Source organism: Gopherus evgoodei, chromosome 3 (assembly GCF_007399415.2).
Source record: "Gopherus evgoodei ecotype Sinaloan lineage chromosome 3, rGopEvg1_v1.p, whole genome shotgun sequence".
NCBI lineage: Eukaryota > Metazoa > Chordata > Testudines > Testudinidae > Gopherus > Gopherus evgoodei.
In genome coordinates this window covers 116,749,002-116,893,180 of record NC_044324.1, presented here as the reverse complement: position 1 = coordinate 116,893,180, position 144,179 = coordinate 116,749,002, and the positions used below count along the sequence as shown (strand labels likewise).

At 42.8% G+C, this 144,179-nt stretch overlaps 2 protein-coding genes across 3 annotated transcripts; both read left to right on the top strand.

Annotated features, from left to right (window-relative positions):
- Positions 1–32,704: 32,704 nt before the first annotated feature.
- On the top strand, positions 32,705–41,574 carry CITED2 (Cbp/p300 interacting transactivator with Glu/Asp rich carboxy-terminal domain 2). Of its 2 annotated transcripts, none has more exons than XM_030556452.1 (2): positions 32,705–32,843; positions 39,875–41,574. In XM_030556452.1, exon 2 carries the CDS (start codon positions 39,882–39,884, stop codon positions 40,590–40,592), a length of 711 nt encoding a protein of 236 aa, XP_030412312.1. In that variant the 5' UTR covers positions 32,705–32,843; positions 39,875–39,881; the 3' UTR covers positions 40,593–41,574. The 2 variants fall into 2 exon arrangements, with proteins under 2 accessions (XP_030412312.1, XP_030412311.1); XM_030556451.1 differs by lacking the exon at positions 32,705–32,843 and adding an exon at positions 39,056–39,324.
- Positions 41,575–68,030: 26,456 nt separating this feature from the next.
- TXLNB (taxilin beta) lies at positions 68,031–124,774 on the top strand. Its single transcript, XM_030556450.1, has 10 exons — positions 68,031–68,158; positions 75,483–75,941; positions 79,114–79,205; positions 84,687–84,857; positions 100,416–100,610; positions 102,803–102,922; positions 106,792–106,866; positions 117,094–117,186; positions 121,321–121,416; positions 122,910–124,774. Exons 2-10 carry the CDS (start codon positions 75,497–75,499, stop codon positions 123,450–123,452), a joined length of 1,830 nt encoding a protein of 609 aa, XP_030412310.1. The 5' UTR covers positions 68,031–68,158; positions 75,483–75,496; the 3' UTR covers positions 123,453–124,774.
- Positions 124,775–144,179: the final 19,405 nt, after the last annotated feature.

Sequence of the window (144,179 nt, the reverse complement as noted above, 5' to 3'; positions counted from 1 at the left end):
GACAAAACAACAGACAAAGGAGGAAAATCTTGTACTCCCTATTCAGGAAAAACTGCCATTACATGTTTTTTCCTGAGTAACAAGTACAGGATCAGGCCCAAAGAACATAACAATCATAATAATAAATACAACTGATGATAAAACAGACATGGTAATGCAAGTTAATAATGAAAGACCACATTAAAATTGAGTATATACTGCTTCCCTGTATACTCCCACTTCCTCAATGCTGTTAGCAGTTGCAAATGAGTTCTGCTCTATAAAATCCATAAAGATATCTCATATATACAGCTTGACATTCAGTAAATCATCCTGAAGTTTATGGAGCAGACAAGCTATTTTACCACCATTTTTAATCCATCCTTGTGCTCTTGCACTGTTATTGTAGGGTTGTTGGGCTTGTAATTATATTTGTTGTATATAGTTCACAGTTAGTAGCCCTGATAGTCCAAAGGTTGAAGTACTCACCAGGCACCATCTAATTCTAATAGACATATCATCTTAGTAGTATATAAATATAAATGGGAGCTAATATGCAATCTTCTTGTCTTACTCGTGAATCGCACCAGTAGATAAGAAAGTTGACATTTGGTTCCTGCTTCCCCATTTTTCCAGGTAAGCTGCACTAACCCTATACCGCTCTCTGCTTCCCTCCTCCTCCGCACTGGTTCAACTCTGCTAGCCAGTACATCGGGGGAGGTGGAGTCACAGCTCCTCCTATTCCCTGCCTCTGTTCATTCACTCCCCACCCCCTAGTCCTGGAAAGGAACAAATGGCCATGGCAGCGATGCTGTTCTCCTGCATAGGCTGGGATGAGGGGAGCCCACACAGGGGCATACTCCCCTGCATGGGTGCATAAAGCAGCTCACAATGGAGCCCAAAGGAATTAGGATGGAGGATATGAATAAATTATATGGTCTTATTTACATGGTAGATATATTTAAAGGTTGGACACATATTTTCCTTAGGTTAATTAATCTGAGCCCAATCCTGCTGTTATTGAAGTCAAGGGAATTTTGCCATTGATTTCACTGAGAGAAGGAGCTGACCCATGACTTAGCAACTTATAGGTTTAGACTGGCTCCTTCTCCCAGTGAAATCAATGGGCCTATGCAAGGGGAGTATATAAAATGTAGTTGTCAGATATATTTCTTCATATTAATGTGCATACATTTAAACAAAAAAGTAAAGCATGGAAAATGCTTAAGAATATGCACATAGTGTAATAGAAATGAATGTGGTGTAGTACTAATGCAAAACTTAGTGACTGTGCTGGTGAAAGAAAAGGAAAGGTCATGACCTTATTTCAGTACTATGAGTTCTCAGAAAGGAGATCTCAGAGTAGAAAAGGGAACTCTGAAAAACAAAACCACCAGTGCTAAGAATACACTCAAAATGGATCCTGCATGTAGGAATCTAAAGACATTGAAGAGTGGGAAAAGGATATACTACACATATATGATAATCATACAAAACATTTATTCGTGATTACATTAAAATGTGTATTAAATAACCTCCCATCTGGACCTAACCCATAGATACTGGATGAGAAAACAGATATAGTCAGTCAAATATTTAACTCTGGGAGAAGGAACCATTTTTTTACTTCCAAACATTTGCACAGACACTTTTCATATTTACATCAGAATTATGTGGATAGCTGCTAAAAACCCACTTTTATTTAGATTGTATGTTCCTTGGGACAAGGACTGTCCTTAATTCCATGTTTGTACAGGGCCTCTGTCACATCCTATGTTGTTATTACTTGTATTACAGTTGTATCTAGAGGGCCCATCTGAAATCACTGCACTAGGCACTATATACTCTAAGAAATGGTTCCTGGCCAAAGTGCATTCAGTCTAAATAGACAAAGTGTGGGAGAAATGAAGTGATATTATTCCCATTTTACAGAGAGGGAGGCATAGAGACTAATTCAGTGACATGTCCAAGCTCACACAAATTGAAGCTGCCTCTCCTGAGCCCCAGTCCAGAGCTATAAAAGCTATTGAGTTTTTATAGGTAGATTTTTATATTTTGGAATCCAATACAAATTCGGGCTGAAGAACAAAAGAAGCAATGCTTTAGGGGAGCTGTATTAGATTTCTCTTTTAGTGGGGAAGAAGTGTGACTGAGTGTTTAGAGCAGGGAATTGGGTGTCAGTACTCTTGGATTTTAGTCCCAACTATGACATTGACTCTGAGCGAAGTTAGGACAAGTGCCTTGTCTGTGCCTCAGTTCTCTTATCTGTCAAATGGGGATAAAAACACCTCCCTACCTCAAAAAAGTGTTGTGTGATGTTCCATTAAGGATTGTACAGCATGTCGAGATCCTCATATGAAAGGCCCAGTTAAAAGTGTTATATTTTACATCTCCTTTTAGTATTTGTAGTAAGCAGTCCAACTGGATGCTCTGGCAGGGTTGCAATTTTGATTCTGAAGAATCAGGCCAATCTGAGCTATTATTAGTTACCCTCATTCTGCTGCAGCCCCTCCTATCCCAAAGCCAGAATCCCACAAAACCTCTATGCAGTCACACTGCTGCTTTCCAGCCTCTCCTCTTCACCCAGCAATTTTATTCTTTTTGTTTGTTTGTTTTTCATATGAGTAAACCAATCCCACAGAGTCTGTGGAACAATGTGAGACCAAACAGATTTTATTTTTAAAAACTTCTTACAGCCTGATCTCAGGCGAGAGTCTAACTCTAAATGAGCTTCACTGAGTGCAAATACAAAGCTTGGAGCAAAGCCCATTGGGCAAAGAACCTCAGGGGCTATTAATCCACAGCCTACAATTTGTAAACGTGCAGGATACTGAGTCAGTAGAAAAAAATAATTTTAAACATCTGTGGTATTCTTTCAATTCCAGATTAATTACACTGCTCAGATTTTAATGTTAGCCAGAAATTTCAAGTCTCTCCACTGCTATGTTGGGAATGTTGCATTTTCCTTTGTGTTTATCACTCCTCTACTACAGTAGGAGGCTTCCTGTCCAACACAATCTTATGCTCTTCTGTGTCCTACTTTTTTCCACTGCTCACCTTGTCTGCCTTTTCTTTCTCCCTTTGTACTGTGATTTTCTGTAACTCTTTGTTAAACAGCATTAATTATTATTATTACTTTTAAGACAAAGGCTGTATATATACCCCCACATCACTCCATAAAAATGGCGATATAAATGAAAATCTAAACAGGCTGTTTAATCCTTTTGAGAAGCTAATAATTATTTTCAATCAGCAAGGACTGCTCTGCCATTTCAAAGAATGATTAATGAGAGCAAATGTGTTAGTAATTTATTAGCAGCAGCTTTTGGGCGGGGGGATTCAGAAGTGGCAGCAGTAGCATCAACATCTGACTATGCAGACGCAGTTCTTTGGCGCCGTATTATAGTCAAACATGAGCCCCATACTCTGCAGTGATCTATACTCTACATAGTGACATAAAGCAACTGGGTCTTATTAATAAATGGCTGCATGATTACTTTTTGTGGACGTTTTATAGAAAAAATACCATTATGTACCTCTTCCGCAACACTTACTCAGACATCAGTACTCATCAAGGTATGTTTCTCTAAGAACAGAAACATATTACACCAAAACATAGTGGAAAGGGTGCGTAACAGGGCGTGCATGTCCCGCACTGGGACTGCAGGGAATAATTCCTCTCTTTGGGCCAAGGAGGCGACACACCCTCAACCCTTCTGGGCATGCTCCGGTTGGAGACAAGGTATAAAAGGGAACAGCCGAGTTCATTTGAGGTTGACTGCCAGAGAGGAAGGAGGTGTACTGCAGATTCCTGCTGAAGAACTGCTGACACTTGACAACACAAAGACCAGCCAGGCAGCAGTGACCCATGACCCCTAGGCACTGGATGCCACAGAGGGAGGCGAGACCGGGGGGACTCCAAGACCACAAACCATGGAGAAACAGGTATGAAATAACCCAGGGAGACTTTGCAGGGAGGTGATTGGAGAACTAGAGACTAGCTCGGCATGTTTCAGCCAGATCCCCACTGAGCTGGTGGTGGGCAACCCCGCCACTGTCAGGGCTCTGGATTGGGACCAGGAGAGGAATGGTCCGGATCCCCCTATCCTGGCCACCACACACTCTGGGGTGGCAGCCTGCCTTACCAGCCCTATGGACTATGGCCGCTAGGCCGCACAATCCAGATTGTGAGGGCTGCTCTACAGACTCTGGCCGCTAGGCCGCACAGCCATGATAGAGAGGGCAGGTGGATTGACTTTTGCTGTTAGGCCATATTACTCTGAGACCCAGAGGGCATTACGCAGACTTGACTATGAGCTATAATGACCTGTGCCCCATTCCCAAAAGGGGACAGGGCGTGCATGACCTGCAACAGGGTGTATAAACTGAAAAAGAAAAAACAGAAGATAGGGAGGTAATAGGGAGGAATATCTATTGTAAGTAGACTAGGCTAACTACATGAGCTCCATTACCATAGTATTTGAGCACCTCACAATCTTTAATGAGTGTATTCATCCTGTGAGGTAGGAAAGTACTATTGTCCCTATTTCACAGTACAGAGAGGCTCAGAGAGACTAAGGGTCAAATTTTTAAAGGTACAGAATGAAGGCCTTCCTCTGTTCAGCATTTAAATCTCTTTAAAAATCAGGCACTCAGGAGCCACAGGACAAGTCTACACTTAAAATGCTGCAGCGTTTTTTCACATCCCTAAGCGACATAATTATACCGATGTACGGTTTTTGTGGAGACCTGGCCTCAGGCCTGGTCTACACTACGATTTTAGGTCGAATTTAGCAGCATTACCTCAATTTAAGCCTGGATCTGTCCACACGATGAAGCCCTTTTTTTTTTTTACTTAAAGGGCTCTTTAAATCGATTTCTTTACTCCACCTCTGACGAGAGGATTAGCACTGAAATTGGCCTTGCTGGGTCGAATTTGGGGTAGTGTGGACAGTATTGGCCTCTGGGAGCTATCCCAGAGTGCTTCATTGTGACCACTTTGGACAGTGTTCTCAACTCAGATGCACTGGCCAGGTAGATAGGAAAAGGCCCACGAACTTTTGAATTTCATTTCCTGTTTGGCCAGTGGGGCGAGCTGATCAGCACAGGTGACCATGCAGAGGTCATGCAGAGCTCATCAGCATAATGTGCACATTGCCAGGGCACACTGCCTGGCCTGTACATTGTGAGAAGTCGATGTCCTCATCACTCTTGTCACCGTGCTTCCGTCGCCTCCTCCCTGGTTTTGCTTTTGCAGCTTCTGGTTCTGCACTGAAAAAAGGCACGAAACAATTGTCTGCCGTTGCTCTGACAGAGGGAGAGGCGACTGACGACATGGCTTACAGGGAATTAAAATCAACAAAAGGGGTGGCTTTGCATCAAGGAGATACGCAAACAACTGTCACACAGAATGGCCCCCTCGAGGACTGAACTCAAAACCCTGAGTTTAGCAGGCCGTTGATTTCACAAAACAAATCGGGTCAATTTCTTGTTTTGATCCACTCCATCTATCTTTTACATCTTAGGCTGGCAGCAGATGGTGCAGTATGACTGCTAGCTATCATCATCTCCTGGGTGCTCAGCAGAAGATGCTGCATTACAGTTGCTAGCCATCATCATCTCCTGGGTGCACGGCAGAAAATGGGAATGACCTGGATGACCTGAATGACCTACCCAGGCACCCCTGACCGACCGAGGTCGGCTAAAAGAGCACCCGGGAGTACGACGATGATGGCTACCAATTGTAATGCACCATCTGCTGCCAAAAGGCAATGAGCTGCTGCTGTGTAGCAATGCAGTCCCATGTCTGCCAGCACCCAGAAAGCGTACGGTGACGATGAGCTGAGCGGGCTCAATGCTTGCCGTGGTATGGCGTCTGCTCAGGTAACCCAGGAAAAAAGGCGCGGAACCATTGTCTGCCGTTGCTTTCACGGAAGGAGGGAGAGAGGGGCCTGACTACATGTACCCAGAACCATCCATGACACAGTTTTTGCCCCATCAGGCACTGGGATCTCAACCCAGAATTCCAATGGGCAGCGGAGACTGCAGGAACTGTGGGATAACTACCCACAGTTCAACACTCTGGAAGTCGACGCTAGCCTCAGTACTGTGGATGCAGTCCGCCAACTTAATGCACTTAGAGCATTTTGTGTGGGGACACACACAATCGACTGTATAAAAATGATTTCTAAAAAATCAACTTCTATAAATTCGACCTAATTTCGTAGTGTAGACATACCCTCAGTCTCATTGAAAATCAATGGGACTTAGGCTTTTAAAAGCCAGATTTTTAAAGGTGTTCAGATGTCTAGTGAGAATTTCAAAAGCACCCAGGCACTTGACCCCCTTTGATTTCAATGAGAGTTAGGTGTCCAGGCGCTTTTGAAAATCCTGCTGGACACCTATCTGCATCTTTAGGCACTTAACAGTCTTTCAAAAACTGGTCCTAAATGCCTAAGTGACTTTTACAAATGTGACTTAGGCTCCTAAGTTAGTTAGGCATTGCAGCATCAAGCAAAGCCATGTCTGAATGCCTTCTCCTTCTCTAAATCTTAGCCTAAATAACAGGGCCCAAGGTCACTCAGGAAGTCTGTAACAGAGCAGGGAACTGGACCCCACTTTCCCACATCCAGGCAAGCACCCTAAGGACCAGGCTGTCTTCCTCTCAGGCATTATAACCTTCCTCGGGCACTAGAACATGCACAAAGGAGTAATTAATTCAGATTCATGAATGAAAGAATGTAAAAGTGTTCTGAGAACTCAACAAATTAAAATTATTCCAAACAGTTTTAACTTGCAAACCCAGCACTTACCACACAAAGCAGATATAACTCAAGCAGACACTGAACTTGGCAGCATTACAGGGATAATATTTTCCTAAGGATGAACTATTCTTGTAGAATTTTGCCAGTATATTAGACACAGATATGCTTTCCTTCATCAACAGGAATGCATGTCTTCTTGTTCCTCCGCGTTCTTATTTAGCCAATGTATTTACAATGAACAATGCAAAGAAGTCCCGTACTTTGGGCTTTCTCCGTGGTGCATTATAAAGTAGATTATTTTTTCCTTTTTTTGGCCTTCCTATAGGGCATAGAGGATTGACCGCTGCTGGAAGCAAGATACTGAACTTCATCAATCAATGAGCTGTTGTAAAAGAGACAATATTTAGTTCCATTCCCTTTGACATCCCCTTCTCCATGTATTCTTTTGTTTTTGTTCTAAGTGTTGTATTTGTCTGAACTAGACTATAAGATCCTGAATTAGAAAAGCTTGGCCAAGATTTTCAGACAGGACTAGTAATTTGGGGTCCTCAAATTTTGGGTACCCGCCTTGACACACTATTTTTAGAAGATGTTGAGCACCCAGCCTCTGGAAAGCAGGCACCTTTTAGGGTTCTTTCATCTCTCTCTAACAGTGCACCACAATATTTGTCTGTCTGGACTCAATGAGCAGAGGACTAAACTTATAATGAACAGTGCTTCCCCCTAGCCCAAAGTACTGATAGAATACAAAGCCGTGTTCTGCATTTGACTTCAGAGAATGCAGCAGTAGTTAGAAACTGTCTGCACCAATAATTCAGGGTCTGATTGTGCCCTCAAGATCTGTTCACAGTGGGGGACCTTTGTATATGGATTTTGCCTCCCATGCAGAAGTGGTCTCAAATGCCTTTTCAGAAGCATTCCCCACAACTACCCCTGCAGCTCCATGGATAAATGGATCTGCGAAAGGGGAGATAACAGGCAGTGGGAAGGCTGGGGGAGAAGGGGCAGGGCCAGACATCATTCTTTCTGTGTCCAGTACAACCCAGTAGAGTGGAAATGTAATACAGCTTGTGCGGTGGGGATTCTTCTTTAAGGTGGAGTCCCAAGGTCTGCCACCTGCTGCAGAAGCCTTAGCAGCAGAGCTCTAATGGAGCCACACTGTCTAATTATGGGGATGGGGCAGTGTCAGACAAAGGCATAGAGCCTGTGCACTGGTGAGCCTCTCCTCCTGCTGATCTTTCAGGATATATGGGCCTTTTGGGTGAGTCCTGGGGTCCGTAGGGCTTGTAGGTGGGAAAACCCTTCTTCCCCCACCCCAATGGAAAACTTCTGTCTGTATTCCCCTGTAAGCATTGCTGCAGAAGGGGATGACCAGTCCCTCAATATTTAAGCAATTATACTTGGTTTTCCTCATCCTATAATGTGAAGATCTGGAATATGTTCCTTGACTCATTAGTCAAATATGTGTATGGACGAAGAGGCAACAGCTTTTGAAGTATCTCATGCTTGCATCAGGAAAGTCAGCATGAGCAAAAACCTGATGCAGGTGTCCTGTTCTGCCTTATGATTCAAAATAAGTTTTGTGCATTATGGAGGGAAGGCTACTTTTTGCTGCTGAACAAAGCATAGCATTCGATTTGCATCCTGCTCTCATGAAGACACAATGTTGGCAAATCTCTTGTCCTGAAAATGGACCCTCAGGACTGGCGCTAGGGGGTTGAGCGCCCTAGGTGCACGGCCGTTTCGCCGCCCCATGCGCTGGTCCCCCGGCTCCACTGCGGACGGTCGGCTGCTCCCGTGGCTCCGGTGCAGCTGCCGCAGTAGTGTCTGTGGGAGGTCCACCGCAGTCGCGTGAGCAGCCGACCGTCCGCAGGCACGACTGCGGCAGCTCCACCAGAGCTGCGGACCCTCCGCAGGCACCACTGCGGCAGCTCCACCGGAGCCACCTGCCGCCCCCTCCGGCAAAATGCCGCCCCCTAATAATGCTGGTGCCCTAGGCAATTGCCTAAGCCGCCTAAATGCAAGCGCCGGCCCTGTGGACCCTCCAGAATAGTACATCTTGATAATGTTCGTATAACCATGCCAGAGCACCACAATGAGCTGGCAAGCATTATGTTCACGAAGCAGAATGAGTGTTCCCCATACATCTACCTAATGAAATCAAATATATGAATAATTCCAATCTTAATTACATTTATCAGCATATAGGTTATTAAAAGATGTGTTTATATTTCATTGAGTTATTAGGAGAACTTTCTTACACCATTTCTGTGGTTTCCAATGAGACGGAAGATGCTACTGGGCCTGCCTATAAGTGATCCTGCAGACCTTATCTGGGATATCTGAGAACCTCTTGGAGCATCAATTCTCTGATGATTTCATTCTCTGATTGCTGGGCAGGAGCAGACAGAAGATTTTGAATGGGAAATTTTAGAAAAGCAAAGTATTTTATTCTTCAGAAAATGCATTCAAATGTTTAACTGGAACTACTGTACAATTCAGTATTTTAAAGGTAAGGAAGTAAAGACCTGATGGAACATATTTAATTTGGTTCTACTTATCATTCAGAGGCAGCAGAGCAGATTTATCCCAGTTTTGAAGAAAGCAAGTAAAAGCACAAACCAGTTATCTTGGTTTGCCAGAGAGATGAAAATTATGTGATCAAAAAAGAAATGTCTTTATAAAAAGTGGAAGAGTAGTGGGGTGAGGTGAAAGGAAGAAATGAAGACTCGTTTCAATGAGTTATCTTGGGCACGTACACGAAGAATCACAGACAAAAATGTGTAAAGAGCATGGTAGCTAAAATAATAGGATGTAGGACGCCTAAACACTGGAACAGTTGAGACCTTGACAGAGGACATGAGAATGGCTAAAGATCTGAATTAAGGTTTTTTCAAAGGTATTCATTAACATTAGGAGATGAGAGATCCAAAATGTATGTTTTTAAGTCTGCAAGAAGGCAAGAGATGATTTTATAATAGCCACAAGCATTGTGTCCAAAAATTATACATAAACAGATGGACATAAACTGATGGACATAAATGGTTTATACCTCAGAATACTAAGGGAGCTCTTTCAAACCATTTAGCATTTATAAGCAATGTGTGCGAGGTCTCAGGCATATAGACAATTGACAAAAGACATGTTAGCTCCATCTTTTAAAAGGTCTGAATTATGAAATGTTAGAGCATTATCTATTCAGAGGGCGGTGAGGAGGGGTCAGATTCTCAGCTGGTGTGAATTGTCATTTGCACTGCTGTAGCTGTACAGATGTAGGTGCACCAATGCAAACCCCTAGTGTAGACAAACTGCTCTGGTGCAAAAAATGAGTTGCAACAATGCAGTTTAGCCTGGGTATTCTGATGTAGCATGTCTACATTAGGGATTAACACCATTGCAGCTACGTAAGTGCAAAAAACCCAAAGCAAAACAAAACAGTGTAGACAGGGCTTCAGCCAGTCCTAGGTAGAACTGTGGGATCTACCATAAAGGACAAAATGATAGATGTGCTTATAAATAAAGCAAAGAAAGATACATAGCATTACAAAAATATGTCAGGCCAACTTTTTTTTTTTTTATAAAGAGGAATAGAGTAAAACTATTTGTCTACATTTCTGTCTCTGTAAAGCTTTTGCCAAGCATTTCCTTCTAGAGCTTTGTCTAGACTAGAATCTAAGGGGTGGGGCTAATACATTTTAAAGGTCTAACACAGGCAAGGAACACTGCCTTTAACATATGTTAGCTGGTTGTGGTATAGAAGGTGGAGTTTAGGCTTTGACTCAGCCAGGTTAGCACAGGCCACCTGTGGGGGGGCAAGAGGGGCAATTTGCCCCAGGCCCTGGGCCCCGCAGGGGCCCCCATGAGAGTTTTTCAGGGCCCCTGGAGCGGGGTCCTTCACTCGCTCTGGGGGCCCCGGGACCCACCGCAGAAGTGCCAGGTCTTTGGCGGCAATTCAGCGGCGGGGGGTCCTTCCACTCTGAGACTCGTTGCCAAAGTGCCCTGAAGACCCGTGGCGGGGGGTCCTACTGCCCCGGGACCCGCCGCCAAAGTGCCAGGTCTTCGACCCCCACCGCCGAAGACCCCAGGCCCCCTGAATCCTCTGGGCGGCCCTGGATTAGCATGTGTTATAGTTAACGTGTGCTAACATCACACCTTTAAATCCTTGTCTAGCCTCAGAGAGGCCAATTTCTGTGTGGAATGCAGATATATAAATTAGAAAGCAAAATGGTTAAATAGGCATAAGCAAAAAGCTAGTGTGATGACAACTGCAGTGGACAGAAGTCACCAGTGGGGTACCTCAGGAATCAGTGCTGAGTTTGTTGCATTTCGGGTGGTTTATTAATTGCCTAGAACAGGGCTGTGCCTGTAGATGGGCAAAATTTTGTGACGACTCCTAAATCATTATTAATACCTAATGTGACCCACGGTACATCTTCACTTGTGCATTATCTTGACTTATCTACACTAAGGTAAGAATGGCCACACTGAAATAACACTCCAGCTGCTGTGTCCACACTGGCGCTGCACTCACTCATGTGTAGCACTAAAAAGACTTCTAGGGGAACATCCCATGATTTTTTACATTGTAGTAAACTTTACACTGAGCCACTTTATGAATTCTTCCCCAGTGAATTGTGGGAGAATTTGTCTGTCCTTCTTGGGCAGATGGGGGGAATCGTAGAAAGGTATTGGAGAACCAGCAGCACTCAAGTGGCGCTAACTTGTGTCCACATTACAGAGTAACCATGTTACAAGGGGACAAATTGTGTTCATTCAAGCTTTAGCCTATACCTCCTAACAGGACAGCCAACTTGTGTTAAAAGCATGATGGCACTGGATCTAATGGCTTTTGTGTGTGAAGGGACTTGGGTTAGGAGGAGCCCTTGAGTTATAACTTGAGTTAACTTTATTGTGGGTTTGATTGGTTGCACGCTCAAAAACTGGCATTAAAATTGGAGATTGGATCTTAAAATCTGGTGCTAAGTGATCACAATGAGGTTGTTGGTGTGCCGAGACCAGTCTATCATGCTGAGCAACACTATCTCATTGGTCTCTGTCATAGGGCAGCCCTTTTCTGGAGCGCCCTCCTGATCAGGCCAGTTCTGGGTGAATCCAGGACATGGATGGAAGGCTCTCCCTGTCCTAACTCAAGTAACTTGGCCTGGTCAGGGGCCTAACCTTGACAGCACCTTGGCTCTCTATGAAGGACTAGTGTTTATTGACTTTAACACCTAGATGGCTATTTTTCTGTTGAGTTTTAATTTGTTTCCTGTTAACTACGGGGCTAGATTGAAGCTGACCTGGCCGGAGAGCCAGTCATGGAAGCAGCAGACCATTGTAGAATCAGGACACTACAAAGGAAGAACGCCTGCAGTTCAGAGGAGGGTGTGGTAGTCATAAGTGCACAGGATAAGAGTCTGTCTATATCCATCTGTTGTCTCTTATTTTATACTTATATTGCAAGCTTCTTGGGGCAGGGCCTGTCTTTTTGTTCTGTGTTCATACAGCACGTAGAGAGCTGGCAGGTCACATGGTACTGGCTCCTGCTCCTTGTTACCAGCTGAGAGAAACAGCAGTTGAGAGAAAGAGATAAATAAGCAGCAAAAGTAGATAGTGTGATTCACTTTTTTCAAAAAGAACAAAACCATTAACACATTAAAAGACAACTAAGAATATATATTTTCCTAATATTATTTTACCTTGTAAAAAAAATTGCTATATTTGCCACAGGGAGGTTACATGTTTACAAGTGGTCTAAGCAATTGTGAATGGTAGCAGAGGTATCCACTTCACAGTCTCTCTGTTAATGTGTGGTCCACACTATGCAAAAGCTTGAAATTTAGCCTATTAACTCTAGTATCATTTATTTGAGTATATTTGCCTCCCATTCTAAAAAATAAGCTAGTCATAAGCATTACCATACTTTATATCAGACGGTTTTCCCTGTGCAAATTAGTATATAAAAATAACTTATAAATGGCTACCCAGTGGGCATTAAAGTAATCTAATGAAGTTAAAGCAGCTGTTTTAAAACATATTCAAACAAAATCTAATCGATGAAATTTGGCTCTCTGAATTTCATGTTGTACTAATAGGTATTTAAAATGTAGCTGATATTAAATGAATTCTTCAAATCAAGTGAAAAGTCTAGCTATTTGAACACCTCATTATACTACACTGAAGATCTATTTCATCCATGATATCCTATTAAGGGTTGTAGTGATAACCAAAATTGTATTCACTAGTATAATAAAAAGGACATACACAGTATTATGGTCCTGATCCTGCAGATCTTACACAGGCATAACTCCTGCTTATCTCAACAGAAGTTTTATCAAGTAAGGACTACAGAATCAGGCCTTTACTTGTTAGCCTACAATATGACTTCCAATAGAAATGTAATTTTCTGCTGCACCTTAAAAAAAACCCACAGCTTCAATCACGAATAAACACTTATGCATTGATATTACTCCCCCTTCCCATTGACAGATCTTCTTTGAAGCAGGACGAGTGCATTAGCTTCAGGATATTTAGCCTTAAATGGGACACAATCCACTTCAAAACAACATTTCTCTTATACCTACAGAATGTTATATCTACCCCAGTAAAAAATGCTACCTAAGATTACTATAACTGAAAGGAGTTAGCCTTGTTTTTGTTTTGGTTTAGGGTTTTTTTGCTATTTCTTGTCAGTACTTTTACTTTGCCCATTTGACCATCCTGTATAAGCAGTTTCACTCTACAGTCAGGCTGTTTATATGATCAGGGTCTTAGTTTCTCCCTTGCTAAAAAGACCCTTATAAACAGCAGCAGGGGAATAGAAAACCTTTAATTTTTAAAGGATTTTGTTTTAATTCAGGACTTATTATTTAAAGGGCACACTACCAGAAATCTTGATTATTTTTTTTTAATTTGTAAGTTTAAAAAAAAATCGAGCTGACAGTGTCCCTTTAAAATATTCAAAATAAAAGAACATTCATTCAGGTAGGGTGAAATATATTTTATATTAAAGTATAAATGATAGATATGGGCATGGTTATTCCAAATTCAACCATAAAAAATATCTGCAAATACTAATGTGAAATGAACAGTGTAGTAGAAGGGCCACAACCTTAGGAAGGAGAGCATAGAAAATGCATGGTTTCAATGTACAGACATGATCCAGCTCTAACTAAAGTCAATGAGTATTTGGCTTTTAATTTAGTGGAAATAGGTGAATACCTTTTGAGAAGAACTGGTTCAACACAATGTATTTTAGCTAATAATTTCTGATATCCACATAACTAGGTGAAGGGTATGAGCTATTAATATTTATATACTACAAGAAAATGTATTGCCCCAATCTTTTCTCTTAACAACTTCCTTCTGATTATTCCCAGTCATCTCATTATACCTAGCGAGCCAAATGAATTGCTGGTGTAAATCAACTAAAGTCAGTGGTGTTGCACCACATAAGAATTTACCCAAGATGACCACTATTAGATAAATATTATCAATATATATGGCTAAAATCTAACAGTTAATTTCAATCAATGGTGAAGTATAGAGACACCTATGAAGAGTAAAATAAAACTGAACAAAAGATTCAAAGAAAACAATTACTAACAAACAAATAAATGTGTTTTATGCTAAATCACTTCTGGAGTAAAAACAAAAAAAAATCTAGCTACAATAATAGCCAAATAAGCAGTATCATTTTAAAAACAGAGCTATTAGCTGAATGGGTCCCTAAATGTGACAAAAATCAATGTTCGTGTTTTGTTGAGTTTAGTTTTATATTCTCTTCATATCACATTCAGCTTTTTCCTCCCATTCTCCTCCCATTTTTTTCCTCCCTTGGTCCCCTCCTTTTCTTTTTTTTCAGTTTCAATGTGGGTGATGTTTCCTCCCCCAACTCTGTTCTGAAATGTACTAGAATCCTTAGGGGTGTATACTGAGCACAAATAGTGCCACAAAGGTGAGAATTCTGTCTCTTTGCTGTTGGCCCATCAGAACTACATGAATGTGACACAGTCCACCTCTGTTCTCCCGGTTGGTCCAGGAATAAAACAAATGTATAAAAGAGCGAATGGCACATGTGCACTTTAGCCATGAACCTGGTTGCCTTTTTAGCTGCTGCTTCTCTTTCACACTTTTTATCGTCTCTCTTTCAGACACTGAAAAGATGGGACCACGGGTACCATTTGGTTGTTCTCATGCCAAGATGAAGAAAATAAACAACCCCCCCAAAAAATAATAAAATAAACTAACTCCTGGTGTGGGGGGTTATTTAATATTCTGAGTTGCTTTATGATCTAGTGGACCAAGCACTTGACTGGGAGCCCAGGAACTCCTAAGTTCTAATAACAGCTTTACCAATGAGTTTTTCCATGGACTCGATCAATTCACTAAGCCTCTCTGCCTCAGATTATCTGTAAAAATTGATATAATAATTCTTGTTTGCCTCCCTCACCGGGTTGTCATGAGAATTAATTAGGTCCCAGTTCTGTCCATAGGTGTGTGTGGACACCATCTCCATTGCCTTCAATAGGAATTGTGCCTATTTATCTGAGAGCAGAATAAGGCCTTTGAGTGTTGGACTTTGCACTGCTCTTTGAAGATGTGACAGGCTGAGTATTATTATAAATTTATTAAGGGAGATTTGACCTATGCAAAAAAAAATGTTGAACAGGAAGCTGTATTACTCAGTCATACCCCTTAAATACTGTACAAAGAGAGGAAAAGGCAAACAGTAAATGGAGAATGGAATTATCCTTTGAATTAGTACAAATGTATGTCCCAGAATAGAAGGTGGAACAAGAAGATGGTTGCTGTGGAAGGAAAGTATGGTAAGTGCCTAAGACACTGAGTAAATTGTTCAAGAACATTTCATGCTTACTTAATGATTATTCTATAATGTTGCCAAGGTCAGCAAAACCTTGGATTATCTGTCATGTGAATGCCAGTTCCATGAGTTAAAGTGACCACAAATGCAGTAACTTAACTGATGTTTTTCAAAGATGTGTGTACCTCTATTATTTATTTATTTAGACTTAGTAGAAATGTGCCTATCTCATATGCTGTTGTATAGGTACAATCTTTACAAACTATATATTAATAAACAGGGCCAAGGTCCAAAACAGGAGATTCTCCTACTTCCCCCCTCCCATCCCCCATTAAAAAATGTCTTGGAAACACCTCTCTCATCCTTTTATCTTACTTCCCCAAGAAAAGACCCAGCAGGACAGATACTATGACTTGAAGGTGCACAATTAAGGCTCTGGGAAATAAATGAAGTATGTTCTATAGTATAAAAGATCCCCTCACTACATTTGCCTTGACTACAACCCTTCAAAACAAAATCAGGATCTGAAGAAATATTAAAATAAGACCTGAAGAAGAGCTTTGTGTAGCTTGAAAGTTTGTCTCTCTCACCAACAGAAGTTGGTCCAATAAAATATATTAGCGCACCTACCTTGTCTCTCTAATAAAATCAGGAGGCTGTTCGCTCAAGTTTCTTAAATATTTCCAGTGCTGTATTACCACCTGTGGAGAAAGGCAGTCCCTGAGTTAACTAGGACCAAATACAGTTAAGGCTTTAGGGCTTAAAACTAACACCTTATATTCCATCTGGAAACGTAGCAGAAGCCAGATCAGATCACAGAGCAGAAGAGTAATATGTTCCGTATGACAAACACTACTCAACAAAAGGGCCGCCACATCTGCTCAAGTTGAAATTTCTGAATGCTCTTATGGTGCAGCCCCATGAAGAGTACTTTGCTGTAATCCAATCATGAGTTGACAAAAGCATGAGTCACTGAGGTGAGGTCTGAAAGGTTGTAAACGATAAGTGCTTTTAGACTCTCCTGACAGACATCTAGAAACAGATGATTAGTGAATCTGTGTAACACAAGGTGGGCATACTCCCCCAGCTGAGGGAGCAACTATCCACTCTTGCTACTTCTTCCACTTTATTCCTCCAACCTACCAGCATTATCTTGACCTTGTCTGGATTACATTGCAAACCCGGATTCTTGCAAGACAGTGGGTAAAACAATCAACCCTCTCCTTGGGAAAAGAACAGACCCACTCAACAATGACTCAATTTTTCATACCAGGGCTGGATTTACATCTTGGGCGCCCCTAGGCACAGGGGCTTGTGCTGCAGGGCTGTTTCATTGCAGTGTAGACTTCTCAGTGTGGACTGGGGCCAGAGCTTTGGGACTCTTCCAACCCGCGGGGTCCTAGAGCCCATGCTCCAGCCTGAGCCCACAAGTCTACACAGCAATGAAACAGCCCCAGAGCCTGAGCCCTGTGAGCCTGAGTCAGCTGGCATGGGCCAGCCGTGGGTTTTTCTTTGCTGTGTAGAATATACCCCATGAGGGCAGATTCTTGTGCCTGCCTGGAGCTTCACTGACTTTAAGTGAAGTTTCATGTGGGCTCAAGGATCTACCCACTGGGACGTAGATGTACAATGGTGACAATGCCTAAAAGAGCACTACAGGTAAGAAATTAGTTTCCTCAATGAATGGCTCATTTTGTTGTTAAAACTTTTTAATATATACCTATACATCAACATTTGTAATTATTTGTATAACTATTAATTATTCTTGTGGGGATTTATGATATATACCGTTAACTTTGTCTAATACTGTGCTATTCGGATTTAATCCTGGGAATCATTCTCTATTATGAACAATTTTCTTGTAGTAATTTACTGAGCATTTTTAAAAATGTTTATATATCGATATAATATAAGGGTTATATAGCTACTGTAAAGTAGATTTTGGTGTTATTGTGTGACTGCCTGCTGAACTAGCGAAACTGGATTTATAGCCTTGTCCTGAAACCCCTTAATTCACACAAGTAGTTTGAATGAGGTAAACGGAAGTTGTGCATACTCAGCACCTCTCAGGATTAGACTCTTCTGATGTAATACAATACACAGGCCAGTCCTGCATTCCTGTATGCCCAAAACTCCCACTGGTGCTAATGGAAGTTTGGAGTGAACCAAGACTACAGCAGCAGGCACATGATATTTTGTTCTTACTCTCAAGTGCTCTTTACGACTCGGTCATTTTTTTGTATAAAGAGGTTTCCCCCTCCCGCTCAGTTGGTTTATTTTTCCTGGTTCAATTAGGTAGTGCATTAAAGTGAACCAAATAGTTATTACTGCAAGTGCCACAATTCAGAAGTGGTTTCTTGAATAATTATTTACTGTTTTGTTTTTGTTTGGTCTGCTAAGTCTGTACAGTCTGTTCTGTCAGTGCATAGAATTTAAAGAATAATTCTCAGTGGATGTTATTAAACCAATGCCATCTAAGTGCTTCAGTTTTCTTATTTATATACACAAAATAAAAATACTGCACCTTTTTGTTGTTGCTAAAATGGAAAGGATCTTGGTAACAATTGCTCTTTAATTTACCAGCACGGATAAACCAGACTTATTTTGATGGAGCCTTTGTCTAGTAACTGTTTGTTCTGTAGATTGTATCGAAAAATGTTTCCATTCAGAATCTGGAAATCCATTCATTTTACTATTCATAAAAAATTAAACTCGTATGTAACTATAAGCTGCTGGACTGTGCTACCTTTGTTTCCTTCATTTATTTTAATCTCATTTGGAAGGGTTTTCTTTTTTTTAACTGTTTGTTGATTTTGTACGAAAAATGATACGTCTGTGTTAGATGTGGCTTTGGAATTCTCTTTAACATTATACTTGTTTTGGACCAGGTGTTGACCAGTCAAATTACAGGAACGTGCAGTATAATTTGTACTTGTCACACAGGCAGCCCTCGTTTAAAGATGTTAAGTACTATCCTTTTCACCTGATTCAGTGTAAGGCAATCTAAATTTGTAGTGGGCTGTTATACCCTCTCAATGTGCCTCCACCCTCAGCACTCCCTCACCCTGTGGATAGTGCTTTGTTATTTGAGCACTGGAATTATGCAGGACGCAGCTGGTGAAGCAAGCTAGAGAGGGGTGGATGTGGGAGGGATGGAGCTTAGAAACCATGCCTGGGTTTGTTAATAGGGAAAAGCTATTTCAAATTGAGAGGATGCCATTTCCAAGTGATTAAGCCAGAGAGAAACATGATTTATTATTCTTCCACTGGAACTGTAGGATATATGCAGTTATACCCTAATGCTCACAATGGTCCAGATTGTTAAATGTAGGTGCCAAAAATTAGATTCCTAAAAATTTAGGCACCTGAAATAAAAGAGGCTTATTTTTCAAAGGACCTGGGCACCCGCAGCTCCCATGGACTCTTGCTTAACATTGACTGATTATATTTGGACTCATTAGAATAATATTGACATACATAACAACCACCAATTAATTGAAAGGTATAAGAAATATTAAAGTTGCATCCCACTCTTTAGAATGCATCACATAGCACAGTGTGGGCTATAGTCTGAGTAGTGGTTGGAGCAGGAGACTGGCAGTCAAAATTCCTAGTTCTTGTCCCGGTTACGCCACTAGCTTGCTGTGTATACTTGAGCAAATCACTTAACCTCTTTGTGCCTCTGTTACCCATTTTAGAAATGGGTATACTAATATTTGCCTACCTCATAGGGGTATCATAGAGTGAAAGTCACAGAAATACTTAGGCCTCTTAGTCTGGGGTTTAGATACCTAAATCCCAGTTTTTAGGCTCCTTGAGATCCACAAAACTCCACCCAAAGCGTGTAGGTGCCCAAATTCACTCAGCACCTAAGTTTTCAGGTTAAAAGTTTCTGCCTCTGAATATGTGCACCACTGCCCCATGCTAGGCAGCCAGGTGCCTATCTTCCACCTAGGCCCTAAATTGATCCATGAACTGAGGGAAGATAGGCCTTGCCTGCCTATCTCACATGAGAAGCCCAATTGAAAGGCATGTACAGAAGCCACCGACAGAGTAGGTCCCATTCAAAAGCTGCTGGCAGTAGTCCAATGGTTTCTGATGGGGAGAAAAGATTTGACACGTCTCAGCAGACTCCACTGAGTTATGATGGGGGGTGGAGGGCTTTCAGCCTTCCTGATTGAAGATTCTTCCAGTCTGTATAAATAATTGGAATCACTGTGCCAGAGAGAGAGAGTGTGTGAGAATGACTTGTACCCTGCATCAAGGTATGAGACACAGTCATAGAATCATAGAATACAGGGTTGGAAGGGACCTCAGGAGGTCATCTAGTCCAACCCCCTGCTCAAAGCAGGACCATTCCCACTAAATCATCCCAGCCAGGGCTTTGTCAAGCCTGACCTTAAAAACTTCTAAGGAAAGAGATTCCACCACCTCCTTAGCTAACCCATTCGAGTTCTTCACCACCCTCCTAGTGAAAAAGTTTTTCCTAATATCCAACCTAAACCTCCCCCACTGCAACTTGAGACCATTACTCCTTGTTCTGTCATCTGCTACCACTGAAAACAGTCTAGAGCCATCCTCTTTGGAACCCCCTTTCAGGTAGTTGAAAGCAGCTATCAAATCCCCCCTCACTCTTCTCTTCTGCAGACTAAACAATCCCAGTTCCCTCAGCTTCTCCTCATAAGTCCATATGTTCCAGCCCCCCTAATCATTTTGTTGCCCTCTGCTGGACTCTTTCCAATTTTTCCACATCCTTCTTGTAGTGTGGGACCCAAAACTGACAATAGTACTCCAGATGAGGCCTCACCAATGCCGAATAGAGGGGAATGATCACATCCGTCGGATCTGCTGCAGTGCCCTACTTATACAGCCAAAATGCCATTAGCCTTTTTGGCAACAAGGGCACACTGTTGACTCATATCCAGCTTCTCATCCACTATAACCCTTAGGTCCTCTTCCGCAGAACTGCTGCCTAGCCATTCGGTCCCTAGTCTGTAACAGTGCATGGGATTCTTCCGTCCTAAGTGTAGGACTCTGCACTTGTCCTTGTTGAACCTCATCAGGTTTCTTTTGGCCCAATCCTCTAATTTGTCTAGGTTCCTCTGTATCCTATCCCTACCCCTCAGCATATCTACCACTCCTCCCAGTTTAGTGTCATCTGCAAACTTGCTGAGAGTGCAGTCCCTCGGCCCCAATTATTGTTTATTTAGCTACAGAGGAACAGCTTTGACAGGCAAGACTGAGAAAGCCCCATATAAGACCATGCCATAGCTCTGTGGTTCAAGCACTTACCTGAGGTGTGTGAAAGATCCCATTAAAATCCTTTCTCCCCCTCAGGTGAATGCTCTAACCACTGCACTAAAAAGTATAAGGTGGGCACCACTTCCTCTTCCAGATGTTTTTGGGGGGGGGGGAGGTAGGCACCTAACTCATTCTCACAAAACGTGACTTAGGTGCCTAAGCCACCTGACTGCAGGAAAGGGGTTCCCAGTTGCAAGCAGAGACAGAGATCCTTGCAGCCTGGACTTAGACAACTATCTCTTTGGGAAGGGCAGGGCTTAGGACACACAGCTGTCCTCAGCATCTCTTGTTGGCTAGTCTGATATCTCCCTGCCTAGCATGCTGGCTTTTGTGGATCCCATTCTTAGGCACCTATCTCTCCCTGTGCATTGTATAGGGAGCCTATGAGCCTAATTCAGGCTTTGTGGATGACAGTGTTTATTCCTGTGATTTTCTAGATTCCTAAAAATTAGACATTACAACATTCAGCATCACACCACCCAAGTCCCTTAGTGGATCCAGGTCATAATGCTTAGTTAGTTCAAATTTGTAAAGCATGAGATTTTCATATAGAAGGTACTATACAAGTCCAGTTAGGGGTGTTCGAAATGCCCTAGAAGAGGGGGGCCCACAGTGCCCGAACCATGGTTTTTCCCCTTCCCCCATGGGCCCACCTCTTCCCCAAGGCCACACTCTCGCCCTGCTTCTTCCCCTAGACCATGCCCCTACTCACTGTCTCCACCCCCTTTGTCCCCATCATCCGACCTTAAGGCAGGGAAAAGGTGATGGGGCCATGGCCCCCTAGCCTCCCTGTTCCGACACCCCTGAATCCAGCATCTTTTTATTTTATATGTTGTTCTTACTAGGACTGATTCTGCAGCTAGTCCACTTGCAAAGCTCCCAATTCGGTCAACTAGAGTTTCAGTGGAATCTATAGAAGCAGGCCCACTATAATCCTCATAGACAAGATTCATTATCAAGGCTCCTTCTGAGTCATTATGAGCTACATCAGTACTCTAAAATATTTTGCTGATGAGTGGATTATTTAAATTTCTCAATGCACCATTAGCAAGACGATTTTAAAAATTAAACAACAAAAGGATGATTTTCCTTTCCTATCTTGCTCTCTAGCCCTCAAGACTGTGGAGGAAAGTTTGAAAATGTGTCATGAGTCCACCCTAACGGCAAACAGAAAGAACAACCAAATGTACCGGTTTTAAAATCTCAACCTGTTAAAACTAATCTCATGATTTTCGTGGGTCTAACTAATTATTTTTGAAGAGGAGGGGTTGGCAATACTAGGTGAGGGGCATCTCTCCTTAATCTGTCTCTTTCCCTTCAATCCTGCAACTGGAGGGAGACTGGATTAAGTTATGGGATGCATAATTTGGATGGGATGTGGGATCCCCCCTGAAGTAGCATGCCTCAGAAGAGTAGGAGTCCAGAGTCTGTCTTTATGTGCCTGAGGCCAGCCCTCAAAACCAGACATCAAATTCCCTCGTGCTCTAAGTGCAGTGTCACAATTTTACTGCAAGTCTCACAATATTTGGTGGTTTTTCTAAAGCCCAGCAGCTGGAATCAAGAGATTGCATGAAAACCTCTGCTTTCAGTGAAAAATAAAAAAATTGTAGCCCCCACACAGCGGTGCAGAACTGCTGGTAAATGTGAACCAAGCACACCCTGAAGACTTGGAAACTAGAGGGCAAATATAAACAATCTGAAAAATGATATTTTAAATATCTGGGGATTTCTGAGCCAATCTCACGATTCCTGAATGTTCAGGGCTCGCAAAGCTGTAAGTGGGTGCCACCCGGTAAAAGGCCACGCAGCCGTAGGTGGTTCTGCTGCACCCTTCTCGCCACGCCTGCTTGCCCTTGCGTTTGTCTGCTTAGCTGGCTGCAAGCAGTCGCCAGCTCCATTGCACGCTGAGAAGGGAACAACAAACAGCTTTGCACAGAGCGGATCCGGGTTACACCCCCCTCGTCATCCCACCGCTACAGCTGCCCACAGAGCTGGACACCTCCTCACCGCAGCCTCGCTGCCTCTTGCTAACACAATGACGCTGCCGCTCTCCTACCACAGCGGGAGGGCGTAGCAGCAGCCCCTCCCTCGCAGCTCCTCTCGTTCGGCCAAGGGTGGTGGGGGAGGAGGGAAATAGAAGCGCAACATAGGCGCAGGGCTGATGCAAGGAGCGCGGGCGCAGCACGGGGCAGGCTAGCTAGGGTGCCGCGCCGCCTTTGCTGCTGCGGGGCGTAGGGAGAGCCCAGGGCCAGCACTGGGTGGGAGGGGAAGGCTGGCTATTGGCTGAGGAGATGGGGGCTGGCGTTGGGAAGTGGGGCATGTGTCGAGCCAGGAGAGCGCTTAGCTGGAGGAGGGAGGAGGTGGACATGTGGCTGAAGGAAGGGACTGGGGCAATAGGGGAGGGAGGAGAAGAGGGAAAGGTGTTGAAGAAGGGTTTGGGGCATTTGTTTGGCAAGTGGGGCTTCACTGAAAGAGAACAGGGGCGTTCCCCCCTCCCAAATTATCTAGGATTGTAGGGTCAGTTAGCATGCAGGAGAGTCTGTTCCTGAAACATAGCTAACCAACCCTCTGTCCCCCCCATCCCAGGGATACACCCACACCCTGGAGAAGACATAATTAAAATATGGCTTCACCTTTGAAATCTTTGCTGTCATACAGGCGCAAAAATGAGCTGCCTGAGTGGCTCTTGGAGTGAAAATAAGCCCTTCACTGGAGTAACATCTGTCAAATATTAGTCCTAGAACAGGTCTGTGGTGTTTTCTCATTGGGAAAACTTGATTTGCCTGATTTTTTTTTTTTTTTTTTTTAAACAAGCTAGCAAATGGTTGAAAGACTTGCCCCTGGAGGGTTTCTAATCGTGCAAAATGGATCAGCCTCTTGAATGTATTTACCTTGCAAAATAGTTCCTCTCTGTTGTGGCATTTGATTAAAATAGGACTGAGAATGACTCCTGCATTTTTGGAACATGTTGAGATGACCTAAGATTTTTTTTAAAATGCTGCTAAATAATAATATTACATTGAAAATGGCTGGATCAAAACGTGTTTTTAAAGGACTGAAGTTATGTTTACATGCTCTTATTTTTAAATAGAATTTTATAATGGTAACAAAATAATGGATAATGAGGAACCAGTGGATGTACTTTATTTAATCATTCAAGAGGCTGTTAGGGAAAGTTGCTAACCACAGAGGGAGAGGTAAATCCTGTCAATCATGGATTAAAGTCCAGTTACGAGATGGGGGGGGAGAAGAATAAGAATAAATGGCAAATTCTCATCATGAAGAAAGTTAATAGTGGGGTGCCCCAGGGATCAATACTAGGCCCAGTGTTGTTTAATATATTTATTAAGAGCCTGCTGGAGATGCTGACTAATAAGGCACTGAAATCTGCTCTCTTCACAAATGTTATAGGTTAGACAAGATTGGGGAGGATTGTGAGGCAAAACAGAACAACATGACAAAACTAAATAATTGGGTAATGCAATGGCAGATGGAATTCAGTGTAGATGAGTGCAAGGTAAATGCACCTTGGAAGGAATGATTTAAACTATTTGTACACACAGATGGGTTCTGAATTAATTGTAACCTTTCAACAACAGAATGTAAGCATCCGTGTGGACAGCTTAATGAAGATGTCTGCTCAATATGCTATGGTGGTCAGAACAGCAAATAAGATGTTAGGCTGTAATAAAAAAGGAACAGAGAAAAATACAGAAAATATTGTAATGCCATTATATAAAACATTGCTAAGTAGGTTCTTCCTTTGATTATTCTGTTTTGGTCGCCTTTATCTTAATAGGTATGTTGGGATAACTGTATGAGGGAAAAACTGAATGACTATTTAGGGCTCAACCCTACAAAGTTCTGAGTGACCTGAACTAATACTGACTACATTAGTAGCTCAGTAGTTCAGCACCTTACAGGAGAAGGGCCTAAGGTTGTGGGGTTTTTTTGTTTTGTTTTGTTTTTTTCAAAAAGTACAATTAAATATACATAAATACACACACAAGGATGGAAGAGAGAAGGCCATGTGACATGGTTATTTTATCTTGTCTCTTAATAAAAGGATATTAAACTATATTATTTTGATCTCTGCAATGTATAATTAATCTGTGAAACTCATTGTCAGAATGTTATTGATGAACATAGCTTAGTTTAATTCACAAATGGATTAGCCACATGCAAAAAAGAGCATGCCAAATCTGTAGCTGGTGTAGAGTGGTGTAGGTCCTTCAAAGTCCATGAAGCTATGCTGATTTCAGCACCGGCTGGGGATCTGGCCCAGCATCTGCAGTTATACAAAGATAAAATTGACAACAGCTATCCATCTTCCTGTTTTGAGGCCAAAACTGAATGCCAGCTGGATTGAGATAGAAACCCCCCAAACATATATCTCCACCACTGTATACATAACTGGTTGGTTGCTTTATCTTGGGCAGTTTGTCTTCTGAACTTTGGGGCCAGGAAAAAATTCTTCCCAATCATCCATGGTATAATATTGTTCAATTGGCAGGTGCATTATAAGTCTTCATTAGAAGTAGTTAATGTAGTCATTACTGGAGGCCAGATCCACTGGACTAAGTGGGTCACTAGCCTGTTTTGTCACAGCAGTTCCTATGTTTAGGCAAAAGATGTGTGACTGAACTTCAGATGTCCTTTTAGCTGTTTGTTTTCCTTCCTGAAATCAAATCCCTGAGCTCTGTGCAAAACAAAAATAAACCAAGGCTAACTAACAATAATGCATGAGCAAGAACAAACCTAGTAGTAGGGTAAAAATAGATAAATTCAATTTAAGCCTGCTACAGTCACAGAGCTGTTTGTTTGTTTTTATTCTGCAAGCATCATAAGTATTCTGTGAGGAATCAACTGCCCTTGACGAGTTATACATTTAGGATAATGATTGAAGTGTTAATAAAACATTATAAGCTGACAGAAGTTTTCTTCTCAAATATGAAGACCTTTAGAAAATCTGTAAATGAAATTATTGAGCAATTAATGTTTGTAAAGCCCGTGGAAGATTAAAAGCTTTACAGAAATGCTTATTAGTGTATTAATAACAAGCCTTACCCTACCAGATCTACTACCATCATCATCCAAGGTGGGTTGGGCAGTACTCCATGGCAAATAGAGGAGTGAGTCAGTGCAAGAACATCTTTGAGAACATCTTTCACTAAAATTCCTGGAGACTATCGCCAAGACAACTTCAGATGGATGTGAGGGCTCTCACATAAGGCTTCCACCCCCACACCAACACACGTTCACATCCCGGAGCAAATTATGAGCGGGTTATTGGGTCATGGGGGGGAGATAATTTTGAGGGGACTATTTTCTGGGTGAGTGGACAAACTGGTTGATGAGGGTGTCCTGGGATTAATTTTGTGAGAGTTTGTTTGGAGGGAAGCAGAAGGTTGGGGACAGTGTTGTGGGCAGGGGGAGCTGCTGTTGAAGAACATGGATAATTTGCTGGGCTGCTACTGTTTGCAGGTAAACTGCAGGAAATGGGTAATTTGGAAAGAAAATTGCAGTGATCTTACTGAGCATGGACAGTAAGATTGAGAGTTTGCAGGGATACTTTATCCTGGAGCTGAGAGAAAGCAGGGGCTCCCAAAAGGTCATTGTTGCAGGGGTAATTTGTAAGAGCCTTAGAGCAGAGGTGGGATATTTGGGACAAATAGAAGGGTAAGGGGAGAAATTGGTGTTTAATTCTGCTGTTTGGGTGGGAGTGTGGAAAGGAACTGCTGCCAAGGGGTTGGGAGCTAGAAATGTATTGTAGTATAGGTTTAAATATATATATGTAGGACAAAATCCTAGCTCCATTGTAGTCAATAACAAAACTCCCATTATCTTCAACTGGGTCAGGATTTCACCCATGATCTTAAAAACAAGGAACCAGCATAGTCTTAATAATTGTATGACAACAACTACATATTATAATAATAATAATTAATAGTCAAACTAATGTAGTGTTTTTCATCCAAGAATCTCCAGGCACTTTACAAAGTGAGTACATGTTATTATTCCCATTTTAAAGACAAAGAAGATGAGGTGCATTTAGGATTGAGGGGATGGAGTTTTCAAAAGTGCATAAGGAAATCAGGTGTCCAACTCCTGTTGACTTACATGTCACTGGCAGAGTTGGGGAAAAAACCCATCTGACTCCCAGTCCCTTGCTATAACCAGTGGCATAAGTCATATAACTAATTTACCTTTTTGATTACACAATAGCTATTTAAATATATCAAATGCTTCTCCTTTAGAAAGTAAGTAGAAAAGAATGTATGCTAAATTCTAGAGTAATTAGTTAATGTTGATATTGTGCTTTGAAGCCATAAGGTGCTACTTTATGTAAATATTAAGTAGTAATATTATTATTTACTATTATTAGTGCATGAGTATGATATCATCAAGCTGACACATGTGGACAGTTGTGTGAAAAATCACATACAACCTGCTCAACTCGCCTAAAATTTAAAGTTAAAAAATTGCACAATTGCCTAACATATATTTAATTAGAAAAAAGGTTTTAATTTTAGGTTTCTAACCTATTGTTATTAACAAAATTTAAGTTTAAAAATAATTTTAGAAAGTATGAGTAATTTTATATATTAGACATTTCTTTTTAAAATGTATTTACTTAGTTGTTTCCCAGAGGGCTCATCTACATTACTATGCATATTCCAACAGTTAAACAGACAACAATTAAAATCTATTTGGAGCCACTGTACTGCTTCTAGACCCAATGGCCCAAGAACCAGCTACTGATAAAAATGAAAATATACACACACAAAAGTTATCCAAAAGGAAAAGAAGGTTAAAAAGAGAGGCTTCCCAAAGAACGAAATTCAAATAGAAAGGTCTTAGAACAGGGGTGGGCAAACTATGGACCGCGGGACACATCTGATCCATCAGACATTTTAATCTGGCTCCTGAGCTCCCGCCAGGGAGCAGGGTGTGCTGTTTGCCCCATTCCAGCGCTCCAGCCAGGGAGCGGGTTTGGGGGCTTGCCCTGCTCTGCACATGCCATAACTCCACATGGCTTCCTGAAGCATCTGCATGTTTCTTCTTCGGCTCCTATGTGTTGGGGCAGCCAGGGATCTCTGCACATTGCCCCAAGCACTGCCTCTGCAGCTCTCATTGGCTCAGAACTGCAGCCAGTGGGAGCTGCAGGCATGGTGCCTGCGGATGGAGCAGCATCCAGAGCCGCCTGGCTGCACCTCCGCATAGTAGCCAGTGGGGAACATGCCGCTGCTTCTGGGAGCTGCTTGAGGTAAGCACCAGGGCCACTCAGAAGGGTGGGCAAGTGAGGCAATTAGCCCTAGGCCCCGCGAGCCCTGGCCCAGAAGCGGTCCGGGTCTTCAGGCGGCATTTCGGCAGCGGGGGGGCCTTCAGTGCTGCCAAAGACGCAGAGTGACTGAAGGGCCCCCCACTGCTGAAATGCCCTGCAAGCCCTGGCCCAGCGGCAGTCCGGGTCTTTGGTGGCATTTTGGTGGTGGTGGGGGCCTTCAGTCACTCCACGTCTTCGGCAGCATTTCGGCAGCAGGGGGCCCTTCAGTGTTGCCAAAGATGCGGAACAACTGAAGGGCTCCCCTGCCGCCGAAATGCTGCCAAAGACCTGGATGGCTGCCGGATGAGTACAAGCTCTGCAGCTCCCCAGCTTTGCCCCAGGTACCCTGAATCCTCTAGGTTGCCCTGGTAAGCACCACCTGGAGCCTGCACCCCTGACCTCCTCCCGTGCCCCAACCCTCTGCCCCAGCCCTGATCCCCTTCCTGTCCTCCAAACCCCTCAGTCCCAGCCTGGGGCACCCTCCTGCACCCCAAAACCCTCATCCCCAGCCCCACCACAGAGCCTGCATCCCCAGCTGGAGCCCTCACCTCCCCCCCCACACCCCAACCCTCTGCCCCAGCCTGGAGCCACACCCTGAACTCCTCATTTCTGGCCCCACCCTAAAGCCTGCACCCCCAGCCACAGCCCTCACCCCCTCCCACACTCCAATCCCAATTTCATGAGCGTTCATGGCCTGCCATACAATTTCCATGCCCAGATATGGCCCTTGGGCCAAAAAGTTTGCCCACCCCATCTTAGAACAAGTCTAGATGGCTGTAACAGCAAGTCTCCTCTGGATATGTTCAGAAAGGGAGATCCACAGACATGTAGCTTCTGAACTGAGAATGCCCTACCCAGATAAGATTAACTCTTATGACAAAGAACCAGGACTATTCATCTTATCTCAAATGCCTTAGGGAGACAGTGGTGGAGTGTTGAGTTGAGAGCTTGCCTGAGTTACAAAGCCTGAAACCTAAGGGTTTGCAATACAAATTATTACTAACCTGTAACTAAAAATATGCACTGAAGGGCTTCTGAAAAGATTGGTCAGACTGGGATGTTTTCCCTTTCCCGGGGGGTCATAATTGTAAAAGGAAATAAAATCAGGGGATGTGTGTGCGAAAGAGTCTCGCAAAATTCTGACTGAACAAAATAAGAAGGCTCAGAGCTTATAAACTCCCCTGAACGAGAACATATTCTTGATAGTCCTTGCATGAATGTTTTTGCCATTACACACATTGTATATACATTATATATTTAATTTAGAAGAAAAACAGAATCAAATCAAAGGGGAAAATGTAACTAGTTCTGCAACTGTCAGCAGTGCATAATCCATGACCTACCCCACTACTTGTTACCCTTTATCACCAAAAGTAAATTGGAAGGATTCAAATACTTCACAATGTATATAAATAAAATATTAAAATTAAAATTATCAAGGATGTTGGTGAAGCACTAGCGGCAGCCATGGTCATAGTGACAGCAACAGAGCAGGAGTTACTTACTTACATATACAGACCTTGATCCTGCAGATACATGTACTGAATTTTGAGCCCATGCAGAGTGCCATTGAACTCAATTTTTTTGTGCGCAGATTAGATGGTACTGTTCCACATGAAAATGTGAGATCCAAGAAGTGTGTGCAAGTGTGTACTTACCTAAACCTGAAGTAAAGTACAATACCAAAGACAATTCTCTTATATATCCTAATATATTATTACAGTCCAGCTTAATATGCCTAATAATTTTACATATATGTAATAATGGAAATGTAAAGGTAAAATGCAAGTTTAGTAAATAGCAAAGTACATTCACATTTTAGATTTGACATGAAAAATCTTTGGGCCGTAGCCTCAGATAGTGTATATCAGCATATCTCCATTGACTTGAGTGGAGCTATGCTGATTTAAACCAGCGGAGGATCTGGGCACACAGAAGTCAAAAGGGAGATTGACACCATGCTTATGTCTGAGTTTCCCAGGTTTTGTCATTTTAGATCACAATCTTAATGGGCCAGATTCTGTTAACTTTGCTCATGCTGAGCAGTCAGTTCCCAGGTAGTCCCATTGATTTAAATGCAAGTTTGTGGTATGCAAGGAATAAAGTGCAAGGCTCTAACGTGCAATGATCTACAAAAATATAATAGGGCTGTTACTCATGTGCTTAAGTATTTGCAAGATTGGGGCCTATACTAGTAACCACAAATCTTTGTGAACAATAGTTCCTTTTTTTTTTTTCTTTTTGATAGAACATTGAACACAGTCTAACAGCTTATCAGTGAATAATGTTGTTGGTCTGCAACAAAGTAAAGTACAGTACTTGTCACTACCATTCAATAATTTATTCAATTAATATTTTCTCATATGTCAACCTCTAGGACATAATTAGAGGGAATCTCTATTTTCTGTACCAAAGAAATTTTCAGAAATGTCCCACCAAGACATCTGCATGCACTTATAGAATACAAGAATACATAGTATCTGTATGATCATCTTTTATAAGGTCATCTTTACCAGGGCTTGCATCCAGACAGTAGGTGGTAGTATGGTGTCCAACTACCTCTCTCCAGAGGTTATTTTGGTCTCCACAATCTCAGTTTCATTTTTAACAGTAAGGACACGTTTCACTACCGTGGCAGTGCTTTAATGTGGCTTGTGCAGTCGCAGCATAGTGCTGGGACGAGCACTCTAAAAAACCCACCTCCATTAAGGGAATAGCTCCAGCGTTGGTGCATTGTCTACACTGGGCACTTTACAGCACTGAAACCTACAGTGCTCGGTGGGTGTTTTTTCACATCCCTGAGCGAGAAAGTTGCAGCACTGCAAAGTGTCAGTATAGACAAGCCCTAAGTCATTACCTGTTGTAGTTGTAAAGAAAACCTCAAATATGTGAACAGAGAGTAACCAATGTGGAAGCGTCTACATGAGTCTGCAAAGAGCCTGCCACAATAGCTCTGAGAGGTATGAACTGCCCCATTTATTTGATGGTGTTAACTGAGATGACCAGTGATGATAATTTTATGTTAACTATTTCATTCCACTTGTAAGAAAGGACAGGAAGGATCACAGATCTGAAAATGTACTATGAGTGAGATCTGATTTTGGTGCCACAAATAGCTAGCATTTGGAGATAGCACCACTTATTTTTGCCTCCTAAATCAAAGAGCCAAGTCCTAGGAACCATAGCAGAGTCTATGGTCATAGGGCAAGGCCCACCAAGGGAGAGTTAAGTTCAAGGACCCCAATGCTTCTCAGAGATGCAGTCTTCCTTTAACTCTGTACAATCTACTACGTGTCGTGTTTCATCTTACCAATTCACAGGAGAAGGGCTTATTTTCTGTGTGGAACTTGGAAGAATACTTCCAGCTTTTTGTTCTCAATTTGACATCTATCTTTAGTGTTAGTTGTCTGTTCTTGTAAAAGGGAGGTTTTAATGGATTTCTGTGTACTTCAGGTCCACAGTAGTATATTTTATCAGATGAAGCAACAAGAGTGGTATAAAGAGTCTGAGGTTAAAGTGAGAATCAAGCCCAAGTCCCAAGTTAGGACATGCACCACCAACAGAAGTAGGGTAGTGTGGACATCAGCCATCTCAGTAATTACTGGCTATAAGTAAGAGGTAATTTTATCATGGTTACAAGTACCTTCATGGAGAAAAAAAATTCTGATAGTAGACAACTCCTTAATCAAGCAGAAAAAGACATAAGGAGATTCAGTGCTTAGAAGCTGAAGATAGACAAACTCAGACGAGGCGCGCATTTTTAACAGTGAGTGTAATTAGCCATTGGAGTAATTTACTGAGGGATGTGGTGGATTCTCTGTCACCTGAAGCTTTTAAATCAAGTCTGTAGCTCTTTCTAAAAGATATGCTATAGCTCAAACAGAAGTTGTGGTATTGATACATAAAATATTAAGTGAAGTCCTTTGGCCTGTGTTATGCAGGTCAGACTGGATCATCACAATGGTTTCATCTGGTTTTAAAAGTCTGTGCAGCTATGAAATCAAGATAGGAACTACAGTTCTCAATATGGTCACCATCCTACAGATACGCCAAGTAAAGCATGTGAGATTATGGCTGAAATTGGGAGACTCTAAAATTATTCTGGAGATCTAGGTTCAAATTGTATTTAAACTCATTTATACCTATGGTTTCTTGACCTTAGTCTATCTCCCAGTGAATGTTTGTTCACATAACAAAACTACAATAGAGTCTGGTACAATTCAGCATACCTGGCAGCCTCTGTTCAGGAGAATCCTAGCATTTACATTATGAGGTAGTAAAGGAGAGAGGTTTAATTTATTAAAACTATCATTAGATTAATTTATGGTGAACATCAGTATTGAAACTATCATTGGTATATGGCAATTATTCTCTTCACTTTATAAGTAACCATAAATAGCCATCTATGAATATAGGAATCATATTTAACAAGAGTTTAATTTGTTTTTAAAAGATACATGAGAACTCTCTCTAGAGAAACAACTTTTGCATCTGTAGCAGCCGCCACAGCAGCAGCAATACCAACACTAATTAATAATTAGTATCCTCACGTAACCACAGGGAAGAGAAAAAGAAAAGCCCTCTCTATGCTCGGCGAGCTTTACTGACTGATTTTATCAACACCTTGGAGCAACAACAACAACAAAAAGAAGTGCGTGTAATGGAGGGGGGCTTGATTGTTGTTTGCTTGTTTATACTTTGGTGTACAGCGGCAGCACGGATGTGAACGGTGCAAGAAAGAATATGGGTCATTCTCAGCTGTGCACCATAAGCGCCTTACATATGTGTTATAAAAATAAAAGAATGGGAAAAGCCTTGCGGACTTAATTCCAAAAGTTGCTGACGGGGGAGGTGGGACTAGTTTCCTTTGCTGTTCTTTGCAGGGTATTTTTGAAAAGGTTCCATGGCTTGGAATGGAAAGAATGGCTAATTCATTGAGAGATAGGTGTTTGGTGGATGCGATAGTTTTAGTTGCTAGGTGTGCAGGAGTTGCAATGGGAAGGTGGGTGAGTTCTTAGGATTCGCAGTACAGACTGGTTTGGGCTGCAGACTTCTTTCAAATAAATCAGTAGCATTGTGTGGAGGAGTGCTCTCAGAGGGTAGACATTACCTTTTCATTGTAAAATGTTTAAAGTTCATTCATAAATATTTTTAACGGTGCTCATGAAAGGTATTAAATTAACATCTCTGGAAACCAAAGTCCTCTGTTTATTCACAGAAGAGGCAGTGTGGGCAGAGACAATGTAAACTTCCAATGTCCCATCAATGTTTCAGTCTAGTTGTGGAGATACCTCACTGAAGGTGCCTAGTACAGAATTGGCAACCTCAGTTTGGTAAAGCCCAACCACTGAGGTACCCCTAGATAGTGATGTGCTGTTTGTTCCCCCAATATCTCTTTCCTCTGTCCTCAGTGACCTCAGACTGAGTCGTTCAATCTTTGTGCCTATTCAGTCTTTCACCTTTTTGGTTGAGACTTGCAACAAGGATAGATGGCATTTTATACCATTTGTCATGTTTCTTTAATGTAGACATTTGTCTACTAGAAACTGGACAAAGACCTTCAATTTATTTGATGGAGGCCACTGAGCTATCGGTTGGTGAGTACTTTTTGTCAGAACTAATTTGGGCTGAATTTGAGCCCAGTGACCTTGAGCTTACTTCAGAAGCCATTACCAATCTCCTAAATGCCTACAGAAGTTCCCATTCCTATTCTTTAGTCCCATTTAATAACAATATCCAATAGATATAGAGGTGTACCAAAGATGTCCACACTGGGATTAGGTGTGACAGACGACAAACAGAGTGAAATTTAATGGATGATTATTTTGATTATTGTATCTTCTTGAACCACCTGAGGAAATAACTTTGTACTGAATAGTCTCATTTTCAGAGTTAAATTTTAAAAGAAAATGTCTTGGAATAGAATTACACTTACAAAACAAAAATATTAACTATGTTCCCTCTGCTATGAAGTAAGTGTATGGGGAAGGGAACACAGTACAAAAAAAATGGATCCTAGCAGCCACCCATTATCTTGGCATATGTCCCGCAGCCTAGAACATCTCTTCACTGAACAAACCTATGGTTCCTGGCATGTAACTGGGTAATTTAGGTATGAGGGGACAGCTCACTAGTAGCAGTGTATTGTTAGCTCCCCACTGTCACTTTAGTCTGGCCTTAGGACCATCTGTCACCAGAGGACATTAACTGCCCTATGAAGCCCAGCAAAGAAAAAAATCTGACCTGTGCAGATAACTCTCTCTCTCTAGCTTTCCTTTCTCCCATTCTAACTGACTCTAGCTTATCCACTACAGATTCTGCCTCTTGCAGATGCTTGCCATCAGTCTATTAATCTTTTAGCATCATGCCACTACTGGAGAGGATTCCCATTGGGGGAGCTCTCCCACACCTGGACTGGCTGGTTATGTGCCAGGGTTTATAGACTCACTAAGTAGAAAGCTTCACTGTGGTGAGAGGATGCTCTAAATAGGAAGACATATGGTAGGCTCTGGGGAACTCCTGGCTTGTCTACAGAACCAGTGGAAGGAACAACAACGGTGATTATTTGAGGCTTGTGCCTGGCATTGCACGTTGTAGCTTCTCCAGCTCTATCCTACTGACTTTGATTAAATCAAAACTAGAAAATTTACCAAAGTCATTTTCTTCCAGCTGGATAATCAAGGAATCTGGTGCTGAGGCTTATAACCAACTCTGCAGTGTCTACTACATTCTCCTTCCACCAAACCAAGTAAAAGTGACAGACTCTTAAGACAACCCTGACTGTTGTCCTTCTGAACTAGTCTTTGTCCACTGCTCTGAACAATATGTGATAGAATGCTCACAAACGCACTCTAGGATGGTTTGCACTGGCAAGGTCACAAATGAGTACAATTTGTCTTTTAAAGGAGCCAAAGACAATCAGACGCCCAATTCCCACTGAAATTCACTGTCCCAGTGAGAGAGATACCCTGATGTCTTCCTGTCATTGTATGTCTAGAGCTGAACACTGTTGTTGGTCCCAGGATATTAGAGGCGCATGGTGGATGAGGTAATATCTTTTATTCAGCCAACTTCTATTGATTAAAGAGATAAGCTTGCAAGTTACACAGAGCTCTTCTGCAGGTCTGGGAAAGGCAGCTGTACATAACCTTTATGGCATCTGCTTGGATTCTTCTTTTTGGTTTTCCATTCTGCTATGCCTATTGCTGCTGCTCTAACGTAGAAGGAATGAGAGGAGTAGCACTCAGGGTCCCACCTGCTGCACGGCCTTCTGCTTCAAACTCTTAATTTTCAAGTGTGGGGTACCATCTTCATACTCCTGTGCTAGCACATTGTCAGACATTTCTCCATTCCTCTTCTGAACACAGGTACTAACTTTACCCAAGAGCCTGTTGCAGCTGGGTCAGCTTTTGAACTTCTCTGCCATACTTTTACTCCCATATGCAGTGCCCTACTTTCTCATTAGCTGATGGCAGCAGCAGCTCAGTTATGCAAAAGGCCCTAAAGAATACCAATGTATATGCTGCCTTAAAGAATTGTGCTTCACACTGAGACTGACAAACTGATGGATTCTTGCCCCATTACCCATCCCCTACCTTGTCTTCCTGTTTTTTTCTGATTTTCTATAGAATCTGAACCATAAAGTAAGTTGCTTTGCAGCCCCGATGAAGAAAACACCATCAGACTCTAACTTTTACATATAAGATGTAAATGCCTGAAAATACCTCTCAGGCCTGTAGTATATTGGGTGATTGGCCTACTCATCTTTCTTGGTGTCATGTGCTAGTCCTCCACAATCTGCTTTGGCATCTCTACTTCTGGTGCCAGCTTCCAGAATCTGTAAAACTGACAATAAGAAAGGGCATCCAAAGCAGGGTTAATCCTAACTGATATGTGTTGGGCTTTGAAAAGACATTGCAATACAAATGGTCTTACCAGTGTCACCATGGATTTGTATTTAGCAGATTGCTTGCTCATATTGTCCACAACTGCCTAATTGTCAAAACGGCAGCAGTATATCCTCAATACTCATTCTTTTGCCCACAAAACTACCATTACTATCAAGGGAAAAATCTCCAGGATGGTGGTTGTCCCTCTTATCGCTCATGGCCCAGGTTGGAGACCATGGCTAAATCATATTCCCCAAACCAAGAGCTTCAGATGTGTCAGAGAGCACCTGATTATCCTCTCCAGCAGGCTAGATATTGCATCACATGGCAGAGACCCCATTCAATTCCTGTAGAAATTCCAGCCAGATGATGAGGTCACTTCCTTAGCAATGCTATTCTGGTGGTTTCCTTGCTCCCATCTTTTAATGCTTCCTGCCATCCCTTCCCCCAGTTAACTCCATCCTTGTCATACTGTTGTTGTTTTTTAAGTGGCCTGCCTCTCCCCTCCTTCTGTTCATTTATCAGCTCTGTGCTTGGATCTTACCCACCGTGTGCAGGACTGCTGATGTCTGCACATCATCTGTTCCAGTTGCATCTGTATCCTGAACTCAAGTTGGTTCTAGATAGCACTGTTCACATTACCCGCCAGAATAAATTCCCTCTAAGCTGCACGGCCACGCAGCAGGCTATCAAGGGCCATGCAGGTGCAGAGTTGGGAGAAGTGCCTCTCCCCCAGGCCACAGCCCCAGAGCTGCAGCAGCAGGAAAAGGCGCTTTCCTCCAGCCCTGGGCTGCTGCAGCAAGAGAGGGCTAGGGGAGTCCTCTCTCCTGCCACAGCTCCAGGGCAGCCTGCACCCCAAACCCTCACCCTTCCTCACCCCAACCCTCTGCCCCAGCTCTGCGCCCCCTCCCACATCCCAAACTCCTCATCCTCGGCTCCACCCAGAGCCCACCCCCCCAGCCAGAGCCCTCACACTCCCTGCACCACATCCCTCTGCCCCAGCCCTGAGCCCCCTCCCATACTCCAAACCCTTTGGCCCCACCCCCACCACACATCATCTCCATATTGGTGCACATAAAATTCATTCCGCACATGAATGTAAAAAATTAGAGGGAACATTGCCGCTAGAGCAATTAGGCAGAAAAGCATCACCTTTAACTGACCTTTAAATAGGTTATGGCCAGAGTAGACAAGTAAGGCCCTGGCCAATCAAGCTGCTCTAAAAGAGGGCTACCAGTCAGACTTCCCCTTCCTCAGTAGGGCCTCTACAGCCTGCCCTATGCTGTCACAGCAATGCCCTGTAGTTCTACTCTTTGAGATGCATGTGTGCGGGCAGCACACTTCTGTTCTTGCTCTGGGAAGTGGAGGGAGCAGAAGCATTACTGCTTGCTACTGGATGGTGAACAAGGGGTGTGCCCCATTCTTTGTCTCCCAGCACAGCTGCCATAGAGCTGAACCAGAACTTCCAGTGCTCACAGTGAGCTGTGACATAGTGTCCCTTCTTAAGAGTTTTATATTAGATAAGATTTAAAATAGGATAGTATCCAACTTCACTGCAGTGTTCGCAACCCTCCTCCCCTTGTTCTCTCCCTCTTGTGTGATAATTTAGTGCAGCCGGAAAGATCTGGTGGATTTTTAGCTAAAGATGCATTTTGAAAATCAAGGATTGCTGATATTTGGGGTTCTATTTGCATGCCACCCCACCATACCAAAGAAGTGCTGAATGTTACATGTGTTGTGCTGAGGGGTGGGTTTATGGTGTTGTGCCTCAGCATACAGGATTACTGTATTTACAAAGCAGATACCGTGTTTATGTATTTCTTTTTTCTTTTCCAGCAAAAAGCAGTGTCAGATACTGCTTGTATTCGTTCCCTGCAAACCCGATCCCTCTAAATCAGCCCCAAATCATCACCAGACAAAGCCAGCCAGGCGAGAGGTTGTGCAACTTCGTAACCACCTCGTTCCTCCCCCACCTCCCGGATCAAGGGCAGCAGCAGCAACCGTGTATGTGTAAAAAGGTGGATCTCGGGAATGAGTCTTGCTGAGTTTGTTTACAGAGCACAGTCGCCTCCGTGTGAATGCCAAAGCTACCGAGAGAGGTAAACACAAACTTAGCAAAAGCACACGTACATGGAGCAGCCGAGTGTAACTCAGAAAGCGCGGATCGGATCTGTGTCGCTGTGTGCCATGGAGGACAAAAATCCCCAGTTATATTCCTTGCCACCTGCAACCTCTGCTTTATGCGTGCGACAGGCCCCTCCAAATAGAGGCAGAGGAAGAAATACCTAGAGGATGTGGGGAAGGGAGTTACCGCTTTCTAAAAAAAAAAGTAGCATGCCAGACACGCTCACAAAAACAGTATTAATTCTCACGTGTTTGGAGCTGTACCGAGGAAGCCCAGCAATTCTGGACAAGACACAAGCGAGGCTGTTCAGTTGCTTTCAGTGTAATGCTTGTAATCGAAAGCAATGTTGCAGAATTGCACTGGGGAAAAAAATACCCTACGCAACCCCTGCTTCACAAATCAATGGCAGTTTAAAACAGCCTGATTGATTTGAGCTGAGAGGGAGTGCAAGTTGAGTACTATATTATGTGACAAAACCGAAGCCTGTTAAGTTATTCTTAGCAGTGGTTGCAACAGTGTCCATTATGAGACAGGATCTATTTTCCCTGTCAGTCTTCTGTCCTCCAGTTCTATGCAATATATTCGTAATTCTCTCCCCCTCCCTCGCTTTGAGATATCAGAAGAGTGTAGCAGGGATATGGCTCCTAGCATTAGCTGATCTGAAGACACCGCATAAGTGATCAGCAAACACACGTGTCGCTCAACCAGAACGAACAGGATTCTTTGGATTCCTTCCAGATCCGCCTGGCTTTTTTTTCCCCCCTTTCCCCCCCCCCTCGCTTGCTCCCCCTCGCTTGCTCCAGGTTTTACTTCTGGTTGCCTGTGAGGGTTTTGCTCCTCCCTTCTGAAATCCTATATTAACTGTGGCCAAAAGCTGGGTAAGAGAAACACAGCTCATTGTTGGTGAGTGCTGATGAGCCTCGCAGAGGAGCGAGAAACAGCTTTTGCGTCTGCTGCAGCCGCCGTACCACCAGCAGTAGCAGCACCAACACTAATTCATAATTAATATCCTCACGTAACCACAGGGAAGAGAAAAAGAAAAGCCCTCTCTATGCTGGGCGAGCTTTACTGACTGATTTTATCAACACCCTTGGAGCAACAACAACAAGAAGAGAGAGGTGAGTGTAATGGAAGGGGGGGTTGATTGTTGTTTGCTTGTTTATTCTTTGGTGTACAGCGGCAGCACGGATGTGAACGGTGCAAGAAAGAATACGGGTCATTCTCAGCTGTGCACCATAAGCTCCTTACATATGTGTTATAAAAATAACAGAATAGGAAAAGCCTTGCGGACTTAATTCTAAAGTTGCTGTCAGAGGAGGTGGGACTCGTTTCCTTTGCTGTTCTTTGCAGGGTATCTTTTGAAAGGTTTCCACGGCTTTTGGAATGGAAAGAATGGCTAATTCCTTTGGGAGGCGGGTGTTTGGTGGACGCGGTACTTTTAGTTGCTAGGTGTGCAGGAGTTGCAATGGGAAGGTGGGTGAGTTCTTAGGACTTGCAGTACGGACTGGTTTGGGCTGCAGACTTCTTTCAAATAAATCAGTAGCATTGTGTGAGGGAGCGCTGCTGCACGCTCTTTCGGAGGGGAGAGGTCGCTTTTTAAGGGACCCGTGCAAGTGTAAAAGAGTGTGGGTTTTAAGAAATATCTCTTTCCATATGTTAACTTTCTAGGTGGCAAATGGCAGACCACATGATGGCCATGAATCATGGGCGATTCCCTGATGGAACCAGCGGGCTTCATCACCACCCTGCACATCGAATGGGGATGGGTCAGTTTCCGAACCCCCATCACCATCACCAACAGCAGCAACATGCCTTCAGCGCCTTGATGGGCGAGCATATACATTATGGAGCTGGAAATATGAACGCAAATGGCGGGATCAGACATGCAATGGGGCCAGGGAACGTGAATGGGGGGCATCCTCCCAGCAGCATGCCTCCCACGGCACGATTTAATAATTCTCAGTTCATGGCCCCTCCTGTTGCAAGCCAAGGAGGCCCCTTAACGGCCAGCATGCAGCTGCAGAAGCTAAACAACCAGTATTTTAGCCACCATCCGTATCCTCACAACCACTATATGCCGGACTTGCACCCTGCAAATCTTCCGATGAACGGAACAAACCAGCATTTCAGAGACTGCAACCCAAAGCATAGCAGCAGCAGCAGCAGCGGCGGCATGCCTCCTTCAGTTCCCCATGTCCCTGCAGCAATGCTGCCTCCCAATGTCATAGACACTGATTTCATAGATGAGGAGGTGCTCATGTCCTTAGTCATAGAAATGGGTTTGGACCGCATCAAGGAGCTTCCTGAGCTGTGGTTGGGACAGAACGAGTTTGATTTCATGACAGACTTCGTTTGCAAACAACAGCCCAGCAGAGTGAGCTGCTGACTTCTGTAAAACAAACAAAGGACTTTCTATCAGTGTGAATGAAAACATTCCCTTAGACACAGTATCTCGCTTTTCAGTGCTGGAAAGGTTGAGAATCTGGAAAGCAGAGTAAACTATAAGCTTGTATAAATTGGGGTTGTTTTTAAATAATTGCTGCCATTTTTTTATTTTTTTTTATTTTTTTTTTGTAGTTTTGACACTCACTTCCCTTCCTGCAATAATAATTTCTGGCTTTTATGGCTTTTTATGGGTTTTCCTATCTCCCCCTCACCCCCACAATTGCCTCACAGTAACCTGTCCATAATTTCAACAGTGCTCAGCTGTTAGATATTAATCTTGGCAAATTGCTTAATCTTGTGGATTTTGTAAACAATGATTTCCAATGACTTGAACTGCATTCAGATTCTGAGTGAACAGGGAAAAAATTCCATCAGTTGGTTGCATGAACTTTGAAGGGCAGATATTACTGCACAAATGCTGCCATCTTGCTTCATTTTTAACTATGCATTGCAGTGCAGACTAATTTTTTGTTTTTTAATATGCTAAACTGGAAGCTTAACAGATGTGGGCCAACCCCTCCTAGATCAGGAAAAGAATAATGTTACTTAAAGTCTGCTTCCCAGTTCCCCTCCCCCATATGTACAGACAATAATATGGTGTGGATGGAATGTTGACTAGTCAGTGGCAAACATTTCACAGATTTTTATTTTGTTTCTGTCTTCAGCATTTTTGACACTGTGCTAATATAGTTTATTCAGTACATGAAAAGATACTACTGTGTTGAAAGCTTTTTAGGAAATTTTGACAGTATTTTTGTACAAAACATTTTTTTGAGAAAATATTGTTAATTTATTCTATTTTAATTTGCCAATGTCAATAAAAAGTTAAGAAATACTTTAGTTTTTCTAGAAGTCATTTTACCAAACTTTTTCTTCCGAACCCCCCCTTACCCTTGGTAAGTAGAACATCTACCTGTTGGGGGGGGGAAAAAACTGTTGGTGTGCAGGAAAACATTCAGAAGTAGAATTACATTGCACCAATGTATATTGAGCTCAGGAGAGCAGGATTTAAACATAATAATGGCATAAAGCTTAATAAGAAACATTGTAATATGCCTGTCAGTGTGGTTTTATCAAAAATAAAGTTGCCAAGAAGCAACTTTTTGTGTGTGACTTGCCAGCATAGTTGCTTTAAATGTAGTTGTCCAGAATTATGATGCATAAAGTATTTATTATATTTATCTATTAAACTTGTAATTTTATAAATTCTCTTTCACTTACATGTTAGACTTTTTCTTTTGTATTTTTACTGTCATGTTGAAGAGTTATTTAAAAGATGGACTCATTAGGTGGTGGGGATTTTTTTTTTCTATGTCATCTTTGATTATTTGGTTTACATTGAGTTTCATACAGAAATCTGATATGCATCACATTGAAATCTACTATTTTTCATATTTAGTGAGTTTAGGAAAAGGAAATACCTAGCAGTTTAAAAAAAAAAACACCTTTTTTTTATTTATTTATTTTTTTTAATTTTCTAGTGTGGGACAAGCCTAATCCATTTCTTTTCTCAGACACGGTTGCCAACTAATTCCCAGTTAAATGAATTTGTATCCATTTGATTCCAGTATTTTGGAAAGGGGGGGCAGGAACTTTGCCTTATAATGAATGTATACACTTACTCTTTTTGAGGGCCAAATCTTGCTGTTCATTTTTTTTTGTTTGTTTGTTTTTTTTACTTCCTCTGCCCCCTCTTCCCTCCCCAAAAAAACCCAACAAAATCCCTTCCATGTAAATCTTTACTTCAGTAAGGACAGCAGGATCCAATCCCTAATAATACTTATAATCTCATTTAGCTATGCTTCCCAAGTTTGATACTGATCTGACACCATCCTCTTTCTAATTCTTTTTAAATTATTTTTTCAGTGCTGTGAGTTTGTGTGATGGGAAAGAACAAAACTATTATGTAGTTGAATTTTTTGAATGTGGGTGTGTAAACACAGGACAATAACCCCTGAGAGAGAGAGTGTTTGTGAATTACAGTGTTATGAATCCAGCTGGGAAATTAAGCTGCTTAGTATTGCCAGACAACTGATGGTAAAAGTGATACTTTTAGCTTTACCCTTTTTACACACAAACTTGTCTAGTTTATCAATGTGTAAAATCCATACAAATATTCAAAATGGCTAATGTTCATAAAATACACCAACAGACACAACAAGAGTAGGGTGGCCAGATGTCCCGATTTTGGGGTCTTTTTCTTATATAGGCTCTTATTATCTCCCACCCTCTGCCCCGATTTTTCACAGTTGCTGTCTGGTCACCCCAAACTAGAGACAAGCAGGTGTGCAGGTTTGGGGAAGTGGTAGTATAATGATCCCTTACTCCCCAGTATTTCCAAGTAGGAAACATTCTCTCCTTATACCTGTTTCTGACAAGACAACAGTATGTTTCAAACAGTGGTCACTAATTTTGTTTGTCCCTAAATAATATTGAATGCCCTTGAACCATATCTTATCAATTGTTCTATAACTTAGTGCTTAGAAGAACGCAGATATAGTGTTAAAAGCTGCTGCCTAATTTGGCACTAAATCTTTTTCCATTTTTGAGGCTGTTTGTCCTATACATCGCTTTGATGGCCTCCTTTAGGTTTTTTTCTGATGTAAAACAAACTATCTGAATACTAACTGCTGCTTAACTCATCTTCAGTAGACTCCTAAAACATAAGGGAATAGTCTTCTGTTTACTGCTACAGATTCTTGATTTATAAATGGTGAAAACATGGATTCTTCTTAGTGGAAGCATTACTACTTAGTCTGTGTGCAGTGATAAATCCTCCCATATAAGCTTTTCCATAAATAGGTAGTTTTATAGGCCCACAGGAAAAAATCTATTTGCATACACCTTATTGCATAACTGCTGTGCTCTAGTTCCTCCAGACAATGTCAGATCAGATTGAACTGCTAAAAGCGCTGGTTTTGTCCAGAGAGAAATAGTGCAAAGAATTTGTGCTGACCTTTGAGATTATACCACAGATACATTTGCAGAACATTTATAATCACATCGCCTAAATTGTCACTTAATTGCTAAAAGAGTGTCAGATAATGGTGGATGTCAAACTATATTTCTTTTGCTACATTTCAAACTACATTTTCTTTTTCGTAGCATTGTCTACCAAACAACAGTTATGGCCTGACCCTAATCTCTCTGAAGTGAAGTCAATGGCAAAATTCTCACTGTCTTCATGTGGAGCAGTAGAAGGCCTATCTGGCTTTTTGTAGTGTTTCTAGCTATGTTTAAATAATTTGTAGTTTGGGCAAAATAATTAGTGAAATATGTACAGTGACCTAGTTTATCAGATATCCATAAACCTTGTGGTTGCATCCTGTTAATTTGCTTATAGTACAGGAAACCTGACCTCTGTACTTTGGCTGTTTTTCAAAAAGTTCTAATATGGTACATGAGATCTACTGTTCTTTAAGCCATGTCCATAAATAGACACACTGCTTTAGTTGCAGGGGAGATCAAGGATAAGCTTTCACATAACACCAAACACACTTGTCAGAAAAATAGATACTGATTAATAAAATAATTTCAGTGTCTTGTAGCTGAAAAAAAAATATAGGGACAGCCGGTTTGCTGATGCTGATAAAGCCATTACAGCCTTAGCTGGGTCTTGCAAGAACAGTTACCTCATCACAGCTGTTTATGGGGTACTCTACAGAGCATACCAAGAATAGGCTGACATCTATTGTGAAGTTTATAGTCTCAATGACTTTTACAACTGTAAAAGCCTGGGCTAGATATAAATTCATGTCATCAGTAAAGGCCAGGTCCTTTAGAGCAAAATATTAATCCACTAATCTGTTATGGGTGGTCAGCTTTGAAATATAAACTCTTTTCAGCCCTGAATATATTAGGTGTTTGCGCCCCCTTGTGGTTTGCATATTAAAAGGAAAGCAGCTATTTTCTTAAAGGGATATTTTTTCAGAACCAATGTTTACCTGTGGAATAACAAGCATACATCTGAATGACAGATGTCCAGTTAAATTAAAGGGATTCTGAAAACAAACTAATCAAAACTGGAGAAAGGAGGTACATTAACACTCAGAAGAAAATAACCTTACGTGCCAAAGAGTTATAACAAACTGTATGCAGCTTACTGCACTCCTTACTCCATAAAAATTTCCAGTCAGGAAGCAGTGCTACAGTATTCTACCAGAGCAGTCCAAAACACTGTTGTATAATATATGTAAACAGGGAAGCTCTGAAGTGCAGTCACTTTCAGGTGAAAAGATGGCAACTATTCTGCATCCTAGCATCATCCGCACTACTGGAGGATGAAGTGGATAATAAGGTATCCAGTCGTACCTGCAAGGAGTCAAAATATAATTACTTGGCTTTTAAATTGCCTTATTTTTGTAAAAAAGGCCAAAGTGAGATGTCATTTATTTAAAAGTAAATATTCCCTTTCTATGTTACATTCTGCACCAAACATAACTAAAAATGAAATCATTTCCTTTTCATTATGAATGCTCTTTGTTTACTTTTAATATTTCTCTCAGCATGGACAGTGAAAGCAGGCAGATCACTTTTTAGTCAGTTCCATTTTCTTCTTCCTAGTCACTAGCACAATGTTACAGAGTTTGGGTTTCAAGTACTGCAGAAGAACGTATATTTTTAAAAAGTAACTTTCCATTATAATTAGAAAAAATTATGAAAACATTTCTGTCAGGATCAGGTTTTGTAAAAGTTTATTGTTCTACAAAATCTAAGAGTTAGACTGTCCTTTGCTTAAGCTATTCCTGCAATAGTGACTAGAAACTGCCCGAGTCTGGGTTGCATGCAGTGTAGCTGTAGCTGTGTCAGTCCCAGGATATTAGAGTGACAAAGTGGGTGAGGAAATATCTTTTCTTGGACCAGCTTGTTTCTCTTACCAACAGAAGTTGGTCCAATAAAAGATATTACTTCACCCACCTTGTCTCTCGAGTCTGGATTGGTGGAGTTTCCGTTTAAATGTCTCTTTGGCAGAGACACTGTTTTCCACACACCCAGATCTTGTAGGGAGTTTATATTCTGCAACCTATGGATCTTTGGAACTTGACCAGAAGCTATGGTCATCTCTCTGTATGGAGACCCTCTGTTTCATGGCCCTCCTGTATCTGTCTCCCCCTGGCTTCTCCCAAAATTTCTCCTGGGTGAGGTACTGTATTACCATGCAACAGGGTTAGTTACTACTGAAGGGACCAAAGTTCATTTATACTGAAAACCTTTACAGGGCTGGTAGAGAACATGATGGAACAGAAAGTTACCATTGTCCATGTATGGGCCTTGTTCTCTCTCACCCCTGGAGCCTTCAATTCCTGCAGAGCAGCCACTGAGGTGTTCCCACATTACAGAGGCAAAGAAGGCTTATGCTATGGATCTGGCCTACCCCTTAAACTCATCTGTTCCATCTGTCTCTCATCGCTCATGTTGACAGAGGAGTCACTGGGGACTAACTACAGGACCAAATCTGACCTGTCAGTGAGGGTAGCAGAATAAATGATGAAGGCAAAGTCATTTACTTTTAAAAACTGGCAGATAACATTGTCAGGAAAATAAAAATAAGTCTAGAAATCAAAGGAATTTGGGACCCAAGGCAGTGGCAGATTCTCAGGCTTACATGTACTTCGAGTACATTTTGTCAGTAGAAAAGAGTTTCAGAAATTGTATTTACTCATTTCAATAGCATGCCACTATCATTAAAATCAGAGCTCACATACAGGATAAAGCTGAGTCTCAGGAACTGCAACAATAGAAAAGCACATCAAATGACTGAACAGATGAATCAATATTATTGTATGTTCTGTTTTTCTTTTTGTCCCATTATAGAAAAGACAGTTGCCACATCAGGATTTTAATAGAGAAGGGTCAGGTGTTTCAATCCCAGCCCATCTGACACTGACACACGCACTCTCTCTCTCTTACTGTCTGATGGGCAGTTTGATCAGTGTCCAACCTTAATAGCCATGTGAAAGAAAAAGAGATTTGCAACATTGAAAAAATAAAAGGCTTCCATCCATTGATATGCAGTATTCCTAAAATGCTCATCGCTTTTCCTCATCTCTTTTCTTTTACCTAGTCTTCTTTTTGAGTAGAGTAGTAGAATGTTTACCAGGAAAGCTATTCACTAACTTGACTATTGCTAAGGCTACTGATAAAGTAAAATAAAAGATAATGGGCATGATTTTCAGAAGCGTCAAACACCTATATTGGCAGCTAAAGTTCATAGCAAGTATGGCCTGGGCTACACTAGAGGCGGGTCGGGGGGGAGGTTGCGAACTAAGATACGCAACTTCAGCTACGCTATTTGCGTAGCTGAGGTCGAAGTATCTTAGTTCGACTTACCTGGCCGTCCTCACGGTGGCGAGTCGACTGCCATGGTTCCCCCATTGACTCCACTTACTCCTCCTGCCAAGGTGGAGTACGGGTGCCGATTAGCAGATCGATTTATTGCATCCAGATGAGATGCGATAAATCGATCCCTGATACATCGAACACTACCCGCCGAATCGGCAGGTAGTATGGGCATACCCTATGGGTGCTCAGCATCTCGTAAAATCAGGCTTCAAGTAATAGATGCACTAGGGTGCTTTGGGACAAATGTTATGCTGTCTCAGCCTCTTTGTGTGCCATGTAACAAGTTGATAGTACATTTGATTGTTGTGTAGAAAGAAATTAGGATCATGGTAGGACTTTGAAACCTATTTTGCCTTTTTATCTGCTGCTTAGATAAACAAAGAAGGACAATACAAGGTGGGGTGAGAGGCAGGGCCATCCTTAGCCATAGGCAGAACAGGCAGCCGCCTAGGGCACCACTAGGTCTGGGGGCACCACTCTGCTGGGAGCCCGGACAGATGGAAAGCAGTGGAGCATGTAAGAGCAGGGCTGCTGGGTCCTAGAGAGAGCTGAATGCAGCATAGTCTGAGGGCGGGGATTGGCTACTGGGAAGGGGTGAGGGAGGAACTCACCTGTGAGTGTGACTCTTTCCCCTGGCGTGAGGTGAGGCAGGCTCAGCGGCTCTGGCAGTATTCTTTGTTATCCCCCATAACATCCATTCTTCTCCCCCCTGCCCCATGGAGCACCCCCCCCCCGTTTCTCTCCCCCCCCCCACGGAGCACCCCTTTCTCCCCCATTCCCTCCATCAGGGCTGGGTCAGGTGAGGTGCTGGGGGGGGGAAGGTGGCTGGCTGCTTGCTGAGGATTGAAAGTGAAAGCCAGGATTGGAAGGGTCACTGGGGATAGCCAGATAGCGTGTGTGAAAAATCAGGACAGGCAGTTGGGGTAGCATGAGCAGATGTCCCACTTTTATAGGACCAGTCCCAATTTTTAGGTCTTTTTCTTATATAGGCTCCTATTCCCCGCCCCCAGCCCCATCCTGATTTTTCACACTTGCAGTCTGGTCACCCTAGGTGGGAGTAATTGGTGCTTATATAAGACAAAGCCCCAAATATCAGGACTGGCCGTATAAAATCAGAACATCTGGATCTGGTCACCCTAGCTGGGGAGCGTGTCTCTCCCCTGGGTTGGTAGCGAGCCATCTCATCCAGGGGGGGAGCTGCACAGGGCAGGATGAGCTGCTGTAGCTCCATGCGTGCCCCGTCCCTAAGATCAGATGCTATGCTAACTTCACCATGGTACGTTGGGCTGGCGGTGGTGCTCATTGGCTTGTGATCAGACCTGAGGGTTTGCTGCTGCTGTTGCCACTCTGCACCCCAAGGGGTGGATTTTGGGGTCCTGCAGTTTTCCACCTATCTCCTCCTCTACTGCAGTTGTTGGACCAGCAGGCTGGGCAGTGAGCCAAGCATGAAAGCAGTACTGTGTTGCCATTTAGATTGTCATTTAACAAATTTGTTTGCCAAAAATGCTTGCTAACAATCCTGAATTCGATTTCAATATTTTTTTTAAATCAATATCTTAGCCAAAAACAGAAAATTAATTTGTTGACAATTGTTTGTGACAAGTTTGGTATGGGGAAGGGAATGGGTCATTTTTCATCAGAGAAACAAAAAATGTTGACTGACTTTCCTATAGCCCTGTTACTGCTAAATAGAGCCCTCCAACAACTGTAATATGCTCATCTCCTTATTAGTGTATAGAGCAAGGGTCAGAAACCTACGGCACATGTGCCAAAAGTGGCATGCGAGCTGATTTTTGATGGCACACAGTGGCGGGCTGAGTGGCTCAGCCCACCACTGCTCTGGGGTTCCGGCTGCTGCCCCATTGCCACCTGGGGTCCTGGCCGCCAGCCCCAATCAGCACCCACTGCTGGCCTGAGGACCCCCAAGGAACCCCAGGCTAGCAGCAGGCAGAGCAGGCCGGCGGCTGAGACCCTGGCTGAACCACTCAACCTGCTGTTGGCCTGGGGTTCCATTCACTCAGCTGGCAGCGGGCTGAGCGGGACTAAATTCAATGAAATAGGAAAACAAGAGAACTAATGACAAAGTGCAAAAACCTAGAGCACCGATCCCCAATCTTTTTCATCTGGCAGGTACCAGCCGAAGGACCATGGTGGCGGACAAGCATCTGCCGAAATGCCGCCAAAATTTGGCGGCATTTCGGCAGCGACGCCTCTGGATGACGCTGCTTGTCGGTGGCAAGTGTGTCATCCAGAGGCGTCAGCGCCAAAATGCCGCCGAATTTCAGCGGCATTTTGGCAGATGTTTGTCCTCCAGCCAGTACGCAGGTGCACTGAGAGGCCCCTGCAGGCACCATGGCACCCGCGGGCACCACGTTGGGGACCCTTGACCTAGAGAGCTTCCTGAAGCACAGTGATCATTTTGATTTAAATGGACTTGAGCTGTACGAAGAATTGAGTTGTTGCCACATGCAAAATCTATGATGGACATTGTACAGTTTATTCATACCAGCAAACTTGTTGACATATATCCTAATGTGTACATTGCCACTCGTATTCTACTGACTGTTCCTGTAACAGTAGCATCAGGAGAACGGAGTTTCTCAAAACTAAAGCTCATTAAAAACTATCTCCGCTCTACAAGAAGTCAGGAACACTTGACTGGTCTTGCTCTTCTTGCAATCGAACAAGACATCACTTTGTCTTTGTCATACGATGACATTATTACTGATTTTGCAGCCAAAAAAGCCAGAAAAATTGCTTTTAATTAAAAACTAATCCTTGTTTTAATACCTCTCATAGAAATTTCCAATAAAATGTTGACAAATTAAAAAAAAAGATATTATTTGCATCATTCTGTCAAATCAGAATTTTTTCTATAGTGCTACTTCTTTAGTGCTAGTCCATCAGCATTACAGTGTGTTTAATTAAGTTAAACTTGTTTTAATAACATGCATGTGTCAAGTTTTCCAATACTGTAAGCTTATGTTTGTGTTGCTAAGAGCAAGACAGGCACAGGGGCACCAGTTTAACAATCCTGCCTAGGGCACCATAAATCCTAAGGATGGCCCTGGTGAGAGGGAAATAGATTTTGAGCCACTCAAAAGTACTGTGAATTAGTCAGCTAATGTTAGACCACTGCACAAGAAAGTGTGAAGTTTTTTAAGTCTGTAAGATGTCCATTCTGCCTTTATTTAAATAAGTGTTTGGTATATCTTTGCTTCACTTAATTCAGCAGGGTTCCTTCACCTTCTCATATCATCACAAAGTTAAGATCAGGCTTGTCCAAGATGCAGTCTTAAGCCTATTGCTCAACCTTTTTAAGGCTATCATTCCTCCATTTCCCATGATCCTTTGATCTCTCTCTGTACAACTTCACATATCCCCTGATTGAGAAGACTGGCAGATAGCACAGTTCAGTTTTACACTCCTCAATTTAATTTAGGTTAAATAAATACCAAAATAAACACTTAAAATGTACTTTATTGTTTTTGGGGAAGGGGAGTTGCCCTTAAGACACACATTGGGTCTGTTTGCAGGCTTGCACCCTAAAATAGTATGGAATACCTGAATTGACCTATCAGAGAACTGACCCCATGCCAACAAAGGAGGAGAACATCATTACATATGTAACCCATCTAGTCCATGTGTTCACTGATCTGGATCCTCCATGCAACAATATGTTGTGCTATAAGCCACTAGATCAAAAGCCACATGGCTCTTTAGAAAATGTTCTCACCTTTTGAAATGAGCTCCTTTTTTTCAAAGCTTTTAATCAAACACGCAAATGAAAGACAACAGTGCACAGATGATCACACAGATTTGTTAAGGAGCCACTTAAATTGTTGAAACTCTAACATGAAATAAGTTTAGATTCAATTCCCATTGTACATATTGAGATAGAACAGAAGTAATTTAACATGACAGATTAAAAAAAAATACCTACTGGCATGGCTGCAGTCTGCGGTACTCAGTCTGTGGCCACTAGATGGAGCTAAAGCTCTGTCTTATTTAGGCATATAGTTAGCGATAGATATTTCTATTTGATTTCTAATGTACATCTTAATTAACTGAAAGGCAGTCAACAAAAATGAACAGTTCTTCATGTTAATAGACTATTGTTCTTTTTCACTTTAATTTCATCATACTGTGCTAAAAATTCCATAATGTAATGTAATCACATAAATAAGATTAATATGGAAAAGGTCATCTACTCTGTTCTCTTCCCAGGCAGTCCAGGATGGTTCTTTACTTTGTTTACTTAACTCTAGCCGTAAATGTTTCAAGCAATGGGGCTTTTCACCACTTCTGTTGAGAGACCGTTCACAGTCCATAGAAGTAATTGAAACTCTCCCCTTCCTCCCACCCACTCCCCAGTGATATCACTAGGGACTCTATTTGCAAATATTAGCTCTGCAGCTGCCAAGCTATTGAAATGTCACGTAATTCCAAAGCTGAACCATTGCTTATGATTTCAGTTTGAGAGACTAAAGGAGAATCCTGTAGTCTTCCCTGCAGGTCCTTTTTGCAGGTGCTCAGCTGCAGCCCTCAGATGGTCTCTATACCGTAGCCAAGAAGGTGGAACAACACTGATCTCTTTGGTTGGTTTGATGGGGGCAACAAACCAAGAAAAGATTTGGAGTAAGGTGTAAAGCAGAATCAATATATTTACTCTCAGTTTCATTGGTTTAATCTTCAACTAGCTCTCAGAAGGCTAGAGTATCTGCAGATAAAGATCCTGGTTTGTGGTGCATGCTGATTAATAGTGGTTAATAAACATTAATCCATGATTTGACGGGTGATAAGGGCCATGACTTTGCAAGCATCACCAAAACTGATTAAATGATGTTGCTGTGCTGGTTCTGGCCCAGGTGTGCATGACCTATATTTGAAACAGCATAAAACTATGTAAGATTGATGGGTTGGTGATGTAGCTTTGCTGATCACTTCCAGTCTGAATTGCAGGCAGTTTCTTTTACCAAAATTGGATCAAATCCACTGGACCTGATTCTCATTTACTCTAAGATACCTTTACACTAGTGTCAGTGTCAAGGTTTCTTAACGTGTGTGCAAATTATATCTATGCCCATTTTAAGGGACCTTTACACTGTCAACATAGTGTAAAAGGGCCTTAGTATAAATAAGAATCAGGTCCTGTGCATGTATCTTGGGAATGCTGGAATGGTGTACTGTGAAATTCCTGCATGACCTGTTGAAGATTTACAGTGGGAGAACAGTGATATGAGGTTAGAGCACACTATTGAAGTAATGGACCTACTTTGATGGTCCAGTCTTGGAGGTTAATGGTATGATGGTTTCTGGTAGAACCTGGGTGTTTCTGAGTAGTTCTAAGATACAATATTACTTTTCTGGCAGGCCACACTATCAATAATTCGGTGGATCGCTATAATCCTTTTCCTCAGCTAATGATGAAGTAACTCTTGGGTATCTTCTTTCCTAACTTTGTCTTCACACATCACCATGGCTTACAACTGAAGTGGAATTTCTTTTTTTTTTTTTTGTGGTTAAATAGATTTTATTTGGAACCTGGTAACAAAATGGCCTGTTCATTTAAAGTAGACAGAACTTTCAAAGCACAGATTGGCAACCTCCACCCGACAACACATGCCCAGTCCAAGCCCCAGCCCCACTGGCCTCCTCTCCAGTTCCTAGAAGTTGTTTAGCCTGTCAGTAGTGGAAATTTTGTGCTAAATCTGCCTGACTAGCATAAATATTTATTGAAATGTTTTACTGTAGTTGCATGAGACAGAAAGAAGAATTTCTTTGCCTCCACCTGTCTCCACAAAGTCTTGAATGTCAGAAGTGTTCCAAGTAGTGGGCAGCCTGCTTAATCTAAGCTATTTTAGATCAGTGGTTTATAAATGTCTCTCATTGTGAGGAAGTTACAAATTACTTTTTAGAGAAAATTGAGTGGATTCAAATTGAACAGTCAGCTTTCGTGGATGCAGAGTGATATCTGCAGGGTACAAATGCTTCATCTTCTCTACTTGAGATTAGACCGCTGACACTCAGCCCACGTCCAGACTACCCCGCCGTATCGGTGGGTTAAAATCGATTGCTCGGGGATCGATATATCGTGTCTAGTCTAGACGCGATATATCGATCCCCGAGCGCGCTTACGTCGATTCCGGAACTCCATCAACCCGAACAGAGTTCCGTAATCGACATGGAGAGCCGCGGACATCGATCCCGCGCCGTCTGGACGGGTGAGTAATTCGATCTTAGATATTTGATTTCACTACGTTATTCACGTAGCTGAAGTTGCGTATCTAAGATCGATTTTCCTCCCCTAGTCTGGACGAGGCCTCAGTGACGAACTACAGGTGTTGAGAAATTTTCATGTCCCAATCTATGCATTGGACCCATCTTCTTCTGCACCAAGGAGGAGGAGATTGTCCACACTTTCCTTAGGAAGAGCAAGTCACAATCTTATACAAAGGCAGTTGTTGAGTTCAGCTGCCATTCCAAATAAATAAATAAGAAATTTCCTGATGTGGATAATCATGGCAGCTACTTCCTGGTATCTTCTTCTTCCTTTTTTGGTTAAGATTACTGAGACAGTTGTGACAAGTCAATTTTTTGAATATCTGAAAGCCTCTGGCCTCGTTGACTGGGATTGTCTATAGTTCAGGAGCCGACCTGGTTATGGCATAATATGAAAAGGTAAAGGCACTGCAGTTGGTCACATGTCTGCTTGGGACAAAGTATAAACGGAAGAGGAACCTGGCTCAAAGGGAATGAGTGTGCCTTCTCTCCTGGCTGGCTAAAACAGGGAAAACCTCTGGGGTACTATTGAGCAGTATTTTTCCAGTTGATTTGTTTTCGGTAATTGTTTAGTAGAGATAATAAGCAAGCCCGGAGGAAAGAGCCTCAAAAGAACTAAGTCTTGGAGGTTCATTTCCTTTTCCTGGCTGGTGAAACTACTCACCATCTTACACACACTGACTACTCTGTTTTTTTGATAGATTATCTCCTACTGGCACTGGATAAAGATCAAGGTCCTGATTTGTCCTCCACAGTTGAGCTGTGTGGGAGGCAATGCAGCCACTTCTGCTAGCTTTCCACCCTCAGAGAGTTTTCCAAGGCAGGAGAAATTCTCCACAAGCTATCTCCAGTCATTTTAAGACTGTTTTGTGCTGCTTATGTGGCACAAAGTGACATTAGTGGACTGGAGAACCAGGCTTCAGGTATCCATGCTCAGGTGATGTTGACTTTTCTGTGAATAGATGGAGATGCCTTTCAATTAGGGCTGTCAAGAAATAAAAAAATTCATTGCAGTTAATTGTGCTGTTAAACAACAATGGAATACCATTTATTTTAAATATTTTTGGATGTTAACTACATTTTCAAATATATTTAATAATAATTGGAGATATACCTATCTCCTAGAACTGGAAGGGACCTTGAAAGGTCATTGAGTCCAGTCCCCTACCTTCACTAGCAGGGCCAAGTACTGATTTTTGCCCTGGATCCCTAGGTGGCCCCCTCAAGAATTAAGCTCACAACCCTGGGTTTAGCAAGCCAATGCTCAAACCACTGAGCTATCCCTCCCTCCAATTAATTTTACTTACAGCACAGAATATAAAGTGTACAGTGCTCACTTCATGTTTATTTTGGATTACAAATATTTGCACTGTAAAAAACAAAAAAATTGTATTTTTCAATTCACCTCATACAAGTACTGTAATGCAATCTTTTTATCATGAAAGTTGAACTTACAAATGTAGAATTATGTAAAAAAATTTCATTCAAAAATAAAACAATATAAAACTTTAGAGCCTACAAGTCCACTCGGTCCTACTTTTTGGTCAGCCAATCACTCAGACAAACAAGGTTCATTACAATTTGCAGGAGATAATGCTGCCTGCTTCTTGTTTACAATTTCACCTGGAAGTGAGAACAGGTGTTTGCATGGTACTGTTGTAACTGACATTGCAAGATATTTATGTGCTCGATGTGCTAAAGATTCATATGTCCCTTCATGCTTCAACCACCATTCCAGAGAACTTGCTTCCATGCTGATAATGGGTTCTGCTGATAGCAATCCAAAATAGTGTGGACTGACACATGTTCATTTTCATCATCTGAGTCAGATGCCACCAGCAGAAGGTTGATTTTTTTTTTTTTTTGGTGGTTTGGGTTCTGTAGTTTTTGCATCAGAATGTTGCTCTTTGAAAGCTTCTAAAAACATGCTCCACACCTCATCTCTCTCAGATTTTGGATGGCACTTCAGATTCTTTAACCTTGGGTCAAGTGCTGTAGCTATTTTTAGAAATCTCGCATCAGTACCTTCTTTGTGTTTTGTCAGACCTGCTGTGAAAATGTTCTTAAAATAAACATGTGCTGGGTCATCATTTGAGACTGCTATAATATGAAATATATACAGTGTTGATTACTGATTACTCTCGCCCCTCGCTCCACCAATATGGTCACAAGGTGCCCGTTATCTACCGGGTAATGAGCTTTGGGATAGGGCAGAGGCTCGATCACTGGATGTCCTCAGGAGGGGTGACAAGTGCCCCGAAGGTAGCAATGGGGATAACGCAAACAATCAGTCATGGGGTTAAAATTGAGGGTTTATTAAATGGGTCACAGGTGAGGATAAGGAACAACTCAATACTAGTTACAACTTGGGCTTACAATATAATACCAGAACAAATAATAAAAATACTGCAATTACAAACAGAAGCTGACCCTGGTACCTCTCTAGGTCCCAGTAGTTATTCAGGTCCTTCCAGGGGCTAGTAAGGGTGCTATTGGTGCTATTATTAAGCATAAATGCAATTACTAGTCTAAATAAAAGCAAAATGCAATAAGACAACTAAAGCTTGCCGTGAGACTCCAGCTTACAACACGATACAGACTCAGTTAGCTAACAAAAGTAGCAAAATCAGCACCCAGGCATACTCACACACACAAACCACGAAAGTTTCATCATCACCGGTAATCGGGTAGGCTCCTTAAAACACGTGGCCGAGGGAGACCTCGAGTTGATCAGGCTCGGTTACAAGGTCCAGCTTTTTTCGTTTTCTCCCTGTCCACTCTATACACACTGGGCAATTTATAAAGGTAATGACGTGTTCAATTTTTTGGCCAGGTTTCTCCTAATTAGGAGACTTGCAGGTGCCTCATTACCGCTCGGGGGGGGGGGGTTTCCTGGAAATGGCTGACCACAAAATTTGCCTAGCACCAACGGTAACTTACAGGAAATGTTTTTCGCTTGAAACTGTGTGCTCGTTTCCTGAACATGGAGGCCAGGGCAGAAAGCTGCTTAAAGCTGCAGCACAAATACAGGCACTAACATACAGAATGCAGGTAAAATAGAGCAGGAGACATACAATTCTCCCCCCAAGATGTACAGTCACAAATTTAATTGATGCATTATTTTTTTTAACAAGTGTCATCAGCATGGAAGCATGTCCTTTGGAATAGTGGCCGAAGCATGAAGCGGTATATGAATGTTTAGCATATCTGGTATGTGAATACCTTGCAACGCCAGCTACAAAAGTGCCATACGAACACTTGTTTTCACTTTCAGGTGACATTGTAAATAAGAAGCAGGCAGCAGTATCTCCTGTGAATGTAAACAACCTTGTTTGTCTGAGCGATTGGCAGAATAAGAAGTAAGACCGAGTGGACTTGTAGGCTATAAGTTTTACACTGTTTTATTTTTGAGTGCAGTTGTGTAATAAAAAAAGTCTGCATTTGTAAGTTACACTTTCACAATAAAGAGATTGCACTTCAGTACTTGTCTGAGCTGAATTGAAAAATGCTATTTCCTTTATCATTTTTACACAGTAACTCCTCACTTAACATTGCAGTTATGTTCCTGAAAAATGCGACTTTAAGCAAAATGATGTTAAGCAAATCCAATATCCCCATAAGAATTAATGTAAATAGGGGAGGATAGGTTTCAGGGAAATTTTTTTCACCAGACAAAAAACTGTATTTATATACACACAGTATAAGTTTTGAAACAAACAATTTAACACTGTACACAGCAATTATGATTATGAAGCTTGGTTAAGGTGGTGAAGTTAGAGAGTGGAAAAGGGTGGGATATTTCTCAAGGAATGCCTTACTGCTAAATGATGAATTAGCATTCGGCTGAGCCCTCAAGGGTTAACATTGTTGTTAATGTAGTCCCATGCTGTACAGGGCAGCATGAATGGAGGGAGGGGAAACAGCATGGCAGACGAAGTGTTAGTGAGAAGATAAGGTTGTATAACTGTTTTGTCCAACCCAGCCAGTGCTGTCAAATACTTTAGCAGATGTTAAAAAAAGACTGGAGCATGGAAGAAGGTTAACTGACTGCATATCAGTCCAGTTAAGACCGAAGTGGTATTGGTAGAATGGGAAAGCCACGAGAAGCTGCAGTGAGGATATGGGCTCACAATTCATTATAAGAAACTGCAATCAATGCATACTCAATATCTTATAGCAGTGCCCAACCTAGCTCATTTCCAGTCATATATGGCCAGTAAGTTTGTCTTGGTTCTGAGCCTTTTTACCAGAATGTGTAACTTTGTTAATTGGAGATTAGACTACTGAAATGCATTCTGTATGGTGCTACACATTGAGGCACCTCAGTCTCTACTTGTGGTACGGAACAGTGTAGTCTCATTCAGTCTAACTTAAGATATTGGGCTTGATAGAGGAGTATCTAGGGAAAATTTAATGACTGTGATATAAATGATCTAATGATCCATTCTGCAAAAAACCTGAGGTCTACCAATGAATTCTTGTGATTCATGTCTCTTCAATAGCTAGTTAATGCTTTAAGAATCTACAAGCACTCTCTGCATTGAAAATAGTGAATAGTAATTTTTAAAAAACAGTGACATCATTATTAATTATTATTATTACTATTAATTTGTATTGCAGTAACACCTAATGGCCTCAATCTGAAATCAGGATCCCATGGTGCTAGGCACTGTGTAAACACAGAACAAAAGGATGGTCCATTCCCCAAAAATTTACTGTATTGGTATAAGGGAGCACAGGGTAGCAATGAGACAAGTATAACTGCATTTCATTAGACCAAAAGAGAAAGGAGGAAAGTTTATAAGAGAAATAGAATTATTAATTAATGTATTGTTACAACTACAGTGGCGATGTGTGCAGAGCTGGGAACTATATTTCCAAGTTGACTGTGATGGCTTAGGGACAATCACAAAATGTTGTCATGTATGTCCCCCAAATGTCACATAGGAATACTTACTTTCATATGTTAATTTCCCAGTTGCAACTTGTGTATATTGAACTAAAACAACAGCTGTTTTGAACATAGAGGACTACTTTTTATTGACCAGTGAAGATGGCCAAACACTTAACGACCTCTTACCCTGCAAGCTGCTCATGTGAACCCCATAGTGGCAGGGTTTAGAGCTTTGGTATTCAAGTCAGCTAGAGGGAACTAAAACAAGGTCCTGATTCAAGGCCCACTGAAGTATATGGAAATCCTTCAAGGCCCTAAGAGCCTTTTTAAGGTTGCTCCATTTTCTCCAAGCATGTGTATAATTTCCATTGGCGTGTCTGAAAAGAGTGTGTCTAATGATAAAAGCAACAGACAGAGTTAGAACTCATTCTGTTCCCCACTTTATAGCTGACTCACTCTCTGATTTGGGCCATTCATTATATTTGTGTATTTCTATTTAACTTGTCTGTGCCTCAGTTTACCAATCTGTATAATAAGTACAATAATATATGCCTTCCATACCTCACCAAAGCGTGTTGTGGAGCTCAGTTAATAGATGTTTATAAAACACTCTTAGATCCTTGAATGGAAATTACTATATAACTGGAAATCATTATCACAGAGAGCAAAGGCGATCTCTTTATTTGTCCTTTAACCTTTCACATCAAAACCAGTTCTTAATTTGAAAAGTCTGACCTATGTTTTTAAAAAAGGCCTGTTTATTTTAACACAGCTAATTCATGAGCTGTATATAAACAATTGTTCAGTTCAAGCAACATGATAAAACCATCGTTAATATTATGAATGTGACTAACAAACTTAAGAACAAAATAAAAATTTGAGCAGTGACAAGTCTTTAAAATCTATAACAAAATAAACAGAATGCTGATGATAGTTTTGAGAAATGCTACAAACTAAATCATAATCTTGCCTTTATAATGTTATATGCAGCGGAAAACTTGTTATACTTTTTGAAATTCATAATAGAGAAATTTTAAGATATATCTGAAGATATTCAGGGCTAAATACCACCCACACATCTCTCTACAACCCCACTGAAGTCAGGGGGACTGCAAGGATATAATTCAAGACAGAATTTGGTGCTCACAGGATATATGACAACACATACACTGACTACTTATATCTGGGGACATGAAGATTTATTATTGATCTTGGCTTCACTTCAGTCATGTTTACATTTCAGGTCAATAAAACTTGATATTCCCCATATCAGATCTGAGTTTTTTTCTATTTGTCATTACCCCTGCTGTTTTTTATTTGTTTGTTTTTCTTCCTATGTCTTAACTCACTTGAGCTTTGAACTCTTCTCAGCAGAGGCATGTTTGTGGAGATGAGTCCACATACATAGCAGGCAAACTCACATGCCTACATATCCATGTGCTAGGTCTGCAATCCAACTTTAATTTGTGAATGGAAACATATTTCTAATACCGATGTATTGAGAGGCCGCATGGAAAATATTCTTCATGTGGTGCTTCTGTGCCCATAGACATCTTAAAATGTGCTTCAGTGCAACAAATTTGTTAGCACCACAAACAACTTTAGATAGCACACAGTAAAATCTGCTCTTTCTGTTATTCACTGCATGCTCCCTTCTGAACAAACAGTTCATCTGCCAGTCTGTCTAGAAAATAGGGTTATCATTATACTTAATTCACCATCATTGTGTCTATTATTGTTTCTACCTCTATCTACATTTCTTTGTCTTCCAGCACAAATGTTCTTACCATTTCCAAGAATTGTACATCTATTAACTCAATTTTTAACCTTCTACTGTATCAATCTTTATTCTCCCCGTTAGTATCACTGGCTAAATATTGTTCAGATCTCCTTGCTTGGATTTCATTGTCATCAGAATCTGGTCCGGAGGAGGGACACTCCAGATAAAGACTTTTGGCTCCAATCTTGAGATGCATTACATCCTGCACTGCTGAGGATCTAGCCTTCAGTTTCTAACTTTCTGGTTTTCTATTCTTCTCATTAACAAGTGCTGCTTGTGAAATCCAGGGAAGTGCCATATACAGAGCAGCTTCAGAAATGGGCCCTTGATAGATCTTCTCTATTTCTAAGTTTTAGTGATGACCTAAACAGTGGTGCAGGTTGATAATAACTTTGATGTGAGTGAATGTTATTTTCACACTTAAGGAGGTAGAAAGAGGATGTATCAGGAAAAACTACTAGCAATGTAAGAAGGTATTATATAAAGTAAGCCCATCCTACTTTATCTTACACACCTTTGGTATAGTTGCTTTCCCTTTTATTATCCCCAGCACTGTCCTTGGCATGTAAATTACTCCAATTTACATGCAATGTGAAACTTCAGTAATACCGGAGTAAAAATATATATAGGGTTACCAGACTGCAAGTGTGAAAAAACGAGACAGGGGGTAGGGAGTAATGGGCGGCTATATAAGAAAAAGTCCCAAAACACTGGACTGTCCTTTTAAAAATGGGACATCTGGTCACCCTAAATATATAGGAATGATGAAGTAGGTCATACTGGTGGGGGAGTGGCACTATATGTGAAAAAAAGTGTAGAGTCTAATATAGTAAAAATCTTAAATGAATCAAACTTTACCATAGAATCGCTATGGATAGAAATTCCATGCAGAAATAATAAGCGTATAGCAGTAGGAATATACTACTGACCACCTGTCTAGGATGCTGATGGTGACTGTGAAATGCTCAGGGAGATTAGAGAAGCTACCAAAACAGAAAACCCAATAATAATAGGGGATTTCAACTATCCCAATATTGACTAGGTACATGTCCCTTAGGATGGGATGCAGAGATAAAATTTCTAGACACCATTAATGACGGCTTCTTAGAGCACCTCATCCTAGAACCCACAAGAGGACAGACACTAAGTGGAGCACAGGATCTGGTCCAAGAAGTGAATGTAGCCAAACTACTCAGTAATAGCAACCATAAGGTAATTAAATTTAACATCCTGGTAGAGGGGAATACCAAAGAAACCCAATACAGTATCATTTAACTTCAAAAGGGGAACTACACAAAAATGCGGAAGCTAGAGAACAGAAATCAAAAGAAACAGTCACAAAAGTGAAAGATAGCAAACTGAATAGAAACTATTTAAAAACACAAAAATAGAGGCTCAAATTAAATGTATATCCCAAACAAAAAAAAAATTAAGAAACCCCAAAATTATCACAGTTAGAGGCAAAAAGGCATTATTTAAAAATTGGAAGTCAACTCCTGCTGAAGAAAGGAGCATAAACTCTGACAAGTCAAAGGTAAAAATGTAATTAGGCAGGCCAAAAGAGAACTTGAAGGCCAACTAGCAAAGGACACAAAAACAAACAGCAATTTTTTAAAGTACATCTGAAGGAGGAAGCCTGCCAAACAATCAGTGAGCCACTAGACGATCAAGGTGCTAAAGGAGCACTCAAGGAAGAGAAGGCCATTGCAGGGAAGCTAAATGAATTCGTTGAATTGATCTTCACAGCAGAGGATGTGAGGGAGATTCCTACACCTGAGCCATTCTTTTTCAGTGACAAATGTGAAGAATTGTCCCAGATTGAGGTGTCAATAGAGGAGGTTTTGGAACAAATTGATAAACACAAATAAATTACAAAGGAACTCAAATATGAAATTGCACAACCACTAACTGTGATATGTAACCTATCACTTAAATCAGCTTCTGTACCAGATGAATGGAGGATAGATAATTCAACATCCTATTCAGATGGATCCATCTCATGAGAACAGTCCTCTGTCCATGAATGTCTCACAGAGGTCAAATATCCCAAAGCCCTCCTAATAGCACCACAGCCTGAGCTATCTGTTGGTCATCATAATCTTATCTCACTTTCATTCTGCCCCTCTAGGGAAGGTAGAAACCCACTGAAGATCACTTAAGCCTCCATTTCCTTAAGCGGCTTCCCCAGCCTGGCATCGTCTACCTTGATGCGTCCCAGTGAGAATCTAGCTGTGTCATTGGTTCCCACATGAAGGACAATCAGTGGATTCTTTCCTGCTCCCATTAGGATTCTCTTCAGCCCCAGGTCCACATCCCATATCTCAGCTCCTGGCCAACAGCACACCCTTCTGTTCTCTGGATCAGCTCTGGTGACAGGCCTGTCTGTTCTTCTTAGTAAAGAGTTACCAACCTCATAGACCTGCCTTTTCCTGGTGATGGTGTGATTCTCTGGTCTTCCTCCTGTTCTTTCTGGCTGCAAGTCCTCTTGTCTTTTATTCTTCCTTGAAATCTTCTACGGGCTGTATCCTCCTGGGGCTTTGAGCTATGGGTATTTCCATTGACTATTCTCTTCTTCTTACAGGACTAGCTGCTCTTCTCTTCTTCCTTGCCCTCCCTCCTTCAGTTACAACCTGCTCTGCCCCTTCTTCATTTTCCAACTCCACAAACCTGTTCATGGGGTCTCTTTCTTCCTCACTATCTGGTCTTTTCCTCTGCCTGGTTTTCATAGTCACATGTTTCCAATTGTTACTTTTCTCACCCAGCAGTCTCCCTTCACAGTTCTTCAGGCCAGCTTTCATCTACAAATCTTGACTTTTCCCTTCAGCCTCCTCTTGCCTTCCCTTCATCATTTTCTTGAATCTCCTTCAAAACTCAACCATAGTTTTCTCCTGCATCCCCAAACCTCAGATTGTCTCTTCCATCGGTTCTATCAAGCAGCCCTTCATACAAACTAAGCCCTTTTCAAGTACCCGCTCCAAGATCACATACATCCCACAGCTTCCACATATGGTCATCTTCATTGTCTCTTCTATTGCTTGGTTCACTACCGCTGCTGCCTCAGTGACTGCCATAGCCTCCCCAGCTCAAGTCTTCTCAAGGAAAAAGAAAAAACAAAACAAAAAAACAAACAAAACCAAAAACCTAAACAAACATCAAGATAAAACCAGAACATTCCCTCCCCCAAACTCCCCTTATAAACTCCCACTCAAACTCCTCTGTTTACAGCTCTATTTACTGGCTCCTGCGCCGCTGTAATTTTTCTCTTCTGTTCATTCCCTCTGAAACACCAGGCTTTGGCCTTTGTCAGAAGACAGGATCTTGGGCTAGATGGACCATTGGTCTGACCCAATATGGCCATTCTTGTGTTCTTATATAATTTACACCACTATTTACATCTGAATTTGTTCCAGAGACTTCCATGGGATTACACCTGCTTACACCAGGTCTAAATTTGGCTAGTCAATCTTGGATCCCACAGGTGCATTGATATGAAGTCTTTTTTGGTGGAGGGATGACACTTTTTTAAGAAAGTTGGACTGAAATAGATGGTTCTGAAAAAAACTGTCCTTGGTTCAAGGATTTTTTTGCACTTCTATTCAGATTCTGCTCCAGTTTATAGTGGTGTTGTTAATCCCTAGTAGCTTCGTTGACGTAACAGAATAATGGAGCAAAAAATCTGGCCCTTTTTCTTCTCATTAGATTTCCTGCATATATTGGTATAAAGAAAGGCTGTTTCAAAACTGCAGAAATGCATTCAGATATGACTGCATGCCCCACCAGAGGGATTCCCTTATCTTCAGTGGGATTTTTCCTGAGACTATTGACTAACTCACCAAGTTTCTTCAAACAGCAGATAACATAACAGATTTATAGCAAGTTTATCTCTTGGGCAAGCTGAAGTGGTGGAAATTGCCTGGAGAAAATTGAAACCCTAATAACTGATTCTTCTTGCTGTTAAGATTTTGAAAGTCCTGAGTCTTTCCAAGATCAAATCAAAACTGCTCAGCAGCAAGCCATGGGGAATTCCTCCAGATTCCTAGAGCAGCTTTCTTGCTTAAATCCAGAAATGATACTGTTACAGATGTAGATTTAGAATGAAATTATTTGCCTAAAATAGAGAACTCTGTTATTCTAGGGATTTTCAGTATCTGCTAATTTGGCTGTTATTAACTTTGTCATTGATATCCAGAATCTATGAATTGTAGAGGAAAGCTGCAAAAGCTTAGTTATATAAGAAACCCTCGAGGTCATGAAATGTTATTAAGAGGCAAATCATAAATTCACAGCTCTTCTGTGATTGATTTGGAGCCAGAAAATCAGAGGGATATGAATACTGTATGGGACACCTGGTTTATGTATGTAAATAAATATATATGTGCATATGCAAATATGATTTTTTCCCCTTCTCCATTTTGATGTGGGAGCTGCTGGTGATACCAGAACTTCTTCTCATTGTCAGCAAGGTCACCATTCAAAAACATCTGATTGAGCCAAATGTTTACCACATTCCTCCAGGGGTAAATGAAATCTGAAAGAAGATAATTCATGACTCACAGTAGAGGTTTGAAAGACCATGTCTGCTGGAACAATTTGTATAGTGGGGTTGCTGAGAGCCATTGAACCAAACTGTAAGCCCTGTATATGATGGAAACCACTTAAAGCCAGGGGATGCTGCAGCATCCCTAGTTCCAGCACCTATGTGTAGCACCCTATGGCAACAAAACTGTAGCTATATACGGCAGAGAAATACTGCCAGACTAAGCACAAGCCTCTGCGTTGTTTGCATCAAAATGTGTCCCCACATATCCTGAGAGTTTTATGGAAACAATTGTTATATAGCGTTTATTCCATGTGATACTTCTCTTGTGTGTTTTGTAAAATGCATTGCACATATGTTTAAATATGATGGGCCAAATTTATCCCTGGAGTAGAATTACACCAGGAATGAATTCTGCCCATTTTTGTGTAAACCCCACACTGGGACAGAAGGGATTAAGGAGCCATTCTGGGCCCAGGTGCAGGACCGTGCAAACTAGGCGGCTGCCTAGGGCACCTAGTGATTGGGGGCGCCTAAAAGTCCCCTCAGGCGAGGAGGTGGAGTGGAGGTGAGCTGGGGGGGGTGCGCAGGGAGGGCTGCCCGCAGTAACGGGGAGTAGAGGCGCACAGGGGAACAGCTCCCCGCCCCAGCTTACCTCCACTCTACCTCCTCCGCTGAGCACACAGCCCAGCCCTAAGTCTCCTCCAATCCGCGCCACACGCCTGGGTGAGGAGGACAATTAGAGTGGCAACAGCGTGCTCAGTGGAGGAGGCAGAGCTGAGGTGAGCTGGATGGGGGAAAACCCAGTCAGGGTTAGCTGCGTGGCAGGGGGGAGTCTCCCCAGGCAGGGTTAATTGCTGTGTCAGGGGTGGGGGAGGTCAGGTCTCCCCAATCAGGGTTAGCTGCCACGGGGGGATGGAGGATAGTCTCCCTGGGTGGGGTTAGCTGCCATGGGGGGGACAGGGGAGTCTCCCTGGGCGGGGTTAGTTGCCGTAGGGGGACGGGGTGGAGAGGGGTTAGCTGTCGTGATGGGGGGAGTAGCTGCTGTGAGGGGGGAGCTCCCCAGGTGGGGGGCTGAGTTAGCTGTCATGGGGGGGGCAGAGTTAGCTGGGTGGGGGGGTGCAAAGTGGAAGTCTCGCCTAGGGCATGAAACTTCCTTGCACCGGCCCTGCCCAGGTGACTCCATCCCACTAGACCTGTTGTAGCAGGAGGAGGAGCTTAAGAGGGAGATCACTCAGAAGGGGATAGTGGAGGGGAGGGGGAGAGAAAGGGAGAGAAGAGGCGAAAGGAGAGGAGACCTATCTTGGGAGCTCCTGAATGAAGGTACAGCAGTCCTTCCTGAAAGGGTGGGCCTGCAACTGGCAGCTGCTCAAGGCCTTAGAAAGGGTCTATGGAAGATATCCAGCTGTGAGCTTTCCCTCTTGGGCAGAGGGCTAAGAGAAGCCTGGGAGGCTGAGCCCTGAGCTGGGAACCTGGCTGGAAACAGGTCCAATCAGGGACTGCAGCCTGCCCGAAACCCTGGGTTGAGGGAAAGCATGGCAGCCTCGAGCACTAGGAATAAAACCCAGGAACTTGCCCCAGCTTGAAGCAAGGTCCAGCCTGCAAAGAAAAAGGCTACCAACTGCGCTGAAGATTCAGTTGTATTTGCTATCTTCTGTTGGACTTGAAGTGAAGGATTTTATGCCCTGTGGGGAAGCAAGTGATAAGAAGTCTCCAAAGGAGGCAGCCCTGGAGCATTCTGGGATGTTTGATATCACTGCCTCTCATAGGGCTCAGGGTCAGATCATGGTGGAGAGCAAGGGCCTGGGCTCCCCTAACAACCACCCTTTTTGTGGAAGGGGTATAAACCCTTCTCCCCAGGAGAGGATAGAGACATTGCAAGCACTGAGTCAAGGGCATATTACCCACAGGGGCCCGGAGGAGAGCTGAAACTTTTTTCTTTTGCGGGGACTTTGGGCTGTATATATTTTGTTGGATTCTGTTACCTCAAAAGGGAGAAAGCTCAGCTGGTGACCTGACTGGAGGGTGAGATGGCAGGAAACCAAGACAGGTTTCTGATAGAATGTCATCAAAATTTACATAGTCTTGCAGAACGTGTTGAGTTTGACAAATTGACATTTTCTGACAAAAACATGTTGTGCCAAATTTTTTCCAATAGCTCTACTAATTCTTGCTCAGGATTTCATGGCACTCACTACCCCACCATTGTGCATTCCCAGAGGGCTAGGAACAATCTGACCCAAAATGTCTGCCGTTGCCAGTTTTTAAGAAATTTGAATCAGTAGCAGCATATGAATCAATAATGCTGGTAAATTCTGTCTGGGCTTTCTCTGTGTTGATGCTGGGCTTTCAGGAACCCTACTTTTGAGTGTCCTATTTCATCCCTCCCTGCTTACAGAGGCATTATCAAGTTACCAATGTTAAAAAAGGATTTCCCTTAAGAACTGATTTTTCTTGTAAGCTATAATGTCTGGATTCCCCCTGGACAATGTGTGAAACCATATTTCCCATGTTGAGAAATAAAAGCAAGCAGCAAAACTCCTTGAAAAGCAAGCAACAAAACTCCATGCAAAATGTGCATATGTGGACTCTTTCCCCTAACTCAGCCACTGTCCCTACTGCTGCGTCAGGATCTTTAGTTCCCACTAAAGTCAGGTTGAGATCCTGGCAACATGTTGAGCATCTTCTGGTCCAGCCTCAACTCTCACTGGTCACCCAGTTCACTGACCTGCAATTTTCCGCTTCCTCTCTGTCCCTCCCAAGTAAGTTTAAGGTATCCTTTGGGCTGTCTAATAATAGATTGATCTGGGTTGTCTTGAGGATTTGGTCCAGTGCATTGTAAAATGGGTCCCGCAGCCCTAGGGACATGTAGAGCTTGCTGATTATAGAAGCTTCTATTATTTTTTGAAACTTAAGATTGTAACTCATTTGTGTATATATGTTTGCCTGCTTTAACCTTCAAATAACTATGTAGTTCCCTTTTCCTACTTAATAATTATTTATATAGTTAATTATAGGATTGGATGCAAACATTATCTTTAGTGTGAGATCAAAGGTGCAATGGACCTGCAGTAAATGTCTGGTCCTGTGGGGCTGGGAGTAACCTGAATATTGTGATTTTGGGAGTAAGGGACCATCTGTCACTAAGGTGCACTCGCCTGAGTGGCAAAGTAGATCAAAGTACTCCAGGGGACTGTCTGTGACTCCATGTTAAGGCTGTTATAATGCCTAAACAGTTTACATTTGATAATTCTTGGGGATATCTAAGTATAGAACTCACAACCAATCTGGGGTTTGTGCCCTGGTTCTTAATCTGCCCTGAGGTTGATCCTCATGCTCTTGAATCACTGCGGACAAGATTACAGGGCCTCAGTCTGTCATTATCTTTCTTCTCTCGTTAGGATGTCAGAAAGGGGGCAGCAGAAATGTCTCTTGGGCAGTCAATTTGCAATCTGTTCTGCCATTAGAGTCAGTCCCCTGGGATGCTTGCGCTCAAACTCTGAAGTGTTTTTCTCTTGATGTGTCATCCAGTCCTTCCCCCTCCCTTGTTCTCTCTCTCTCTCTCTCTTTCCCTTGGTAGCTGGAATACCGGGTGAGAGTCCTGTTGCTGTCCTGACCTTGCCTGCGCCCTCCTCCTGTTTTTTACTCCACTCAACTCTTCTTCTCTTTCTGGTAAGTTTGACAAACAATTTCTCTGCTGACACTATTTTAGGGCACTGGTCACTGCCTTTCATCAAAACACCTCACTTCAGTACTGTCAGTGCAAGTTTTCACAATAAGTTTATTTTGGGGGCATTACTTTGAAAGCATAGGTGCTGTGTGTGTGAGACAAAAAGCCGATATAACAATAACAGCTCTGTGCTGGCTGCCACTGAAAGCAAGACATGCATTTCTCCAAAGAGAGATTAAAAAAATAAAACAATTAGATGAAAATGGATCTTATATAAGATCAAGGAAAATGGCTGTTTTGCTGCAAAAATGATCAGGACTCAGGTGTGGATGAGATGTAAGGCAGGTGATCTAGTAAAGTTTCTGTGTCTGGTTTCTTACAGTTCTTCTGCAGGTGTGTGTCCTGCAGCATCCAGTTACTTTGCTGATCTTTGTACTAGAAGTTGTTGATAAATGCTGACTACTTTATGCCTGTTACGTAATTAGTTGGCTATTATTGTTTTTGAAGGAATATGAAGGGTTTAGGATAACACAAGGCACATCCATTTGTCTGTGGAATAATCAGAACTAATCTGACATGGGACATGCCGGAGTTTGACATTTGCTGCTTTAAGTTTTACTGTAGTGTAAGTCTGAGTTCATTTCAAGGTAAAACTTTAGTTTTGATCAACACATGTTGTTTGGTTTGATCATGTTGAAGACTGCTTTACAGATGATTTTTAATGAATTTAAAGAATAAAGTGCAAAATACCATTACCCATTTTAGAAGTGCTTAAAATAGCTTCTGGCAGCAGAGCAGATGCCATGTGTCTTTCTGCTGGCTACAAGAGAAGGCAAGAACTAAATATAGACAAGTGTTTGCAAACCTTCTTGAAGTGCAAACTGAAAGAGGGGAAGGATAAAGAAATACTTGTGGCATAGAAGATGACACTTTTCATAATCCACGTCCCCATTTTAAAGTACTTGCATTGTTTACGGAAAAAAACAACATTTATCTTTGTGGCTGTTCATAATTGATCAGTATTTCCTAAGTGCAGAGTGTAACATGGTGGCAGAGTGTCTGTACTGCATGGGTGACTGTTTTTTCCAGCAGTAGAAGAATACTATTATCACAATACTGCTAAGTCAGGGCATTGCCCTTTTCTATTTTTGGACTAATTGAACTTTAAAGTAAACGTACAGACCTGAAAGTGAGATTTAAGGGTCACTGTCAGAAAACATTGAAAAGGGTGCTGTCTTTTAGATCCAAACAAACTCAACATATGACAATACTGACAGTCTTGGGATTATCAAATGGGGACCCACAGTTTCTCTCTCCCTTTGGGCTAAGCAGATTTTGTGTTCGAATCCCCCTATCAGTGCATAGGTTGTCTGCAGTAATAGAAGCTGGACTGGCTGTTAAAGTGGGGTGCCATCTCCAGTGCCAGTTAAAGTCTCATTACATTTGTTTTAAAAAGGAATACTAGAGGATAACACCAATGTCCTAACCAACGTTTCCACCAACAAAACTTTTCCCACCTGAAGGCACAAAGGGTAGGTTTACACAGCAAAGAAAAACCCACGGCTGGCCCATGCAAGCCTACTTGGGCTTGCAGGGCTCGGGCTGCGGGGCTGTTTCATTGCTGTGTAGACTTCTGGGCACAGGCTGGGCCCGGAGCTCTGGGACCATCCCCACTCTGCAGAGTCCTAGAGCCTGGGCTCCAACCCAAGCCCAGAAGTCTACACAGCAATGAAACAGCCACACAGCCTGTGAGCTCAAGTTGGCTGGCACGGACCAGCCGTGGGTTTTTCTTTGCTGTGTACACATGCCCAAATAGCTCTCGTCCGAGGGACACAGTGCCGTTCCACGATTCCTAAGCTCCAGCATGCAACTGAGTTGGGGAACAAGGCAGGGCCCATAGATTCGTGACTGGACAGATTCATTGCCCATTCCTCCTCCTGCTCACCACAGAATAGGATGCAGCCCATATGGGAACTACCACAGCCATTTTTAGGCACTTAAGTCCCCCATTGTGATCCATAAAACTCCTACCCTCCTAAACTCATTGGGTGCCGAAATTTTTCAAAGTAAAAATTCCTTCAGCACCTACATTTCTGCCTCTGTGCATGCACACTGCTACCTTGCTCCAAGCATCCGGCCACCTATCTCCTGCCTCAGCCCCAGAGCGATTCACAAACCTGGAGAAGACAGACGTTCAGCTGCCTGACTCACCCAATGGGCCTGATCCAGTGGGCAGACTGAGAGGGCACCTACCAGATCAGGCCCCATTCAAAATCCTGGAGGTGGTTGTGCTATTTTATAAACTTTCATCCCAGCTGTTAGACCACTCATCTGAGATGGGAGAGACCCAGGTTTTGCTCCCTCACCCCTGGCAGGGGGAGAAGGATTGGAACAGGGGCCCTCCCATCTCTTGGGTGTGTGTGCACTAACTACTGAGCTGTAGGACATTCTGATCTGAGACTCTCTCAGACTCTCCTGTTGAAACTGTTTAATGCTAGCTAAATAATGGAAGGGTGACTGAAGCAAGGGGATTTGACCTAAAGTCTCTTGCCCTTTAAGTGGGTGTCCTCACCAGTGGACTACAGAGTTATTCCATTCTCTTTCTCTGGCCCATTCTGTCATTATTTAATCCGGAGTACAACAGCGTCAACAGAAGAAAGCCTGACATTAGAATATCCTGTAGCTCACTGCATTCTCTTGGGAGGTGAGAGACTTCAGTTTCAACCCTTTGTCCGTCTCTGCCTGGCAGGGGCAGGATTTGAACCTGGGACTCTCACAACCCAGGTGAGTGCACTAACCACTGAGCTGAAAGTTATAAGGTGGGCACTACCACCTCTGGCCATTTTGTGTGATGTGAGGCAGGCATCTAACTCATTCTCACAGGAAACTACACAGGCTCCTAATCAGAAGAGGGATTCCCATTCGTGGATCGCTCACAGAACTAGGCACTTCCCAGCACCTATCTCTGAGAAAGAGGGTGGGCTCAGTACATCAGTATCTGCTATCTGCAAGCTTAGGCAGCTCCCTCTTAGCATGCTGGCTTTGTGGATCCCATTCTTAGGCACCTATCCCTCGCCATTCATTGTATAGTAGCTAAGCCTAGACACCTAACTTGGCTTTGTGGATTGCATGTTGTTCATGTGATTTTCTAAGCGCTGTGACACTCAGCATTGCAATGCCTAAATCCTGTTGTGGATTCCATCCAGAGTGATTCTATAACTGCTTTATGGCCTGATGAGGAAGGATTCCTGATGCATGTCCAGGTTACTCTGCAGGGAGTGACAAGGTGGATGAGGTAATATCTTTTATCAGACCAATTTGTGTGAGCGAGAGAGACAAGCTTTCAAAGAGCTCTTCTTCAGGTCTGGGAAAGATACGCAGAGTATCACAGGTTAATACAAGGTGGAAAAGATATTTCAAGGGGTACTACACCTCTACCCTGATATAACACAAATTCAGATATAACGCGGTAAAGCAGTGCTGTGGCGGGGGGGGAGCTGAGCACTCCAGCGGATCAAAGCAAGTTTGATATAACGCAGTGTCACCTATAATGCAGTAAGATTTTTTGGCTCCCGAGGACAGCATTATATCAGGGTATAGGTGTATTAACATATATGTGTGTCTGTTATAACCAGATATGACCTAATGTGTGGTACCCTGTAGCAACTGTAGCACATTTTAGGTTATATTTTATAGTGTTAGTTACGAATTTCACACTGGGTTTGCCTAGATTAGAGTTTGTGGCCCTATTTTAACTCTAGTTAATTTATTGCCAATTAATTCAAATTAATGACTTCAGTTGTAAATGCTAGTCTAAACACTTCAGAACTGTTTGTGTTCTAGAACAAACATTTGTAGACATCCAGACTAGCATTTATAATCATGGCAGTTAATTTGAATAATTGGCAATCAATGAACTCAAGTTAAAATAGGACCACAAACTCTAGCCTAGACAAACATATTAATGCAAAAAGGAATTGTTTGGATAAATCACTTATGCTGGGCCTAATTTTCCTCAGTAAATTAGGTACAAAATGCTATCAAATCAGAATGTAAACTTTTTAAACTCATTTCACACAGGGGTACTGACTTCAGTAGGGGCAAAGCAGCAGAGAATCAGGCCCATTGATACAATAGTATTGTCCATAGGGCCAGGCACTGCAGTCTTTACACAGGCAAAACCCCCACTAAAGCCAATAAGAGTTTTGTCTATGCAAGGATTGTAGGAACAAGTCTGTAGGCCAGCATTTTAAATGGTGTTCCTCCAAAGATTCCCAATATTATGCCCACAGTTAATTGCTGGAGGACATGGTAGGCTATAGAAGGTTGACTTTCTTATCTGCAAGTAGCTAGACTTCTGAATGTTAACATTTAATACCCAAGATCAATTTGACTGGTAGGAGTTTGATATGCAGAGTCATGTATTACAAATACATTGCACATCTCTCATCATACACTGCCTTTTAAAACAGCAGCAACTTGGACATACTTATCGATCAGGGAGCAAAACTAAATTTCTTCTTTAAACCATATCTCAGTTTTGTCATATTGCTTTATTGTTAGGGCCCTACCAATTTCACATCCATGAAGAACATGTCATGGACTGTGAAATAAGCCCTTCCCCATGAAATCTGATCTTTCCAAAATCAGCCGGGCTGGGGAGGGACAGGACTTGTCCTTCCCTGCAAGGCTGTTATTGGAGGGAGATCAGACTCACCTCCACAGGCAGCACAGAAGTGAGGGCTCTTGTCGGGGCTCAGGGTGCCCAGGCTGGGGGTTGCCGCCGCCATCCGCAGCTCCTGCCACCCACACCTTCTGCCACAGCTTGGGGCTGCTGTCCTCCCGCCCGCCCCCATCTTCTGCCCAGGGTCAGGGCACCCAGGCTGGGGCCTACTGCTGCTGACTGCAGCTCCTGCCACGGCTTGGGGCTGCTGTTCTCCACCCCTCCTCAGCTCCTGCCTGGGCTCAGTGACCTGAGCTGGGGGCTGCCACCCCCCACGGCTCCAACCAGGACTTGGGGCTTTCACCCCCGCCCCCACAGCTCCTGCCTGAACTCCAGGGTTCCACCTCCCCATGATTCTTGCCTGTGCTCAGGGCTGCTTCCCTCCTCCTCACCCCATGGCTCCAACCAGGGGTCAGGCTGCCCAGGCTCAGGGCTTCTGGCCCCACTCCATGCTCCTGCCTGGGCTTGAGGCTTCAGGCCCTGCAGCTTCTGTCGGGGCTCAGAGCACCCGAGCTCAGGGCTTCAGCCTCAGCAGTACGTGCTGAGGCTTGGGGCTTCCACCCTGTGGCTCCTGCCAGGTCTGGGGCACCCATTTTTCAAATTGTCTGGGGCCACTGGGTACAGGCCCCATGGGCCCATGCATTAATCCACCACTGGCCCTGACTAGCAGCTAGGAGCCCCCGGCTGGGGCACTGCCTGCAGCACTGGGGAGATCACCTCTGGGAGCCTTCTGCTGCTGCAGCACAGAAGTGAATATGGCAATCTAGCAACCTCCCTACAACAGCTTTTGAATTAGCACTCACATGGTTACAACACCCTGAAATTGATCAATTTTAAGACCTATGGCCCTGATATTGACCACACTGAACATGAATTTGGTAGGGCCCTATTTATTGTGAAAGCAAGCTCATCTTTCCAGGATAAGACAGCATTGATCTTACATATTGGATTAAAAACAGACAAAGCATTTTTATTTATTACACACTCTGGGGCTTTATGTCTTACCAGATATGTGACTAAAGGGGACAACAACAAAACAGACAAATGACAAAGCTGAAAGAGAGAAATTCAAGGGCAGCGTGAACTAGTTCTAATAACAGGGACCAATCCTGGAGTCTAATCCTTCTGGTTTGCTCCGCTCCAGCAGCGCAACATAGCAGTAAAGTCAACTCAGCCCACTCCCTGAGGAATTCCCTTGTTTAAACTGTACCTCTCAATGGCATAGACCCAAAGTATTAGCTCTTATACCACACCCCCTCCAGGACTCCAGCCTTCAGGATGTGGCCATAGTAGGAGTGGCCAAGACATCGTTATGCCCCAGTGATCCCTGTTGCTAGAATGATCCCTGGCTGCTGTGTAAGTTAGAGCAGCCTTCACGCAGTTCCAGACTTCAGGGTTTGGGGAATATAAAGGAGGATTAATGCACAGCATATTTTAACTAGTGACTGTGGATGAGAAATGTTATGGGTTTTATTTGTTTAGTTTTACAAGGGGGAGGGAAACACAGAGTATACCAGATTAATCTCTTGTGTAACCAGTGAAGCAAGTGATGTTGGACCTAAGCATCATTAAATAAATGTTATGATGCTGGGATTCTGTCTTTTTATATGTTTTGCACAGTGCCAAGCACACAGTTAGTAGTAATAATTAAATATAAGAATAGTGTTTTGCAGAAGTTTATTTTATTATTAATTATTTGTTTTTATTGTGGTAGTGCCAATGGGCCCCACTGTACTAGATGATATACAGTTACAGAACAGTTTTAGAACCATTTTAGATTTAAATATTTCTCTTCGGTGTTGCTAAATGAAGGTAGGACATGTGCCACAATGAGTCTGAACTAGAAAGTGAAATGGATTAGTCTAAAGCAATGGCCCCCAAACTTTTCAGGATCAGGGCCCTTAATCCTGTGTGTGCCCCTTTCCTCCCCCTCCCTACCAGAGCCAGGAATAGAGCCATGGCCAGGGGCCAAGGCTGGGCATGCGGCCAGGGCAGGAACAGAGCTGGGGGCAGAGCCACGGCTGGGCTGTAGTTGGGGGCCAAGGCCAGGGGCAGGCCGAGCATGGGGCATGGCTGGGGGTGGGGCCAGAGCAGAGCTGAGACCGGAGCAGGTTTGGGTGGGGTTCCCTCACTGCCCTCTTTGTGGGCTGGCCTGGGCCCTCCTGCACCATCCCAAATGTTCCTCCGCACTCCCACAGAGGGGCACCTCACAGTTTGGGAACCTCTGGTGTAAAATGAAGCTGCCCCAGTCAACTGGAAAAAAAATGCAAGTAGTAAAACAAGGGGCATACAGTACATTCAGAAAGCACAGTAAATTAGATCATATCTGGTTTAATTGCATGTGGTATCACTGGCAATGGGAATAAGGATTTTTTTTAAATGTTAGTTTTAATGGGCATGTTCCATTTTTAATGTATAAAATTTGCTTTTTTCACTGGGGATAAATTGCCTCAGATGCTAAAGTTTTTTTACATGACATAGTTATCAAGTAACACATTCCCCTGTAATCTAGACAAAACCACTAGTGTATTGTATGATAGTTGTGTACTATCAGATGGCTACATTCATTTGTTAATGTTAAACTTTCATTTGTGTGCTACTAGGTACTACACCAAGTATGGAGAATAACCAGCCCACTGATCTCAAACCTGAACCAAACCAAGCACTCCCACCTGCAAATAGCACTTCAACCTCACCTAATCAGAACGGCCTTGAAAAACAAAACAGTGAGAAATCCTCTCCCAAGCCCCAGCCCCCAGAGAATGAAACAAGTGCTCCACCTGAAATAACAGTTTGTGACATATCTGAAGAGCTGAGCCGACAGCTGGAGGACATTATTAAAACCTATGGGTCTGCTGCTAGTCTAGTGGAGAAAGAGAGAGCTGCTAAAGGAACTGACAAGCCTGAGAAGGGAGAATCATTCAATAACGAGGACGGAGACTATGACGATGCAAATGACGAGAGTGAGAAAGAGCAGATAGCTACCGGGGATGCCTCAGGAGCAAAGGAATCCAGCATCAATAAGGAGCAAAAACTAGAAAAGAAAATCCTGAAAGGGCTAGGCAAGTATTTATGTAACTGAAATGCAGCCCTTCTATGAGTCATTGCTTAAAACAGAAAAGAGAAACACTCTGAACTGTGTTTTCCCACATTAAATCTCTATCAGTCATTGATAGTAAGAATTTTCTGGTTATGTGTGGAGAAGTGTGATTGTTGTTGCAAACTTCGTCTAGTTACATATGTTTTACATAATTATCTAAGAAATAGGTTTAGGCTGCATCAGATGTTGATCCTTTTAATAACACGGACCCCCAGGAGAATATTATATAATATTGTGCCACCCAACTAGCACTTTTTTCTCCTAGTCAACGCAGTTTAGACGTTGTGGGTTGGAGAAGATGCTGGGGAGAGATGTGTTACCCAGGGTTTTGCTGAGTCCAAAACTCTTGGTAACTTTACTCTTTGTGAGGCAGTGGCAGGCAATAAATCAGTAGGGACATGGCCCTTCTGGCTGATAGATAGCTGATGCAAGCAGGCAAACAAAGGTGCTTTCACTCAAAGCTTCTACTTTATTTCATCTCCAGCACTTACGCAGGTTAGTAGAGCAACCCAAATGAACCCCACATTGATATTTACCCAAGGTCTTGAGGAGGTCTTCAGTGGATATCTGTAGACTTCCCGTGGCTCACCTTCTATTTCAGGGATTGGAAACCTTTGGCCCGCGGCCTGCCAGAGTAAGCCCCCTGGTGGGTCGGGCCTAGGGTGAGCAGATGTCCCAATTTTAAAGGGACAGTCCTGATTTGGGGATCTTTTTCTTATATAGGCTCCTATTACCCCCCATCTCCTGTCCCGATTTTTCACACTTGCTGTCTGGTCACCCTAGTCGGGCCGGTTTGTTTACCTGTCAAGTCCACAGGTTCGGCCGATCGCAGCTCCTACTGGCCGCAGTTCACCGCTCCAGGCCAATAGGGGCTGTGAGAAGTGGCATGGGCCAAGGGATGTGCTGGCCGCTGCTTCTCACCACTTCCATTGGTCTGCAGCGGCGAACCTCGGACAATGGGAGCTGCGATCGGCCGAACCTGAAGACAGGTAAACAAACCGGCCTGACCCACCAGGGTGCTTACCATGGCAGGCCGCGTGCCAAAGGTTGCTGATCCCTGAGCTATCAGAGTTGTCCACTCACATCTAATTTGCACTCAAAGGGTCGGATTTCCTGTTGCCCTAAAATGGCTGCTATTGTGGTATATAGGGGCCAAAAGAGTGGCCTTTTCCTACAGGGAGTACACCTGGAGTAAAAAAGGTCCCCAGCTGGTATAGAGCTGGCAAAGTAGCTCTAGCAGCATCTGGAATAGGAAGAGTACTGTGGGAACAGACGGAGCCATGGCCACAGCATACTATGCTCCGACTATGTTCAACTGCACACAACCCCTAAGGGACCTTTTTCAGGCTGGATGTAAGTTAGAGCAGCACTAATGCTGCTCTAATTTATACCAACGGTCAAAATGGTCCCCAAACAGTACCAAAATACTGGCATTACAAAGTTGGGTATAAAATATTTAGTTGTCTACCTCAAAGGTGCATTAAGGGTATAGGTTTTACATTTTGTGAAAAAATAAAAAATATATTAACTATTAACTACATTTTTTTGAAAATACCAATGTCACTTAGTCAATGCGTGCAACCTCCCCACGTTGTGGTTGATTTTTGAATGTGCTTTAAATTTACACAGCTAAACATGCTCCAATAAACTGCTTCCATGAACAGAGGTTACTCAGTTGCATATAGGGGTTCGTGTTTTAATGAATCTCAAATTTCACTTCGGCTTCCAGATGTGAGTAAGAAAGGATGCTGTGATACAGCATGGCCAGAGGGCAGCAGGAGAGTGTTAGCAGGGAGCCTTATTCCCTGCAAGTGGAGGAAGGTTTGCTATAGATTAACTAGAGCACCTGAAGCCAATTAGAGCACCAGCAGTCAGTCATGTGATAAAAAACCCCTGCTTCAGTCAGACAGTGTGGGAGTTGGAGCAGGAAGGTTTGGTTGGAGCAGAGAACAGCTTTGAAGAGAGACCAAAAGGAAAGTTTGGAAGAGTGCTGTGATGGGCTGAGAAATCCAAAAAACCCTAGGTAAGGGGCACCTGGCTTATGTAGAAGGAGGGCAAGAAGCCCCTTCACAAGCTGAAGGGCAGGAGAGGGAAGTAGCCCAAGGGAAGAACCGCTAGTTCAAGTGGTTCACCACAATCCTCAGGGCCCCTGGGTTGGGACCTGGAGAAGAGGGTGGGCCCAGGTCCCTCCCTCTCCACTCCCTTCCTCAAGGACAATAGTGGGGTAATTAAAATACCGAATCAGAGGCAAGCAATGGTGCCCTGAACCTTCCCCAAAGAAGAGAAAGCGTGAGACCCAGCATAACAGTACTGACAATTTGCCACAATGCTGAAAACATTAAAAATCACTCTAAAGATGATGTCACTGAGTTTGGCAAGGACAAATTTCATGTGGATAGTAATGTGCTGTTCTGTATTGTATACAGCAAGGCTGTATATTATGTTAAAAGGCAGATAATTGTAGGACACATGGAGAGCACTAAACAATCAATGAAAAGAAATGAAAACAAGAGGCTGAAACAGCAAGGCAATTGACAACAGTAAAGAAACACTGACTGGATCATTCTATTAATTTTATTTTATGATAATGTTTGTTGCCACTGGTAGGCTTCAAATTTGCTTACTGATTTTAAATATATCAGTAAAATGTGTTTAACATACCTATACACATGGTGGCTAGCAAAACTAAAGTTCAGCTTTTCATTTTAATTCTGGAAAAATGCAGATTGTTATGAGTTTTTACTGGAGAATTTTGGTTTTTGTATCTGGGATACAAACTGGGAAAACTGGGATCCTGGCTCATGAGGCTGATTTTTGAAGGCAATTAACTCCCATTGACTTTCAATGGAATTCAGGCACCTAAGTGTGTTTTTGAAAAATCTACACCTACAGCTAGAAAACTGTTCAGGGCCAAGTTCTAGACTGGGATCAAGTTCTAGACATGTTTGTGATTAGCAGGCTCTGTTCATGTCTTCCTTTAAAAAAACAAAAACAAACAAGGTAAAAATTATTCCTCTCACACCAAGAGGTTTCGTTTCTAACTGAGCTTTTTAGATTAACACAACAGCCTATTTCCTAACAGCACATCATATCCTAACTGCCTTCTCATCAAGCCTCTGTTTCTTTTTTTTAAGGGAAGGAAGCCACGATGCTGATGCAAAGCTTGAACAAGCTGAGTACTCCAGAAGAGAAGCTGGACATCTTATTTAGGAAGTATGCTGAGATGGTTAGTATAGCATTTGTTGACTTATGTGAGGAAAAAAAATCTGTAACTGAAGTGATAAACAAGATGTGCAATCCAGTATGCTCTAACTTTATTGTGTATAAAGTCTTTTATACAAACTGTGTCCCAAAACCCTTTTCAGGGTTAAATAATAAATCCTAGCTGAAGAAGAAGAAAAACTAAAGGGCAAGGCCCAAAAGGTATCTTTTCAGAGGAGATCTGGAAAGAGATGGAGAGTTGATGAGGCAGAACATTGGCAGTTTAAATGAAATATGTACTGAACCTTTTAGTAAAGTGTAGCCTAATTGAAGACATGCATTTTGCCAACTAGCTTTGAGGCTACAGCCATAATAAAGAATTAACATCTACTGCAATTTTAAAAGGATGTTTTCCTTATTAAATGTGCATACTTCCTACTATTCCTAGTTCTTTTTAAAGATAACTAAAAGTCATTTTTTTTATACTATAGGTATAAGCTTATTTACCAAGGACCAGAACAGTTGTTTCAAATTCCTTATATTCTCTCCTCTTCATTTCTCAAGACTTGCCTGCCCTCTTATCACACAAGCAACTTTCACAAGAAGATTCTGAGCACATATTTTAGGTCAGTCTTACATCATATACATCAGAGTAGCTCCACTGATTTTAGTGTAATTTCTGTTCTGGGTGTATCTGGGTAGAAATGATATCAGAATTGGGGCCAATATCACTTAGAACATAAGGAAAGCTAAGTAAAGTATCTTTGACACAAATATATAGGTGGCAGGCCTGTTCCCCACTTACACCTTGTGTAATCATTTACATTGTTTCAGAGTGGCTGTAAAAACACTAGGGGCCTGATTCTCCTTTGCCCTGCTCCATGTATAGTCATTAACATCAGTGCAAAGTGGATGGACAACACTACTACTCTGATTTGGTAGAATTTTATACCCACATTTCACATGTGTAAATTACTACACAAGCTCCCAGACAGGAGAGAACTGGGCCCTACCAAATGCCTGATCCTGCAATGAGCTCCCTGCTGACAGCACCCCTGCACTCTCTCCAATACAGAGCCCCATTAAAGTCAGTGTGGACTAATTTTCAACAAAAGGAAATTGGGTCCATGTGAATGCAGTGATTATTCTTTGCTGAGCTCATTGTGAGATCAGGATCTAATTAATCCTCTGTGTAATTCTTTTGGTTACATTTGGCCCAGTGTGGGCACCTACAAAATACGAACAATCAGTTAGGTAGGTTGATTTAGGAGCAGAATAATAAAAGACCTGATGAAGAACCAAGAAAAATCAGCCATACGAATGTTGTCGACTAAATTTGCCAGAGGGTACTCTAGTCTTCATTCGCTCTTAACGCTGCCTACTGCAAACACTTTAATGCAACTGTTGTTAAATCTCTTTTCAGATGCACATTTAGAAATATGCTGAAGTACCAAGGTTTGGAAAAGAATCTTCTCCAAAGTTCAGAGGTGTTCGTTTCTGGGAATTGACTTTAGATCCATCTCTAGAATATTAAGGATAAGGAATCAGAAAAGGTGTGACCGAGATGGGTAGAGATCCATCTAGTTTTGTTTGTGTAACTGAAACAGCAGTTCTGTGAAAACTGGTTTATCGTAATACTAAACTGAACAAACAGCAAGGGGGCCTGTGATTTGTTGTGAACCTTACAATTGTAGGGAGCAGTGATATCATACACTGGCAACCTGCCTACTAATATCCACAGTGGTTAGGAAAACTAATGTTTGTGAAACACACTCTTAAGAATTCCAATTACATCACCAACCAAAAGGCTTGGGTTTTGATGAAACATAGCAGGTGAAGTTTGTACTTTGTACTAAAAACCAGAAAAAAATAAAAATTAACAGCATATCACATTTGACAATCTGACTTCCTCAAGCAATGATTTTCTCAGTGTATTGGTTCCTGCACTGCTTGCTTCCTAAAACTGATTTTAAAAAACTGAGAAACCGAGCAATACACCAACACACACTGGAGATTAGTGGAATCCCTACTTTCAGAAGTGGGTGTTACTTTAGATACTTCACAGCTACTAAGAATGACTGACATTCCTAACTTTACATTTCCTTTCTTTTGAGAGTGATATTTGTTTGTGTATGTATATATAATTTTTAAACAGGAAATTATACTCTGGTTTTAAGGATCTTTTTAATTTAGGTATCATTTTCTTAATAATAAAATACAGAGCTTTTAAAAACTAGGTTGTAATATTGAGCACACATATGAGTAGTTTAAGAGTAAAAGTAATATGACTTCCCTTATTTAAAAGGGGATGGAGGAGGAGTAACTTGGATTAATTAATAGTTGAATAGATAAATCAGTTTCCACTGCTTTTAATTGGCCACATATCATGTGGTATTGTTTCTGTTCACAGCAGGGATCAGCAACCTTTGGCCCGCAGCCCGCCAGGGTAAGCCCCCTGGCGGGCCGGGCTGGTTTGTTTTAGCTGGCGCATCCGCAGGTTCAGCCGATCACGGCTCCCACTGGCCGCGGTTTGCCACTCCAGACCAATAGGGTCTGTGGGAAGCACAGCCAAAGGATGTGCTGGCTGCTGCTTCCCGCAGCACCCATTGGCATACAGCGTCAAACCACGGTCAGTGGGAACTGCGATCGGCTGAACCTGCAGACATGGCAGGTAAACAAACCGGCCCAGCCTGCCAGGGGGCTTACCCTGGCATGCCACATGTCAAAGGTTGCTGATTCCTGGTTCATAGATAGGGTGACTTATGTAACTAATCAACAAAGTGTGAAATTCAAGCTTTATGTTCTATTGTAATATTCACACCTAACACCAGCACTGTATTTGGTCGGTTGCATACATCAACCATTGAGGAACATAAATAATACCATGTAATTGACCAATGCATTGCAAATTGTGAACTTCATTGTAGAATGGGCTATGGTAAGAGGATCAGGTGCCTCTCAAGAGCCCTTCATGGTCAAGGCTGCTTCAACAGCACCTTGCCTCAGTTTCCCTTATTCCTGGACACCTTAATTAAACTCCACCTGCTCAAAGTCCTTTTAAACATTTCCCTTTTGGGTCTAATTTTCTTACATAGATAATTATAGGGTTGGAAGAGACCTCAGGAGACCATCTAATCAACCCCCCTGCTCAAAGCAGGACCAAGCCCCAGATTTTTACCCCAGTTCAAGGATTGAGCTCACAACCCTAGATTTAGCAGACCAATGCTCAAACCACTAAGCTAATTGTTCTTGGAGAAAGCTTTTCCAACCTAAGAATGACATACACTGATATTCCCTTCTACTCCACGGTGCCTACCAGAAAAACAAACAGACCCATCACCATCCTACTCCCCAAGCATATTTTTGACCTCAAAGGGAGATGTGCCAGGGGCTCCATGAAGCAGTCTATGGACTGTGCTACTTCTCTTGATGTTGGACTGCCCCACTCTTTATCACAGGGATCAACTGCACTGTGAAGGGACAAAGAAGTGTAGCACCGAAAGCAGTGCTCCACATGCTGTTCGCTTATCTTGTCACATTCAGGGCTGTAATTCAGACCAGTGAGAGGTTGTGTTGTTGCTTCTCCTGTAACCCTGAGTGCCTTAAAATGCTCTGCTGCTGTAGCTCTCCATCTGGACACTCCAACCCTGCATACAAGCATGCACTGAATCTGTGTGTGTTAAGTAGTCCTGGTTCAGCAGCTCTGACTCCAGCAGCCTGCTTGTCACACCACAACCATGCTCTGGTCTCCACCAGCCTTGCTCACTACTAGCCAAGTGACTCCAACACTTTCCCCAAATTTCCCCAAAACCATCTGTCCTGAAATGTCCAGCCCTTTCCTGGACCACTCAGAGGAGTACTAAGGTTTCTTGGCCCTTTAAAGAGACAAAAGCACAGCAGTTTGTTGCTTTAACTAGTGTTAACAATCACTTCAATTCCAACACAGCACTGGTTTGATTTAGAATAAAAGTAAAACAATTAATTTTATTTAATCAAAAAGAGACAGGGTATAAACTCAGAAATGATTACAAGCAAATAAAAGTGAAAAACACTTTGTAGTGACAAAGTCTTAAAAAAACTACAGTCTTGGTTCAAGGTAAGACTCTTACCATGCTCCTTCCAGCAAGATGGCAGACCACTCCATTAGTCAAGATCTCCCACAGAATCCAAAGGTCTTGGTTCCTTTGTCTTCTTGTGTGACAAAGTAACTTGGGGTCTTTGCCCATCTCTTTTATGCACCAATGAACTTTTGAAATGTATCCTCGTCAAAGTTCAGTGCCTCTGCTGTGAGGAAAGGAGCCATGGAGTCTGATGGAGAAAGTTTCCTGCTGGTTTCTTCCCTGCTCATACTTTCTACAATGCAAAGTTATCTGTTCATGCAGGCTCCAATATGCCAATGTCTGACCACTTGATTATGATTACCAGTTGTCTGTGATCATACCTGGATGGAAACATAGGCATTTTCTTTGTCTGGAAAAAAACCTCTTTCCCACTCACCAGACTTATCTAGTTCAAATACATTTTAGTAACATCGTACATAGGAAATTCATAACTTCACATGTAAAATGAATACATACATTTTACAATGATACTAATAACCACTGTATCATTAGCTTTCATATGATACCTCACAAGGTATCCTGGGGCTTCTCTCCTTTTCCCAAAAGAAGATCCAAGCCTTTCTGGTTCTTCCCTGTTTTTGGCAGGCCACTCCCAGCCCTACCTGGCTGGAGTCATTTGATCCCTGAAATCTCAGACTCTCCTGCAACCTTCTAATTCTCTACAGCTTCACTCTGCCATAGATTCTTCTTTTATAAAGCCCAGGTGACTTCCTCTAGGACAACTGGGCAGTCATAGGTGCACTGGCTCCCCTCCTTCTTAAAGGGGCCAGTCACCCTGTCACAGTAATGAACAGCACCAATCATTATCAAAAGTACTGTCATAATTCTGTGATCAAATGAACCACTGAAATGTAGTTGTGGCAAATATTTGGAAGTTCACACCAAATACTTACATCAGCCAGTATAGTACAGTATTATTTTTCAGTGCCCAAAAGGAATTTTTACTACTAAAGAATGCACTGCCAGTGACACCTGAAACCCACAGGCTACATTTTTGATTACCAGGGGCTTTTTCTTCAACAGCTGCTTGGGTATTTAGTAAATATTTAGGTTGTGTTGCTTTTTGGCAGTGATAAATGAACAAGGTCTGTTTGAAAGACTGGTCTACTTCTCACAAAGCCATGGTATAAAATGAGTAATCACTGAGTTACCTCATGATGGAGGAATTTTGAGAATTCCCATTGCATAAGGCTCCAGTGATCACCCCAGTTTTAAACAGCAAAACAGAACAAAAATATTCAAACTTGGATCTGATCCAAAAAAACTTTCTAAACAGTTATGAAAGAGGAGGAACTTAGTTGAAAACCAAAGAGCTCATTTTCTTTTCCTTCCTTTCAATATACTGCATTTTTATTTTTACCTACATTTTGCCCCTATGTCTTTAGCTGGAAGAACATCGTGCTGAGCAGAAAAAGCTGAAGTATCTACAGAAGAGACAAGCTCAGATTGTCAAAGAGAAGGACCAGCTGCAGAGTGAGCACAGCAGAGCCATCCTCGCCCGCAGCAAACTTGAGAGTCTCTGCCGGGAGCTCCAGAGACACAACAAAACCCTCAAGGTTAGTAAGAGGCCTCTCAAACTACACAGCAGGATATGTGCCCCATATTGTGTGGGCAGGCTCAGAAATGTCATTGTGCTGTTCAAACATCACACTGAAAAGATTATTTACATGAATGTATACAATATGCAATTATATACAGTAGACCTCATTCCTACCTACAATAAGGCCCTTTATATGGGTGATGGGTTGGATCACAGAACCCCCCTTAGGAACTGTCAACTGATGTGCCAATACTGCTTCTGCCCCTGCTTTCCCTGCCAGCTCGGGACCCCAGCACCCTGTCTTGTGGGCCAGACATGCCAGTCTGCTCCAACACAGACCCAGGGTCTGAACCACATGCCCCAAAGCTAAAGACTTAACTGAAAGCAACTTACAGAAGTGTTCTTGTCTTTAACACTCAGATGCCCAACTCCCAATGGGGTCTAAACCCCAAATAAATCTGTTTTACCCCGTATAAAGCATTTTACCCTGTAAGGAGGCTCAGCTTAATGACTTCTTTGTTTCTGTCTTCACTGAGAAGTCTGAAGGAATGTCCAATATAGTGAATGCTTACGGGAAGAGGGTAGGTTTAGAAGATAAAATAAAAAAAGAGCAAGTAAAAAATCACTTAGAAAAGTTAGATGCCTGCAAGTAACCAGGGCCTGATAAAATGCATCCTAGAATACTCAAGGAGTTAATAGAGGAGGTATCTGAGCCTCTAGCTATTATCTTTGGGAAATCATGGGAGATGGGGGAGATTCCAGAAGACTGGAAAAGGGCAAATATAGTGCCCATCTATAAAAAGGGAAATAAAAACAACCCAGGAAACTACAGACCAGTTAGTTTAACTTCTGTGCCAGGGAAGATAATGGAGCAGGTAATTAAAGAAATCATCTGCAAACACTTGGAAGGTGGTAAGGTGATAGGGAATAGCCAGCATGGATTTGTAAAGAACAAATCGTGTCAAACTAATCTGACAGCATTCTTTGATAGGATAACGAGCCTTGTGGATGAGGGAGAAGCGGTGGATGTGATATACCTAGACTTTAGTAAGGCATTTGATACAGTCTCGCATGATATTCTTATAGATAAACTAGGAAAGTACAATTTAGATGGGGCTACTATAAGGTGGGTGCATAACTGGCTGGATAACCGTACTCAGAGAGTAGTTGTTAATGGCTCCCAATCCTGCTGGAAAGGTATAACAAGTGGGGCTCTGCAGGGGTCTGTTTTGGGACCGGCTCTGTTCAATATCTTCATCAACGATTTAGATGTTGGCATAGAAAGTACGCTTATTAAGTTTGCGGACGATACCAAACTGGGAGGGATTGCAACTGCTTTGGAGGACAGGGTCAAAATTCAAAATGATCTGAACAAATTGGAGAAATGGTCTGAGGTAAACAGGTGAAGTTCAATAAAGATAAATGCAAAGTGCTCCACTTAGGAAGGAACAATCAGTTTCACACATACAGAATGGGAAGAGACTGTCTAGGAAGGAGTATGGCAGAAAGGGATCTAGGGGTCACAGTGGACCACAAGCTTAATATGAGTCAACAGTGTGATACTGTTGCAAAAAAAGCAAACGTGATTCTGGGATGCATTAACAGGCGTGTTGTAAACAAGACACGAGAAGTCATTCTTCCGCTTTACTCTGCGCTGGTTAGGCCTCAGCTGGAGTATTGTGTCCAGTTCTGGGCACCGCATTTCAAGAAAGATGTGGAGAAATTGGAGAGAGTCCAGAGAAGAGCAACAAGAATGATTAAAGGTCTTGAGAACATGACCTATGAAAGAAGGCTGAAGGAATTGGGTTTGTTTAGTTTGGAAAAGAGAAGACTGAGAGGGGACATAGACTCTCATAGACTCTAGGACTGGAAGGGACCTCGAGAGGTCATCGAGTCCAGTCCCCTGCCCTCATGGCATGATAGAAGTTTTCAGGTATCTAAAAGGGTGTCATCAGAAGGAGGGAGAAAACTTGTTCACCTTAGCCTCCAATGATAGAACAAGAAGCAATAGGCTTAAACTGCAGCAAGGGAGATTTAGGTTGGACATTAGGAAAAAGTTTCTAACTGTCAGGGTAGTTAAACACTGGAATAGATTGCCTAGGGAAGTTGTGGAATCTCCATCTCTGGAGATATTTAAGAGTAGTTTAGATAAATGTCTATTAGGGATGGTCTAGACAGTATTCGGTCCTGCCATGAGGGCAGGGGACTGGACTCGATGACCTCTCGAGGTCCCTTCCAGTCCTAGAGTCTATGAGTCGGGCCTATAAAACCCAGGAGCTGAAAGGAGAAGGGGCAGATTGGAAAAGGTACACACTCCTGGGAGAAAGGGAGGAGTGAGTGAGACTGCGGATACTCCCCAGGGAGAGAGAGAGGCTTTGGAGAATGGATAGGCCTAGGAAGAAATAGGAATAGTGGAAAGCAACCCAGAGATAGAACAGCGAGGCCGGAGAGAGGAGGCCCAGACTGCTGAGCTGAGGGCCCCTGGGCTGGAACCTGGAGAAGAGGGTGGGCCGAGGTTCCCCTACTAGCCATAGGGCAAGTAACACTGAGGCAATGAGTGGGAAGACTGCCTAGGACTATTGAGGAGCTAAACCTCCCCTAGAATGGGAAAACAGGGACAGTGACACAAGAGGAGGGCCAAGCCACAAAGAGGACATTGCAGTTCCTGCGGTGGTGAGAGGGGCTGCCGGTGGATAGAAGAGACAGAGTGACGGTGTGAAAACCACAGACAGGGGACGTCAGCCTTGAGCTAATCCCCAGAGTACCACTGGCCAGTCCGCAGTGAGTGGCATGCCCCAGGACAGAGATGTGTTCTCTTTAAGACACACTTTAATGCACTGACAGGTATAGCCATTGACAGGGCCATTCAGGCTTTTTTGCCACCCCAAGCAGTGAAGGAAAAAAAAAAAAGCCATGATCGGCGGCACTTCGGTGGTGGCTCAACTGTGCCGCTTCATTCCTCAGCGGCAATTCAGCGGTGGGTTGAGCCAACCCTTCCCATTGGCCACCCCGAGCATCTGCTTCATTCACTGGTGCCTGGAGCCGGCCCTGGCCATTGAGGTATATGCTCAGATAAAATATATTACACATGGTGCCACTTAGTGACTGAACAGCATAATACAGTTTAGTATTTCTTTACACTTTCTGCCATGACATCAGTGCTATTGTTATTCAGGCTAGCTAGGTCAAAGCTAGCTCAGCTATTTCTACATGTGCTGCAGTCACACCTCTGATTGCAATGCAGACGTACCCTTAGACTCAGTATGTTTTATATATTACATATGTGTTTCCATAATAAAATAAGCACTCTTGATTTGCTGCAGGAGACTCACAAGGAGCTATTGGGTATTTTGATATAATTTGGGTGCTGGGGTATTTTGAAATGACCAGTGAGGATGAACCAAGCCAAAAAGTCAGTCTGATTTGCCTTGAGGACAAGACAGATGTTGACCTAGTCTGCAAAAAGTGTCTCAAATTACAGTATCTGTGTGAGAAAGAAATTTTAAGGTGTGTCAATGGGCTCAGATTCAAAGTGTGTCTGTAACTTCTTTGGTATATTAGGTGGTCATGGATTCACAGGGTCTGGTCTATGCTCCAGCATGTAACCAGTCCATTGGGAGTGACCCCTTTAGTGTGCTGATCCCAGGGCCGGTGCAAGGATGTTTCGCGCCCTAGGCAAAACTTCCACCTTGCGCCCTCCCCTCCCCCACCCCTGCCCTGAGACACCCTCCCCCCCCCACGGCAGCTCCTCCCTCTGCTCTGAGGTGCCCTCCTTGCGGCAGCTCCTCACCCCCATCCTCCACCCTGACGCACCCCCCCACCCCAGCTCACCCCTGCTCCACGCACAAGCACGAGCACCCTGAGCACGCCATCGCTGCTTCACTTCTCCGCCTCCCGGGCTTGCAGCGCCTAAGCTGATTGGCGCCGCAAGCCTGGGAGATGGGAGAAGTGAAGCAGCTCACCCCTACCCCGCCTCCCCCCCGAGCACGCCGTGGCTGCTTCACTTCTCCCACCTCCCAGGCTTGCAGCGCCGATCAGCTTAGGCACCGCAAGCCTGAGAGGCAGGAGAAATGAAGCAGCCACGGCGTGCTCAGGGAGGAGGCGGGGCAGGGGTGAGCTGGGGTGGGGAGCTCCCTGCGTGCCGCCTTCCCTCCCTTACTTGCTGCAAGTGGCCCTCCCTGCGCTCCCCTGCCCTAGCTCCCTCCATCTAAATGCTGGCGGCGACCGGGGCGGCAGAAGATCCGGCCGCCACGGTCACTGCCGAAGAAAATGGCGCCCCACAAATGCCAGTGCCCTAGGCGACCGCCTAGGTCACCTAAATGGTTGCACCAGCCCTGGCTAGTCCCCAAGGATCCACACAGGTCCATAGGGGCAGACCCATGCCTCCAGGACTCCTACACTGGGCCATCAGGCACCAGCAATCCATGGCTCCCTGCAGCAAGTCTAGCAACTTTGTGCAATTTTGTATGTAGAGCAGACCTAATAGTATGGTGAGAGTAGATATGGGACTGGTTGCATGGTTGAATATCATAAATGGCATCGCAGTAGTCAGATAATTCTTGATCTCACTATGACTAGGGTAACATAGTTTACTCCCTACTTTTACATGGGGCACAAGTAGTTCATAGGACCTTTCTCCCTTAAACCTAGCAAGACTGTCTCCAATATCTGTCATCTTTTAAACCACTTTACTTTGGAACTGGGTGACCAGCCAGACATACTTCTGGCTATTATTATAAAGCCAAATTCTGTCTGGCTTCCATTGGCTTCAGTACTTGCCATGTGAGCACACAAAACACAATTAAGTTGTCCATTTGAATCACCCATAGCAAGAAGTGAAGGTAAGCCTGTCCCCTAAAGGGGATAAAAGTTTCTTAGATGCTATAGACCTTTCTGTAAAACACAGAAGCACTAAGCCTACTCCAGCCTTGTGCTGACATCATAAGAAGCAAAATAAAATAAGCCAGTAGGAAAAAATATCAGTGTTTGCAAAATGGAGAATTAAATTCATAATGAAGACAGTCAGTTGCCAACTCTCACAAATTTAACATGATCGTTGTAGCATGTAGTGGGGTTTTTTAAAGGCCCACCTTCTGGAGTCATGTGATTACATGAAAAAAAAATTAAAAGCTACGTTTCTAGTTGTTAGGGTTTGAGAGAGAGAGAGAGAGGCTAAAAAAACAGAAAACAAATAAAAAGAATCCAAAGTGATTTTTTTTTAATCTCATGGTTTTAAGTCAATTTAATTATTTGGGGAGGTGAGGAAGCCTGGCACATAATTTTTGAACACTTGGGGTAGGCAAATCTGCTTATATTATAAACTATGGGGAAAATAAACTATAGAAAGCAGCTGATAGTGTCACTTAAGTTACAAAGTGCAAAACTTACCTCTCCTATCCACATTATGAATCTCCTCTCACTTGCTATGTGGCATAATATATGCACATATGTCATGTGAATATCATGTGTATAGTCTGCATTCATTCCGTATGTGGAGTTCCCATTGACATGCACTGAAGTGTTACAGAATATATAATATAGGATTGTGCTACAAACAAGAAATACACAACAGAAAGGAGAGCTCTGCCTTGGTGTTTTTTTTTGGGGGGGGGTTTGGATGGGGGTAGTTAATATCAGAAACCTCGACTCTTTAGGCATTTACAAACTAACCATGCAAATGATTTCCCTGCAACTACATTTGACAGCAGAAAACAGATTATTAATTCACCCTCAAGAAAAGCAAAATAGGTGTTCCTAAAAATAACAGAATTTATTCTCATTGTTATACTATATATCCCATTGTCTTTTTCAGAATATCCCCAGTGACACATTTCTCTGTGTTGTGTTATTGAGCTGAAAATTAGCTGACAGTCTGGTGGCTGTTTAATGACATACATATCTCATGTCCCTTGTGCTTCTTGCTTATGGATAGTTAAGAGTAAAAGACCAGCCAGTCACCAGTTCTGAGTCTGGGAGTCAGATTGTATTGCCTCAGAATCATGGGATCATCGCCCTAATCAGGAAGTAGAAAACTGAGATGTTGACCCTGGTCTGATTTCACTTGCACTCATTCACTCAGATGTGACTTCAGTGGAATTACAGTATTCTTGACTTACACCCGTGCAAGATCAAAATAAACCTGGATAATCTTAATTCTATGAGGTCTTTTATTAATAAAATAATCACTCGTTAAAATGATTAAACCTATACATAAGGTAGCGTTGCCCCTTTTTGACCCAAGCGATTAGTCAAAGTTCAGAGCTATGTGGGAGCTTGAGGTAGAAGGAGAAATTGGTGGCAGCCAGGTATTTCTTTGATGCAGTCTTGTTCTTTTACAAGGAATGCACAGAGTCCTGTGTCTCAGGACACAGAAGGAACCAAGAATAAAAGGGAGCAGTTTCTTAGCTTACCAGCGCCCCCAGACCTCTTTAGCCAACACCAGACTTAAAAACTCTCTAGCTTTTCCCACTCCAGCATCATACCACTGTGCTTACAGGCTCCTGCTTAGCTTTTCTTGCCACTTTTCCTCTGCCTCTCTCTCTCTTCTTCTTTATGACCTCAGCACTATCTGAATGTTCTCTCACACCCTCACCAAAACAATACGCAGCCCAAAAGCTCCTGAGGGGGATCACACACTCCTGTTGTCTTAGGTGAGGCTTATGTTTATAGTTATGTTAATAGAAAGGTAAGTTAACACCTATCAACCTCAATGGCGTTTTAACCCAACACATAACAAGCTTTCACCCACTTCATAACAGTATCTTCTTTCTGATGTTATGAGATTTTACTAAATTTATTATTGCACTTTTAACATTGAAACATAGGAAGGCTGTATCAGTATCATATTGGCATATGAGGTATGGCTATACCTCTGATATGGGAATTAAGAAAAGAGAGCAAGGTAGAGGAGAGAGTAGAACTGGATCAAGGGCATATCTTAAGAATGAATTTTAGTCTCTAGAAGCTCATCCACCTATAAGCATAGAGGAAATGCAGCATATTTATTTGTGTTAAAACTCCAAAGCATAATTTACAACTGTTAGAGAAGTGAGTGTAGATTTCACTAATTAATGAAGAAAATATGATTTGCATGTTCTGACTGCTTCAAACATGCTGAAAAGAAATCCTTCAGGAAGAGATTCTGCTCTGTGACAGCAGTGTGAATCCAGAGCATTGGATTTGTGGAGCTACTCCAGCTTTAATGGCTGTAAGCAAGAGCAGAATCTGGCTCTTAATCCTTAGTATTATGGAGAAAACTTAAATGATTTTGCTGTACAGAAACAAGCCTGAGACACCAAGAACAACAGGCAATAGAGGAAATGCCTGGGGAATGCTCACAGATTAATAGGGATAGGCATGACTGGAGATTTTGGATGTACTTGAGGTGAACAATTACACAGTAACGCAAATTGGGAAGTTTACTTTGAGTCAGGTCGTGGCTGCCCCAATGTGCCTTCCCCCTTCCATATGACCCTGCTCAGGGGCCAGCACAATTGGTGTGGAGAGAAGAAACATTTTGAAGCTTGATCTATAGAGCCATTGCCTCTCCACTGGCCCAATGCAGGTGCAGTACATGCCATTCCCTTTCCTACGGTGCTAAAGCTACTGCTTCCTGGTATACTCTGGGCAGGACCAGCTCTAGGCACCAGCAAAGCAAGCACATGCTTGGGGCGGCACAATTTCAGGAGTGGCATTCTGCTCCCAAATTTTTTGGGGGGGAGGGGGAGGTTTGCTTGGACAGTTCCACTCTCAGAGCTTGAGGTGGCAAAAAACCTAGAGCCAGCCCTGACTCTGGGGAGGAATTCTTGACAAGTCAGTGAGTGTTCCTCCTACAATAGTGTCTAGAGGCCTCTGAGATCAGAACCCCTTTATGCTAACTATTGTACTTAAACATAACAAGAGACTACTTGAAAGAGTTTACAGCCTAGACAAGCAAAGGAAGTATTATTATCATACCCATTTTACAGATGGGAAAACTAATAATAGAATACCAGGGTTGGAAGGGACTTCAGGAGGTCATCTAGGCCAACCCCCTGCTTAAAAGGAAACTAATCCCGAGACAGATTTTTGCCCCGGATCCCTAAATGGCCTCTTTAAGGATTGAGCTCACAACCCTGTGTTTACCAGGCTAATGCTCAAACCACTGAGCTATCTCTCCCTGAGATTCACAGAGAGATCAAATTATTATCTGAAGAAGCCAGTATCAGCCAGGCGTTGCATGCAGTTTTCCTAAGACCAGTTCAGTGTCTTAACTACAAGACCAGCTTTTCTTTCAGCTAGATGCAGTCTCGTTTCAAAATACTTGAAACTCAAACGGTGACTATCTGATATCTAAAATCATAATACGAGAAATTCTGATTGGATCAGCTACTCTATGCACTTCCGGTGCTGCACAGCTGCTTGTGGAGTGTTCCAAAACCCCACAAGGCAGTCAGTAGCTCAAAGCCAATGTCTGGCCTTTTGGTTGGGGCAGAGAAGGTGATCATATTGAACAGTGCACCCCACACCGAAATTGCATGATGATTCTAGCAAACCTTAACCAACAATTCTTTTGTTGTGCTTCAAGAAATTATTCTTCCTTCCAAGGTAAATAATAAGTGAGACCCAAAGTGTTATCACTGCATATGTTTTAATATTTGCACAATTGCTACTTTCTGGCTGTCTTATGTCACCTTGCTACAAAATGGCTCATTGTAACTCATCTCCAAGACGTGGAAATGTTTTGCTTTATATTCATTTAGATATATTTTTTACTTTACTGAGCTCTGAATAACAATAATGATATTTTACTAGTGCACTTTTGCTCTACTGAAAGAATGACATATCTATGAAGGCTATACTTAAGGACCAGGCCCTGTGCTAGGCGTCTAAAAGACATGTGTTCAATTGACAGCATTATCACTGGCTTCCTGAGTGAGCTGGACAGGTCACTTTCTCTCTCTGTGGCTCAGTTCTCCACCTGTGAAATAGAGTTTATCATATTACTTTCCTCCCACTCTTTGTCTTGTCTGTTTTGATCGGACGCTGTTCCTGGTAGGGACTTTGTGTGTTTGTGTGTGTACGTCTAGTGCCTAGTTCAATGTGGTCCCAATCTCAATTGTGGCCTCTGGGCACTACTACTATTACTATAACACAAACAATAATGCTATCTCAAATCTCCCTCCTCCAGAAACTGCATAACTCTATGATCTCCATCCATGTCCAGTCCACCACAAGGAAAAGTGACCTCCAATAGGAGCAGTAGCTGTTCTTCAGCAGATCTTTGTGATGTGTGCCTTGTAGAAAGTGTAGTATTTTACTCACCCACTGTGCATTCATTTTTTTCAAGAACAGGAGATAAATCTACACCTTTGAGGACACATCTATAATATAAATTATAGTGTGCTAGAGTCAGCTACAGCTGTATTCACACATGGTTATAATAAACTATCCTTGTCCAGTGTAATCAGAGATTTCATATAAATAACTATGCTAGCTGAACTATGCTAAGTGATTGTAAAGTACGCCACTATGCAATTTGTAGATTGGTTTCTTAATGGGGTTGCAACATATTAGGGGTGGCTACCAACAATGTTACAACAGGATTACACACACTTAGAAGCAAATAACTAGGAAATAAAAAAAAATTGTAGTCCCAAAAATGCTAGACATCTGATACATTCACTTACACATAAAAAGATCCTAACTAGAGTTTCACTGATAAGTTGGGAACAAATCTGACAATCCTTACTCAGGCAACACTCCCATTATTTGGCTCTGTGTTGGCAAATAAACTTCTGTAGCCGTACAACACACAGCCTGGTATAGCTGTTTGATTTACTAGTTGATGAAGCAGAAGAGGCTGGGTTGTGAGAGAGAAACACCTTAAATCCAGGTATTGGTGCTGAATGAAGACGAAATATTTTTGTTTGTGGCTGTCATAAACAGATAGTTAAGGGTTAATGTCTCTTCTACCTGTAGAGGGTTAACAAACAGGGAACCAAAAACACCTGACCAGAGGACCAATCAGGAAACAAGATACTTTAAAATCAGGGTGGAGGGAAGCCTTTGCTTGTGTTTTTTTGGGTTTTGCTTTGTTCTCTCTGGGTCCTGAAAGGGACTAGACGTGCAACCAGGTTTCTTGCCAATCTCCCTGCTACAGTCTCTTATATATTCAGAATAGTGAGTATTAAGTGGAAAGGCGGTTATAGTCTTTTGATTGTTTTCTGTATTTGCAAATGTGTAATTTGCTGGAAGTATTTTAAATTGTATTTCTGCTGGGGGAGGCTTTTCTCTAGAGTTCATAAGCTGAAGGACCCTGTAATATTCCATCTTGAATTTACAGTGATTATCTTTACTCTTTCTTTCTTTTATTAAAAGTTTTGCTTTTTAAGACCTGTTTGATTTTTTCCCCTTGTTGAGGCTCAAGGGAATTGAGTCTGTGCTTAACAGGGAAGGAGAAGGGAGGGGAGAAGGGTGGAATCCCTTTGTTTTAGATTCATGGAGCTTGAATCTGTATTGCCTCTGGGTGAGGGAGAAAGGGGAGGGGGGAAGGGACATTCCTCCCTGTTTTAAGATTCAAGGAGTTTGAATCACAGTGATCTTCCAGGGTAACCCCGAGAGGGAAAGCCTAGGAGAGGCCTGGTGAGGGAAAGAGTTTACTTTCCTTGTGTTAAGATCCAGGGGGTCTGGGTCTTGGGGGTCCCCAGGGAAGGTTTTTTGGGGGGGACCAGAGTGTATCAGGCACTCCAAGTCCTGATTGGTGACAGTTATAAGATCTAAGCTGGTAATTAAGCTTAGAGGAATTCATGCTGGTACCCCATTTTTTGGACTCTAAGGTTCAGATTGGGGAAATATACCATGACAGTGGCCAAAACTTTTCAGTTTTGGGGGTTTCAACTAAAAGCAGAAACTTTCCACAGAAAGCAAACACCTTCCAATAAACATAGTCATTTTGTCAAAAACCCAATTTTCCATCAGAAAACAGTTTGGATGCAACATTTTTGACCATATACCTTTTTTCATAGCAAAGGTAATGCTGAAATATTGGGAATAAGTATATTTATATTTTGTATAAACATTCTCGTATCCAAGCTGCTCTGGTTTGAGAGTTCCCTTTAACTTAATCTGTATAAACAAAAGTCCTTGTTTTCCTCCTTTCTTTCAAGGCTACTGTCTAATCCAATCTATGTATTTATAGTCACACTCATTACCTGGGTTTATGAAAGAAAGACATAGCTCTAAAGAGAACTGCAAACATTATAACTTTCAGATGAGTCCAATTCTTCTTTTTTTTTTTTAAGCTAGCTGTTGTGTTACCCATTTAAATTTATCACTGTCAAAGTTAGAATCGGGACTTACAATTTGTCAGACCACTCTGTTTATTAGCGCAGCGCTCCGCCAATAACATTTAGAATATGTGAGTGGCCATGCAAGGCCCAAACAGTCTTATTTATACAGATAAAAGAGCGGGAATTAGACAAAGGGACAAAGATATCAAAACAGTAAAATTTACCTGGGGCACAGCATGCATATCCTATTTCCTTACTAACTGTTATCGATCTACGGCTAATGCTTCACCAGTTGCCCTTAAATGGTGCAATTGTTCTATGTTAATGTCTGTATTCCTGACACCTGGTTGCAACATTCCAACAACTTTGCTTAAAGGTACAGACAACATTTCTTTAATCCTTTCTATTCTTACTATATAATTTATTTTACTTTCACAATCCCTCCTTTTGGTCAGGCGTACGCCATGACCAACCCTTACTGAGTTCCACAAATTAACCGTTCCTTATCTCTTAGTTCATCAGTGATATTCAAAAATCATCATATTAGCACTCTGTTTTGGGGCAGTCATCTGTGTGGCATGTTTTACACCATTTTGGATGCAACAGGAGATTAACTGAAAGCATACAAAAATCACTAAGATTCCAAACAGGATAGTTAGGGCTCCCTGAAACAACCACTTTCCTATGCCAGAGAAATTGAACAGGTTACTTAGCCACTTCCCTAAATAATTTGACTCTTCATGGGGAGGATATGCGATTTGTTTTAAGTGGCTATAGCGTTCTATTACCTCATTGGTATTGTATAAACACACAACATTCTTTTCCAGTGAGAGCACAGGTCCCTCCTTTGGCCGCCAGCACTATGTCCAATGCCTGACGGTTCTGGAGGGCCACCTGTCCGATCGCCCCTGTTTCTTTGGCCAGGGCTCTTAAACTTTCTCTGGTTTTATTTGCCATTATTTAACTACTGATTGTAACCTTAGGAGCCTTTTTGCCTGGTGTATTGCTCCCCCAAGTGGGGTAAAGGAACTGCCAATAGCCTCTTCCCAGGTGTCATTACTGTTCCATATTGTATTAAATGGACAAGGTCCTCCAGTGAGGTCTGGGGAATTGAGTGGGATAGCCAGGACAGGAACACCAGTTTGAGAGTGGGCTGGGATGTGGCTGCAGACCCAGCATTTAGAAATAATAAGGGTCTGAGCTATCCACACTTGCTGCTGGATAAAAGAACTGTCATTGTGGACTCCCCAGACCTTAAGACACCAGCAGCCGAAGAACAGGCACCACCAGAGGCGCATGTTGGAGGCAGGGCCCTTCTGGTTCTGACAACCTCAACTGAGGGAACTGCAGTTACAGTTTTATGTCCACCAGGCAGCAGGCGCTAGGCTCACTACTGCTTCTTCTTGGGCCTTGCTTTATTTAGTCATCTGCTTCTGGCAACCCTTACGAGAGCGTAGATTGTAAGGTATTGCAGGCTGTTCCTGTACGTCTTCTTCTGGAGTCAAAAGATTGACTCTGCGTGGTCCTGAGGTGATGATTGGTTCACTGGGGTCTGTGCATTCTTACACTGCGAAGCATGTATCCACTCTGAGATGCCAGACAGTTTAACGGCTGTCCCTTGACTCTGGCTGTAACAATGGCCTTCACACCTTATCTTTTCCTGATGCATACATTCCTCGTTCACACAAATAGATTGAGAATACAAACAGTAGTATTTTATATAGAACAAAAAAGCATTGCAAATTAAACCTTGCTAAGTTTTACAATTGATAACTAAGACAATTTACATTGAGACCCAGGCCTTCAATGTTTCTTTAATTTACTTAACATAGACACAATAGAGAATCCTGTCTCTTACTACCTAAATCTTAAAACAAAGAGTTAGAGAGGGCCCAATTTGTAATGCATATGGGAAAACAGAATCTTATAGTCCCAGGGGGTCAGTTCTTTCTGCTATTTAAAAAAGGTGGCTAGCAGGATGAAATCAAATTATACTTTAATTCTTATGGGACATTATAAAATCCTGCTCCTACATATCCCCCTTTTGACACTAAGATTATTAATCACCAGTGTCACTTTTTATTTAGTTCACATAATAGAAAATACTGGGAGGTGATTTGGGCCTGTGGCTTTAGCTTTACATACATTTGTTTTATGCACCAGCACATTTTAAACATTTCAATTAAACACATACAATTTAAAACCAAAAACAATTAGGGGTAGTAACATTAGTATGCCAGTAGTTGTGGGAGACCATTTAGAAAATATGTTATACCAATGGTAAGCTGTTATGCTTTTTTGCAGTGGCAATTTTTAACATGTCCCCATTTGCGTGTATAATATGAATAGTCCAGTTTCACATTTTTTTTTTTGGGAAAAGGACCCATTTTCCCTTCAGAATGGCTGCAAAGAAACCAAGAATTTTTTTTAACATGGTTCTTTTTAACATTTTTCACAAAGTTTAACTGCTTAATTCTCTCCAGCATCTATAGAGTTAACTTTTTACTTTTTTTCCTTAAATTACTTGTTTATGTCCCAAAATGACACCTTTATTACCTCAGATTTCACCATTTTAAGTATTGTTCCAGGGGTTCATGCCTGTACTTACTACTTTTTTTACTCCTGACACTATTCCCTTAGGGCTTTTAACCTGTTTTTTTATCTGTTGCTTGCCTGCTTGTCTGGGCCCGATCCTGCTTTTTTCAATGAACCATTTGTGAGTGATATTGTGGTCATTTCATAATTTTGAAAGAAATGTTCAAGGAAAGGGACCAGGAAGGGTGGGGGCTAGTTGAGGAGCTCCCCCCGCCCCCAGCCTTGCTGAATTGGTAGTGGGACACTATAAAGAATCAGTTTCTGAGGCAGACAACAAAGGGGAACAGAACAAGGGGCTTTTTGTCCTTTTTTACAATGAGATGGGAGTATGAAGGGGGTTGGATCGATCCGGGGTTTGGAGAACAGGGTAAAGGGGAGCGCTCAGTCTGGTGGTGGGAGAGGAGGCTTTTAATAAAGCTTTTAACTTATTATTTGAATAATTGAGAGGCGAGTTTTGATTTTGTCCACCTATGATTTGCCTCTTGCCACCACTGCATGAAAGAATTAACCTCTCCTTTAGCCAATTTAGTTTTAGGTTGGCCAAGTTTGTCCTTTAAGATGTCCACTCAGTCTTTGTTCCAAGATTTTAACAGTGGCCACTGAGTTTTGGGATCCCCCTGAGTTAGCCTAGACCATTTTTCCAGAAATTTACAGGAGTCCAGATTCTTTTTACAGGAGTCTGGACTCATCCTAAATACATAAAATGAGCCAGCGTTCATTTAGGGAACTGTCCCGACTTAGACATCTGGTTACCCATACAGGAGGATTTCACACACCAATCACACAAGAAGGAAATTCGGATTCGTCAGAGCGATGCCCAGTGCAACACACAAAAGGAGCCCACAGGCTACTGCCTCAATTGCCCTTGCTTTCACACTAAGGGTTTTACCCAAAGTGTGGTGCGGCTGCGATTGTGCAGATTTCACTCACTCAGACCGCGGGGACAGGAACCCCTTGGTCGGCCAATCCCCAGACAGAGACGGCATCCAGACTCAAACACTCCACAGGGAGGACGGATAGGCACAGAGACAGGACAGTCCTCAGTCCGGACAAAATACAGAAATAATTACCTGACCAGATTCCTGATGTCAGATCCCGGGATCCCTACCAGAACAGAGTGGGAACCAACAGGTTCGATGGCGTAGACCTCACTGTGGCTGTGCGCCTTTCCGCTCTAGTGGGGGACCGCTTGGGCCAAATGCCCAGGTGCCGGCTGCCACGGTCATCCTACAAAAACAGTCAGGAATCACACAGCCCCAGTGAAGACGGTTGCCATCTCGGTGGAACCTCCAAATTGTCAAAGTTAGAATCAGGACTTACAATTTGTCAGACCACTCTGTTTATTAGCGCAGCGCTCCGCCAATAACATTCAGAATATGTGAGTGGCCATGCAAGGCCCAAACAGTCTTATTTATACAGATAAAAGAGCGGGAATTAGACAAAGGGACAAAGATATCAAAACAGTAAAATTTACCTGGGGCACAGCATGCATATCCTATTTCCTTACTAACTGTTATCGATCTAAGGGTAATGCTTCACCAATTGCCCTTAAACGGTGCAATTGTTCTATGTTAATGTCTGTATTCCTGACACCTGGTTGCAACATTCCAACAACTTTGCTTAAAGGTACAGACAACATTTCTTTAATCCTTTCTATTCTTACTATATAATTTATTTTACTTTCACATCACCTTCTACCTTTTTAACAGGAGGAAACTCTTCTACGGGCACGGGAGGAAGACGAGAAGAGAAAAGAGATCACTAATCATTTCCAGGGCACATTGAGTGATATCCAGACTCAGATTGAGCAGCAAAGTGAAAGGAACATGAAACTATGCCAGGAGAACACAGAGCTGGCCGAGAAACTGAAAAGCATCATTGATCAGTATGAACTCAGAGAGGAGGTGAGACTACTAAGGCATGCAGCCTCCTTGAGGTAGGGAGAGGCAGGTTTTGAAGTGCATGAGGATTAGATTTATTGACACCACCCCATCCTCTCAATTAGCTATCATTTTTCTTCTTCATGAGGCTTTTCTGCGATGTGCAACATGGATAACATTGTCAAGGTTTAATAGCACATTGCTGTTTAATCCAGACTGTATCAGAAGCAAGTTAGTGCTTCAACCCTTCTCTGGCAGCTGCAGATTAATAACAAATGTAAACCAGGGACACTTGACATCTGAACAAACTCTAGTGTGCAGACATGACTTTCACTATAAAATCTGCAGTAAAAAATATATATAGATAGAATATTATCCCTTCAGTAAATATTAGAGCTATTGAGAAAATTTCAACAAAGCTTCTACATTTCTACATTTTCAAACTATGCTGATTTTTTTCCCCATCTTTAGTAAATATCTCAACTCTTGACTTTTTGGGACTCTTTATTGTTAATTAGTATGTTCATTGTGGTTCTCAGTCCAAATATATGCACTAAAAACAGAAAGTAAAGTAACATAAGTACTGTGTACTTCCAGTCTCAAATGCTGACCCACTTTGAACTGAGCACATCCATCTAATTATTTAAAAATCTTATTGTATCATGCATGAGACCGTCCCCTGAATGAACTGTACATGCATTTGAATGGTTTTTATCAAAATAAAAGGAAATTTTATCTAAATGTGGCATTTATAGACCCATCTCATAAGAGATTAAGAATTCAGAAATTTTTCCCAATCCAAATTGGAACAAAAAAATAAAAAAAATGTTAATGAACTAACAATCTGAAACATTTTTTGGATCAATGTCAATTCATAATTTCAAAATGTTTTGTTCTGATTTAGACTTTATTTTTTAGACTAAATTTACTAAAAGTTTGAAATGTAAAGTCCTTTCAAACCATAAAACAGAAGTTTTCTATTAGAAAATGTCAAAACAGGATGTTTTTGACTACTTCAAAACTTTTTTCTCAAAATTTTTCTTGTGGACAATTTTGGTTTCATAAATCAGCATTTTCCCACACACAAAAAGTTACACTGGAAAATTCCCAACCAGCTCAAATGATTTACTCAACACAGCAAGAGTCAGGTGGGCCATTGCTGAGATTTCTTTTGGGAGAGGCTGCTATAGAGTCATAGATTCAAAGGCCAGAAGCACCATGAGATTATCTAGTCTGACCTCCTGTATATGTCACCCAGTAATTTCTGCATCAAACCCATGTTATGTGGTTGAGCTAGAACATAAGTAATTACCAGGAGGAAACAATGGCCAATAAGGGCTCAACCCCACAAAGTGCTGAGCACTCTAGCCTGATCCAGTAAAGTACTGAAGCACACGCTGAACTTTACGTGTGTGTGTGTAGTCCCATTGCCTCAGCAAGACAGCCCATATGCTTAAACTTAAGCATGTCCTCAAGTACTTTGTTGTGTCAGGCCAGAATGCTCTGCACCTTGCAGACTGAAGCCCAAAGAGTCCGATCCTGTTTAGAGCTCTGTCCAGATGAATCCCTGCACCCACACTGAGCTATTTGCAGGGTTGGGGCCTAAAATCTCTGTTTTCACTTTATAGGATCAATTGGCTTTTAAGTTTGAATTTAATATGTTCCATCTGTCAAAATCTTAACCAGTTAACAGCACCAATAAACTGTGTTATGCATATTCCTCATCTAATGAGCAATCGTTTGAGATATGAGTAATATTTTTGATTATACTAATGAGTTTATATGTGGATAATGTACATTCTAATGCACAGTACTGGAAAAGGTCCCCAGGACTTTTTTGTTATTATAAATTTAAACTAATACAAACTTGGTTTCACTTCTAGAGAAAATTCTGGTACAATTCTGGTACAATTTGTTCTTATGACAAGCAATAGGCTGGGAATATTTGGGGTTTCCATTTGTAGAGCCCTTCTCAGATACAAAAATTGGATCTGCATCCAATAGGTGATCTACAAAGAAGGTAAGCAATACAACTGCATCTGCATCCACATCCGCAGATGTAAAGTAGATATCCATGGATTTGCAGGGCTCTATCCATTTGCAGTATTTTGGCCTTTATGCTTGTTCTAATAGGCAGCCATATGTGTGTGAGCATGCAGGTTTGTACATGTCACTACATCTGCAATTTCAGCACAGCAGAATTTGTTTTCTTGCAGCAACTTGATAAAATATTTAAGCACAGAGAACTTCAACAGAAACTGGTGGATGCCAAGTTGGAGCAGTCACAGGAAATGATGAAAGAAGCAGAGGAGCGACATGAACGAGAAAAGGAATATGTACTTATCTATCTAATCTGTCTGCTCATTTGTCTGTCTGTCTATCTTTAGATAAAAGGTGGGCCCAAATCATCCCTGAATACCGTTTCACCACTATAATTGGCTCTGCAGGTCTGAGTGTGATAGAGTGACAGGGCAGTGTGAGGGAAACTGTCACGGCTGTTGCCTTTGGTGTGACTGTACTATAGATACAGGAATGCAGTCTCCAGGGCTGCCAGATTGCCACCTTTTCTTAGTGCATGGCTAATTCATCAGTCATGGAGCCAGATCATGCTACCAGTCCTAAAGCACCAATCCCCATCAATCCCTGCCAAAGACGTTTCCCCATATGGCTCTGATGACCCTACTGAATGTGCCTGAATTCCAGTTGGTCCCAGCTGCTCATCTGAAAGAGTAGAGGGTGTCTCCTGTAGGGGTTGCACGCAGTGGCGAACAGAAAGGCCAATGAAGGAGTTTTGAGTGTATCATCCAGTAGTGAAATCAACAGGTGCTGAAAGTGGAATCCCTAGAAGTGCTGTCCCTCTCAGAATGTGAGCCCGAGTTGTCACCTCTGCTGACTCTGTCTAGAAAACCCTTCTCCAAAAGTATTTTAGCCAGACTATATGGACCTATTTCTGTTATTTCCATTTTTTCATGAAGTAGTGAAAAATCAACATTCTTTGTACAATGGTTTTCAGAAGAGGGGAATTGTCTTTGCAATTCTCCTGTATGACTAGCACCTATGAAAAAGTAAGCTCAAGAAATGGTTCAATTAGCTATAAAATTATAAAGGAATGGGCATATAATAATACATGTTTATGCTTACATAATTTTATGAACATTAACTGAATTAATGCTTGCAGCCTGCCTTTGAGGTAGACAAGTACATATTATTACCACTTGGTAATAATACAGCCCAAACTCAGTCAAAGATGTTAAGCGACTATATAGGCACTGACTCCATGGGTGCTCCAGCCCTGGAGCACCCACAGAAAAAAATTAGTGGTTGTTTAGCACCCACAGGCAGCCAGCTTCTCCCTCCCCCAGCATCTCCTGCTCACCTTCTGCCCCGCCGATCAGCGCCTCCCTCTCCCTCCCAGCGCCTACTGCCCACCATAATTAGCTGTTTCACAGCATGCTGGAGACTCTGGGAGGGAGAGGGAGGAGTGGGGATGGGGCACACTGTGGGGAGGGAGCAGAACTGGGCAGGCAGGCTTGGGGGAAGGGATGGGATGGGTGCAGGGCCTGGGTTGGAGTGGGGGCGGGAAGAGACAGGATGGGGGTGGGGGTTTGGGGGAAGGGGTTGGTGGCGGTGTGGTGGTTTGAGGGTTTGAACGCATACACCCTCCGGCCCAGAAGAAGCCGGCGTCTATGAGTGACTGGCCCAAAGCCATGTAATGAGTAAGTGTCAGAGTAGGTTTGGTACACTGGAATTCATCATTCACAGTCCTGTATCCAGACTGCAGGACTATACTTGTCCTCCACCTGAATCATATTGCACACTAGTGAGTTCAAGGCACCATGCTATTAAAATATATATAATTAAGGCATTTATAATGCAGCCCTCTTAGGATGAGCTCAGTAATATAGAAGGGCAAACTTCAATCACAGACAGCACTTTCTGGAAACGTTTCTCAGGGACAGAACTATCTTACAACTCTCTATGTACCAGTTTGCAGAGCTCTCCCCATCAGTTTTGCCTTAGGTATTTAGCTTTTTCAAGTTATTTTTAACAAAGTGTTTTTATTCTTATAGTTAGCCAATTAGTCTTTGAATTATAATTTTTGTCTTAACTTCAACACCATAAATGGTTTACTTGCCCCAGCACAAAACCTCTTTACCTCACTCAGCAAGAGCTGCGGGGTCTACAAAAATGTACAAGGAGGTGTAACTAGTGGTGTTCCCCAAGGGTCTGTCCTAGGACCAATCCTGTTCAACTTATTCTTAAATGAACTAGAGAAAGGGGTAAAAAGTGAGATGGCAAAGTTTGCAGATGATACCAAACTGCTCAAGACAGTTAAGACCAAAGCAGACTGTGAAGAACTTCAAAAAGATCTCACAAAACTAAGTGCGCAACAAAATGGCAAATGAAATTTAATGTGAATAAATGTAAAGTAATGCACATTGGAAAAAATAACCCCAATTATACATACAATATGATGGGGGCTAATTTAGCTACAACGAGTCAGGAAAAAGACCTTGGGATCATCATGGATAGTTCTCTGAAGATGTCCACACAGTGTGCAGAGGCGGTCAAAAAAGCAAACAGGATGTTAGGAATCATTAAAAAGGGGATAGAGAATAAGATAGAGAATATATTATTGCCCTTATATAAATTGATGGTACGCCCACATCTTGAATACTGCATACAGATGTGGTCACCTCATCTCAAAAAAGATATACTAGCACTAGAAAAGGTTCAGAGAAAGGCAACGATAATTATTAGGGGTTTGGAACGGGTCCCATATGAGGAGAAATTAAAGAGGCTAGGACTCTTCAGCTTGGAAAAGAGGAGACTAAGGGGGGATATGATAGAGGTATATAAAATCATGAGTGATGTGGAGAAAGTAGATAAGGAAAAGTTATTTACTTATTCCCATAATACAAAAACTAAGGGTCACGAAATGAAATTAATGGGCAGCAGGTTTAAAACAAATAAAAGGAAGTTCTTCTTCACACAGTTCACAGTCAACTTGTGGAACTCCTTGCCTGAGGGGGTTGTGAAGACTAGGACTATAACAGCATTTAAAAGAGAACAGGATAAATTCATGGAGGTTAAGTCCATTAATGGCTATTAGCCAGAATGGGTAAGGAATGGGTCCCTAGGCTCTGTTTGTCAGAGGGTGGAGATGGATGGCAGGAGAGAGATCACTTGATCATTACCTGTTAAGTTCACTCCCTCTGGGGCACCTCGCATTGGCCACTATCGGTCGACAGGATACTGGGCTAGATGGACCTTTGGTCTGACCCAGTACAGCCATTCTTATATTCTTATGAGGGACATTTGTGTAGTGACATTTTTAAAAAGTGCTCTGAATATTAAACAAACCCTGAAATTCGAAGCACCAGTGCTTTGAGCAAATGTGGCATGCAGTATTATGAAGCAGGTTTCTCCAGTGGATTCCTACTGCTCTAACTTCCCCCAAAATCTTGAGCACTCAGCCCAGCTATTGAGGTCAGACAGCAGGGCCAGGATTTATTTAATATAAGTACCAATTGAGAAAACAAGTTAGTCACCTAATAAAAATTAATTGTCTAACTGACCGAGCCTGCAGGCCCCACACTCAGCTAACTGGAGTTTGTCTGTAACACAATAACGTTTGAACACTTCATCCGATCAATTCCAAAACTCCCAGAAGTGTTCTAGGTATCAATGAGCAGAGCCCTAATTATCTTGGTGAAAGTGGAAAAGCCTGATTTCTACTGTGAGAGGAAAACCAGTGTCCACTTGGTGCTGCAGGTGGCGGAATTGCTCTGGCAGCCCGTGCTGATGCTGACACAGCACAGGCAGCCCCTTCAGACACTGCTCTCTCTCGTGGGCTGTACAGCTTAGCCTATAGAAGGAATGAAGAGTGTGATCCTCTAGTAAAAATGTAACATTTAGTATTATGTGTGCTTCTTTAGTGGTTAGCACAACCTGAGAATGTGTTAGCAAACGGCTTCAATGGCCTATGGGGGGAAGGATAGCTCAGTGGTTTGAGCATTGGCCTGCTAAACTCAGGGGGCCAGTTAGGGATCTGGGGCAAAAATCTGTCTGGGGATTGGTCCTGCTCCAATTGGAGCAGGGAATTGGACTGGATGGCCTCCTGAGGTCCCTTCCAACCCTGATATTCTATGATTATTCACATCCCTGAGAGACATAAATTTTCTCTCTGTTGCTTTAAACACAGCTACTGACTCAAGCTGCAGAATGGAAGCTCCAGGCAAAAATGCTGAAGGAACAGGAGACCGTACTACAGGCCCAGGTGAAGTTGATTGCATGGTGTGCCTTTGTTTGCTCATTTTTAGTCCACGCACCACATTCCAGGTAAAGTATTCCAAAAGCTTTGTATGTATTCTCCCTAAGCCTCCACTGTACTAATGGAATCAGGCTATATTCATGCACGTAGTAGAACAGTGCACCCACACTGGAGGGTTTGCATGTGCATACAATACTGAGCCACAAATCTCTATGCTGTAATACTGTTGGATGCCCATACCGCTATACTCACCATAACTCTTCTCAGCTGAGACCTACACGCCCTCTGAGGCTCCAGTCCAGCAAAGCACTGAAGCACATACTTAACTTTAAGCACATAAGTCGCAGTGAAGTCAGTTGTTAAGCACATCCTTAAGTGTTTTGCTGGAATCAGGCCTGAATGCAGAATTCTTATTAACTTCCATGGGAGTTCCAAGCACAGAGTGCTCATACAAATGGGCCTTTTGTGCTTTCTGCTCAACAGGACATAAAACAGAGTTTGAAAACTACATTAAAATGAAATTTATTACACAAATTATCACACAGATGAGGCTGGAGTGAAATGCAATGGCAGCCAAATAACATACAACTAATACAAAAACATACAACAGTCATTTCATCACACAGAGTGACACAATACCACACCCGAAATGTGGGCACATAAGATGTATATACCAAAAAGAGAAAACAGCAATAGATTTGCCTAGCCTTATGGAAATACCTAATGGAAATATTCATAGAGAATGATCTTCTTTTAGGGTTTAAATGAGAATTACCTCCATTTAGTAGAATTTTTAAACCAGCCTATAGTACTTTATAGCCCAGAGAGAATTCACTGTTAAATGCTGGTGGTCCTCAGAGCGCTTGCTGGAGACCCCTGGAGAGCTCAGAACAGGTCTGCCAAACACAGTGGTGAAAACCGTGACAATGATACTTGTCAATGGCTCAGTACTTCGTTTGCACTGGTGAGCTTCCATTGTTATAATCACCAGGCAAATTGCACAGGCTATAGCTATGGGGGGAAGTTTTATGAAAAACTGTTGTAGACAGAGCCTCAGAGACTTGGGGACTACTTATGGGCTAGAACGTAATTTTATACTCTGCCCACAGTAAAGGGCAACATCTTCCCAGGCGCAGCTCAGGGATGGCGTTGTGACTCAGAACATCAAAATTCACTCCCTCTGGATGAGAAGTAAGGTATTTATCCCTTTTCATAGAGTACATATCCCCTGCTCTGTACTTTGCCAACTATTCTGGCCTGCAAGGGGAAGCAAAGCCAGGACTCCTCCCACTCCACACCTTCTCTCTGCCCAATTGTTCACAGTGTATAGCACTGGGTGTGTAAAGCCGGGTCTACTCCTGTAGTCAGACTCACAATCCAAGTATGGTGACCTAACATCCCTGTGCAGCCAAGTAAGAGCTGTGACAGTCTAGCCATCAGTCAACAAGGTGAGAAGGATATGGTCCTTTATGCAGTTTTTCAAAGGTTAAAATAAGCAGAGAAGAAACTGAAAAATGTTAAATAAACGTATTCGTTTATGGACATCAATTTGATAGGTTCTCCAATCGGACTGCACAGGCCTCCTGAGGAATCAGTCCCCAATTTTCTTTGAGTGTTTTTAATTAAGCCTTTATGTTCAGCTAGAAAGAGTTTTGTCTATCAACCAGACCTCACTTGCCAGTTTAATGAAATTGAACATGAGAGAATATATTAAACATGCATGTCAAGTGGTAATAAAGGAATCCACTCAAGCCTCTCTCGGAATGCCTTAGTTGGGGGTTGAGACCCTGATTTTAATGGGACTACTCACATGCTTAAATTAAGCATGTGCTTAAGTGTTCTGCTGGATTGGGACACAGGTGTGGGAGTTCCATCACTTTGACAACTGCATCCATTGGGAATGGTGCAATAATAATATGAGAGACAGCACTCCATTTTCTAGGGAAGATCCTGTGAGGTGCTGTGTGTGCACCCTCAACTCTCACTGAATTGAACGGAAGTTGAGGATGCTAGCACTTTGCTGACTCAGGCCCTTAAACAGTACAGTGTTCCTTATGCCAGAGAACTCTGCACTCCAAAGGATTAAAGGCATTTGGCATTGGCTCACAGAACATGCCCACGGTGGGGCTGTGGTGCTACTCAGCAGCATGACACACAGCCTCTCCAGGTGTGTCGCTTCTGTTGGCTCTTTTAGCTTTGTATTTTGAAACAAAGTGAAGGATAAAAGTTAGCCGAGGCCTTTAATGTATATTATTTTCTGTGTCAGAGAACAAATTGACTATAAAAAATCAAAGTGAATATAGCAAATTCAATGAACTAATGAGTCCTTCCTGTAATTCATCAACCAAAGATTACAGAAGGGCCACTACCACATTGGGGACGTGTTAATTTAACACATTGCTCTTTTCTTATTCAATAGCCTCATTAGCAATATGGTGTTAAAATACCTGTTTCATATAGCACTATTCCTACAAATTCATACCTCTTTTACCACAGGTGTGCACTCTCAGAATTTGAATGAAACCATAGGACCACATGATGCAATACAGTGGTCCTTGTCTCCCTAATCTGAGAATTTGGCACATGCTCCTAGGGAGAGAGAACTCCTACTGCATGTACCCTAGCACTATAGAACACATTTACTTGTTTATTACATGTGTGTACTCAGGTACAATATGAATGATTGTTATTTATGTTACTGTACTGCGTAGAGGCCTGAGCCAGCGTCCGTACTAGTCACTGTACAATCCCATAGTGTAGTACGACTACAGTCTAACTGGGTGGGGAGGGGGAGTTCCAGCTGAGGTAGATATACATGTGCTAGTTCTGATCCAGCTAGCAAACTCGAAAAACCCAAGGGTAGCTCAGGCAGCACAAGCAGTGTGAGGGGTTAGCCACCCAAATGAGTACCTAGGGTCCCTTGTGGGACTGTTCTTCAGGCAGCTAGCCTGTCTCACCACCCACATCTCTGTAGCTACATGTACATTTTTGGCACGCTAGCTCGATCAAAGCTAGCTGCATACATCTATCCAAGCTAGAAATTACATCCCCCAGCTCAAGTGTCAATCTACCCTTAGTGAGAGACAGTCTCTACCCTAAAGGGCTTATAATCTAAATAAACAAGACAAAGGGTGGCAGGGAAACAGAGGCACAGTGACTTGCTCAAGACAGCAGCAGAGCTAAGATTAAAACCAAAGTCTCCTGACTCTCAGTCTAGTGCCCTGTACATATTGTTACAGCTGTATTAGTATTGTTAAGCATCTGATTAACAGCTCTGTCTACACTGCATCATTAACCCAAGTGACTGGCACCTAAATTTGACCAATCACGTTACTTTAGCTGGGGTGCAATCATCCCCACTGCACAGCCCTTCCCGTGTTACTGTGTGCTCCCTGTTTTCTGCACTCAGCCGGGTGTGTCTGGGGGCATAGCCTGTGGTTCTTTGTGCCAAGATGTTTTAGAATTCTTTCCCAGCCAACTATGCCAATTGCAGGAGAACTTGTCTGTCGTTTGGGAGGAATTGTGAGAAGGACATTGGAAGACTATTGGCACTTGTATGATTTTGCCTGATCCTCACTGTAAAGTGAGTGGGTTCCAGTCTGAGCATCCCAGCTAGGTAAGCGAACCTGTGCTTAAAGCACCTCCAAGCCCATGTCAGAGGTTTTTGGGTGTGGACAGTAGGAGAGTTAAGGCGAAAACCTACGTAAGAGCCTTGATTAACTGTGCAGTGTAGACATCCATCCTTAAACCATCCGTCAGATCCCAAGGGCATGATACTCAGAAGACTCACAGTTCCCATTTGAATTGTGGGAGCTTATGTCATTAAAAAAAACAAACATTTGCAAATACTAAGGGTCTCCATGACCACTTGCCAGAGCCACAAGTAATCTGAATATAAATTTTATATAGGTTTAAAATCAAAACTAAATGCACACAACTACAAATAGTGTTTGGTTATGTTTTATCTCTTCCTTGATAGCTAAGTAGAAATTGTTTGTTGTTGGCACCAACCAAACCGAACGCTTTTAGTTAGTTGACTTAGTCATCTCCCTGCAGGTACAGGAGAGGTCAGCCTCTGGCCACATGTTTAAATTCTGCAGGCTGCTTCTGAACTTTAGGTTGCACATTGGACCACCCTGCCTTGGAAATTGTATGTTATGCAGGGCCGTCCTTAGGCATAGGCAGAATAGGCAGCCGCGTAGGGTCTCACTCTGTCTGGGGGCACCACTCTGCAGGCAGCCCAGACAGTGTAGAAGCAGGGCTGCTGGGTCCTAGAGAGAGCCGAATGCAGCACAGTCTGAGGAATGGGATTGGCTGCTGGGGTCTCTGGGAAGGGGCGGGGGTAGGGGCTGTGAGTGTGACTCTTTCCCCCCGGCTGAGGTGAGGTGAGGCAGGCTCTGTGGCTCTGGAACCAGTATCCTTTGTTGTCCCCCATAACATCCATTCTTCTCCCCCCCCACCCCACGGAGCACCCCCTCCTTTCTCCCTCCTCCCCAGGAGCATCCCTCTCTCTCTCCTCCCTCCCCTCCGTCAGGGCTGGGTTGGGTGAATGTGATGAACTGGGAATGTTCCTAATGTTTTCTCTGAATACTGTGTTGGTGCCTCAGTGTACCCTAGGCAGTTCTTAAGTATCTGGCAGAGCAAAGGGCAAGTGCACCTAAATGCCTGACACTCTGTCTCCTAGCAACTGATGGCCTGGGCCCCTCCTCTGCAAAGGTGCCAGCTGAAGGTGTTGGAGACAAAGAGGTCAGGTGACCTCCTGGCCCGGGAAAGGAGCTGAGCAGAGAGGAGGGGCTGGGAGGGGTTGTTAGGCTGGAGCTGGCTGAGGGGAGACGTGGGGGTCTGGCTCACTGCCCCCCAGAATGGACCCGGCCGAGGGGTCCGGTTCGCTGTATCTGCAAGCTCTGTTTTAGACCCTGTTCCTGTCATTGAATAAACCTCTGTTTTACTGGCTGGCTGAGTCACATCTGACTGCGAAGTGGGGGTGCAGGACCCTGTGGCTTCCCCAGGACCCCGCCTGGGTGGGCTCGCTGTGGGAAGCGCACGGAGGGGCAGAGGATGCTGAATGCTCCAAGGAGAGACCCAGGAGGTGAAGACGTGTGAGCTTCTTGCCCTGAACAAGTCTGCTCCAAGGGAGAGGAGGCTCCCCAAAGTCCTGACTGGCTTGGTGGGGAGCAGTTCCAGAGCATCACCCGGGGACTCTGTGACAGTGAGGTGCTGCGGGGGAGGGGAGGCTGGCTACCTGCTGAGGAATGAAAGTGAAAGTAACTCACTTCCTGGGCAGCGAGCCAGGATTGGAATGTCACACAGGGCTGGGTTGGGGTTAGCCAGATGTGTGAAAAATCAGGACAAGGGGTTGGGGTAGATATCCCTATTTTATAGGGCCATTCCTGATATTTGGGGTCTTTTTCTTATATCGGTTCCTTTTACCCCCCCCCCCCCCCCCCCACACACACACACTGCTTGTCCTGATTTTTCACACTTGCTGTCTGGTCACTCTAAGTGGGGGTAGTTGGTGCCTATATAAGACAAAGCCCCAAATATCAGGACTGGCCCTATAAAGTCAGGACATCTGGATCTGGCCACCCTAGCTGGGGAGCGCCTCTCCCCGGGCTGGCAGCTGCCAGCGATTCGTCTCATCCGGGAGGAGCTGCACAGCGCAAGATGAGCTGCTGTGGCTCCATGGGTGACCTGTCTGAGATCAGATGCTGTGCTAACTTCACCATGGTCTGTAAGGCTGGTGGTGGTGCCCATTGGCGTGTGATTGCACCTGAGGGTTTGCTGCTGCTGTTGCCACTCTGCACCCCAAGAGGTGGATTTTGGAGTCTATTGCAGCTGTTGGACCAGCAGGCTGGGGGGTGAGCCAAGCATGAAAGCAGTACTGTGTTGCCATTTAGATTGTCATTTTACAACTTTGTTTGCCAAAAATTCTTGCTAACAATCCTGAATCCAATTTCAATATTTATTTTTTTTTAAAAATCAATATCTTAGGCAAAAACAGAAAATTAAGTTGTTGACAATTATTAGTGACAGGTTTGGTTTGAGGCAGGGAGTGGGCCAGTTTTCATCAGAGAAACAAAAAATGTTGACTGACTTTCCTATAGCCTGTTACTCCTGATAAGAACCCTCCAACAACTGTAATATGCTCATCTCCTTACTAGTGTATAAAGCAGGGGTCGGCAACCTACGGCACACGTGTCAAAGGTGGCAGGTGAGCTGATTTTTGATGGTATGCAGCAGCAGGCTGAGCGGCTCAGCCCATCACTGCTCTGGGGTTCCAGCTGCTACCCTATTGCCAGCTGGGATACCAGCCATCGGCCCCACTCAGCACCTGCTGCTGGCCTGGGGACCCCCAAGGAACCCCAGGCTGGCAGTGGACTGAGCAGGCCAGCTGAACCACTCAACCTGCTGTCAGCCTGGGGTTTCATTCACTCAGCTGGCAGCGGGTGGCAGGCTGAGTGGGCTGGTGGCGGGCTGAGCAGGGCCGGTGGGGGGTTGAGTGGCTCAGTCTGCTGCCAGTCTGGGGTTCCAGCAGCATTCAGCCTACTGCTACTCCGGGGTTCCGGCTGCCGGCCCCTTGTCAATCAGGAGCTCAGCCGCCAGCCTCACTCTGCCTCCTGCCAGCCTGGGTGAGTAGAATCCCAGGCTGGTAGAGGGCTGAGGAGGGGTTGGCGGCCGGGATCCTGGCTGGCAGGAGTTGGTGGTCAGAACCCCAGACCAGCAGCAGGCTGAGCAGGGCCTGGGATCCTTGTCTAGGGTTCCAGCCACCAGCCCGCTGCTGGTTTGGGGTTTCATTTACTCAGCTGACAGTGGCCTGAGCAGGACCGGTGGCCAAGACCTCAGATAATAACAATAGTTTATTTATATAATATAGACATAGAGAGAAATCTTCTACAAACATTAAAATGTATTACTGGCACGAGAAACCTTAAATTACAGTGAACTTGGCACACCACTTCTGAAAGGTTGCCGACCCCTGGTATAGAATGACCATATGTTGTACTAAGATTCTCCTGCTTTTTTTTTTCCCTGTGAGTCAGTATAACTTTTGCCAGCCCAGAATTTGGGCAGCCAATGTTTTACGTTTTCACAATGTTTTCTCCAACTTTCATAAAGTAAATACATAGTTAATATGAGTTAAAAAGGCCAGGGACACTTCTTTGTGAAGAATCTGTACAGCAGATCATGCCCATAGACGATCCAGAAAAGAAATTTGAGGTTGAATTTTTTAATGTTGTGATGGATAAAGCTGTATCTGCTGTTGATGAAAGGTTTAATACCTTGCAAGTACACCATGAACAGTTTGGATTTTTGTATGACATAACTAAATTCAACGAAATAGGAAAATAAGAGCAACTAATGACAAAGTGCAAGAACCTAGAGAGTCTCCTTAAGCACGGTGATAGTTTTGATTTAAATGGACTTGAAATGTACGAAGAATTGAGTACACTGTCATCAATGTTGCCACATGCAAAATCGGTGATGGACATTGTACAGTTTATTCATACCCGCAAACTTGTTGACATATATCCTAATGTGTACATTGCCACTCGTATTCTACTGACAATTCCTGTAACAGTAGCATCAGGAGAACGGAGTTTCTCAAAACTAAAGCTCATTAAAAACTATCTCCGCTCTACCATGAGTCAGAAATGCTTAACTGGTCTTGCTATTCTTGCAATCGAATAAGACATGACTTTGTCTTTGTCATACGATGACATTATTACTGATTTTGCAGCCAAAAAAGCCAGAAAGATTGCTTTTAATTAAAAACAAATCTTTGTTTCAATACCTCTTCATATAAATTTCCAATAAATTTTTGATAAATTAAAAAATATATATTATTTGCATCATTCTGTCATATCAGAATTTTTTCTATAGTGCTGCTTCTTTAGTGCTAGTCCATCAGCATTACAGTGTGCTTAATTAAGTTAAACTGGTTTTAATAATGTGAATGTGGCAAGTTTTCCAGTACTGTAAGCTTATGTTTGTGTTGCTAAGAGCAGATCAGGCACAGGGGCACCAGTTTAATAATCTCGCCTAGGGCACCATAAATCCTAAGGCCAGCCCTGATGTTAAGCCGAACTCTCTTTTGCTAACAAGAGCTGTCAAGCTGGATAGTTGAACTGTGTTGGCTGAACATTCCTGTGGAATCAGAATGTAATATTTCAATATCATCTGCTTTTCTTTTGTCCAGAAGTGTAGATAAATATAATTTATCTTTCACACCATGTTTTTCTTTGAAGTTTTAGTAGGAAACTGCTTTCCCATTATGGAAAGGGGGAAGAGAACAGAACCTAAGTAATTCTTACAGGAAAATTAACTTTAGACAGGCCAAAATTTTCAAGAATGTTTACTGATTTGGGATACCTCCATTTTTGGATTCACAAGTTTGAGCCAAGATGGTCACCCAAAAATTGAATCATACAGGTATGTCTGCACTGCAATGTAAGCCCAGGATTAGTAGAACTTGAGTTAGCAGACCCTAGGTTAACAAAGATGCCTAGGTCTGGGCATCTGCATTCAACTTGAACCCTATTTTAGGAATTGTTGAATTCTGGGTCCCAACCTGGGAGTCTAGAATCTACACTGCATTATGTGGGCCTGAGTCCAACCACCCAAAACCGAGACTTACTAGCACCGTCCCAAAATGGGGCTGCTCTAGCCCTCTGTTCTTGGTGCAGTGTGGGAATACTTGACTGTCCACCAATTTACTGTCTAGAGGACAAAGAAAATCAGTCCATGGGATTGTGGGATACTTTTGGTAGACTCCTAGAGCATGAGTCCAGTAGGGCTGTCTATACTGCAGAGCAATAGGCCTAGAACTCTGGGTCCCAGCTTGACTCAGGCTCAGACCCTTCACCCCCGTAGGATTCTAGGACCCTGACTCCAAGCCCTGGATTACTGTGATTTGTATTTGACAGAAGTGGTGCTAGAGTTAAATCTGAGTTCAAACCCTGGGCTTACACTGCAGTGTAGACATACCGGCAAAGTCAGAGGCCAGCTCTAAAAAATGTGGCGTTACTAATTTCAGGTGTACTTTTTCAAGAGTAGTAAAAGCAGATTAATAATGAAATATGGACCCTAACTGCTGGCACATTGAAATAGCACTTTTCTCCTGCTTTGTTGCAGGGCCTCATGTGTGAACAACAAAGTGAAATTGACAAGAGACCTTGTTTCTCTGCTTTTGCTGGCCCTGCCTGCAGCTCCACTTCATGTACAAACTACAAAGTAAAGCTGACTAGATTCCCTCTCAATTCACTCTGTTGCTTCTCTGTGAAGTGGCACAGCAGATGGGATCAGGGAGTTGAGTAGTGAGAGGAGCCCAGCTAGGTGGTGCAGGAAGGGGGAAAGCAACCAGACAACATAAAGGTGTAGGAAGGAAAGCAGAAATAAATAAAATGAGCACACAATGACAAGGACAAGAAACAAGACTCGGAATAAAGGAAAAAGGAAGGGTAAAAAGGAAAGGAGAGAAAGGGGAAAGATTTAAAATAGCAAAAGGGTAGAGAGAAAAAGAAGCAAGAAGAATTGGGAGAGAGGATAGAAAGTGAGATCAGTGGAGGAGAGTGAAGGAGGAGACACAAACACATGGATAAAAATAGGGAAGTCAGATAAAAGAAGGGACGGAAAAGACAGAAATGGGCAGGAAATATGTCACTTTGGGACAAGCCGCTGCCAACTGAGGTTCCCAGCTGACACAGGTCTACTATGCCTTTGTTACAAATGCTTCTTAAACTGCCCAGGCCACACTTGGCATTTTGGAAGACATCACAGTTAGGACTCTGAGCCCTTGGGTTCTTTACTATGTTTTACTACTCTCTGCCCAGTGGCCCTTAGAAAAGCCAAGTAGGTCAACATTTTTGAAGTATCAACTTATTTGAAGTTCTTCCAATTTTGGGGTACCCACATGCCACTTTGAGCCTGATATTCAGAAAGCTGAGCACTCACAGTTCCCACATACTTTTGAAAATATTGGCCTCAATCTTTCTGTTCTTCCTCATTTTATTACTCTCTAATATAGGGATAATATAGTTCCCAACCTCATCAGGGTGTAGTGAGGCTAAATTCACTAATGTGATGCTTTGAAAGCTGCTCTGCAAGCACAAAAGGATTATTATTGAATCATTGTCGTTCCCTTTTCATTTAATTAACATTAAAATAAGATGTATATTCATTCAGTTTGCCCACATGGAACTTCTGAAACTGATCTGTTTGTTCCTGTGTATGTAGCTCACTCTCTATTCTGAACGGTTTGAAGAATTTCAGAAAACACTGACAAAAAGCAATGAGGTGTTCGCCAGTTTCAAACAGGAGATGGAGAAAGTGAGTAGCACGTATCATTTCTAAAATCTGACACTTTCCATTTTGATACATGGTTCTCCTTTGTGATCATTTATCTTTGGATTGGGACATTTCTGTACGCTTGGGTGAAACAAACTAATCCAAGTTTGAGTGGGATGTAAGATGGGCTCAGGAAAACCAAACATATTGCAATATTGCTTTGATACTTTGTGTACATTTCTGATTTATGTCATATAATGTCTAATAGAAAAAGAGACCCACAACCTCCTCTTCACAGAAACTTATGGGACCAGCTCCTCAGCTGATGTGATAGCCCTATGCCAGTTTACACCAGTTTGGAATCTGGCCCACTGTGTCTTAGCACTGGAAGTTAAAGCTTTTGCTCTCTTCTCCAGCAAAGAAATAACAATTGTGTGAAAGAATAATCAATGAACTACTTACAATCTAACCTGATGGCTCATATGATGGCCATTCAATACCATTTATGGATTGGCATAAAATGTTTAGTGTTGGCGTAAATATTTAAGGCACAATTCATTGTTGCCCTGCACTTTATGCAGCCATTCACCCCACTGCCAAGAGAGTTTAAAACACTACCTAGTCAGAGTTGTCCCCCCCACACTTTGCACTGGTGGTTTAAATGACTGCACAAAGTGCAACACAAGAGAGAATCTAGCCCTTAATTTTCATGTTCCAGGGGCTCAAAATTCTGAGGTCCTCATTGAGAAGAGCTCTAGTTATCTTGAGTAGGAATAAGGTCTGAGTAAAGACTGAAGGGAAGATTGTGGTATTTAGCTGTTGGCCTGTACTGAGAACAGTGCAGAGATGATCATCCCAGAAGGTGCTCCATTAGGAGTTGTGCCTCGGGAGACACATACCGCACCTTCTCCCCTTAACATAGCCAGCCAACTCTGCAGTCTGGGCAAAGGGTCAGGGCATGGTCCCACCTCTTCCCCATGCCCCTTTTGTGATGGTTTGCACTCCAGGAGCATGCTCAGGAGTTCGTGTCTGGACTAGTGCAGGAGTGCACAAAGGGAAAGAATCCCCATTCCTTCTCCTCTGCTGTGCAGGGCAAGGCACAGTCTAGTCCTGAGCAGGACCTCAAGTGGGGAAATCTTAGACTGATAAGGAGGGAGAAAGAATCCCTGCCAAATGCCAGAAAATTCACTGTGAATTTAATAATGCAATCAAGAGGTGCTTTGTTTCTGTGAGCATTTCCGTCATCCCAAGAGGTGACAAGTAATTTCAGGAAGAGCTAGCAGCACTCAGTACCTCATAGAATCATAGAACTGGAAGGGACCTTGAGAGGTCATCTAGTCCAGTCCCTGCACTCAAGGCAGGACTAACTATTATCTAGACCATCCCTGACAGGTGTTTGTCTAACCTGCTCTTAAAAATCCCCAATGATGGAGAGTCCACAACCTCTGAGACACTTTATTCCAGTGCTTAACCACTCTGACAGTTAGGAATTTTTTCCTAATGTCCAACCTAAACCGCCCTTGCTGCAGTTTAAGCCCATTGCTTCTTGTCCTATGCTTAGAGGTTAAAAAGAACAATTTTTCTCTCTTTTATGTACTTGAAAACTGTTCTCATGTCCCCTCTCAGTCTTCTCTTCTCCAGACTAAACAAACCCAATTTTTTCAATCTTTCCTCATAGGTCATGTTTTCTAGACCTATCATAATTTTTGTTGCTCTTCTCTGGACTTTCTCCAATTTGTCCACATCTTTCCTGAAATGTGGCACCCAGAACTGGACACAATACTCCAGCTGAGGCCTAATCAGCATGGAGTAGAGTGGAAGAATTACTTCTCATGTCTTACTTACAATACTCCTGCTAATACATCCCAGAATGATGTTTGCTTTTTTTGCAACAGCGTTACATTGTTGACTCATATTTAGCTTGTGATCCACTATGACCCCCAGATCCCTTTCCACAGTAATCCTTCCTAGACAGTCATTTCCCATTTTGTATGTGTGCAACTGATAGTTCCTTCCTAAGTGGAGTACTTTGCATTTGTCCTTATTGAATGTCATCCTATTTACATCAGACCATTTCTCCAGTTTGTCCAGATCATTTTGAATTTTAATCCTATCCTCCAAAGCACTTACAAACCCTCCCAGCTTGCTATCATCTGCAAACTTTATAAGTGTACTCTCTATGCCATTATCTAAATCATTGATGAAGATATTGAACACAACAGGACCCAGAACTAATCCCTGCCGGACCCCATTCATTATGCCCTTCCAGCATGACTGTGAACCATGAATAACTAGTCTCTGGGAACGATTTTCCAACCAGTTATGCACCCATCATATAGTAGCTCCATCTAGCTTGTATTTCCCTAGTTTGTTATGAGAAGGTCATGCGAGACAGTATCAAAAGCCTTACTGAAATCAAGATATACCTCATCTACCACTTCCCCGCTATCCACAAGGCTTGTTACCCTGTCAAGAAAGCTATCAGGTTGGTTTGACATGATCTGTTCTTGACAAATCCATGCTGACTGTTATTTGTCACCTTATTATCTTCTAGGTGTTTGCAAATTTATTGCTTAATTATTTGCTCCATTATCTTTCCGGGTACAGAAGTTAAGCTGACTGGTCTGTAATTCCTCAGGTTGTCCTTATTTCCCTTTTTATAGATGGGCAGTATATTTGACCTTTTCCAGTCTTCTCAAATGTCTCCCATCTTCCATATCTTTTCAAATATAATTGTTAATGGCTCAGATATCTCCTCAGTCAGCTCCTTGAGTATTCTAAGATGCATTTCATCAGGCCCTGGTGATTTGAAGACATCTAACTTGTTTAAGTAATTTTTGACTTGTTCTTTCCCTATTTTAGACTCTAATCCTACCTCATTTTCACTGGCATTCACTATGTTAGACGTCCAATTGCCACCAACCTTCTTGGTGAAAACAGAAACAAAGAAGTCATTAAGCACCTCTGCCATTTCCACATTTTCTGTTATTGTGTTATTGTTCCCCAGACCGCTCAATGAGTAATGGGCCTACTCCGTCCTTGGTCTTCCTCTTGCTTCTAATGTATTTGTAGAAAGTTTTCTTGTTTCCTTTTATGTCCCTAGCTGTTTGATCTCGTTTTGTGCCTTGGCTTTTCTAGTTTTGTCCCTACATACTTGTGTTATTGTTTATATTCATCCTTTGTAAATTGACCGAGTTTCCACTTTTTGTAGGACTCTTTTTTGAGTTTTAGATCATTGAAGATCTCCTGTTTAAGCCATGGTGGTCTCTTACCATACTTCCTATCTTTCCTACACAGTGGGATAGTTTGCTCTTGTTCCCTTAAAAATGTCTCTTTGAAAAACTGCCAACTGTCTTCAATTGTTTTTCCCCTTAGACTTGCTTCCCATGGAATTTTACCTACCAACTACCAGAGTTTGCTAAAGTCTGCCTTCTTGAAATCCACTGTCTTTTTTGTGCTGTTCTCTCACCTACCATTCTTTAGAATCATGAACTCCATTATTTCATGATCACTTTCACCCAAGTTGCCTTCCACTTTCAAAGTCTCAACCATTTCCTTCCTATTTGTCAAAATCAAATCTAGAACAGCCTCTCCCCTACTAGCTTTCTCATAGGATTGGGCCCTAAGGAAATCAGAAGTCTCCCTATCAAGTGTTTGTATTTGTTCACATTAAAACACTAGTAAGACTGCTATTGGCTGCAGACAGTAATCTTTGCAGCAGAAAGTGAGAGAGAATTGAGTGCTCAGTTTAGAAACTGGCCATTACTATTGGAGTAACCATTTTGTGTAGTCTGTGGCACCAGCGTGTCTCTTTTCTTCATGTAGATTTCCTTTGGGAAATATTAACTTTCCTTCATCACAGCCTTAACTATTTTTAACATGTATAATATTTTTTTAACCATGTAATACATTTTTCCTATTTTGGAGCACATGGGCATGAATGGCAGGGGGTATTCGTTTGTGTCAAATTTCAACACTTGGGGAGTTGAAATTAAACCAGTCTCTTGCTATATGTGATTCCTCAGCCATCATTCTTTGACAATGCTATATTCATTCTCATTGTAGTTACTGGTAACAGAGCTATAAGTAGAGGTTTAAGAAAAGATAACTAAAATGCTGTTCTAACTTCAATTAACATTTTGGATCCCTGCTGTGATTCTCTTCCTGCTTCTGTAGATGACAAAGAAGATGAAGAAGCTGGAAAAGGATACAGCTACATGGAAAGCCAGGTTTGAGAACTGTAATAAAGCTCTATTGGACATGATTGAAGAGGTGAGAAACCTACTTTATAATTTTTTTCATATTTTCAAGTTAATTGGGGGCTGATCCAAAGCCCACTAAAATCAATGGGAAAACTGGGCCCTTTTTCTTAGTATGTGTTGATAAGGTCAGGTCTTGGAAAAAACATCATATCTGTTGAAGCCAAGATATTACTGAGTCTGGCTCTGCATACACTAACAGCTTGTCCACATGGGAAGTTAAGCCTAATTAATTAAGAGTGAATTTAAAGTGCATTAAACCCCCATGTGGATGCTCTCATTCAGAAGTGAAGTGGCCTTAGGTCACTTTAGATTAAGGCCACTTGACTTCTGAAAGAAAGTGTCCACACAGGGGTTTAATGTGTTTTAAATAATGCACTTTAAAGTCAGACTTTTGGTTAATTCAGCTTAATTTCCAGTATAGAAGTCACTGGGGTCAATCATAGATTTAAATGTTCCCTATACAGAGAGATTTCATAGAAAATTAGTAGGGATATGGAAACTGATTCAGATAAAATAAGAAGCTACCTAAAGTTTCATCTCAAACTTAGATGAAACCTGGACTACATTTTTGAGGTTTGAGAAAAGAATGAATAGTGTCCCCGCTGCAACCTCCAGTATTGTCATTTTTGTAGACTTCTACATCCAGCTAGAATCAGAAAATGTAGATGTCCACAAAATGCTGCAAGCAGGGCCGGCTTTAGGCCTATTCCACCAATTCCCCCGAATCGGGCCTCGCGCCTAAGAGGGCCCCGCACCCAGTGAGAATCCCTTCCCTGCCTAGAGGCATCTTTTTAATTTTTACTCACCTGGCGGCACTTCAGATCTTTGGCGGCACTTCAGCGGCAGGTCCTTCAGTGCCGCTGAAGACCTGGAGCGAGTGAAGGACCCACTGCCGAAGACTCGGAGCACTGCCCGATGAATATAAGCCCCACGTGTTTTTTTACTTTTTTTTTTTTTTAAGTCATCCCTGCTGGGCCCCATCAAAACTGTTCAAATTGGGCCCCGCACTTCCGAAAGCCGGCCCTGGCTGCAAGACAGGCTGTTCTCACAGAATTTCCAGCCAACCAAAAACAAGATGGACTGCAAATATGAGGCATCCTGTTCTCATGAAAATTCCAACAGAGTGTTCCAGGAAGTCCAGATAAGCAATACAGCTTTTGGGTGCTTATCTGTACTGACATCCTGAATGTTTTATAGTCCTTCTATCGCGAGAGATTATTCATGGCTGTGCCTATCTCTTGGTGAAATTCAGCCGAGTGCAGAGGACCTGCAGAATGCCTTATTCACCACTTAAGTGACACATTTCAGTGCACTGGGGTGAATTCATACTTAGTTAGGAAGACTGTAATTGTATTTTATTACTTTGGGAACTCCAGCTACCCTGCAATGAAAAAAGGGTGCATGTAACAAATTATATCTTTATAACTGCAACGTACGTGTGTGAACCTCATGAATATGAACTCCATTTTCCCACACTTTTGCCTGATTTTGATTTGATCACAGAAAGCAATGAGGGCTAAGGAGTACGAGTGCTTTGTGCTGAAAATCCAGAGGCTAGAGAACCTTTGCAGAGCGCTACAGGAAGAGAGGAATGAACTGTACAAAAAAATTAAAGAAGCAAAATTCACTAATGAGGAAGAGGAGGATGAGGAGGATCGAAATGATGACATCTTGGGAAAAGAGGCTGATGCAAGCCCTTCTGTTACTGAACAGGATAGTGCAGAGCTGTCCATTATTGATGAGAACATCCTGAAGAATCTAGCTGCAGCATTCATGGTGACCCATCACGTGCAGGATCCCCTCACAGTCTCCAGTGAGAACAGTAATCCAGAGCCAGCTGACCTTCAAGCATGCAGTCCTCTTTGTCTCACAGAGCCAGAGCTTCCTTCCCATCCCACCCCTCAGCCAGAGGCAGGGAATCCCTCTGGGCTGCTAAGTCTTGCTCTGAAATCCACTGAAAAATGTGAAGGAGCCCCAGCAGAGCAGCCTGCTCAAGATCAGCCCACAGAGCAAACAGTAGATGCTGACATGGAAGGAGTAGATTAAATGTAACGCTGTTTTCTGGCTTGTCTTTCTACCAATCACAGCTCCATTTTCTCCCAAAATTGATTTTCTGAAACAAAAAAAATTAGGGCCTGAAAACATGCTCAAACGTGTTTTATAGCAGTGTGTAATGCATCTTACCTCTTCACCACCACCACCACACTAATGATGGGTTTGCTATTTTGGCTGTCCCTCACATATGCAAAGCATAATATTTTCTTAATGTCAGCAAAATATAACAAAATTACAGGATCTTCTTTCCAGGCATAATGAGTCATCTCACTCAACAAAATCCAGGCAAACTGTTGAGGTTTCATGTTTTAAGAATTGTTGCAATACAGATACACACTTTTTAAAGCTACATAATTAAACATATCAATTTGGCTTGATGTTGCACAAAACATGCCCTGTTTAGAGGCCAGGTGAGCTTAATAAATGACGTGATGAGGATTTGTGATCATAGCAGAAGCATTGATAGGGTAAATTGAAGCAATTGAGACGTACAATAATGGCATATTTTTGCAAAAGTTACCTGCACAAATCACTAACTTGTTATTGGAAATTTTTATCTAAACACTCACACACAATTCCAAACATCTACCCCTAATTGCCGTCTCTGTTCAGTGCTGTGATTATGTCATTGCTTTCAACAGAACCATAATGAAAGGGAAAAATTCTTTGTGAGATGCCTCATAATATTGCTGTTTTAATCTTTAGGGACAGATCCTGGCTTTTAAGCAATAGAGACTGTGTCTCAGGCAGGTATACTCTCTTACCATATTTCTCTTTGTGCACAGGTGGTATACAGTCTGCTCTGTCCACAGATTGCTCCCAGAAGCATAAGCCCTGGTGTTTAAGCTGTTGTAGTCAGGAATGGGAACTTGGCTATGCTGCTTCCTCTTCACTCCCTTTTTGGTATCCTGCTCTCCAGAGTGGAACAAAACCAAACAATCCCTGTGCTTCCCTGATTGCCAGGAATGCAGAACATGGGAGAGAAAGGGTTGCTTGTGCTCCCCTACCCTTCTGCAAGCCCACCCAAGGGCCCCTCACACTCTGGTCCTTACTACTTTAGCCAGCTTCTGTGTGTCATCCAGAGGTGAGTAAGCCAGTACGGTCTGGTACGGCAAACCAGCAAGAGCCAGTACACCATGCCGATCCGCACCAGCTTCCATGGTGGGAATTTAAAGGGCTCTGGGCTCCCCACCATAGCAGGCAGCCCAAAGCCCTTTGAATCAAGCCCGCGATTCCAGTGACTGGGCTGGGGCCAGATTTAAAGGGCTCAGAGCTCCCGTGGCTGTGGGCAGCTCAGAGCCCTTTAAATCCCGCCTGCGGCTCTGGCAGACAGGCTGGGGCCGGGATTTAAAGGGCTCAGAGCTCCCCACAGCAGCAGGAGCTCCAGGCCCTTTAAATCCCAGCCCGGCAAGGCTCGGGATTCCCCGCAGCCGCGGGAGCTCTGGGCCCTTTAAATCCCACCTGCAAGCTCTGGCAGCTGGAGCTGCAGGCGGGATTTAAAAGGTCCGGAGCTCCATGGCGGCCGGCGCCCCAGGCCCTTTAATTTGCCCCTGAGCTCTAGAGGCTCCCAGCCACCTCTGCAGCTGGGAGCCCCAGGTTGATTTAAAGTCCCTGAGCCTCCCAGCCACAGCCGGTGCACCAGGGCCTTTAAATCTTGAGGCCATGCCTCTTCCAATTGAAGCCATGCCTCTTCCTGATGAGGCCATGCCCCCCTCAGGACTCCAGCAGTACCGGTAAATCCTGTAAATTACTTTCACCCTGGTGTCATTCACTTGTTTTTAGCATCATGAGCCAAAGTGGGAGCTTGTAGGGCATTCAGCAGGAAATGTCAGGAGTTTTGTTTGGCGGAGAGTTCTAATCTGCCTGCCAGCCCACTGCTAGAATCCCTTTCTCATCTCCAGCAGGCATCTTCTGCACTTAATCCAGTGGGCAAGGAGTCCCAGTGGGCCAGTCTGTATTCTACTCTTGTTCCATGACTCTCTGGGGATATTAGTTGGCAGTTCCTCCAGGGAGCAATGAGCACAGGCATGTATTTGGTACGGTTCATGGAATCCCATGACACCTATCCTATCTATGGCAAGAAGGAGATCCTGGGTCACATCTATGTAGGGTATGTCAGGTTGAAGCTATTCTTCTGGCTCCTTCAAAATACCTTACTGAGGTTCAGGTTGCACTTTTCCCTTCACCTGTTTGTCCTTGCGCATCTTATCCATGGCTGCACGATGTCGCGAGATCTCCCCGTCAACCTACTCCTGGTACTGGCCAAAATGGCCACCACTAAACCAGGAGGAGAAACCTTGATGGTGCAGGAGAGGCACTTTGCAACTGTGGGGCCTATTTCTGTCCCCTCATCAAATCAAACCACTGGGTAGAGTTCTGTGGGTGGTGTCCACTGGCTCCTCAGACTTGAGAGGGGGAGGGATAGCTCAGTGGTTTGAGCATTGGCCTGCTAAACCCAGGGTTGTGAGCTCAGTCCTTGAGGGGATCACTTAGGGATCTGGGGCAAAAATTGGTCCTGCTAGTGAAGGCAGGGGGCTGGACTCAATGACCTTTCAAGGTCCCTTCCAGTTCTAGGAGCTTGGTATATCTCCAATTATTATTATTTATCTTGAAGGAGTGATGGACACTGTCAAGGGTTCTCTGCTTTGTGTCCCCTTCTGGATCCCTGATTTTTAACCTTTGACCTTCACTCCCATTCCTGTTTTCTAATTCATTTTCCCACGTAATCATTTGTGGCCTGGGCTTAGTTGTTCCTCCCCCACCGGGGGCAGGCCTTTAGCTATGTTTTTGACTAGGCCTGCTGTTTTTAAGAACATAAGAATGGCCATACTGGATCAGATCAAAGGTCCATCTAGTCCAGTATCCTGTCTTCTGACATTGGCCTATGCCAGGTGCCCCAGAGGGAATGAACAGAACAGGTAATCATCAAGTGATCCATCCCCTGTCGCCCATTCCCAGCTTCTGGCTACCACAATAGGTACACTTAATCCAGGGCCCACCAATCCCAGTATCCACAATAGGTATACTCAGTCCAGGCCTTCATGCTACCAGTTCCTGGTCTGACTATCTCAAGACTGTGAAAAAGCTACTAATATGAGAACAGATGTCCAGAAGTTAGAAAGAGAAATGTTACACACAAACAAACCCAGCCACACACACGAACACTGAGAAACCTTCAAATGCTCTAGAAAATCATACAAGCAGATTTAAATTGAAATGTTGGTGACCTAGGGGGAAAGATGTCATTTGTCGGATACTGTGATCACAAAATTCTTGTTGCATTTCACCCAAAAATGAGTCTCCATTTTTAATCCTCATTCATTCCCGAAGATATAATTCAGCCCAGTTAACACAATATAATTGTTTTCATTATTTGCACTGTTTGGTACAATCTTTTGGTAAGTTATCTGTTGCAGTATTCACAGTATGATTTTGACAGTTGTTTGTTCTGGGGTTGGACTTATCCATTATGGCTAAAATTTTCAAAATTAGATGCCTAAAGTTAGATACTTCCTTTTATATTTAAGCACCTAAATGTTGGTAATCTCCACAGAAAATCGGGTCACTTAGGTGCCTAGAATTGAAACTTTTAGCCTATACATTAATTGTTTCAATTGCTGAAAATCTATATTCATGTGGTTCACTTTCTTTAGGTTCCAGTGATTTTATGTCTTTAGAAGCTGAGTATAAATTTGAAGCATATAGTTTTGCTTGTTATTAGAATGTTTTTAAATTAAAATAGCATGAGTCATGTATACAGTAAATCTCTTTCTGCTCTGATGATATGTGAATTTTTCAGTTTAGGTTTGTTTGAGGTTTTGTTTTGTTTTGAGGTTTTAGACTTTGATTTGGTTTGGTTTGGGGTTTTTTGTTTGTTCGCTTGTTTTTGTTTTTTGTAATTTTAATACCTGTCTTTGTTTTATAATGTCTTCACCACAGCTCCATCTAAGTTCCTTACAAACTTAAATATTCAATTACATCTCCAAAAACTACATTAAAAGAACATTCGGTTTACAAACTCATGAATTCTGAAGGAAGGAAATGCCAGAATTAACATCGCTCATGTAACCAACAGACAACAGCCTCATCCCCTACACCACCCTGACTCATTCTCAGCACACACCCATCCTGTGCACTGAGTGAGGTAGGGGTCCTGTGGAAAATTAGTACGTCATTAGTATGCCACTTTTGCTCATGCCTCTCTTCCCATCCCAGCTCTTGCTCCTAACTCCCTTCCCCTTCCCCAAATCTCCCAATTCCCTCCTCACCCTCAGGCTCCTGCACCTGTCTTCCAACCATGCAGCTCTTCACCTACCACCCCACACCACGTAGGCCAGACGGTGAGGCCCATTATTGTGCTTAGAAAATGAGTTTCATTCCGGCACTAGGTGCACCATTTACTCTCAGCATATTTATACAGCCAATAACCCGAGAGGTCTTGTACTAAAAGTTCTCTGCAATAAACAGTTTTCTGTCATGGCACAAAGTTACCAATTTTGACACCATACCGAAAAGAGTTCTTATCCCTAATTTCAGTAATACTTGCCCTGTAAAGTCCCAAATTGACTGCAAATGATTGAAATGTTAATGGAAGTATATTACAGGCAAGGCGGAATGGACTGAGGAACTTAGAACTCATACACACATAAAAATATTGCAAATAGCCAATTTGGGTGAAAAATCTTTTATTTTTAGTAGTTGTGGATAATAAAATGTGCTAAAGAATTACAAATTCTTGCCTTACTGGGGTGTTCATGCATTAATCATTTCTAACATCAGTCTAACAGATAATGTGCAATCAGCTACCATGACTAGCTTTTGGTATTAAGTATAGGTCAAAGTATTACCCCATCCCTATCATTTATTTTTCTTGGTAATACTCACCTTTCACTGTAGGCTGAATTATGTTACCATTTACCCTCATGAGAAGTGTTTGTGCACCAGCCTAACTATGTGAAATGATAGAAAAATGCATCAAATATATAAAATTTATGAAAATGCTTAAAATGTAATTATTTTCCTTGGCAACGAGCATGTTTTCTTCAGCCACAGCACTGAACCAAGTAAAACACAAACCTTTTGACTGGACTCCCCTTTATTTCTTATTCAAATATTTATAAGTGGCAGTTTTTCTGGATTGGTATGAACTGACATGATTGTTGATATCAGTCAAAATTGTATTTTCTATTTCAAGTCCAGTGTTTGTTATGAATTATATATATTGCTGTTGGCCCTGTAGTGCTTATTCCCTGAGTAAAATACATTTTCATTTCCCAGTCTGGCATCCTACTCACCACAATCACTCTTGCCGGACAAGTCATCATTGTGAATAACAGGTTCAGCAGCTTTTTTGTCAATGCTCTCACACATCTGACACAAGCATGGGCAGGAAATCCCAGTAGTAAGGCAGGAACAATGGAACATCACCCTGTTTGACATTTCATATGCTTGCAGGCATGAAGCACTGCAACATACAATCTGGTGCTGGATTTCTTGCCATCCAGGTGATGGCAAGCCCTTTGTTTTCTAAATGCTATCCAGGGCCAACGGGGGAATGAGCATTCATCCTGTCAACAAGAGAGTGCCTCATTATAGCAGCCTGGTAATTTGCCCACTTGCTGTGTTGATGTAGAGCATTACATGTTTGTGGCATGCTCAGTTTAGGTAGTGAAGGTAAAGCTAGGCAGAACACCTTGTATTAGGCATCACTGACATCCTAAGGTGAAGCTTGGCCATACAGATGGCACACACATTTCTCAAGCACAAGGAAAGTTGAGTCTTGAAGTATGAAGTCTTTCCCACGGTCTGTGAAAACATCCAGAAACTCTTCACTCTGCAAAGCCACAGCAAATGCCTTTCTCTTTCCCTTCCCCTAGAAGGCACTTGTAGAATCACATCCTGTGAATGTGTGGAATCCAATAAAGGGGATACTTACCTTCGGGCCTAGAGTTGAAGTGACTTTCTCCAAATCAATAGTGTGGCTTTGATTCCCAGCACAACTGAAGAAATGTGAATTGACTGGCAGTTGTGACTTAAGATTGATGCCTATGACTGTAACGTCTGTACTGGGTTCCTAATTATCACAACCTGGTAGTCTTTGGCAGCCTGTTTCACATGAAGAAATATACATGAGTCACATTCTTCGTGGTCCCAGCTTAATTCATCAACAGTTGTGACTATCACTGAACCCTTCTGCACAGCCAGGCAGCAACACTCTTCTCTAGGGTTTATGCAGAGAACGATGTCCTTTCCTACAGCTTGCAAATCTGCATCCCTTCACATCATGTACAAGAATGTCTGAAGTGCTTCCTTATTGTTGCCATAAGAAAGAATCTTCTTCTACTGACTGGGTGTTTTCTGGTCCTTTCCATAGATTTGTACCACTTGGGAGCCACCTGCTGCTCAGCGTGACTGTACCACATTTTTGATGCTCTCACTGAGTTACTGATCTGTGACAAAGTCCAAAGAAAGTACTTTCTTGCAAGCTTAATTATGTACATTAAAATGGCATCTGCAAGCTCACCCAATGTTGAAAGAACATCACGTAATGCTTGGATGACAGCCATTCCATCAAAGATTATTGCACTATTCTCTGTAATATGGTCAGTAAGACAGCCTCCACCTTTGGATTGAAGATCGAGCAGAGCTGATTTGTTGGTTTTTGCCAGACCATCAGCAGCACTAGCAAGAGGGTAGGAAACTGCTGCCAAGGAGTAGGACAAGATTTCCCAGAGATTGAGGCTAGATGTATATAACAGTGCAAACCAGTTTTATTAAACTGGATTTCTTTTGAATCTTAGATGATTGACAAGGGATTTCCTGATCATCATGACCATTCTTGAGCATGGCCATACTGGTTGAATACATGAAACTGGTCAACTTCAAAGCCTCCAAGCTTTACTACTCTCTCTTTTTATGTGGTGCAAGTGGCTCAGTACTGGGCTAACTTTTCAATACTTGCACACTGGATGCTAAAAAATGAAGGGGGAAAAAACCCCAAGATCTAGGAGACAGCATGAAGCCACTTCCTGAAAATCTGCATGGTTGAAAATGTTTATTGCTGTACTTGCAATGTTCCATAAATATTAATCGTTGCTACACAAATGTGGTGGTGCTAGGTACAAGCACCTTTTGTTGTGTTCCTACACTGTCTTCTTTTTATTTGATATTAAATGTATCATCATTTGAGACATCAAAATCTCCCCATAAGATGTAAAGACTTTACGTGCTATTTTTCTACAACACTGCCACTAAGAAAAATATGCTGTTTGCCATGATAAGACATGTGACTATGACTATTTAGGAAAAAATTAATTATAAGTATTATGCATTTATCATCCAAATACTTTGCCTGGAGTTAAAATGGAACACATTAATAGTGATACTGAACCATGAGTATTGATGATGATAATACAAATTGGGAGTGAGGTAATATTTTGCACCCCTAATTTTACCAAAATAGAGATATGGCTAATTATTGCACATAATCTGTTTGCATGATAAATGAGAAAAATGTTAGTGTATATTATGCACTAGATGGACCGGACTTCTGGGCCTTATAAACAATTTCAGGCATAATTCAAGAGTTTGAGGGGTTTTTTTTAGTATTTTAAGCATTTTTTCACCCATGTGTCATTTATAAGCTGCATTATGCTTTCACTGATAATTTCAAGACATTTTTGAATACACTGCAATTATTTTTAACCATCTTGGGCCCAGATTAGGCAAATATTCAGGAAATTATAGGCAAAAATTCTTTAATCAGCATAGTGCCACAAACCATTGCCAGTCACGTAACTTTGGATGTGCCATGACAAACACTTCAGGGTTTCTTGCAGAGAACTTTTAACACAAGATCTCTCATGGGGGGAGGGATAGCTCAGTGGTTTGAGCACTGACCTATAAAACCCAGGGTTGAGAGCTCAATCCTTGAGGGGGCCTTTTAGGGAACTGGGGTAAAAATCTGGGCATTAAGCAGAGGGTTGGACTAGATGACCTCCTGAGGTCCCTTCCAACCCTGATATTCTATGATTCTATGTTACTGTCTACATCAAATTGCATAGACTATGTAGTGCCCCTCTTGCTGGAATGGCACGACATAATAATGGACCTCACCATATGGCCTACCATAGTTACTCACCTGTCTGCTTCCTCCTTCTCCTCCACACTGCTTGGGTGCCAGCAGAGGGGAGCACTCAGAACACAGAAGAGACAGTGTCCCTCGCAGTTAAGGCAACCAGCACCACAGTGGCTTGCAGTAAATGGGAGGAGGAGCTGCCATGAAAGTCCTGGCTTAACCCCTGTAGCTCCAGGATGGAGCATGCTCAGTTACTGTGTGGGGATGGCCCACATGCATAGTCCAGTCTCATGTAGGAACTGTGTGGAGTAGAGCAAGCTCAATGAAGACAAAATCTTCAGCAAATTTAGTTGACAAACTAAGAAGCCTTCTCTGAGCATGTATAAGCTGAAATTTTTCAGAGGCTTATAACTTGGCCAAATTTGGTCAGATTTTCCCCAGGGATGGCAAAAGACGTATATCTCTGATGCTCACAATACCCCAGCCAAATTTCAAGTCCCTGCTCCCAGAGTTGTGACATCTTCTCAAGGAAACAAGTTGTACACAATTTTTTAACATGGATAAAATAATGTATTTTCCCCTAACCTCGTTCTCAGAAAGAGCTGAACCGTTTTATCTGAACCTTCCCACAAAAAGTCAGTCTGAGGCAGATACCCTGCAGGAAAATTTCTGCCCAAACGTTTAGCCAAACTATAAGCAACTGAAAACAGGATCTTATAACAGCAAGCGCTGGGCAACCTTAACTATTGGTGTCACTACTCGCACTATCTATAATATTCTCTAGGGTTGCCACCTGTCAAGCTTTTCCCAGGATCCTCCTTTTTTTGAGGTAGCTGTCCCAGGATATCTGTAAGAGTGCTCAGTACACACTGCCAGCTGTCCAGTTTCATGAGTTCAGGATCATCTCAGATGTCCCAGTTTTTCGTACTTCAAAGATGGCAAACCTAAGAGGAACTAGTCTCTCTCCCTCTCTCTCCCTCCCACCTCCACCTCCTAATAATCACATCAATTTAACGCTAGGCCAGATTCTTCCCTGGGATATGTATGCACAGCTCCTATTATACTGCAATCAGTGAGCACTGCATATGCATTCATGGGACCAAATTTAATGCTGATTTACCCTTTGAAATGAACAGCATTGCACAGTATGTACATCAGTGCTCAATTTGGCCCTTGGTGTTTATTTTAAAAGTTTGTTTAAGAAACGATACCATCAATCATGGTATTTATACCCTATCTATCCCTTCATGTTGTCCTTTATTTATACTGGCATGTGTTTGATTCTCAACACTTTAAATAAACTTCTTTTACTTAGACATGGAGCAAATATTAGATATGATTCATTCGGTTCCCTTTTTATGCCTCTTTTCCATTTAGCACAAGAGCTGTGAAGTCTTGTACTGTCCTAAACTGCTAGGAATCCCTACCCTTGATGCTCAGCAAGGGTGGCACACCCTGATTTCAGAAAACGACGCTCCAAAACAAAGTGCACGAAGAGTTAGGGTTTCCCTCCCTGACAGAGAAAATTGCCTTCCTGCCAGCAGCACAATGAACACTTTCAGAGGACACTGAAATTTCATAGGCCCCCATGCTCCCCATTTCTACATCCTGAGTGGGAAGGCAAAGCAGGTTCTGGGCTATGTGCTGAAGGGGCTGGGGTGTCCATAAATTATGGAATGCATTAGGAGATGTGGGTGTCCTTAATTTTGCATGTTTGTTTCAGTGTTCCAAGGGGTGGGTGGGTTTTGAAAATCACAAAAAATAAATGTGTTATGTAATTTATGGAGAGCTGCAAAGGGAAAAAGGCAACTCTCTCGAAGCAAGTCTGTCACAGCAGCCAATGCACTCCCTGTTCACATGGATGAGGGGCCATGCAAGAAAAGAGTGTGAAGAGCCAGAAGGGTGCAGAGTCAGGAAATGGTTGCTGTATATTGAGTCCCTGACCAAATCTGCATCACAATAGATGGAGGTTTAAAGTGAATGCTTCTTGAAACAGCAGTAAACTCCCCTTGATACTCTTTGCCCCTATTCAGCGTGGTCACAGAGTGCAGTCATGCCTTACATAGCAACGGAGGTTATACTGCCAGTTCTGGAGGCCTGTATAGGATAAGGAGTTCCTGCATTTGCACGGCGCGGCTGAGCTTTCCCCCCTGCACATGTGCTTTGAGGCTAGTCTCTCTTAATATCCCATTGGAAATTTTATCTCCATGCAATAGTCTGTCTGCTAATCCTTACCAAAATAAAATACAATAAAAAAGCTAGACTACAAGTCTACACCTGAGTAAGTAATTACCGAACTTCTTTGTGATTCACCTGCCACACCCATGACAATGCAAAGGGAATGAAAAGCAGCATTAGCAAACACACCACACTCAGCCAAAAGTATTTTGAAATCTGGGCAAAGGCTTCCCACCAGATAGCTGCAGGCATGGGACAAATAAGGGGAGAAAATCATCTAATTCTTACTGACTTTGTTAAAATGTCAGAACTTTGGAGCTAAGTAAATAATTTAAGAATTTGTAACAGATTTCTTATTTCTTAGCACAAGATGCTTCTGATGCCCTCCTATTTGCATTTGTTTTACACAGTGCTTTCCATAAACAACTAGGGCTCCATGTCTGTCACAAAGGTCGCAGAAGTCACGGATTCCGTGTCTTCTTGTGACCTCTGTGACTTCTGCAGTGGCCAGTGTAGCTGACCCCAGGGCTGCTCAAGCAGCTGCTCAGGTGGCCCCAGGGACAGCCACACCAGCTGGTGCTTGGGTGGCCCTCCAGCCACTCCTGGGACTGTCTGAGCAGTGATCCTAGGAGTGGCCGGAGAAGCCACTGTTGGTGGCCCCCGGCAGCTGGTGCCACTGGCCCCAGGCCTCCCCCGAGCAGCGGCACCCTCCAGCAGTGACATCCCCCAGAACCAACCCCCCAGCAGCAGTACTGGGGGCCAGAGCAGCTGCTGTCAGTGGTCCCCAGCAGCAATCCTGGGGCAGCCAGAGTAGCCACTGTTGGCAGCCCCCAGCAGCTGGTGCCACTGGCCCCAGCCCCACCCCCCTGCAGCATCCCACCCACCCACCCCGGCTGCACCCCCTCCCAAGTTTTAGTCAAGGATATTTATAGCATAAGTCATGGGCAGGTCACGGGCCATGAATTTTTGTTTATAGCCTATCCATGACTTTTACTAAAAATATCCATGACTAAATCGCAGCCTTATAAATAATATATCACATATAGCATCTTTAATCTCATAGGATCCCAAAATGATTTACAAGCAATGGACATTCTGGAACCACTCCACCCGTTGCTGAAAAACAACCAGCTCTGTGGTGGACTACAGTAATTTTTTTCACAGTTCATAGTAACAATGAATTTAGGGCAGTTGGCTTCATTAGATAGATAAGGAATATAAATTCCTCATACTTCAGAGTGTAGCCCTGCTACTAATTAATTGCCTGGGGTTAGGAAGAAGCTTTCCCGATGATCAGATTATTCCCTAGGTGCCCATTATAGGGATCTTTTGCCGTGTCCCCTGAAACATGTAGATATGGCCACAGCCTGAGAGTCAAATTCTCAGCTGGTGTAAATCTACATAGCTTCTTTGAAGGTAATACAGCTACACTGATTTACATCATCTAGGAGTCTGGCCCAACATACTGAAAACGCATAAATCATAGGCAATTCCTTCGTTCCTAGGAAGTGACTATTTTACCCAGGTGAAATGGCAGGGGGTATTTAGATGCACAGTTACCCAAAGGAGAATTTGGTCAGGACACTCTGTTAAACGTCCCTATTTGGGGAAAAATGCCAAAAAGGGATCTTTGATGACAGCAAGTGGTCATGACTTTTTACATCTTATCCAAAAGAGAGTTCTTCCAGCAGCACAATCCCTCTTAACCCCTGCTCGAGGAATAGCTCAGAGAGCAAAGTATCAGTTCCTGAACCGCTGACCCCACTTCCTGCTCCAGCTAGGCTTTTTCTGGAGGTGTTCCTTCCAGTTACTAGTCCTGTTCTGCTTACTACAGCTCGTTGGGCAATCTGTGCAAAACCTTCATACCAACATGCAAAAACAGAGTAAAACTCACCCGGTTCCAGGTTTCATTTCAAACACAAGGCTTGAGCCAGGCTCATAGAAAGGTTGTTCAGCTAAGCTTCAAGTATCAGATAGGGACTTATGGAGATACTCAGCAGTTTTTCTTGGTCAGGCACTTATATACCATGGCAATGGGTGCTAGAGAAAAAACAAAGATTTATTTAGACCAGAAGCTAGTCAACATGCGTCAGTTTTAGGTAAATTTCTCTTTGAGATTTTTCAGGTCAATATGAACCCCAAGCTTCAGGCAGTCCCACATGACCCAAAGGAAACCACAGAAAGGTTCACTGTGAAAACTGAAAGCAAGTTCTGCATGGCTCTGCTTTTTGAAGTATGGGATCACAAGCTGAACATCTCAAATGTCAAAGCAATATTATATAGAAAAGAACCCAAACAAATCCCAAAAGGTGGGTTCAAATTGAGCTAGTACCCAGAGCTACATAGTCCTAGCACTTCTCTGGTGCTCCCAATAGTTAACACAGAATTAAAAATAAGTTTCTGGCCATGCTAGATCTGAATCAAACCTTCCAAATGTGAAGCCCATACAAATGAATAAAAAATAATCATAATAATATTACCATAGCATGTAGGAGTCCTAGTTATGGACCTGCACCCTCATTGTGCTAGGCGCTGTACAAACACAGAACAAAACAATGCTCTTTTAATGAGTCTTCAGAGAGAGAACCAAATGCACATGTGAAGTGCACTGTAATTTTACGTTAACTCTGGAGCTTAATGATGTGATTACATGTCAACGGTAACACTTTCATTTATTGTTTTAGCAGAAATAGCTACTATCCATGGGTTGAGAGCAGAATTTGAGTAGAGGTCATTTTTGTAATCTCAGTCTGACCCTCTACCCACAAGGTGTTGCTCAGTGCATCTATCTACAGCTACAGCTACACTATAAGCTTGGGATGTGATCCCAGCTTGCCGTACACCTACTCGTGCTAGCTCCCATCAGCACTAGCATGCTAAAAGTAGTAGAGTAGCCATGCCATTAGCGGCATGGACTAGCCACCAGTACTTACCAATGGGGTGCAGGCTGGTTTGCACTTGGGGCAGCTAGCCTGTCCTGCTGCTGCCATTGCTTGTGCTACCCCACCTACGCTACTATTTTTACATGCTAGTTCAGATGAGAGCTAACGGGAATATGTCTTCATGAGCTGGGAATCACACCCCTAGCTCCAAGCGTAGACATATTCTTAAAGATGCAAAACAAGAAAGTAATGCAACAGTCACAAATCCCACAAGGTTAGGAGAATGCTATATTACAGCTTGTACTAGTAAACACAAAACTCATGCTTAGAAAGAGAGGTATAGTGGTTCTCACACATGAGGGGGAACCGATGGGATACATCAAGTGTCTGCAGCAAGGTGATCAATGGATCATTATAGCTTACCTTTGTAGCTCCAATAATTCCATTGATTGTTAAAGGGTGAATTTCTTCAGTGATAGGAATGTTCTGATTAGTGTTTGTTCTATAGCAAAATCTCTAATTCAATCATTTTGGATTGTTTGTTTCTTGTATTGCTAAATATCTATGGCAAAAATATCTGCAGTCCATAGCTTTCTAGCACAAAAAAGATTCAGCTAGAAGAGTTTTCTCCCATTTCAGACTAAAGCCAGATAATGGAGAAATTAGAAAACCTTTTTTAAACAATGGACAGTGTGGTCAATGGTCAGTTGTACTGAAAGCAGCTTCCTCTGGGGAGGTAATGCAGTTTCACATCTGGAGATTCGGGGTCTCACCTGGATTAGATCAAAAGAGAAGACAACTTTGGTCTCTGTCCTAGTCATTTTGAAGATATAACCACTTCACAAAACCACCCTCCAGCCTTGCATTATTCAATGCAACTGGAAATGTCTACCTCAAAAAAGGCTGAAGACTGGAATGGTGAGGTTGGTGCTGGTCAGGAAAGAAATGTACCTACAGCTGTGAGAAACAGTGTGCTCTGAAACTTCCTGTACTATGCATGAGTCTACCCATGCTATTTGTCTTTCATTTTCAGGATCATTAAATTCATCCATAATGTTAAAAAACTATATTAAAAAACCAACTTACAAATTAAACACAATTGATATTTAAAACAAACCTGCTTATTCAGCAACAGTGTTGGAAACATGATACGCTGGCTCTATACAAACACTGATCTCCAAGCAGCTTGATCATCTCCATTATGTTAAAAAAAAAATCACATCTACATAGTTTTCAGTGTGAGTGTGTGCAAAGTAATGACTTCTATGAATTTATGCAAGGCATCTAAGTGTCCAGTTCATCAATCAGTCTCTGCCACAGCAGTGTTTCAACTGAGGTTCTAAATCACTTGATGCAACATAGCATAACAGCTAAATCATAGCAGTGCAGGACTAGAAGGAACCTTGAGAGGTCATCTAGTCCAGTCCCTGTGCTCAGTAACTAACCATTCCTGACAGGTGTTGGTCTAAACTGTTCTTAAAAACCTCTAAGGATGGGGATTCCACAACGTCACTAGGAAATTTATCCCAGTGCTTAACCACTCTGACAGTTGGAAGTTTTTCCTAATGTCCAGTCTAAACCTCCCTTGCTGCAATTTAAACCCATTGCTTCTTGCTATCCTCAGAGGTTAAGGAGAACAATTTTTCACCCTCTTCTTGTAACAACTTTTTATATACTTGAAAAATGTTATCATGACCCTCCCAGCCATCTTTCCCCAGACTAAACAAACCCAATTTTTTCAATCTTCCCTTATAGATCATGTTTTCTAGACCTTTAATCATTTTTGTTGCTCTTCTCTGGACTTTCTCCAATTCTTTTCTCTAATGTGGTGCCCAGAGCTGGACACAATACTCCAGATGAGGCCTTATCATTGCAGAGCAGAGTGGAAGAATTACTTCTCCTGTCATGCTTACAACACTTCTACTAATACATCTCAGAGTATGTCTACACTGCCCACATTACAGCGCAGCCATGGCAGTGCTGTGATGTGGGCAGTGTAGACACGCGTTATTGCCGGAGGAGAGCTCTCCCTGCAATAAAAAAAAGAACACCTGAGTGAGCAGTGGTAGCTTTATGGGCCCCCAGCCATAAAGCACTGTCTATACTGGTGCTTTTCAGCACTACAACTTTTGTTGCTCTGGGGAGGAGGTTCACACTCCTGAATAACTAACATATTAGTTCTGAAAGTGGCAGTGTAGACAGCCTAAGAATGATGTTTGCTTTTTTTGCAGCAGTTTTACGCTGTTGAGTCATATTTAGCATGTGATCCACTATAATCCCCAGATCCTTTTTAGCAGTGCTCCTTCCTAGGCAGTCATTTCTCATTTTGTATGCATGCAATTAATTGTTCCTTCCTTAGGTGGAGTATTTTGCATTTGTCCTTATTGAATTTCATCCTATTTACTTCAGACCATTTCTCCAGTTTGTCCAGATCATTTGGAATTTTAATCCTATCCACCAAAGCACTTGCAACCCCTCCCGGATTGGTATCATCTGCAAATTTTAAGAGTGTACTCTCTATACCATTATCTAAAACATTTATGAAAACATTGAACAGAACTGGACCCCGAAATGATGCCATGGAACTCCACTCAATGTGCCCTTCCAGCTTGACTGGGAACTACTGATAACTACTCTCTGGGAACAGTTTTCCAACCAGTTATGCACCCATTTTATAGTAGCTCCATCTATTTCCCTAATTTGTTTATGAGAAAGTCATGCGAGACTGTCAAGAGCCTTACTAAAGTCAAGATATACCACATCTACAGCTTCCCCCTATCTACAAGGCTTGTCACCTGTCAAAGAAAGCTATTAGGTTGATTTGGTATGATTTGTTCTTGATAAATCCATGTTGACTATTACTTATCACCTTATTATTTTCTAGGTATTTGCAAATTGATTGCTTGATTATTTGCTCTATTATCTTTCCGAGTACTGAGGTTAACCTGACTGGTTATAATTCTCCAGATTGTCTTTATTTCCCCTTTTTATAGATTGACACTATATCTGCCCTTTTCCAGTTCTCTGGAATCTCTCCTGTCTTCCATGAGTTTTCAGAGATTATAACTAATGGCTCAGATATTTCCTTGGTCAGCTCCTTGAGTATTCCAGGATATATTTCATCAGGCTTTGCCAACTTGAAGACATGTAAGTAATTTTTAACTTGTTCTTTCTCCATTTTAGCCTTTGATCCTAACTCAATTTCAGTTCATTATGTTAGACATCCAATCACTACTAACTTTTTTGTTGAAAATTGAAACAAAAAATCCTTTAGCACTTCTGTCATTTCCACATTTTCTGTTATTGTTTTCCCTACTTCATTGAGTAACTGGCCTACCCTGTCCTTGGCCTTCCTCTTTCTTCTAATGAATTTGTAGAATGTTTTCTTGTTACCCTTTATGTCTCTAGATATTTTAATCTCATTTTGGACCATGGCCTTTAATTTTGTCCCTACATGCTTTTGTTGTTTGTTTATACTGGGGTGGGCAAACTACAGCTCATGGGCTGGATCTGGCCTGTGAGCCATTTTAAGCCGGCCCACAAGCCACATCATGCGGCTCAGTCCCACTCCAGCACTCCAGCCAAGGCGCAGGGTTAGGGGGCCACACCACGTGTCTCCAGAAAGCCACGGCAAGGCCCTGTTCCAGTTCCTATGTGCTCCAATGGGAGCTCCAGGGGCGGTGCCTGCGGATGGGGCAGCGTGCAGAGCTGCCTGGCCGCGCCTTCATGTAGGAGCAAGAGAAGGGACATGCCACTGCTTCCAGGAGCTGCTTGTGGTAAGCGCTGCTCAGAGCCTGCACACCCTGAGCCTCTTCCCACACCCCAACCCTGATCCCCCTCCTGCTCTCCACACTCCTCGATCCCAGCCCGGAGCACCCTCCTGCACTCCAAACCTCTTATCCACAGCCCCGCCCCAGATCCCGTACCCTCAGCCGGAACCTGTACCCCTTTCCACATCCCTGCCCCAGCCCAATCCCACTCCCACCCTCCAAACTTCTCGGTCCCAGCCCAAAGCACCTTCCTACACCCCAAACTCCTCATCCGCAGCCCCCCCAATCCTGCAACTCCCACCTCTGCCCCCCCGCACCCTAAGCCCCAATTTTGTGAGCATTCATGGTCCGCCATACAATTTCTGTTCCCCGATGTGGCCCTCAGGCCAAAAGCTTTGCCCACCCCGGTTTATAGTCATCCTTTGTAATTTGACCTAGTTTCCACTTTTTGTAGAATTCTTTTTTCAGTTTCAGATCATTGAAGACCTCCTGGTCAAGCCAGGGTAGTCTCTTGCCATACTTCCTATCTTCCCTATGCAGTGGGATAGTTTGCTCTTGTGCCCTTAATAATGTCTCTTTGAAAAACTGCCAATTCTCTCCAAGTGTTTTGCTCCTTATACTTGCTTCCCATGGGATTTTACTTACCAACTTCCTGAGTTTGCTAAAATAGGCCTTTTTGAAATCCTTTATCTTTATTCTGCTGTTCTCCCTCCTACCATCCCTTAGAACAGGGGTGGGAAAACTTCTTGGCCCGAGGGCCACATCCAGGTTTTGAAATGGTATAAGGGCCGGGTAGAGAAGGCTGTGCCTCTCCAAACAGCCTCATCCCCACCCCTATCCACCCCCTCCCACTTCCCACCCCCTCACTGCCCCCCTCAAAACCTCTGACTCATCCAGCCCCCCCTACTTCTTATCCCCTGACCACCATGACACTCGGAGCACCAGGACTGGCAGCCACGCTGCCCGACCGGAGCCAGCCACGCCACCTCACAGTCTAAAACGCTGGCAGCACGGCAAGCTGAGGCTGTGGGGAAGGGGGAACAGCAAGAGAGGGGCTTGGGGCTCAAGGGCCGGGCAGGATGGTCATGCAGGCCACATGTAGTTTGCCCACATAACTCTAACATGTCATAATCACTTTCACCCAAACTGCCTTCCACTTTCAAATGCTCAACCAGTTCCTCTCTATTTATCAAAATCAAATCTACAACAGCCTATCCCCAGTAGCTTTCTCCACCTTCTGAAATAAAAAATGTCTCCAATACATTCCAAGAACCTGATGGATAATCTGTGCCCTGCTGTGTTATTTTCCCAACAGATGTCTGTGTAGTTAAAGTCCCCCATCACCACCAAGTCCTGTACTTCAGATGATTTTGTTAGTTGTTTAAAAAAGCCTCATCCACCTCTTCTTCCTGGTTAAGTGGTCTGCTGTAGACCCCTACCATGACATCCCCCTTGTTTTTTACCCTTTTATCCTTACCCAGAGACTTTCAACAAGTCTGCCTCCTATTTCCATCTCAACCTCAGTCCAAGTGTAAACATTTTTAATATACAAGACAACATTTCCTCCCTTTTTTCCCTGCCTTTCCTTCCTGAACAAGCTGCACACTTCTATACCAATATTCCACTCGTGTATTATCCTACCAAGTCTCTGAGTTGCGAACTATTTCATAGTTGTATTTATTCACTAGCATTTCTAGTTCTTCCTGTTTATTCCCCACACTTCTCACATTAGTATATAGACAGCTAAGATACTGCTCTGATGTCCCCCCTATGTTCACTCTTGTCTTTCTCTTATCCCTGTTATAATGGCCCATGTTCCCCCCAGATTCCCATCCTTCTCCCAAGTCTCCATGTGTTTGACTTATCAGTGAGCTTTTGTCTCCTGCCCCCTTTGAGCCTAGTTTGGGAATGTTAATCTAGGTCTGACATTATCACTAGTGCCCTGTGAAGCCACAAGTCAGGGAGAGAAGCATGGTGTGAGAACTTTACTGGGTATCAGGAGCTCCCTGCTCTTGCAACCCTGGGTGCCTTGATCAAACCAAATGATCTTTCTGCTCAATTTCCCCATGTTGAAAATGGGGTGTTGGGCTTGATTCCCAGTTATTTTGGTGCAATTCTCTGTATGATGCTTTTATTTTACATTCAGAATGGCCCTTTTGTTATAACTGAAACCTTTTGAAGTGTTAAATTCTGCTAAGAAACAAAAAAATTACTTATAAATAGTTTAAACTGTTTATTATTAATTAATATTAATAATAAATAGTTTATTAATATTAATTAATCTTATTTACCAAGTACCTAAAGTGTGTGAGGTGCCTTGTAGTGTACACAAAAAAAGAGGGGGTTGTGAGGTTATGTGTAAGTTAGTAACTCAGACAGGTTTGGGCACCTTTATATTCAAACGTCATTAGCTCAATTGTGATCTTCTACCCTCATGTAATTCCAATGAAGTGAATGGGGTTAGGGTTACACTAGTGTATGAAGGGATCTAGGCCTCCTTGGAGCTACTTGCAGCTATTTGACAGATTTCTAAAGGACACTCATGCTCTGAGGAGCTGGAAGTTGTAAGGTAAGTCAGGGTGGGAGCTGGACAATATTCTGCCTCCTTGCTGTGTAAATGAGGCCAGCTAAGAATCCTTTAAAGATGGTGGCACTTGTAACCAGCTCTACAAGAGCCAACACTAGTGTAATGAATTCAAATTTATCTGTATTCGCTCAGAATTCAGCCCTGTGACTCTCCATAAGTGACTCTAGACCAGGGGTCAGCAACCTTTCAGAAGCAGTGTGCCGAGTCTTCATTTATTCACTCTAATTTATGGTTTTGCGTGCCAGTAATACATTTTAATGGTTTTTAGAAAGTCTTTCTATACATCTATAATATATAACTAAACTATTGCTGTATGTAAAGTAAATAAGGTTTTAAAAATGTTTAAGAAGCTTAATTTAAAATTAAATTAAAATGCAGAGCCCCCCAGATGGGCGGCCAGGACCCGGGCAGCGTGAGTGCCACTGAAAATCAGCTAGCGTGCCGCCTTTGGCACAGATGCCATAGGTTGCCTACCCCTGATCTAGACCCTGTCTTTATGAGAAGAGTTGCAGTGGTCTAATTAAATCAGATTTAAATTGGTCTAGTTAAACTGCTACAACCCCCTAATATAGATACAGTAAAACCACTTTAACCCTTGCTGAAATCAATCCATTTTAAGATTGGTTTATTTAAACTAGTACACATTTTCTCATAGGGACCAGGCTTACATTCTTTTAAGAAGAAAGTGTAACTCATTCAACATCAGGGCCGGCTCCAGGCACCAGCAAAGGAAGCAGGTGCCTGAGGCAGCCAATAGAAAAGAGTGGCACATCTGGGTCTTTGGCGGCACTTTGACAGCAGCTCAAGCACTCCACTTGAGTCTTTGGCGGCAATTCAGCGGCGGGTCTTTCACTCCATCTCTTCCTCTTCGGAGGCACTTCGGCGGCAGCTCAATCGGCTTTTTCTTTTTCCTTTTTTCCTTCACCGCTTGGGGCGGCAAAAAGCTGGCACCGGCCCTACTCAACATATATTCGTACATTCTTTAGGCTTGCTTTGAATCCCCTCTGAATTTGGCCTATGGCCTCTGCCCTAGATTACAAAATTAAGTTTAGACATAACAGACAAAAATGGGGAAGAGTAGGGGGAGAAAAGGATCCCATCAAACAATACTTCAGTTTGTAAAGTCTTGCAGTATATTACAGTTAGGCAGACTTGGCAGTAGAGAGAAGTGAACTGAAATAATGGATCAGTTGGTGGCAATGTCCCAAAAGGAGTAGAAGCTGG

Bases quoted from the DNA above. Each gene is read 5' to 3' on its own strand.
- CITED2 (XM_030556452.1), top strand. From the start codon at position 39,882: ATGGCAGACCACATGATGGCCATGAATCATGGGCGATTCCCTGATGGA.
- TXLNB (XM_030556450.1), top strand. From the start codon at position 75,497: ATGGAGAATAACCAGCCCACTGATCTCAAACCTGAACCAAACCAAGCA. The intron at 84,858-100,415 runs GTTAGTAAGAGG...CCTTTTTAACAG, and splicing joins GACACAACAAAACCCTCAAG to GAGGAAACTCTTCTACGGGC. The intron at 121,417-122,909 runs GTGAGAAACCTA...ATTTGATCACAG, and splicing joins TATTGGACATGATTGAAGAG to AAAGCAATGAGGGCTAAGGA.